Raw genomic sequence first — 144,179 nt, forward strand, 5'->3', positions numbered from 1 at the left:
GGAACCACAGTACCGTATATAAACTTCTTTTGATGTCTTTCCGGTTTTGAACTCCCTTCTCTGAGATCTGCAGATTTCTGCACTGCTTGTGTCCTCATTTCCTTCAATCATTTCATCAGGTGTCACCTTTTTAAGGAGACCTTCCCCGATATTCCTATCTGATATTGCAACTTATTTTCCATTTCTGCTTTCCTTTTTAACCATAGCACTTATCATCTTCTAACATATTATGTGAGTTACAAATATATTTTATTATCTGACTTCCCCTCGTTGACTGTGAGAACTTCTGTGGAAGTCTGGATCAAATTTCTCACTTAGCACCATGAGCCTCTCATGGTGACCTGTGTTTGCGTGGTTATTCCATTAATGTTGGTTTCCTACTAGATGAAGAGCTCTATGAGAGAAAGATCTCTGTTCCTGGGGGCTCCCTATTTCTGGTGTCAACCTTATTTGAGATACAACTGCATTTCTGCAAATGAGTTTTAGGATACAATTCCACATTTTTATAATACAATTCCTACTCATTTTTTTTTTTTCTCTTAAGCTAGCCTCAGTGGGTTTGTATTGTTCCCAAACAAGACATTTCTATAAGGTGGTATTTTGTTCTATGAAGTTACTTCTGTCTTTAGTGCTGCCAGTATGTGGTACAGTTGAGCCTTGGGTTTTGTTGATAGACAAGTCAGGCTTCCAATCCATGTTCTATCATTTTAATGGTAGTGTCATCTTGGTCAGTACTTTAACCTTTCTGAGCCTCAGTTTTTCATTTGCAATGGTTAGATAATAATGCCAACCTAAAAGCATATTGTAAGACTAATTAGGTGTTGTAAATAAAGTATGTCTTAGCAAATAGAAGAAGCTCAGAAAATGTTAAGGTAACAGTTAATGGATAATTAGAGTAGGGCAGAGCAGCTGTCCATTAATGCATTCATTTGATACATATCTATTGATAACTTATTAGGGACTACATATGTTCATATAGAAGGCAAAATGCCTATCGCTAAGGTGAGAACCAGTGGACTCTGAATGACGATTATATGGAGATAGGGGTTAGAAATGAGCTCTTCCCCCCTGCTATGGAATTGCTGGCATTTCTCTTTCAGCTGCCCAGAAGTACATGAGCTTTAAGGACCCAAGCTTCTCCTTTTCCATCATGTTAGTTTCTCTTACAATACAAATTTATTACGTCGTCTTTAAGAAGATAATGGAACGGTTAAACAAAGGAAGCTAGCACCAGAACATTATTTCCTAAATTTTATGAGATATATGTATCAATAGGAAAAAAGAAAATAGAAACAAGTGGCAAAGTATGCTGTATGTTATATGGGCACTTCTTTTGACCAATTGTATCCATTTTGGCAGGAAGAAGTCGAAGAAATTATTTTTCAAACAAAATGTCACTTCATAGGACTGAGGAAGACTTGCATCTGCAAGTGGAAATTATTAAAGAGGTTCCCTTTGAGTTTTTTATATTGGGAGGATTTTATTGGCTTGCTGAGATAAACTAGGCACAAAAGATCCACTGAATTCAACCTCTGTGGGGAACACAACTGAGAACTGGCCGGTTGAGTTCACAGACTGCCTAATGCCAGCTGGCTGGAAACTCACACGCAGCATGCAAAATGCCAATCTAAACTCCAGGTTAGAGACTTAAATGCTGTCGTCAACATCTAAAACATTCACTGAAATCACTACTATAGGCAGTAAGGGAAATTCTTTTTATCTCTAATATGGATGAGGGTCAAAGAGAGTGTTATTTTGCGCCAGTTTTACAGCTTAAATGAAGACACTGAAATTAAATTAGCAAAGTGGGTGGCGGTGGAAGGATAAAAAGGAGAAAACAACAAGACCTTTACTTAGTTCATATTGTAAAACTTCTTAACAGCATGCCCTAAGATTATCAAGGTAGACGAAGGTCCTCAAAACAAAGTCATCAAGCAGCAATTCAAAACTCAAGAACAGTAAATTAAGGTGGCACATTGAGAGGGTGTTTTGGTTTGTTAAAGCTAATGGAATGTAATATACCAGAAATGGAACAGTTTTTAAAAGGGAAATTTCTTGTTATAAGTTTATAGTTCTAAGGCCATGAAAATGCCCAATTAAGGCATCCAGGGAAAGATGCCTTGACTCAAGAAATGCCCGTCTCAGAAGGCACATGACTGGTGGCTTCTGGTCCTTTAGCTTTTGGTTTCAAACAGTTTCCCTGTAGTGTTTTCTTTCTGCATCTCCAACTGTCTCTGTGTTGATTCTGAAGCAACTGTTCTCCAAGCATCTGCATCTGAGGTTTCTCCAAAATACTCTCCCTTTTAAAGGACTACAGTAAACTATCAAGATGAACCTTGAATGGGCAGAGTCATATCTCCATACAGTCAAAAGGTCACACCCACAATTGTGTGTGTCACATCTCCATGGAAACAATCCAGTTAAAGTGTTCGTACCCTACAATACTGTAGCAGGATTAAGAGAAACAGGCTGCCCCCCAAGATTGAATCAGAAAAAAGATATTACTTTTCTGGAGAATATAGCTTCAAACTGGCACAGAGGGCTTACTACCAACCCACATTCTGCAACTAGAGGTAAAACAAAGCTTGCAAATATTTTAGTGAATTCATCCTAGTATGGGGCTTAAAAGGGAATAAACGAGAAAACATACAGCCCATGGGGAGTTTATTTTCCAACAGACAGGAAGCAATATCCAACATAAATAAAAATTTGTTTTCCATTTACAGCTGTTATTCTGGGTTTTTAAAGACCCACCTTTTAAAAGCAGATCCTTTGTAAGCTCACTTTAGCAAATCCTTTGCAAATTTTAATGCAGAGTGAGTCATTTAATTGCCACCGTACATTGACTTTTTGAAGAGTATCTTGTCTAAATACAAAAAGACACTCATTTATGTATCAGAAATGTTGGTTGTTGATCACAAAAACATAAATGGAAAAATAAAAAACACTCATATTACTGGTACTTTTCCTAACAAAACCAAAGCAATTGATTATTAATTTTCTTACTCTTTATAGTTTAAAAATTCCATAGATGATTGCATATGAACTTGTCAATTTAGAATTTTTTTTTTTCATCTCTAGCAACTTTACAATATTATTAACTGTATTTTACTTCCATCCATTCATATTTCTCTAGCAGGGATATTATATAAATAGTTAAGCAGATTCTTCTTTTTAGTTCAACAGGGAAGGTCCAGACATTACATTTGAACACTGAGGACAATGCTGTGGGTAGGGCAATATTTCTTTCAGATCTCTAGGTGTAGGTACTAAGGCTTTGGCCCAAATAGCCATGTTAAAAAACTTAATGATCATTTAATTTACTACAAACTCACAATTGCTAAAATCCGCATAAATTTTTACAGAATATGGTGGCTGTTTTGTTTTCTCAACTGAAGCTCTTCAGAGATAAATAATTACTTGGGCACATTAACCGTTTCAGAAACAATTGTGGATTTAACACGTCCTTATTGAACTAACAACAACTATTTGTGAGATCAGAAAATGAATGTAAAAGATAAATCAGACAAATTCCCTACCTTTGATGGCCTCGGAGACATTTTCAAGGAAATCATTTCAACAATATCAATTTTTATAGGATAGATGTGTATGCAAAGTGTTATGAGAAAATTGAGGTATTAGTGGCTTAGAACAAAGATACAATTAAGGTTGAAGCTCCCAGAAAATTTCTTCAAACAGACAAAATCATTCAGGAAAATAAGTCTTTCTCAGTTAAGCCTGATAAGTTCATAGAACTCACAATGAGAGAGAGAGAGAGAGAGAGAGAGGTAAGATTCCTTCTCATTTGCAGTAGGTGGTATTGAAAGAGAGTATAGAAATATAGCAGTATCTCTTAGAAGTATATCTAGAAATATAAGAAGCATGACTTTTTTATTGAGAAATCTTCACATTTACATACATTCCATACATGGTAGATGTATTAGTTAGGTTTCTCCAGAACCCTAGGGAATACTCCCCAACATAAAATTTATAAAAGTGTCTCATGTGACCATGGGAATGCAGAGTCCAAAATCCGCAGGGCAGGCTGTGAAGCCGACGATTCCTATGGAGGGTCTGGACGAAATCCACAGGAGGGGCTCAGCAGCCAAAGCAGGAAAAAGGCTGTCTCTTCTGGACTCTCCTTAAAAGGCTTCCAGGGATTAGATTGAGCATCACTCATTGCAGAAGACACTCCCCTTGGCTGATTACAAGTGGAATCAGCTGTGGGTACAGCTGACGTGCTCATGATCTAATTCTATGAAACGTCCTCATTGCAAAGGACAGACCAGCACTTGCCCAACCAGACAAACAGGTACCACCACTTTGCCAAGTCGACACATGAACCTGACCATGACAGCCCACCCCCTGTCAACTTGGCAGCTATATATATCATCTTAAACCATACCTAATTTCTAAATAGAAAACATTAAAACACACATTTCTTTTTTTTAACCTAACAATACTCAACTGTCCTGCATATAATTGGAAACACAGTAACTCTCTCCAGAATAGGGTGCAAAACCTTGGGTCATATTCATTCTTAAACTTGATATCTTACAACTTAAAAAGTGTAACAGGAAATAACAGCATCACAGTCCTCATTTCTGTAACTGATCACGTGGTTGTAGTTCATATTTATCACTACCTTCTTCCACTACCCATTCCATGTTCCCTTTACCCTCAGCAAGAACTTCAGCTGGCCATGGTTCTTTGCCTGGTGGGGTGACCCAAACCTTCATTCCTGAAGTTTCAGACCCATTGGTAGTCCTGCCTGGATTGGGCTGTTGCAGTTTTCCATTGATTTTAATCACAGGGCATGGTAGTACTAAAAGACGCCCTAAGGGATCTCCTATATTCCAAGAAAACTCTTCTTTACCTCCATTGTGTAGTGGCAGTCCTATTTCCCCTTGATAGTCAGAGTGAATCCCCCAGACAATAATGCAATTCCCTTCTTGGCTTGTTGGTCCAGGAGCATGAGTAGCCCAAAGTGACTATGTGGTAGTCTTAGATTCCAGTTCAGTGGAATCGTTGTTTCTCCTGGTGGAAGCATTCCCCCTTTTGGAACTAAAATCTGTAGAACAGCAGAGCTCAGGGTCACAGGGACAGGAAGCAAAAATTTTCCTAGTGGACCACTAGAGGTAATAGTGAGGGTACCACTCCCATTTCCACCCCTTGGTTCCTGGACCCATGAATCCTGGCTATGGGAGAAACAGCACCATACAGCGGACACTGATTCAGAGCTGTATCTGGTCCTGGAGACCATTGCCTCAGGATTTCAAGATATTGCCATCTTGTTGACACCGTAATTGATTTTTCAAAAGGCCATTCCACTGTTCTACCAATCCAACTGCTTCTGGATGATGGGGAATATGGTAAGACCAGAGAATTCTATGAGCATGTGCCCATTCCTGCACTTCATTTGCTATGAAATGTGTTCCTTGATCAGAAGCAATGCTATGTGGAATACCATGAGAATGGTTAAGGCATTCTGTAAGTCCATGGATGGTAGTTTTGGCAGAAGCATCATGTGCAGGGAAAGCAAACCCATATCCAGAGTATGTGTTTATTCCAGTTAGAACAAATCACTGCCCCTTTCATGAGGGGAGTGGCCCAGTGTAATCAACCTGCCACCATGTAGTTGGCTGGTCACCTCGGGGAATGGTGCCATATCGGGGCCTGAGTGTGGGTCTCTGCTGTTGGCAGATTGGGCACTCAGCAGTGGCTCTAGCCAGGTCAGCCTTGGTGAGTGGAAGTCCATGTTGCTGAGCCCATGCATAACCTCCATCCCTGCCACCATGACCACTTTGTTCTTGAGCCCATTGGGCAATGACAGGAGTTGCTGGGGAAAGAGGTTGACTGGTATCCACAAAATGGGTCATCTTATCCACTTAATTATTAAAATCTTCCTCTGCTGAAGTCACCCTCTGGTGTGCATTCACATGAGACACAAATATGTTCATGTTTTTAGCCCACTCAGAAAGGTCTATCCACATACTTCTTCCCCAGACATCTTTCTCACCAATTTTCCAATTATGGTCTTTCCTAGTTCCCTGATCATCCAGCCAAAACCATTAGCAGCTGCCCATGAGTCAGTATACAAATGCACCTCTGGCCAGTTTTCCTTCCAAGCAAAATGAACAACCAGGTGCACTGCTCAAAGTTCTGCCAATGGGGAGGATTTCCCCTCACTACTGTCCTTCAAGGACACCCCAGAAAGGGGTTGTAGTGCTGTAAATGTCCACTTTTGGATTGTACCCACATATGGTGCTGAACCATCTGTAAACCAGGCCCGAGTTTTCTCTTCCTTGGTCAATTCACTGTAAGTAACTCCCCAAGAGGCCATAGCTCTGGTCTGGGAAAGAGAAGGTAATGTGGCAGGAGTGGAGACTGTGTGCATTTGGGCCACTTCTTCAAGGAACTTACTTGTGCCTTCAGGACCTGCTCTGGACCTAGCTCGTATATACCATTCCCATTTTACAACAGAGTGCTGCTGCACCCGCCCAACTTTATGGCTTGGTAACTTGGTGGTCCATGGTTAAGTGTTCAGTCTCTACTAAGGCCCAATAGCACACAAAAAGCTGTTTTTCAAAAGGAGAATAGTTATCTGAAGCAGATGGTAAGGCTTTGCTCCAAAATCCTAAGGGTTTGCATTGTGATCTCCTATAAGGGCCTGACAAAGGCTCAGATAGCATCTCTATTTGCCACTGATACTTCCAGCACCATTGTATCTGCTGGATCATATGGCCCAAGTGGCAGAGCAGCTTGTACAGCAGCCTGGACCTGTTGCAGAGCCTCCTCTTGTTCAGGTCCCCACTCAAAATTAGCAGCTTTTCTGGTCACTCAATAAATGAACCAGAGTAGCACACCCAAATGAGGAATATGTTGTCATCAAAATCCAAAAAGACTGAAGGTGTTGTGCCTCTTTTTTGGTCTTAAGCAGGGCCTGATGCAGCAACTTATCCTTCACTTTAGAAGGGATATATTGAAATGCTCCACACCACTGAATGCCTAGAAATTTCACTGAGGTGGAAGGCCCCTGTATTTTTGTAGGATTTATCGCCCATCCTCTGACATGCAAATGCCTTATCAGTAAGTCTAGAGCAGTTGCTACTTCTTGCTCACTAGGTCCAATTAACCTGATATCTTCAATATAATGGACTAGTGTGATGTCTTTTGGGAGGGAGAAACGATCAAGGTCCCTGCAGACAAGATTATGACATATGACTGGAGAGTTGATATATCCCTGAGGTTGGGCAGTAAAAGTATATTGCTGACCTTGCCAGCTGAAAGCAAACTGTTTCTGGTGGTCCTTACTAATAGCTATTGAGAAAAAAGCATTTGCCAGATCAGTAGTTGCATACCAGGTACCAAGGGATGTATTGATTTCCGCAATCAATGATATCACACCTGGAACAGCAGCTTCAATTGGAGTTACCACCTGGTTGAGCTTATGATAATCCACTGTCATCCTCCAAGACCCATCTGTTTTCTGCACAGGCCAAATAGGAGAGTTGAATGGGGATGTGGTGGGAATCACCACCCCTGTATCTTTCAAGTCCTTAAGAGTGGCAGTAATCTCTGCAATCCCTCCAGGAATCCGGTATTGCTTCTGATGTACTATTTTGCTCAGTAAGGGCAGTTCTGGTGGCTTCCACTTGGCCTTTCCCACCATAATAGCCCTCACTGCATGAGTTAGAGAGACAATGTAGGGATTCTGCCAGTTGCTCAGTATGTCTATGCCAATTATACATTCTGGAACTGAGGAAATAACTGCAGAATGGGTCCAGGGGCCCACTGGACTGACTGTGAGATGAACTTGAGCTTAAACTCCATTGATCACCTGGTCTCCATAAGCCCCCACTCTGACTGGTGGACCAGAGTGATGTTTTGGATCCCCTGTAATTAAAATCAATTCTGAACCAGTGTCTAATAATCCCGAAAATATCTGATCATTTCTTTTTCCCCAGTGCACAGTTTCCCTGGTAAAAGGTCATCGGTCTCCTTGGGGAAGGCTTGGAGGAAGATTAACAGTATAAATTTGTGGCAGTGTAACAGGGTTCTCCTGCAAAGGGACTTGACATTCCCTTCATTCAAGGGGCTCTGGGTCTTTAAACTGTCTCAAGTCTGGAAACTGATTATGGGACCATAACTCTGTGTTTTTGTAATTCAAGTTAGACTTTTGTTCACTTGACCTAGAGCTCTTTTGTTTATACAGCTCAAACAAGAATTTAGTAGACTGTCCTTCTATTGTATTTCTAGGTATCCCATGATTAACTAGCCAATGCCACAAATCTCTGCGAGTTATATAATTTTGATTCCTGCTTTGAGTTTGCTGTCTATTATAATAGCCACGTCTACCCTGTCTTTGGTGATTAAGTGCTGCCGCCTGGCTTCTGCCAACTCGGAATCCCATTATCCCCATTGTGTTTAAGGATTCCAGCTCAGTGACAGTAGTTCTTACAGTAATATCTGACCTATAGAGCAGTGCAACTACAGAACTCTTCAGGGATGATGGCGCTAGTTTCACAAATTTATTTCTCATGGTTCTGGTAAAAGGTGCATCCTCTGGACATTCCTGGTGTGTAAGAGCAGACTTTGCATGATAAATCCACTCTAACATTCCAATCTCTCTAAGCTTCTGGATCCCCTTATCTACATTATACCAGGGCAGTTCTGGCATTTCAACCTCAGGTAATGTCGGCCACCTTTTGATCCATGTTTCAACCAACCATCCAAACAAACTGTTAATACCTTTTCTAACCCCTCAACTATAACATTGAATGCAGAATCTCTGCTTATTGGGCCCATATCAATAAATTCTACCTGATCCAGCCTTATATTCCTCCCACCATTATCCCACACCCTTAGAATCCATTGCCACACATATTCCCCTGATTTCTGTCTATATAAATTGGAAAAATCACACAGTTCTTTTGGAGTATAACGTGTCTCCTCATGTGTGATAATTTGTACCTCACCTTTAGGGGCCTGTTGGGACTTTAGTCTAGTTATAGGTCTGGAAGAAATGAGGGGTGGTTGGGGTGGGTCATGAAAAGAATTAGAAATATCTTGCAAGCCATTTGCTTCAGGGCCTTCATTTGCAGTTTCATCTGGTGAAACGGGATTAATCACTCTAGGGCTAATCCCTTCAGGAAGAGCTTGGGTGGCCAACTCCTCAAGGGTAGGCTGGAGGTGGGGCAGCTATGTCCTCAGGGCAGACTATTACAGGGTTATCTAGGGATGACTCAGCATGACCTAGGGTTTCAGCCTCACCCCTGATATCATTATCAATCCATATGTCACCATCCCATTTTTCAGGGTCCCACTCCTTCAATGCCCTGACTTTAACAGCAGACACATGCAACATTGAGATTTCAGTTTACTTTGTAAAGTTGCTACTCTAACAATAAGATTCTGAGTCTGATTTTCAGAGATCTTAAGTCTATAGCTATAGGAAATTTTCCTTCAGGATACTCATAGACACTTCTACATCTGTCAGATGGTGCTTACGCTTCTCATTTGAAGCCTTAAGCCCATCCTTTTCACTCCTTAACATAGCCAGTGTATCTAACAGCAATCAGCCAGCATCTCTATACCTCTTAGTTCCACAAAACTCCGTAAAGGTGTCAAAAACATTATCCACCAGAGCCTGGCTTTGTATAAGTGAAGCAATAGGAGAATCGAATGGTGATATTTTGACTATCTCCTTTGCCAACCCACTCCATGGATTGGAAGTATCATTCTGATTATGGGATTCAGAGTCCTTAGTGCCTTTGAGTCTAGTTAGAGTAGAAAACAATTCTTAAAAACCCATTTTTAGGATTCTGTTTCTTAAGAACCACTCTGGTACCAAGATGCATTAGTTAGGGTTCTCTAGAGAAACAGAATCAACAAGGAACACTCACAAATATAAAATTTATAAAAGTGTCTTACATGACCATGGAAATGCAGAGTCCAAAATCCACATGGCAGGCTGTGAAGCCAACATTCCGATGGAGGGTCTGGACGAAATCCACAGGAGAGGCTCTCCAGCCAAAGCAGAAATAAGCCTGTCTCTTCCAAATTCTCCTTAAAAGGCTTCCAGTGATTAAATTGAGCATCACTCATTGCAGAAGACACTCCCCTGGGCTGATTACAAATGGAATCTGCTGTGGATTCAGCTGACATGCTCATGATCTAATTCCATGAAATGTCCTCATTCCAACAGACAGGCCAGCACTTGCCCAACCAGACAAACAGTTATCATTACTTGGCCAAGTTGACACGTGAACCTGAACCATGACAGTGCACAATCAGTGGCTCACAATAACACTCCATAGTTTTGTATTCATTGTCAAGATCATTTGTTAGAATATGTGCATCACTCCAGAAAAAGAAATAAAAAGAAAAAAGAAAAAACTCATGCATACCATACACCTTACCCCCCTTTCTCTCCTCTACCACTAGTATTTCCATCTACTCATTTTATTTTACCCTCTGCCCCCCTATTATTTATTTATTTTTATACATAGTTTTTTACTCATCTGTCCATATGCTGGTTAACAGGAGCACCAGACACAGGTTTTCACAATCACATAGTCACATTGTAAGCATTATATCTTTATACAATCCTCTTCAAGAGTCAAGGCTACTGGAATACAGCTCAACAATTTCAGGGACTTCCCTCCAGCCACTCCAAAACACCATAAAGTAAACAAGGAATATCTGCATAATGCACAACAATAACCTCGAGGATAATCTCTTGACTCGTTTGAAATCTCTCAGTCATTGAAACTTAATTTTGTCTCATTTCTCTCTTCTCCCTTTTAGTCAAGAAGACTTTCTCAATACTCTAATACTGGGTCCTAACTCATCCCAGGATTTCTGTCACACATTGCCAGGGAGATTTACATCCCTGGGATCATGTTCCACATAGGGAAAAGGGCAGCGAGTTCACCTGCTGAGTTGGCTTAGAAAAAGAGGCCACATCTGAGCAACAAAAGAGGTTCTCCGGGTTGATTCTTAGGCCTAATTTTAAGTGGGCTTAGCCTGTCCTTTGCAGGAATAATTTCATAGGGGCAAACTCCAAGATTCAGAGCTCAGCCTATTGATTTGGTTGTCCCCACTACTTGTGAGAATACTAGGAATTCTCCAATATTCTCCAAATGGGGGACATGAATATTTCTTCCTTTTGCTCCATTCCCCCAAGAGGACAAATAAAGAAGCATGGCTTTAAAAGAACTGTGTGTGGGTCTTCTGGCCCATGGAATCAAGCACCAGAATGCCTACTAGGTTTCTAAGAGAGCTGTACTATCAAAGTAATTACCAGTCTAGACTAAAAATGTCTGTGATTAAGATGTTAAACAACCCTTGAGCCCCAACCAGGAGGAAACAAGCTGAAGAACTACTCAGCCCCAAAGGAGGTCAAATTCTTCAATGCTCATATCTGATATAACCATGAAGAATAGTGGAGAAGAAAACAGTTCTTGGACTGCAGAGCTAAGTGTCTCAGAAAAGAATGGATTAGGGAGCCTCAGACAGAAAGCAATATTTGGGCATAACCAAAGAACATTAGGGCCCTTTTCAGTGTCCAAATAGATTCAGGAATGCTCATGTTCCTGAATGAATGCCATGTTCCTATTCTCCCCTTTTCAAAACAGGAGTGATTACTATGGATATCCTGTGCCTGTTTTATCATTGTTTTAGTTACTACAAAACAATGTAGTTTTTTCCATCTACTTATGGAAGGAAATAATTGGTCATTTTAATTCATGTATCTTGGTATTAAAAGGAGAAACACTGCAGTGGGGCAACATTGATGAAAAGGTTTTCACTCATCACCAGCTGGATTAGTTTCCTATTGCTGCTGTTTCAGTTGCTAAAGCAGCCAGAATGCAATATACCAGAAATGGAATGGCTTTAAAAAAGGAGAATTCATCAAGTTGCAAGTTTATAGCTCTAAAGCCATGAAAATGTCCAAACTAAGGCATCCATGGAATGATACCTTGATTCAAGAAAGGCTCATGGGTCCAGAACACCTCTGTCAGCTGGAAAGGCACATGGCAAAGTCTGCTAGCTTCCTCTTTTGGTTGCTTGTTTCATGAAGCTTTCCCAGGGGACTTTTCCTTCTTTATCTCCAAAGTTTTCTGGCCATGTGGTCTCTGTTGGTTCTGAAGTTTTTCCAAAATGGTTCCCTCTGAAAGAGCTCCAGTAAGCAGCCCCACCTTGAATGAGTGGAGACACATTTCCATAGAAGCCATCTAATCAAAAGCTACCACCCACAACTCGGTGTGTCACATCTCCATGGAAACAATCACACAGATCCCAGCCAGCAATACTGAATGAAGATTAAAGGACATGGCAAACAGCTACAATAACAAATTTTACAATTTGTAAAAAATCTTTTAAAAAATTTATGATCTCATAGATGTGTAGGTCAGACATCAGTCCAGGTTGATTTGACTAGCCAGGTTTCACAAGGCTAAAATCAAGGTGTCAGCCAGGTAGGCTCATATCAAGAGATTCTGGGATGAATCTGATTCCTACCTCACTTAAGTTGTTGGCAGAATTCAGTTCTATGTGGTTGATGGATTGAAGTTCTCTTTTTCCTTCCAGGCTCTCAGCTGGAAACTCTTTTAATTCTTAAAGGCCTCTTGCCAGCCTGTATATTGGCTCTTACATCTCAGAACCAATAATAGTGCATCAACAATTTCGCATGCTTGGAATCTCCATGACTTTCTCTCTGTCACATCTCTTCTGCTTTTACCTGTTGAAAGTTTTCTGCTTTCATGGGCTTTTTAAAATTAAATTGGGCCTCATTGGCTATTCCAGGGTAATCTCCTATTTTAAGATGTGTAATCTTAATTACATTTGTGAATTCCCTTTTGCCATTTAATATAACATACCCACAGATTCCTGAGATTAGGACAGAAACATCTTTGGGGTTTGAAGGGATATTCTGTTTATTACACCAGCAATCCTGGACTTTAATGCTTGATGCTCTATGTATTAGTTCCTATGGTTGCTGTAAGAAATTACCATAAACTTGGTGGTTTAAAACATCAGAAATATTTTCTCTCACATTTCTAGAGGCTATAAGTCTAAAATAAAAGTGTTGAAAGGACATATTTCCTCCAAAGCCTCAACAGGAGATTCCTTCCTTGCCTCCCCTAGCACAGGTAGCTCCAGGTGTTCCTTGGCTTGTGGCTGCATCTCTTCAATCTCTACCTCCATCATCTATGGTCTTCTCCTTCTCCCATTGTGTGCCTCTCCTATGTGTACCTCTTATAAGGGTATTTGCCATGAGATTTAGGGCCTGCTCTAACCTGGGATTGTTTCATCTCAAAATCCTTAATTTATTTCTATTTGTAAAGAATCTATTACCAAATAACATCAGATTCAAAGGTTCTGGGACTTGGGCGTATCTTTTTTGGGGGCTACCAATCAACCCACTATCCCATGGCTGGATGGAACTTTTGGATTGCCTCCCTTAGACAGAAGAAAAGAGGAGGGGAGAAGAGAGGGGAGGAGACTGGGGGGAGGGGAGGGAAGGGAAAGGGAGGTGAGGGGAGGAGAGGAGGAAGAATGTGTGCATATTGCTTACAGAAGGGATACTGAGATGAATATTTGGTGACCAGAAATGCAAACTGTTCACCAAATATTTCTGGCCTTTTGATAATATGGTGGTATTGCATATTGCAGGAATACATTTCAAAGAGGTGATCCTCAAGATTGAGGGCTCAGCTTATTGAATTGGTTGTTCGCACTGCTTGTGGGAATACCAGGAATTCCCCAGATGTGGAATTTGAATATTTCCTCCTTTCTTCCCAGTCCCCCAAGGGGGCATTGCAAATACTTTTATTCTCTGCCCAATTACTCTGGGATATATTGAGGCATTACACTAACCTGTACAAACCAGCAAGATTTCATGCCTATTAAGATTGAACATAATTATGGTGTTCAAATAATCTGACCATACAAGTTAAATTGGATACTGTGCTACCCAAAATACAAATTTTGCTCCAAATAAACATTCCTTCCTTTGGTCTCACACAGAGGTTGAATTTTTAAAATATGCACCATATCATCCATTACCATGCTTTACAGGGTAAAGTCCTATCCAAATCAGCTTCATTCATATCTCTAGTTTAAGTCTGATCACTTTTTCAAACTTTTTAAACAGTTGATATATGAGGTAATGCTGATTTTCATAGCTTCAGTGCTCTTACTCAGAGTTTCAGGCATCACATACATAACTGGAGCTTCAGGGAATGACCAGGTTGTACTCAAATAGCTCAATATCTCAGAATCTAGAAATAACAGTTACAACCCCTGAACATATGTGAATACTGTAAGGGTTTAGAGTCTAGAATCCTTTACAATAGGCCCCAAACTGGTAACCCATGCTCCCGATGTCAATTCTCTGCTTTTGTATATTACAGGTAGTTCATTTGAGTGAAGTATGATAATATTTGTCTTTTCGTTTCTGTCATTTCATTCAGCACACTATCCTTATGTTTTTACCACCTAGTTGCCTTCCTCACTTCATTTCTTCTTGCAGAAGCTCAGTAATCCATTGTATGTATGTATCACAGTTTCCCCTTTCTTTCCTCAGTCATTGTATCCTTAGGCCACCTCCATGCATTGCAAATCACCAACACTGTCACCAAAAACACCAGTGTGCAAATGTCCATTCAGCAGAATCAGATGGCAACCCCATCCCAGCCTCCTGTGGAACCAGCACGACCCTCCAAGGGGCTGCACCTCTCAGCTTCCCTACCAACAGTGAAGAGGTGCATCTCTTTCTCCACATTTTCTCTAACATTTGTTCCTCTCTGCTCATTTTTAAACAGTTTTATTCACACATTATATAATCCAGCCTAAGTAAATAGACATGCCTTCACCACCATAATCTATATGAAGACATTTCTTTTTCTTCTGCAAAGAATCCATATCCCTCCCACATACTCCCTGCCTGTTGACATTTAGCTTTGGCATAATACCTTTGTTACATTTACTGTTGATATTTGGTTTTGGCATAATATCTTTGTTACATTCAGTGGAAGCATATTACAATGTTTTGTTGACTTTAGACTAGCTTGCATTGATTGTACTTTTTCCTGTATACCATCTTATTTTCAACACCTTGAGATCTCGACATTCATTATCCCTCATGCAAAAATGTTTTTATATTTGTACATTTGATCACCATCACTGTCCACTTTAGGCATTCCTAAGTTATACCGTCTCAGTCTTGATCTTCTGTCTTGCCTTCTGGTTTCATATGTGCCCCCAGCCCTTCTCTCTCAACTATATTCACATTCAGCTTCATTCAGTGCACTTTATATTACTGTGCTACCATCAGATAGTATTGTGCTATTCATTTTTGAATTTTTACTATCAGTCCTGCTGTAATTCTGTATTCCATCAGCATTAAATGCCCATCTCTACCCTCTTTCTATTTCCTGATAACTTGTGTTCTTGACTTTAACTCTCAAATTTTATTCATTAAAGTTAGCTCATTATTCTAGTTTGCTGGCTGCCAGAATGCAATGTACCAGAAACAAAATGGCTTTTAAAAAGGGGAATTTAGTAAATTGCCAGTTTACAGTTCCAAGGCTGAGAAAAATGTCACAATTAAAACAAGTCTATAGAAATATCCAATTTAAGGCATCCAGGGACAGATACCTTGGTTCAAGAAAGCCAATGGCATTAAACGTTTCTCTCTCAGCTGGAAGGGTACATGGTGAACATGGTGGAATCTGCTGACTTTCTCGTGGCTCTACAAAAGGGACTCTCTACAAAATGTTTCCTCTTTTAAAGGCTTCCAGTACCCAACTCCACCTTCAATGGGTAGAGACACACCTCCATTGAAATCATCTAATCAAAAGTTACCAACCACAATCGGATGGGTCACATCTCCATGGGAACAATCAAAATGCTCCCGTCCAGCAATACTGAATGAGGATTAAAGGACATGGCTTTTCTGGGGTCCACCACAGATTCTAACTGGCACATTCTACCTTTTGGACCCCAAAAAGACATGCTCTTTCCAAATGCAAAATACATTCATTCCATAACAGTATTAGAAAACTTTAAACCATTTCAATAATAATTCATACACAATACAAAGTTAGAAATAGTATAAAATCTCATCAAAGTCAGTTACAGGCATGGTCTGTCCTAAGGCAAAATTCTTCTCTGGCTCTGGACCTGTAAAACTCACAAGTTATTTACTGTGAGTAATTACTTTGCCCTCTCCAAGGCCTGAGGCAGCATGACTCTTCCACTGCAATGAGTTGGAGGGCCCATCCTTTGCCCTTGGGGCAAATTCACCCTCTCCATGGGCTTGGGTGGGTCAGCTCTACTGGCCCGAGGTGTCTTGACTTCAGACCCTAGCCTCCACAGCTTTGCCTCTGAAATTATTTTTCCTCCAATACATGCCTTCTCTGTCCGTCTCAGTCCCAACTAGCAGTGGTTCTCTTTATACAGATCTCACAACACTCTTGTTGGCTTTCTATGCAGTAATCTCAGATCACATCCATCAGATAAGGAATTTCCACAAATCCTTCCTGGATAACTCCATGTCCAATTCTGGCTATCTCTGAAATGGTTGGCTGGTTCCACATTTGGTTACATCTTTTTTTTTTTTTTTAACTTTTTTTATTAATTAAAAAAATTAACAAACAAAACATTTAGATATCATTCCATTCTACATATACAATCAGTAATTCTTAATATCATCACATAGTTGCATAGTCATCATTTCTTAGTACATTTGCATCAATTTAGAAAAAGAAACAAAAAGACAACAGAAAAAGAAATAAAATGATAATACAGGGAAAAAAACTATACGTACCATACCCCTTACCCCTCGCTTTCATTTACCACTATTTCAAACTGAATTTATTTTAACAGTTGTTCCCCCTATGATTTATTTTTATTCCGTATGTTCTACTCTTCTGTTGATATAGTAGCTAAAAGGAGCATCAGACATAAGGTTTTCACATTCACAGAGTCTCATTGTGAAAGCTATATCATTGTTCAATCATCATTAAGAAACATGGCTACTGGAACACAGCACTACAATTTTCAGGCAATTCCCTCCAGTCACTCCATTACATCTTGAACAACAAGGTGATATCTACTTAATGTATAAGAATAACCTCCAGGATAACCTCTCGACTCTGTTTGGAATCTCTCAGCCATTGACACTTTGTCTCATTTTACTCTTCCCCCTTTTGGTCGAGAATGTTCTCTCAATCGCTTGATGTTAATTCTCAGCTCATTCTAGGGTTTTTCTCAGTCCTTTGAGGCTGAGCCTCAGTTCATTCCAGGATCTTTGTCCCACATTGCCAGGAAGGTCCACACCTCTGGGAGTCATGTCCCATGCAGAGAGAGGGAGGGTGGTGAGAATGCTCATCATGTTGACTGGAGAGAGAGGCCACATCTGAACAACAAAAGAGGCTCTCTTGGGGGTGACTCTTAGGCCTAAATTTTAAGTAGACTTGACCTATCCTTTGCAAGGTTAAGTTTCATATGAACAAGCCCCAAGACTGGGGGCTCAGCCTATAGCTTTAGTTGTCCACGCTGCTTGTGAGAATATTGAGAATTCAACATGGGGAAGTTGAATTTCTCCCAACTCTCACCATTCCCTGAAGGGGGCTTGCAAATACTTTTCCAGTCACTGATCAAATCATTCTGGGATACATTGGGGGATCACTCTGGAGAAACTAATAAAATCTTATGTGCTACCTGAGATTCCAAGTACTTATGACATACAATCAAACTATCTACATGAGTTATATTAGGAAATTCTCTAGTCAAAATCTAAATTTTGTAACAAATAAACACTTTTTGCTTTAGTCTCACACATAAGGTGACATTTTAAAGTATTAATTATCATTTATTTTCAGCACCCTGCAATAATGACATTGCTTTGGTCTTCCTCATGCCAAACCATTTTTAAAATTTGAACATTGTACATTTCACTATTATTATACACTCTAGGCATTCCTAGATTATACCATCTCAAACTTTAATATCTATCTTTCTTTCTGATTTCATTTATGTCCCCAACCCTCCTCCCTCTATCATTCTCACATGCAGCTTCATTCAGTGTTTTAACATAATTACATTACAGTTAGATAGTATTGTGCTGTCCATTTCTGAGTTTTTGTATCCAGTCCTGTTGCACAGTCTGTGTCCCTTCAGCTCCAATTACCCACTATCTTACCTTATTTCTATCTCCTGATGGTCTCTGTTACCAATGACATATTCCAAGTTTATTCACTAATGCCAGTTCATATCAGTGAGACCATACAGTATTTGTCCTTTAGTTTTTGGCTATTCTCACTCACCATAATGTTCTCTAGGTCCACCCATGTTGTTACATATTTCATAAGTTTATTCTGTCTTAGAGCTGCATAATATTCCATCGTATGTATATACTACAGTTTGTTTAGCCACTCGTCTGTCGAGGGACATTTTGGCTGTTTCCATCTCCTTGCAATTGTAAATAACGCTGCTATAAACATTGGTGTGCAAATGTCCATTTGTGTCTTTGCCCTTAAGTCTTCTGAGTAGATACCTAGCAGTGGTATTTCTGGGTCATATGGCAATTCTATATTCAGCTTTTTAGGAACTGCCAAACTGGCTTCCACAGTGGTTGCACCATTTGACATTCCCACCAACAGTGAATAAGTGTGCCTCTTTCTCCACATCCTCTCCAGCACTTGTCATTTTCTGTTTTGTTGATAATGGCTATTCTGGTGGGTGTGAGATGATATCTCATTGTGGTTTTGATTTGCATTTCTCTAATGGCCAGGGACATTGAGCATCTCTTCATGTGCCTTTTGGCCATTTGTATTTCCTCTTCTGAGAAGTGTCTGTTCAAGTCTGTTTCCCATTTTGTAATTGGATTGGCTGTCTTTTTGTTGTTGAGTTGAATAATCTCTTTATAAATTCTGGATACTAGACCTTTATCTGATATGTCGTTTCCAAATACTGTCTCCCATTGTGTAGGCTGTCTTTCTACTTTCTTGATGAAGTTCTCTGATGCACAAAAGTGTTTAATTTTGAGGAGCTCCCATTTCTTTCTTTCTTTCTTTCTTCAGTGCTCTTGCTTTAGGTGTAAGGTCCATAAACCCGCCTCCAATTATAAGATTCATAAGATATCTCCCTACCTTTTCCTCTAACTGTTTTATGGTCTTAGACCTAATGTTTAGATCTTTGATCCATTTTGAGTTAACTTTTGTATAGGGTGTGAGATACGGGTCCTCTTTCATTCTTTTGCATATAGATATCCATTTCTCTAGGCACCATTTATTGAAGAGACTGTTCTGTCCCAAATGAGTTGGCTTGACTGCCTTATCAAAGATCAAATGTCCATAGATGAGAGGGTCTATATCTGAGCACTCTATTCGATTCCATTGGTCAATATATCTATCTTTATGCCAGTACCATGCTGTTTTGACCACTGTGGCTTCATAATATGCCTTAAAGTCTGGCAGTGTGAGACCTCCAGCTTCGTTTTTTTTCCTCAAGATACTTTTAGCAATTCGGGGCACTCTGCCCTTCCAGATAAATTTGCTTATAGGTTTTTCTTTTTCTGAAAAGTAAGTTGTTGGGATTTTGATTGGTATTGCGTTGAATCTGTAAATCAATTTAGGTAGAATTGACAACTTAACTATATTTAGTCTTCCAATCCGTGAACATGGTATGCCCTTCCATCTATTTAGGTCTTCTGTGACTTCTTTTAACAGTTTTTTGTAGTTTTCTTTGTATAGGTCTTTTGTCCCTTTAGTTAAATTTATTCCTAAGTATTTTATTCTTTTAGTTGCAATTGTAAGTGGAATTCATTTCTTGATTTCCCCCTCAGCTTGTTCATTGCTAGTGTATAGAAACACTACAGATTTTTGAATGTTGCTCTTGTAACCTGCTACTTTGCTGTACTCATTTATTAGCTCTAGTAGTTTTGTTGTGGATTTTTCCGGGTTTTCGACGTATAGTATCATATCGTCTGCAAACAGTGATAGTTTTACTTCTTCCTTTCCAATTTTGATGCCTTGTATTTCTTTTTCTTGTCTAATTGCTCTGGCTAGAACCTCCAACACAATGTTGAATAATAGTGGTGATAGTGGACATCCTTGTCTTGTTCCTGATCTTAGGGGGAAAGTTTTCAATTTTTCCCCATTGAGGATGATATTAGATGTGGGTTTTTCATATATTCCCTCTATCATTTTAAGGAAGTTCCCTTGTATTCCTATCCTTTGAAGTGTTTTCAACAGGAAAGGATGTTGAATCTTGTTGAATGCCTTCTCTGCATCAATTGAGATGATCATGTGATTTTTCTGCTTTGATTTGTTGATATGGTATATTACATTAATTGATTTTCTTATGTTGAACCATCCTTGCATACCTGGAATGAATCCTACTTGGTCATGATGTATAATTCTTTTAATGTGTTGCTGGATTCGATTTGCTAGAATTTTGTTGAGGATTTCTGCATCTATATTCATTAGAGAGATTGGTCTGTAGTTTTCTTTTTTTGTAATATCTTTGCCTGGTTTTGGTATGAGGGTGATGTTGGCTTCATAGAATGAATTAGGTAGCTTTCCCTCCACTTCAATGTTTTTGAAGAGTTTGAGCAGAGTTGGTACTAATTCTTTCTGGAATGTTTGGTAGAATTCACATGTGAAGCCATCTGGTCCTGGACTTTTCTTTTTGGGAATCTTTTGAATGACTGATTCAATTTCTTTACTTGTGATTGGTTTGTTGAGGTCATCTATTTCTTCTTGAGTAAAAGTTGGTTGTTCATGCCTTTCCTGGAACTTGTCCATTTCATCTACATTGTTGTATTTATTAGCATAAAGTTGTTCATAGTATCCTGTTATTACCTCCTTTATTTCTGTGAGGTCAGTGGTTATGTCTCCTCTTCCATTTCTGATCTTATTTATTTGTGTCCTCTCTCTTCTTCTTTGTGTCACTCTTGCTAAGGGCCCATCAATCTTATTGATTTTCTCATAGAACCAACTTCTGGTCTTACTGATTTTCTCTATTGTTTTCATGTTCTCAATTTCATTCATTTCTGCTCTAATCTTTGTTATTTCTTTCCTTTTGCTTGGTTTGGGGTTAGTTTGCTGTTCTTTCTCCAGTTCTTCCAATGGACAGTTAATTCCCAAATTTTTGCCCTTTCTTCTTTTTTGATATAGGCATTTAGGGCAATACATTTCCCTCTTAGCACTGCCTTTTCTGCATCCCATAAGTTTTGATATTTGTGTTTTCATTTTCATTCACCTCGAGATATTTACTAATTTCTCTTGTAATTTCTTCCTTGACCCACTGGTTGTTTAAGAGTGTGTTGTTGAGCCTCCATGTATTTGTGAATTTTCTTGTACTCTGCCTATTATTGATTTCCAACTTCATGCCTTTATGATCTGAGAAAGTGTTGTGTATGATTTCAATCTTTTTAAATTTGTTGAGACTTGCTTTGTGACCCAGCATATGGTCTATCTTTGAGAATGATCCATGAGCACTTGAGAAAATGGTGTATCCTGCTGTTGTGGGGTTTAATATCCTATAAATGTCAGTTAAGTCTAGCTCATTTATTGTAATTTTCAAATTCTCTGTTTCTTTATTGATCCTCTGTCTAGATGTCTTTCCATTGATGAGAGTGGGGAATTGAAGTCTCCAACTATTATGGTAGATGTGTCTATTTCCCTTTTCAGTATTTACAGTGTATGCCTCACGTATTTTGGGGCATTCTGGTTTGGTGCATAAATATTTATGATTGTTATGTCTTCTTGTTGAATTGTTCCTTTTATTAGTAGATAGGATCCTTTTTTTTCCCTTTTAACTGTTTTACATTTGAAGTCTAATTTGTTGGATATTAGTATAGCTACTCCTGCTCTTTTCTGGTTGTTATTTGCATGAAACATCTTTTCCCAACCTTTCACTTTCAACCTATGTTTATCTTTGGGTCTAAGATGTGTTTCCTGTAGACAGCATATAGAAGGATCCCTTTTTGTAATCCATTCTGCCAGTCTATGTCTTTTTATTGGGGAGTTCAGTGCATTAACATTTAGTGTTATTACTGTTTGGGTAGTACTTTCCTCTACCATTTTGCCTTTTGTATTTTATATATCATATCTAATTTTCCTTCTTTCTACACTCTTCTCCACACCTCTCTCTTCTGCCTTTTCATATCTGTCTCTAGTGCTCTCGTTAGTATTGCTTGCAGAGCTGGTCTCTTGGTCACAAATTCTCTCAGTGACTTTTTGTCTGAAAATGTTTTAATTTCTCCCTCATTTTTGAAGGACAATTTTGCTGGATATAGAATTAATGGTTGGCAGTTTTTTTCTTTTAGTAATTTAAATATATCATCCCACTGTCTTCTTGCCTCCATGGTTTCTGCTGAGAAATCTACACATAGCCTTATTGGGTTTCCCTTGCATGTGATGGATTGCTTTTCTCTTGCTGCTTTCAAGATCCTCTCTTTCTCTTTGACCTCTGACATTCTGACTAGTAAGTGTCTTGGAGAATGTCTATTTGGATCTATTCTCTTTGGGGTGCACTACACTTCTTGGATCTGTAATTTTAGGTCTTTCATAAGAGTTGGGGAATTTTCAGTGATAATTTCTTCCATTAGTTTTTCTCCTCCTTTTCCCTTCTCTTCTCCTTCCGGGACACCCACAACACGTATATTTGTGTGCTTCATATTATCATTCAATTCCCTGAGCCCCTGCTCATATTTTTCCATTCTTTTCCCTATAATTTCTGTTTCTTTTTGGATTTCAGATGTTCCATCCTCCAGTTCACTAATTCTAACCTCACTAATTTCTCTTGAAATCTACCATTGTAGGTTTCCACTGTTTTTTTCATCTCTTCACTGTATCTTTCGTTCCCATAAGTTCTGTGATTTGTTTTTTCAGACTCTCCATTTCTTCTTTTTGTTCATTCCTTGCCTTCTTCATGTCCTCCCTCAATTCATTGATTTGGTTTTTGATGAGGTTTTCCATTTCTGTTCATATATTCAGAATTAGTTGTTTCAGCTCCTGTATCTTATTTGGACTATTGGTTTGTTCCTTTGACTGGACCATATCTTCAATTTTCCTGGTGTGATTTGTTATTTTTTGCTGGCATCTGGACAATTAATTACCTTAATTAGTTTTTTCTGGAGATTGCTTTCATTTATCTTTCCTAGGGTTTTCTTGCTAGAAGAGTTTGATGTCTATCTGTTTTTTGATCTTCAGTTCAGCTTTTTCTGGGCCTCTAACTTAAGTTTTGTTTAACAGAGGGTAATTTTTCAGTTCTTGTTTTCTTGTTTCTTGTCCTGCTTGTAAGGTGCCTTTTCCCTCCCCACCCTTAGGAGGGTCTACATAGGTATTACAGACTCCAGCTGGGTTTTCCTGGACTAAACTGGCCTCCTTTCGGGTGGAAGGAGTCACCTGTGTGAGTTTTCCCTAGGGTGAGACCCAGCAGGTTGAAAGACTTTCCTATGAAGTCTCTGGGCTCTGTTTTTCTTATCCTGCCCTGTATGTGGTTCTTGTCTGTCTGTGGGTCCCACCAGCAAAAGATGTTTTGGCTCCTTTAACTTTGGAAGGTTCTCCCTACATTGTGGAGACAGAGGAAAGGTTGTAGGCTGGTTTTAATGGCTTCAAATTGCCAAGTCTTGGAGTCTGAATTCCTTGAGAGAGGGATTCCACCTGAGTTGCATTTCACCCCTCCCCTGGAGAAGGCTCAGGTGGGAGAGAGCCCTGAAAGCAGCCTGTTTCTGCATATGCCTGGGGCAGTTGCAGCCTGTGTAATCCTGCCGTTGAATCCTGAGGCAGCCAAGCCTCCGTAGAAACATCCACAAAAACCTCTGTTTTGTCCCCTTTCCTCTTTTTTGGTTAGCCCAATAGGCGACCTCCACTTGACCAGTTTTGCCTGAGCTGGGGGCCTATTTTTAGTAGTCGGAATTTGTTTATTAATGCCACAACTGGTGTTTGGTTGGACTCAGTGCCTGCTACTGTTAGAGTCTCTTTCCTTTCCCTCTGGGAATTGCCTGTGGGGGAGGGGTGCCGGGCACTGGCCGCTGCGTCTTGGGAAACTGCCGTGGCTTGGGGAACTCACTGTTCCGGAGACTCGCAGCCGGTCCAGCTGGTCCAGACTGGGGTACGCTGCGTGTCCAGTCACTATTGTGGCTCCAGGAGCTGCTCTGTACTGTTTCTGGTTATTTAGTAGTTGTTCTGGTGGACGAACTAAAATGCACACATTACTAAGCTGCCATCTTGGCCCCTCCCTGTTATGGCTTTTAAAAAGGGGAATTAATTAGTTTAAAATGTCCCAATTAAAACAAATCCAATCTAAGGCACCCAGGGAAAGATACCTTGGTTCAAGATGACCGATGAAGTTCAGGGTTTCTCTCCCAAGTGAGAAGGCTCATGGCAAACATAGTCAGGTTTTCTCTCTCAGCTGGAAAGGCATGTGACAAGCATAGTGTCATCTGCTAGCATTCTCTCCTGGCTTCCTGTTTCATGAAGCTCCCTGGGAGGCATTATCCTTCTTCATCTCCAAAGGTCACTGGCTGGTGGACTCTGCATCTTTCCTCCCCGATGCGAGGTGGTGGTGGCAGCAGTGGCATGGCGGGCCGGTCTGGAACCGCAAGCAGGCGGCACGGCGCGGGAGCCATTTGGTTAAATCTTCACATGGGGCACTTTTCTCTGGAGTCACCCTTTCTGGGGGCCCAAAATTTTCCAGAACTCCAATTTCTTGTTTCTTTGTATCCAAGAGTTCAGTTCTCAGTCTATCTCTTTCCTGTCACATTTCACTATAAGCTGTGAGGATAAATTAGGCTGCACTTTCCACATTTAATTTGGAAATCTGTTCTGCTAAATATCCAAGTTCATGGCTTTTAAAATCTGCCTTCCAGCCAAGCCACTAGTCAATTTTGGCAGATTATCTGCCATTTTAAAGCAAAGATCACCTTCCTTCCAGTTTGCAATAACACATGCCTCATTTATGTCTAGAGCCTCAATAGAAGTATCTTTAGAGTCTACAGGTCTACCAACAGTCTCTTCCAAGCATTCCAGGCCTTCTCTATCAAGCTCCTCCCAACTCCCCCAAAGTCTTCCCCTTACCCATTGTATTAGTTAGGGTTCTCTAGAGAAACAGAATCAACAGGGAACACTTGCAAATATAACATTTATGAAAGTGTCTCACGTGACCGTAGGAACGCAGAGTCCAAAATCCACAGGGCAGGCTGCGAAGCCGATGACTCCAATGGATGGCCTGGATGAACTCCACAGGAGAGGCTCACCAGCCAAAGCAGGAATGGAACCTGTCTCCTCTGAGTCCTCCTTAAAAGGCTTCCCATGATTGCATTTAGCATCACTAATTGCAGAAGACACTCCCCTTTGGCTGATTACAAATGGAATCAGCTGTGGATATAGCTGACGTGATCATGACCTAATCCTATGAAATGTCCTCATTGCAACAGACAGGCCGTGCTTGCCCAATCAGATGAACAGGTACCACAACTTGGCCAAGTTGACACCTGTCCCTAACCATGACACCCATTTAAAAAACCATTCCAACACATATGGTATTTGCAAACCGCAGCAGCACCCCACTTCTCCGGTACCAAAATCTGTTCTAGTTTGCAAGCTGCCAGAGTGCAATATACTAGAAATGAAATGACTTTTAAAAAGGGGAATTTTATAAGTTTCTAGTTTACAGTTCTAAGGCTGAGAAAATGTCACAATTAAAACAAGTCTATAGAAATATCCAATTTAAGGCATCCAGGAAAAGATACCTTGGTTCAAGAAAGCAGATGACATTAAACATTTTTCTCTCAGCTGGAAGGGCACATGGTGAACATGGTGGCATCTCCTGGCTTTCTCATAGTTCTGGAAAAAAAGGACTTTCTCCAAAATGTTTTCTCTTTTAAAGGATTCCAGTAAGTAACTCTACCTTTGATGGGTGGAGATACAACCTCCATGGAAATCATCTAATCAAAAGTTACCACCCGCAATTGGATTGGTTACCTCTCCATGGGAATAGTCAAAATGCTCCCACCCAGCAATATTGAATGAGGATTAAAGGACACGGCTTTTCTGGGGTCCACCACAGAGTCAAATGGGCACACTCACATTGTGAGATCATACAGTATTTATCCTTTTATTTACAGCTAATTTCACTCAGCATAGTGTCCTCAATGTTTGTCCATGTTATTACATGCTTTATGACTTTATTCTGTTTTACAGTTGCATAATATTCCATCATATGTATATACCACAGCTCGTTTAGCCACTTGTCTGTTGATGGCCATTTGTGCTGTTTCCATCTCTTGGCAATCATAAATAATGTTGATGAACATCAGTATGCAAATATCTGTTTGTGTTCTTGCCCTCAGGTTCTCTGAATTTAGAAACATAGTAATAGGATTACTGGATCATACAGCAATTGTATACTTAGTTTCCTGAGGAACTGCCAAACTGCCTTTCACAGACGTTGTACCATTTTACATTCCCACCAACAGTGGGTAAATGTGCATTTTTCTCCATGTCCTCTCCAGCACTTGTTTTCTGTTTTTTTTTCTTATTTTTTATTTTTTATAATGGCCATTCTAGTGGGTGTTAGATGATATCCCATTTTGGTTTGGATTTGCATTTCCCAAATGTCCAGTGAGGTTGAGCGTCTTTTCATTCGCTTTTGGCCATTTGTATTTCTTCTTCTGAGAAGTGGCTGTTCATGTCTTTTGCCCATTTTTTAAATTGGGCTATTTGTCTTTTTGTTGTTGAGATGTAGAATCTCTTCATATATTCTGGATACTAAACTTTTATCTGACATGTGGTGTCCAAATATTGTCTCCCGATGCATAGACTGCCTTTTTGCTTTCCTGACAAAGTTCTTTAATGCACAAAGGTGTTAAATTTTGAGGATATCCCATCTATTTCTTTTTTTCATTATTCATGGTTTGGGCAGAAGGCCAAGAAAACCACCTCCTATTATAAGATTTATAAGCTATTTCCCTATATTTTCTTCTAAAAATTTTATGGTCTTAAGTCTAATGTTTAAGTCTTTGATCCATTTTGAGTTGATTTTTATATAAGGTGGGAGATATATATCTTCTTTCATTTTTTTGCTTATGGATATCAAGTTCTCGAAACACCATTTATTGAAGAGGTTGCTCTGTCCCAGTTGCATTGACTTGACTGTCTTATCAGAGATCAATTGTCCATAGATGACAGGGTCGATTTTTGAATGCTCAGTTTAACTCCATTGGTCAGTATATCTATCTTTATGCCAGTACCATGGTATTTTGATCACTGTAGCTTCATAATATGCTTGAAAGTCAGATAGCATGAGACCTCCCACTTAATTTGTCCTTTTTTTTTTTTTTAATTATATTAGGTAGGATATCCTGGCCAATCATGGCTGGTACAGTTGGTGTGGAATTACTACTTGTGAATGGAGAATACTATTTCTGATAATGATATGTTTGCTTTCCCCATGCACATGCCCTGACTCTAACTGATAAAAATGCTGATGAAGTCATTTCAAATCTTCCTTAAGAGTATTAAAGAGCTAATTAAAAACAGACCAAGTCAATTTGGAGGAAAGCAGGAACTTTGAGAGGTAAACTAGGTACCAGAACACTGTAGTTGTGTTTCTCTCTGAGGGCATTTGCTTTTTTGTGACAAACATAAATTTTAGCACTGTTGGGGTTATGGGGAAAGGGACACATAAATCAAAGCTCAAGGCCCACAGAAATTACAGGGTCTAACAGGAGTCCCTTTCCACATTTAATTGAGACGCTAAAAGTGCTTCATCTTCAGAGTAAGGGTGAACCAAAACTTATTGAATAAACCATCTCTAGCTTGGAGGCACTTAAAGGATATGGGTAGATTTCCTTCCTACTCTTTGAATATACCTGTTGTCCAAACCCAGTCCTAGGAAAACTTCCTCCCCAGTAACTCTGGAAAAGTGATGAGTGCTAACTGGATTTTGCATGTATTTGCAATGAAGGGTCACATTGCCAGGGTAAGTAAATTCACCTCAAGCTATGACCCTAGTTTAAGGGTCATTGGATTAGTAATGTACATCACAAAAAGAACACACATTTTTTCTAGATTAGGGTATCATCAACATAGACTTTAAAAAAATCACAGAAATAAATGCTCAAAGGCAAACAATAGTCAAAATAAAGTAAAAATAACTATCACACAAAAGAATTTCTCACCATGGAAAAGAAACCATAGAAACAATGAAAAGAAGAAACAGAATCATCAACTTAATCATAAGATAATAAAATTCTTGTATGTTAAAGAAATAAAATATAAGTTTTAAAAGAAATAACAGTCCTAAAATATTTTCAAGTGTTATAGAATTATAAAAAGTGCCTTGGGAAGAGTTAATAGAAATATTAGATATATAAAATATTATAAAAATTAAAAAGGGTGGGTCATGGAGGCTCAGCAGGCAGGGTTTGATTCCCAGTGCCTGCCCATGCAAAAAAAAAGTTAAATGAACAGGTATAATAGCAGAAGTAAGGAAAGAAAGAGTTAGTAAACTAGACAGCACAGAGAAACAGAAACAAAAAGAACAAAAACATGAAATCAATATTAAGAAGGCAGAGGATGGATGAGAAGAGTCAAAGTACTATAATAAGGGCTCAAGAAGGAAAGAAAAAGAAAGGGGTAAAGGCAATATTTGAAGACATGTCTGATAAGTTACTAGAAATTATGAACGATACCAATTTAGAGACTTCAGAAGTCTAATACCTCAATTAGGATAAACGAAAAGAAACATCACTGAGAAATTTCAGTATGGATTCTCAGTATGGACAAGATAGTCAAAGGAGCCAGAGAGCAAAAAGAGGTTACCTTCAAAGATGCAAGTTAGACTGACAGCTGAATTTTCAAAAGCTACAAGGGGACCCAGGCACCTACAAATAAGGAGGGCTGCTTCAGGATAACAAAAATTTCAAGTAAAAAGGAATATGTAACAATTTTAATTTTATGTGCACATAATAATGGTCTCAAAATACGTTTAAAATGACAAAATGACAGATTTTTAAGAAAAAATAGACAAATACAACTATATTGGATGATTAAGACATCTTTCTCAGTAACAGAAAACTACAACAATTTTTATTCATATCATTTCAATCCACAGTGTATATTTACAAAACAAACAAACATAACCTAGACAAAAGTAAATAAATTCCTAGTAAGTTTTCAAAAATTGAAGTCCTCTGCCACAGCCATTTAAGTTAGAAACCAGAAAAAAATCATATATTCGGAAAGGCAGGAACATGTTCCTAAAACATCTATTGTTCCAAGAAGATATATGATTGATGTACTTTGAGCTGGGTGATGGTAAATATATTACATTCTATAACTTGTGATTCTAAACTAAAGCTATATTTAGCAATTTATAGCATCAATTGTATATATTGGAAAGAAAGAGAATCTTAAAATTAATGAGCTAAGTTTCCATCTCAATAATAGTAAAGAATAGTACAATAAACCCAAAGAAAGCTGAGAAATGATCAGAAATAGAAAACAAACACAAAAAGGAGACCAAATGAAGAAAAAAATGTTTTGATGTTTAATGAAGAACAACAAAGCATTGGTGCAAGGAATAAATATCAGGAATAAGGAGAATATTATTACAGACACTTCAGGAATTAAAATTAAATAAAATATTACATACAACTTTGCAGTGAAAAATTTGAAGATACAGAAAAATGATGCAATGATGAGAATTAATAGCACTGAGCCATATGATATCATTAGGAATAAATCCAATGAAGGATTTTTTGCTGGGAAAAATATAAACGCTTAGTGAAAAATATTTTTAAAAATAAAAAAAAAGAGTTTATACATTGGAAAACTCAATATTGAACAGATGTCAAGTTTTGTCTCTATATGGATTTAAAAAATCACAATTAAAATCTCAAACAAGTGCCGTGTGCATGTTTAACTTGTCAAGCCAATTCTAACATTTTATGGGAGTGTTAAGGTCCCAGAACAGTCAGGAGACATTTGAAATAAATATATACATATATGTATTTTTTTAAGTGGGAGACTTAAACTTTAACAGATATTAAGATTCATTACAAAATTGAAGATTTATTACAAAGTTGAAGTAACTACAAAATGTGGTACCAGTTTATGGCTAGACAAATAACAAATGCAACAAAATAGAGAGCTCAGAAATAGAACCAAGCATCCTAAAAGCATAGTGTAGGACAAGGGAGGTGCTGTCTATCAGTGGTGAAAGTGCAGATTCCTTAATAAAGGATGCAAGAACTATTGGTTGTGCATATGTACAAAGTTAAATATTAATCCCTACCTCATCTCATATACTATAAGCAACTTTGTGTAGAGATTTACATTTGAAAGACAAAATGGTAAAACATTTAGAATATAGGAAAACATTTTCATGATGTTGGGGGTAGAAAATGATCTCATCAAAACAGGCACAAAAGTTATTACCATAAAGGAAAATTTGATAATTTGATACATTAAAATTAAGAGCTACTGTCCATTAAAAGATACTATAAAGAGAATGATAATCATGTGATCAAAGGAGAGAAGACATTTACAACACATATAATTAACAAATGATTAATAGTCACAGTATAATAAAAACATCAATAAACGAAATACAAAGTAAATAAATCATTAGTTAAAAAAATTCATTCAGATAGACAATACATTTAATAAGCAGTCTTCCAAAGGAAAAATTCAAATAACTAGTAAACTTATGAAAAAGGGAGCCAATAACTAGCTCTCACAAAAATTCAAATGAAACCGTTAAGGTTTATCACTACCCCTTCACAATTTTGCCCAAAGTTAAAAAGTTTGACCAAAACAAGCATTGATGAAGAGGTAGACCAAAGATAATTCTCATTCACTGATGGTGGGATTGAAAATTGACACAACCATTTTCTGATAATGAAAGAAAAATGCCAAGTATGCAGTTTGAGAACACAAAAAGTTTCTCAACAGATTGTGGTGGCAGTAGTAATGGTGGCTGTTGTTATGCTTTCGCTCACTTTCATGGGTAGGATTAGTCCTATGAATTTACTCAACATGTATTCATTAACATCCCATTCTGTGCCAAGAAGGGCTTTGACCAAGGAGATACAGATATGGATGGAGAATAGCCCCTGCACTCAAGGGGTTTGTTGTTTAGTGGAATTGATCATTCCTTCCTTTGTCTTTAACACTACCCATATAGACTTCTATCATACAACTTTAATTCCTATCATCTACTGAATATTTAACACGTGCCAGGGACACAGGGGGTATTACCCAAAACAAAACAAAGACCCTGAAGAAGTCCAAATTCATATTTTTTAAGTCATTAACCCACTCTGAAAATCCAGATCCCTTTTCTTAGGAGTTCATAAGCATAGCATGCTAAGAAAGGATGACATTTTCTGGATCTTTCCAAGCTTCCTCTCCATCCTGTATAAAAACTTACCATATTATTAATCAGGGAGTTTATTTACTTCTCTAAGTGCCTCACTGAATATCAGGGAATGACTTACAACATCCTTTGAATTTAATGATGGGGAAAAAATAAAACCCTAAATATCTTCAGATCAGTTCTCCAATCCCCTCATTTTACTTTGGAAATTGGAAAAACTGAGGCATAAGGAGGCAGCAACAAAGATGTAAAGTCATATCGCCACGGCAAGCACTATATTTAAACTCTTTACACTGCTTTAATGTAAACTTTTGAGAAATTGTAGGATACATTTTTCTATAGATCCCTTGAGATCCCTGAGATCTTTTTCAGTGGAAAAGAAATATTTCTGGCAATAGAGTCAGGCAGCAGATTTGTTTCTCAGCCATATCGCTGACTGAGTTATTAAATATTAACTTTAAGGCTCTGTAGTCAGCCATGGTAACACATTTTCCATTTTATTATTGAAAAGTCATCTTTGAGGGGGGGAAATAATGCTGGCAAGCAGATTCCAACATCCTTTCCTCAACAACAGTAATTACACTGATGCAGAGCTATCTTACTCCAAATATGCGAAGTCTTGGGTATTTTTAAGATCTAACATGAGATAAAATGTCTCCTCTTTAACAACTAGACAAGAACAATGACTCTCCAACACTTGATGGCATTTGATCAAATAAGCTACAGAACTGGCTTTATAACTTACTTTTTTCTTTACAAAAGTACTATAAAGAGCTATTATTAAAATGAAAAAGTTTTCTTCAAGGTAGGACATTCTGTAGCATGAGACCACTAGAGTCAAGTGGAAATGAAAGTCAAACCTTGAAATGTGCAACAGATTCTAGTGAGGCTTAAGTAGCATAGAAAGAAATGTTTATTTTGATGATATCATGCTTATGTAAAGTATCCGGAGTCACTGATCTCTCAGTTCATCATGGATAATGGCACCCATAGACATACCCACATGTATACATGCAGACAGAAGCAGTTCCTTTCTTCATTGAATTATCAAGTATAGGGAGTAGATAAACAGAATAGTGTGGGGGTTAATTACATAATCTCTACAGTCGGTAAATATGGTTTCAAAACATATTCCCCTACTTATTAGACATAAGAAATTGTTGTCATTTAACGTCTACATACCTCAGTTTCTATAAAATGGGGACAGTAAGAAGAATCACCTTAGAGTACCATTGATACTTGAATTATTTAACTCAGAGTCTTTTAGAACTGTCCTGGAAAATTGCTGGGTATACCTGGTAACATTATCAATTAATATTCTTATGCAGGGAAGAGAAATATTAACTAATTAGTAGTAGTAGTATGATCGGGATGATTCAGGGCGCATTTTATCACTTTTTCCTTTAATATCCATTTCCATAAATATGTTTTATTTGTATAGTCATGGTTTAAAAATCTCAGAAAAATGAGACCAAAATAGCCCAGTATCAGTTTAAGGCTGACATGGAGCTGCAGTCAATAGCCTCAAGCACAGTACCTTTTATTTTTCTGTCAAGTTTTTCAGGTCAAGAAATTGAGTACCTATATTAAAGATTTGATTCCCTGGTTCCTTTATTTGGAAACACAGAAAAAAGTACAGTAAAGCAGAGAAATCTGTTTGACTTTCTTTGGAGAGCGAGAAAACTTGAGAAACCGAAGAGAAATGTACACCAGTTTCAAAACATGACAGGAGTTTAAAGACATCTGCCTTAACCAATTTTATTTTTTAATGATTGCTAGTCATGGATTTAAACCAATAAACTCCTAGAGAGATTAAACAGCTTAACAGCCAGATGCTGTAGCTTGGCGTTTGGCATCTACGGACTTGATGATGTTACCAACTGTGAAATGAGCAGGGGAGTTTGCAAGTGTTCCTTATCACCCGAAGATGAAAACAGGGGCTATGTGAACATTCTAATGAGCATGCATATTTGGGGTGAGTGAGATAAATGCATCTTCCACCTACACAGTGGCCTGTATCCTTACATTCGTCTTCAGTACAAACTTGCAGCTAAAGAAGAAGCCATAGGAGAAAATTAGGAAACTCCCTTGGGAACAAAACAAGTACATGCTTAGGAAGGTCAGGGTTCCTAACTCATCTATCAGGTTGTTTTGCTCCAGTTTTTCTTTTCCCTAAATGAAAGTATCTGTAACCATTGGAAAAGCATCAAGTTATAATCATTAACAGAACTTATTTCCAAAATAACATTTACAATCCCTCTCCATGTGTCTAATGTTTCACAAACAGCATAGCAGGAGAGAAGACAATGAGAATGGATATCAATAAGAGGGCATATGAAGAGGCTGTTGAAATGAAGGCTTTGTGCTAGAATTGATGGTCTTCAAGATTGATAATGCAGTCTCAATTTGAAACTTCTTAGCTGAGTCAAATGACGTAGAACGATTGTCCAGCAATGGTTCTTAATTTTATTCTTGCCTGGTGTCTTTCCATGTCACCCACTACACTCTAGGAAAAGATCTAGCTCATTATTTGGAAATGATGATGACAATGGCATGCAGAGTAGAGTGTATATCACTGCAAAGAAACCAATTACTGCCACTTTCCGAGCTGCTGATTAATTTATACCATCGACAACGATTTTCTCCACCCAACAACAGCTTTCCCAGCAAGTCTGGGCTACTTGCTTCTTTCTTAATGTTGGCACATTTCTCCGTGGTTGTGATGTCAATTTTCCCTTAGTTATATTATCAGTTAAGATTTTGTTACATTTTTGGGAGAGTAGGAGATAGGAGGAATACTCTGAGTATTTTCAAATTCTTAGTTCTTATATTGGTGATTTGAATCTACCTTTCTGTCATTTTCTATATTGGAACAGGCTGCATGTTGGAATATAAACTTAATTTTTCCTCTGGGAGGAAATTGGGAATGAATATGTTAAAGGCTTGTGGGGGAAAGAATAGATAAATTATAAAAAGAATCCCGAAGCTTTTTGTGAAGAAATGGAACACCCTATTCTTTAATAAAGTGGTTATCAAACAAGGGCCATTTCGCCAACTAAAATGACATATGGCAAAGGCTGGGAACATTTTTGGGTGTCTGAAGAAATGCTACTGCATCTAGTAGGGACAGGCCAAAGATGCTACTAAGCACCCTATACTACACAAGATAATCTTCTACCAGTAAAGGATTATCCAATATAAAATATCAATAGTGCTGTTATAGAGAAACCCTGCCATAATAAAAAAATTATGAAAACCTGATGCAGTAGGGTAGAATTTCCATGATATACAATAAACTAAATAAATAGCAATGGATGGACTTTTTGCTAATCTGGGCCTCTTAGTTCTTCAGTATTATACTTTGGACTTTCAAGGGAAAGCAACAAACTTTAAAGCTTGAAAACCCCATTATAATGCATATGAATTCAGATCATATACTGAGAAATGAATTAACGCAAGACAACTGAAACAATTAATCTTTGTGCATTTTTTTTATGGATTGATTTATTTTACTTGATTAATGTGAGTGCTTGGTTTCTGTGATGAGAAGATTATCGTGGGAAACCTTTAGGAGTAATCATAGAGAATTATCATAAATATAATTTAAGTACCTGCTCAAGAATTCTTATTTCCTCCAAAAAATGAAATCATGAATTTTTGCCATCAGGCATATTAGATCCATGTGGGATCATTCCAAAAGTGACTTATTAATATTGATTCACTTTTTTAAGATGATTCTTTTTTGAAAGGCATAAATGTTAAATACATTTATATCTTTCTATAAGGTAGGACTAGCATCAGTGGGTGAGGAAACCTCAAAATAGTAAAACGATTATCTTTCTAGAATTAATTATCCACTACGAATTGGGTGATCCACTACGAATTGGGTGATCTTGCAGCATATTGGGTGCCTCCTCACTGATATCATTCAGTGACAGCAGTGTAATTAATTCACTTTTGTGGAAGATTGGCCTAGTTTGCCAAAAACATCCCTTCCAAGTAGATTTAACGATTCTGATGATGTCTCTTCATTGTACAGAAGAAAATACATGAAACCATACTTTTTCTATAATAACTGATTATAGATCCTCTGACACACTTTCCTTTAACTGAATTCAAGGAAAGTCTGCTATGGAGTTGGGATGTATACACATATGAGTTAGAAATAGAATATATGCATGTGTATGTGCATGTTTGTGTGTCCCATTTCTTCACTGATAGATATTTGACAGGTACAAGGACCATTAATTCATTCAACTATTATACACAGGTATTCAAACAAATACCAAGTGAGGCAGTATGACTTAAAGTCATACTAAAGTGAAAATGACTAATAGTTGCTAGCTTCTCTAACAACTAATTTGAACAGCAGAGGAGATAAAAATATGAAGAACCTGGGCCCTTAAAAGATATAAGGAGGAAACGGAAATTGTAGGAGAATCTAACACAAAGTTGCAGGAAGGCAGCATGCTACTGGGTTTAAGTAATATCTACTCAAGCAGTCGTTTTGGACATTTAAATAAAACATGCCATTCCAATTATAATAAAAGAGGGGAAATTATTTTATTGAGTAACTCTGATTAATTAATTTGACTTCATGTAGGCTCTGACAATGATTTGAAGTCTAATAGTTTTTATAAAAAGCTGTAAACCCAAGTTCAATTTCTATTGTTGTATTAATCCTACCAAAATAATCCAAACTGAAATTCTTTTTTGTATTTTTTGATAAGGATACCAAAATACCAAAAGTCTCAAAGAAGAAATAAACACAGAAATTTGAAGTTCCTTCTTTCTTTCAAAGTTAAAATTCTTCTTTTTATTTCTCACTCTCAAGCCTAAAGAACTGGTTAGGAAGGCAGGGGAGGCACACAAAGCAGAGGACATTTCTGTAATCTCTTTTGATACTCTGTTCTCTCTTTATGGGAATCAGTTTCATACTTCATGGTAACTATTTCATCATTCCTCTTATTATAAACTTATTTAATTTATGGTAATTTGTTCTGAAGAATAAAGTTCAGTCTAGAGTAAGGGATATATTTAACACATCTTTATGTGCCAGCTGATATTTGAGCGGTTGTCAGGATATGTTTCCTGGACCAGCATTATCAATGTCAACTGGGAACTCATTGGAAAAGCAAATTATTGCACTCATCCAGACCAACTCAATCAGAAACTTTGGGGCCAAGGCCCAGAATTCTGTGTTTTAAGGAAGCCCTCTAGATGATTATGATGCAGGATGAAGTTTGAGAATAATTGTGCTATATGGATTTAAAATATGGCCTCTCATACTCCTTGTACAATTTACACACTGTGATAAAATAATTGTGAAAGATTTTTTTGCTGCAGTGAAGCCATGTTCAAGGTCCAAGGGCCATGTAAGGGGAAAGAGAACCTGTATTTTCTAGGAAGGTCAGGAAAGGCTTCACAGAGGAACCTATGCTTAAATTAAAATGTGAGGGAGTAGAAGTTATCCGGAAAACAAGATGGACATTCTAGGTAGAGAAAACTAGACTTACAAGAATAAGATCTAGACTATAAAATCAGGGAACATTTGATAATAGTTGTGAATCTCAAATGAAAAACTTTGCTCTTGGTCTGTGCACTGCTTTGAAACTGTTGAGTACCCCAGAAAATCCATGTTCTTTAATCTCAATTCATTATGTCATGTGGGACCTTTCTGATTAAGTTGTTTCCATGGAGCTATGACACACTCAATTGAGGGTGGGACCTTTGATTAGGTGGTTTCCATGGAGATTTGTCTCCACCCATTCACGGTGGGTCATTTACTGGAATTCCTTAAGAAGGAACTATTTCAGAAAAACCTTCAGAATTGACATAGATAAGAGACCTTTGGAGGTACAGAAAGAAAATGCCATTTGAAATGAGAAGCTGGAGAGAAAGCTAGCAGATGTCACCATGCACCTTCCCAGCTGACAGAGAAACTCTGAACCTCATCAGCCTTTTCTTGAGTCAAGGTATTTTTTTCTGGATGCCTTAGTTTGAACATTTTTACAGCCTTAGAACTCTAAACTTGGAACTTAATAAATTCCCCTTTTAAATGCCAACTCATTTCTAGGGTGTGCATTTCCAGCAGCATTAACAAACTAAAACAATCTGCTTTTGGAACTCCGTGGTTCAGTCCTTATCCCAATTGAACAATGCACCAGGGAGTATCCAGAAAACAAAGCTAGGAAGTAAGACTTTCAAGAGAAATGGTATATTACAATGGTTCAAGGTTTGAGTCACATAAAGGGCTGGGCACAAGTGTTAATTTTTGCATACTTGGTACTTGATATTTGGATATAATTGTGTGTTTATGGACAAGTTGTTTCATTACTATGATCAAGTTTCTTATATGTAAGAGGTGGTAATAATTTCTATATCGCAGGGCTGTTGCTTGTTGCAAGGATTAAATGAGATAATATATGTAAAGAATTTGCCACCCTCCCTATTTCTCTCTCTCTCTCTTTTTCTTCTGTTGCTGGAGTTGCTGTGATATGGGAGTCACATTTATTCTTCTGCATGTAAAAAGAATGGGCCGAGAGTCGAATTCGAGTCTCCTGCGTGGCAGGCGAGAATTTCTATGATGGATCTACCCACCTTTCTACCCCTTTTACCATGTGAGGCTCTCTGCTGAGATTGTCATAAGAGTAAATATGCTCTATAACATCTCTGCCATATTTCACGGACACATTCTTGGGATCTCTTGGCTCTATAGTGAAAACTACTATTTAAACATAAAATATCACTGTGAACAGAGAGCATGCTGATAATTTAATTAAAATGAAATATGTGTTCATACACACGTGCCTTACACTCACACCCATGCACTCATTACAATTAGTAATGCCCTTTAGGAGAAAAAGAATCTTTCTCTACCTAACACCTGTTTACAAACTGACAGCTGATCATGTGAGAGCATGTGCATACCCTTAACTCAATATTGCAGCAAACTGGATATTCATATTGTTTCCCTGACAACCACTCAAGCATCATTTAAGTATCTCATGGCTATGGATGATTGTGCATTACACATTTAATCCCATGGTTAAAAGAATGAACATCCACAAGCCTGATTCAATGGATTAATTTGATTTGGGAGGAGAATTAGTCTCTGCTGAGTAAAGCATTAACAACTTGGTAATGATGTACTAGAATAGTTGGAGTTGATTTTAAAATGAAAAAAAAAAATGCCTTGGCAATAAGGGATTAGAAAGCAGCAGTGCAGCCAGCCTGTGTTAGATAATTGATTTGACAAATATAATCATAAATTTACATTAACCAGTTGGATCTGCCTTTAAATTCTATTGATAATGCTTCTTTAGAACCAGTACAGCCAAGGTGAAATTTAATGCAATAGTATATGTAATACAAATATTGAGATATTTAGCATGCTGAAATCTACTGTCAACTTTCAGTATTTATCACTGTCAAGTAAATATTGCCTCCAGTCTTAGAGACTGGATAGATAAATTCATGTTATAACAAGTTTCTCATGAGAGTAGATAATGAAGGTAAGCAAATTTCAGTCTTTGGTGCAAAATCTGATCATCTGGAGTTCACCAGAACCATGCTGTGTATAGGTGCAAATTGTGGGCTCTGATCTTGGGACTGAGTCATTTGCTGATGACAATGCCACCCCTATGCAACTGATGGCTCTCTCTTGGTCCTGTTGACAGTATACGGTTAGGTAGGCATAATATTGAATATAGCTCCTCTGAAGAAATTCAGCCTTTGGACATTGGGACACTGGCTAAAGGTCCCTCTGACCTACAAAAATATAAGGTTGGAAATCATTCAATATGCAAATTACTAACTTCTGACTCTTGTACCATGCTTTTTATGGAACAAATAAATGAGGCCCTTAAATAAGCTACCATAACATTTGGGCAAAATGGTTCTCAGCTATTGCATGTTCCATGAATCAATTTATGTTATATCACTGAGGATTCTTCTAGGATATCTTTATCTTAGGGGCAAAGTTTTGGGGGATGCCAATGGGAATGTGGAGATGATGGCTAAGAAAGAAAGAAATCTAGGTTCAAATTTAGGGTAAGGGAGGGAGGGAAAAAACAAAACCGTATTGAAATTTTCTGGCTTGTAAAAGTATTACAGACAATAATAGCTAATATCTATGGGTAAATTATAGAAATTGTTCCAAGTGCTGTTGATTCAGGATCTCATTTGACTTTGTCCTATGAGAAAGTATTTTTAGTATCCCTATTATAAGGGCAAAGAAATTAGTTAAGATGGCTTAAGTAGCCTGCCCCTAATATATAGCAGAACCAGATTAAAATTAATTTCTGATGATTACTCAAAATGATCTCATTGTACTCTGCTAAAAGGAAAACATCTGTAAAGAATACTAGGTATCTCTAAAAATTAGGTATCTCAGATACATTGAACAAATAGACTTCCTATGCTTTATTTCTTCTATCTCAATTGGCATATTTTCAAGCATTTTTCTTTTCTTTTTATCATCAGGGATTAGAAAAATCAAACTAGAAATCCACCCTGACAAGTTTATTACATTTTTCTATGAACAATATGACTCTTTGGATAATTTGTTACCTAGTATATTTCCACTGGGCACCTTTTTTTTTTGGGGGGGGGGGGTGTGTGTTCATAGTCCGGGAATCGAACCCAGGTCTCCCACATGAAACATGAGCATCCCACCACTGACCCACCTGTGCATCCCACTGGGCACCTTTTAATAAATCCTGGATATTCTTAGGCAGATATAAATCACTAGTGGCTCTCCCTACACACAAAGTTAAAAGAACCATTTTTTTAAAACCACTTTTTACCATGTTAAAAAAAAAAACATGTTTCTTTATGTATTAATTCAGCGTATTTCCAAAATTGGCAGCACCATATAAATAAATAAATATATTTAACTACACCATCTGGCCAATAATATTTCAGTATAAACACTTTCAGTGGTAGACTCGAAGTTATTCTCAGAGGCAGAGGTGGGTTTCCACAGAGACAGGTTTCTAACGTACACTCACATGGGCAACAGATGTGCTCTCTTGCCATTTTGTAGTGGCATCTGAAAAACCTTCCTTCTGACTTGGAGAAGGAAATCTCTGAGAACAATGGGACATTCTTTTCACTGTGGGGATGGGGTAGGGGGTGGTAAAAAAAAAAGCGATTTCAAGGAGAGTTGCATTAATGATCAAATGCTGATTAAAACCTAGAAAAACTTTCCTCATCTGTTTAACAGGAAATTCCCATTAGAATTTTTGAGCCCTATCTCTCTAACCCAAGTCATCTGAACATATGTGTAAGGGATTAAGATTCAGACATATTTAGAAAATTGAAAATCTACTGGAGAAAATTATGTAAAATGCAGTGAAAAAGAGCCCCTAAATGGTCTCCTCAGCATTTAGAGCTAGGGTTTGGCAATATCTTAAATAATCTAGCTGTGTTGGTAGCAAGGAAAATATCATGGAAATTTTTTGAGTTTAAGAATCAGCAGACTTGGGAACAAATTCCAGCTCTGCCACTCACCAGGCATTCGACATTGACTTACTTCATTAATTCCTGTGGAGGGGGCTCCTTATCTGTAACAGGAAGGTGAGAATACCTGGCTTAGTGAAGTACTCTGAGGAGTGAATGAAATAGCTATAAAAGTAACTTAGTGAGTTTGCTGAGTGAACATTACGTCATCTTCTCTTCCCACTGGAACTTCTGCTGGACTGCAAGCTATGAAATTATTTGCTATCATTAATTCTTTTGTCATTTATTCTTTTCTTTTCATTCTAATTCTCTTTCAGCTTTGTCTCATTTTTATTTTTATGATATCAGATGTGCCAAAATATCATTACCAGACTGTAGGATCCTTGGAGTAAAAAGAATAAAACTATGTAAATATAATAAATAAATATGTTGTAATAGCAGCAGTGTGTCTCTTATCAGATGGGGCTTACCAGCTCCTCTTTTAATTGAAAAGCCCACATATATAACTCTATTATGTGGGTTACTTCATAGGTCAATCATTCTAGAAAGCCCTTAAGTTCTATCAGGTCTAATCAAACTCTTCTACATTATCTTGGCATAGTCTCTGTCTTCTAACTCACTTATTTGATTCAATGTGCAGTTGACAATGAAGATGCACGCTATTCTCCAACAGTATCTGAAGTATCTTGCATATCTTCATTTGGTGGGTTTTTTCTTTGTTTGTTTTTTAATGGCAAAATAAAATTCTATATTTGAACAAATGGTGATATGGAAAGGTGGAGAAGAAAGGAAAGCATGTAAAATCGGTGTATTTTCATTCTTGTTCTCTCGTCCAGTATTCCTTTCTTTAATTTTTAAAAATTTTTTCTCCCTTACATATACTGATATGCACTACAGATGCAATGACACCATCTAACAATCTCTGCCTTTTTAGTCAGAGATTTCTGTTGTTGGTTTGAATAGGTCACCTCTCCATTACCCAACAAAATATCCTCATTTCCTAATTGGTTTACTTATCAAATGAAGTAAAGAATTTGGTTCCCATCCAAACAGATTTCCTGGGACATCTGGCACTTTCTTAGCAGGGATTACACAACAATAACATGGGGATTGGGGGCAGTCCTGTGTTGCTTTTGTTCTGTAAACGCAGAACCAGTCACTAACTCTTCAAGAGGGAAAAAACAGTTGTGGAGGGGAAAGGGAGACATTCATTTCTTCTTTTATGTTGTTTCAATGTCTGAGTCTCTATTTGCTCCTTTAATAGCAGCTCAAATGGTGGTGATTGCTGCAGACACAGAAGCAAACCTAGGGCCATTAATCTCCATGATGACAACTTCCCCGAGGCTAAAATTGCATTTGCATCAAAAAGGATAGTGTACTTGTCAGAGGAAGGTAAAGGGGAGCAAATTAGTAGTGAATTTTACTGGCAGCAACAGTAGTAGTCCAAGTTGAAGGAATTAATTCTCTCTTTTAGCCTCAGTAACTTTGTAAATGGTAGGCGTAATATTTGCATTTGTTGTCCTTTTTGAATGCTGACCTTCAACTCTGCATTGGCCTGGCTTGCTGTTGGCAACGTTTTTTTTTTTTTAAGGCTCATTTAAGGCCAAGCTAATTTCCACAGAGATTTCCTTTTGCCTCAAGCATTCCATCTCATTTTACCTCCTGTGCTTGGTGCTCATTACAGCATGATTGACTTAAGGATGAACTATGGAAGCTCATAAAGGTGTTTTTCGTCCCTTAAGATGCCTCCTCAACTCTTGATCTGATTTTACATATATAGTAAAATATGCATTGAGAAAGCAGTCTACAAACTATCTGCTTTTATGCAAGTGCTACTGACTTATTTAACCTTCATTTGAAGAGAGAACTGTTTTTTTTTCCCCAATTAGACATATTCCCATCTATAAAACAGGGTGAAAGAAGCGGCCCAGGTAAGATATATTATCAGATCACTTATCTCTTGATCCATTGGTGATTCCTTGGGGCCTTTCAAAATGTGACACCACTCTGAAAGAAGAAATTATGTCAGCCTCAATTGTCCCAGTTTTATTGAGCTCATGACACTCATAAGTACACTATAAAAGTCTCATGGGCTGATGGGGCCAGCTACAAAAGCTATTACCTGAGCCAAGAAGCTGGGCATTCAGTTGTGCTTGGAGGGATGAAAACTTTGTGAATACTGTTCCTGATAGAGCCTATTTCCTAAACCTCACAGCTTTTTATTCAGAATCACAGGAGAGGCTAAACACCTTGTAGAAGACATAATTCACTGGGAGCCTGATGCCACTGTTGGCAATTTTAAGGTTGAATGCAGCCATATCACCACATATATGGGACCAGTCAAAGAACTTTCAAACACCAAATTCCAGTGCCTGTATAGCCTGCATAACTTTTACATACTAATAACAACTGCTAACTGGGCGAGAGGGTAAATGACCTGAATCAATCCCAGAGAATTGTGCAAATAGGCTAAATAAATTTAGTGTGCACATTGACTCCACGCGGGATTGTTACCTGTGTCACTGAATCTCATTTATATGTTTTGGGTGTTGGGTCAACTGTATCTGTCCTCAGAGATTTCCTTAAATTCAGAGGCACGAGGAACTGCGAAGTCTGGATTTCAGACTCTGCCATGTCTTCAGGAGCTGAGAGTTGCTCAAAATGTTTATTTTGCATTTTTATTCAAATATTCATTTATTTTGCATTCCTTCCACTCTTGTCCTTCCATTTCCTAGGGTATGAAGAAGGAGAAAACTTGACCGTTGTCTGTTTTTAAACTTGAAGCATACAGTGATTGTTAACGACTGGATGTCAATGACATGTCAAAGAACAAATAGGCCGTTTATTACTGAGTAAAGCAAGAGTATATACAGGGGAGAATTTGGAGCTACAGGAGGATTTTTGTAAAGGAAGATTAATCCAGAGATGCCAGCAGACACATTAAACTGGGGAGCAGCTACTGGAGCCACTAAAAGCAAAGAGGTGGAGACATTTCAGGGCACAGTAGAAAAGCACTTTGTACCACTAAGGACAGAGCACAACCACATCAATTCAATACCCAATGCCACCCTTCTCTCACTCTAACCTCTTAGAGTATAGGGATTCTGATAGTCCTCAATAACTCATAAGAGAAGTGTTAGAGGGTAAAGGTTTCTTTTCCCATGTACTCAATGTTTATAAATAATCTCATGCATGCCTCAAAAAATCCCACTTTTATTTTGTATCACTGTTACCCCATTTTAAGGATCTAATCCTAAGGAAGTTTATTTGTCTATGCTTTCACCTTATAAGTAGCATAGATGGGATTTTTCCCTTCTTTTTATCTTTTTTACTGTATAATATAACACATATACAAAGCAAAGAAAGGAAAAAGCAATAGTTTTCAAAGCACTCTTCAATAAATAGTTACAGGACAGATCTCAGAGTTTGTCATGGGCTACAATACTATCATCTCAAATTTTTCCTTCTAGCTGCTCCATAATATAGATGGTTAGGAGGAATAAATATTTTTTTTATCATCACAAAACTTTTTTGTGAAAAATTGACATATGTACAAAAAAGCAATACATTTCAAAGGACAGCACAAAAATTAGTTGTAAAACAGATTTCAGAGTTTGATATGGGTCACCATTCCACAATTTTAGGGTTTTACTTCTAGGTACTGTAAGATGCTGGAGACTAAAAGAAATATCAATATAATGGTTCAGCAATCATACTCATTTATTAAACCGTACCTTCTACGTATGACTCCACGATCATCTTTAATCTTTCTATCATACTCTATGGGAATTTGTAACTTTTTCATGTTGGAAGGGGCTGTCAATAATATAGGGTAAGGAGATGGAACTAACTGATGCTCTGGAGAGGCTGGGACCTCTAGGTTTCAGAACTTATCTGGTCCTGGGACTTATGTGGAGGTTGTAGGTTTCTAGAAAGTTACTCTAGTGCATCTGAACCTTTGTAGAATTGTATATATTGCCCTAGGTGTTCTTTAGGATTGGCTGGAATAGTTTTGGTTGGGGTTCAGCAAATTATGATAGGTAGCAATGTCTATATGAAGCTTGCATTAAAGTGACCTCCAGAGCAGCCTCTCAACTCTATTTGAACTCTCCCTGTCACTGATAGGACCTTATTACTTGTACTTCTTTCCCTCTTCTTGGTCAGGATGGAATTGCTGATCCCATGGTGCCAGGTCTGGATTCATACCTGAGAGTTATCTCCCATACCTCCAGGGAGGCTTTCACCCCTGGAAGTCGTGGCCCATGTAGTAGGGAGGGCAATGATTTCAGTTGTCAAGTTGGGCTTAGGTCACATCTGAGCAACACGAGTAGTCCTTAGATGGGATTTTAATCTAAGTGAAGTTGTATCCTAACCCAGGGTTAAGCAGTTGGAAATAATCATCAATATACTTTCCTTGCCAAATCTTTAAATATGTACTTGAAGTCCATGAACTAGAGAGTAGGGATTTCTGATAAAAGCTGTCAGACTCAGTCACACTGCTGGGCTGTGCATTTTGCTAGTTCGTACCTTATAGTACCTGAGTAGAACTTTGTCATAGGTCTCTGGGTCAGGTGTACGATTAGAAGGAGGACATGTCGCCACACATGCAGGTGGTACAGGGATGAGGGAAGAAATAGGATCTTCTTAGCACCAAGAATTCCAGGCTCATAGAGTGTTAGAGGTAGAAGTCACCCCTGGCTGAATATTCTAACTCAGGGTCATTATATTTTGCCAGGGTCAAAAGATCCCAAATGACAATTTATAATTGCATCAATGCACATTTATAATTTATGCCTCTATTTATAGGGAGTTAGCACAAGGCTGAAATATCTGCTCTGATCTTCCAACTGACATGTTGAAAAATCAAAACACATCAACCCGTGCCATGAATAATCTCTGTTTAAACAGTAAGGCAAATAACCTTTGATTAGTATGGCTGGCATTAATTTAGACATCACACTTCTGTCAGTGTTTAGCTATACAAGACAGTTACAGAAGTATCAAACACGTCTCTTTAAATAAAACAAGGAATTCAGCTAAATTGTGAGTGTTAAGTGGAATTAACTGAAGAAAAAATACAGTAACTTCTGATCTGTTGATCCCCCATTCACAAGTTATTCAAAATGTCCTAAACTTAAAATTACTAACGCTCTAAAACTAGGATCTCTGGAACAGGAAGTCTAAAAAAAATTGAATGGCTCTCACACCTAAAATCTATCTAAACTGATGAAATTCCACAGATGAATGATAATAACTAACATTTATTAAGTGCCTGCTGTGTGCTAGGTCATATACTAAGCCTTGTCTATTAATTATGTCACCGAATCCTCACATCTACTTTAGTAGGTCAATTAAATTTCTTATCTACAGCTAAAAAAAAGAGGGAGATTTGGAAAGGATAAGTAGATTGCCAAATCCCATAGCAAGCTGGTGGTAGAGAAGGGGTCCAGGGCCTGGCTGCCTGACTCCCAGAGTCCTTTATGGTAATGATTGCAGAAAACAGACCTCCATGCATTAAATGTCAAGAGCTGTCACTGCCCTCTGTATAAACCCACAGCTCCAAACACATTATGTAGTAAGGGCCTCCTTGCTTCTTTGGAGATAGAAGTCTCTGGAGGGCAGAGATTCTGTCTTTCATCTCAATATATCAGTGTAATTCCTAGCTTATATTATCAGTAAACAGTTGGTGAGACTGTGTGAACACATGCCAAGCTGTGTCTGATTGTGACGTTCACCAGACTGAAAAATTTTAATCTTTTTTTTGACTAATGAGTATCATGATTTACGCAGGAAGGCCTACACGTACGTAATAACCCCTAAATAACAGTTTCCCTTTATTAAGCTCTGTTCTAAGCACTTTATGAATTTTATTATGCAGTGAAGCCTCAAAACAGTCCTGTAATATGTTATTATTATCACTATCATCCCCATTTTGCAGTGAAGTGGGGGACTGAGGCAAGGTTAGACAACTTTTCCAGAACCATGAAGTTAATAAGAGAAGAATCAGTATTTGAACTGCATGTACAATCATAGTAAAATATTCCCTAGCAACCTAGGTTTGCAATTGACAGAGCTTTCCACTATTGCAATCCACCTGTCTTCACCGGGCAAATGTTGACAAGTACGGTTCCAGAAGTCTCAACACATTATTGCCACTTAGTGTTTGTCCACAGGGGTATGAATAAAAAGATGTATGAATAACTGCAAACATAAATAACATTTTAAATACACAAACCATTCAGGTGATCTGGGGTGTCCCTGAAGATACTAGAAATTATCACTTGATAATGGTAAAGAAAGGATTTTATATCCATCAGCTATAATCATAACTACTTGCTTATAGTTTTTCACTTAAGTTGCTAGCTTTTAAAGCCAGAAAGAAAAATAATGCAGCATCTGGATTTAGCATCACCAAGAACTATAATGAGAAGCTACAAACTGAAGTGATGAAGATAACTATTTGCTCAACTAGGAGATACAAAAAATAGATGATGATTTGCTTCCAATTCAGGAACAAGAACCATTTGCTGAGTTCTCACAAAATGTCAGGCTGAGACCCCTCTGCTAGGATGGTGAAGGAAGCAAAGCCAAGCAAGTCATTGTCCTGGAGAACTTGGCCTTCCAGAATGAGGAAGAAATATCTATAAATAAACCACTTCAGCCTATTAGTCAATTGATTAAAATGAAGGCATATATGAAGGGCTATAACAACACAGAGAATAAAGTCTTCAAAGAGCATCGGACCTTGCTAGAGAGGTGAGGCAAACGCAGGGGAAAGAAAATAAAGCAAAGACAGACTCTAAATGAATGTCAAATTAGGTAGTCCTCATACTTCTATGCATGGTCAGTTCATCAGCGGTTGGACTCTTTCAAGGATAAACTAAAGCTTAAACTTAATAAATAATAAGCACATTCTCCCATGTTCCATATAATACATATGCACCATGTTTGTGCTGAAAGAAATAATTTCATTACAAGTCATTTTAGATAGATTTAAGTAGTTATTTCAATAACATTTTGATTTAAAATATTCAGGTAACGAAAAATAGACCTTCTTAAGAGACATTGAAAATTTACGAGGACCCTTAAATGAATACTGACACATTAAAAATGCACTTTGCCTTGATTCTACCACAAATCTTTCAGCTCTATCTCTTTTTTAAATGAATGAGCCAACAGACAGAATTTGAGCTGTGTGTGTGTGTGTGGGGGGGGGAGATAAAGCTAATGCAATAATTCTTAGGAGAAAAAGAAGACAGCAATGGTGGAAGATAGCAGGGTATTTAATTTCAAGATATGTGTATGTTGCTTCGGAATTTTCAGAAATAATAAACAAGGCCCAAAGAGTAACATCACAATTTGAGTGAAAAGAGAATTGCAATGTTGATTAATATGGCAGGATGCAATGGCTCTTTAATGAATACTTTACTGTAGCTGTCACAAGATTGGAAATTTTGTGGGAAACTAAAATGAGTTATTGTTTTTATACAGACCCAAGACAGGAGGTTCTGAATTCACACTGCTTCTGAGGAAAGAAGAAAGACTAGATTGGAGACTGGCTTGCATTTGTATTTTAAATGGCCTTGCAATGTACAAGGCTGGAAGGAGATGGGAGAGGATAAAAGTGGGGCAAATTGGAGGGTCCCAGAGATAAAAAAGGGAGTAAGAGAATAGGGAAGATTTTATGGAAGAAAACAAAGCAACAGGAATGAGGTGGTCTAGAATCTCAACACCCCAGACTTCTGGAAGTTTCAAAGACATGAAGACCATGGAGATAATGATGTTAGAAAAACAAGATAACCCCATGCCCAGTCATGTCTCTCTTTGCTTGAGGAAGAACAAAACTCTTGTTTATATGCATACAATGAATCTTCCATGCAAAATAACCTCTCCTCCTAAGGGGACAGGGCAGGACAATGACCTTCAGTTAAGAATTATCCTCGTCAGGGGCTAGGACAAATGAGTTACCTAGAGACAGTTGTTGAAGAACTGGTGAATTAAGAGATAAATCCTTGTTTTTAGTGTTTCTTGTTCATTTTTTCCATCACAGAGGATTTCCTAGGCAGTATGTCCAAAGCTCATCTCAGATAACTGCTCAGTCCTTCTCTGATAACTTTCAGATAAAATAACCAACCGGATGAACCTGCAAGGTTACCCCCTTGAGCCATCCTAAACATAATCCCCATCGCACCTCAAAAACCCCAAACAACTTTGGTTAATGGCCCACCCTTTTGGCCTTGTGACCAGGCTCTATAAAGCAGATAGAGAAAGAAGAGGAGACAGAGGAAGGATGTGAGAAGTAGAAGGGAGCATTGCTTATCATTTGGGAAATTTTTCATTTTCTCAAATAGGTTTTATTATCACCCAAAGACAGAGTAGTATGTAGATTATATGAAAGTATGATTTTGAGAAGTGTAATCTCATATTCTATCTATTTTTCTTTTCAATGTATCACCCATCAACCTTGTTGGCCTACTGGTAATCTACACCTTAACCCATTATCCAACTCTTGATCTTCAAAGGATTTAATTTCTCTCTTTTGTCTCCATTTATCAAAGGTCTATAATGATATAATGGAGATGAATGCAATCCATGAATATATCTCAGAAAACTAATCCCATAGCCTTCATAAGTGATATGTACTAAGGTCTAAAATTTGTACAATCAGGGAATCCTTATATTGAACTCAAATGCTTTCAGCTCCAAGAGAGCCCTGCTGTTTATAAACATTTGGTGATAAAACTTTGAAAAAACCATAGCTTGTTTTTAATTCACCCATCTGAACTATGACAGTAACCCTGGAGCCCCACTTTGTGAGAGTCTGTGCTATGGAGGTCTGTTCAGTGACTCAGTTTCCTCTGGTGTGTTTACTGTGTTCCATGAGGACCAGTCCCATACCTGCCAGTCCTGCATGTTATCTTTCCGAACTAGAGTGTTAAAAGAGAATTGGAATTCAATTTTAAAAAGTCAAAGAAAACCTGAAATATACTCAGGTTAGCACTGCAGAAAGAGTTAATGTATTGGGTAGCGATTTCTTCTCAAGTGTCAACTTATTGCTTACGTGTGTAACCTTGAGGATTAACTTCTCTGAGTCTACGTTTTTGAAAAATGGGGTCCAACATATTTGTTTGGGGTTTTCAACTTTAAGAATTCTCTAATATACTTATTAAAATGTAGATTTGGGGTCTGATATCCCAAATCTAGATGGTATTCAGGAAAATATAGCTTTACCCATTTCCTGATAGCAGCAGCTCTTTGTTCACACATCGTCTACAGGACTCTTCCTACAGCAACAGACTTGTTCCTGGTCCTACTCTGATTTATTTTCTCTCCGATTCCTACACTTGTCTCCAGAAGCCTCAGTAACCTATAACAAACTCTGAAATCTGTTCAAGTTAACTACTTGTTGAAGCGTATTTTGAAAATTATTGCTTTTTCTTTCTTTTTTTGTATACATGTTATATTTCACAATAATAAATGTTAAAAACATCTTTCTGTAATTTAATTAGCCATGGTCTCTTTTATAATTTTCTTCTCTTTATCATATACTTTACGGCCAAGGAACTGTACTAGCACCATTCTACTGATATACAAAGACCTGTCTGTAATTATATTCAAAGTAAAGCTTGTTCATAGCTCTGAACTGCAATTTCTCTGCCATCAGAGGGGATCCTGTAGTTACTCAAATGAAAGAGCATGACACACATAAGAGATGGTATGAGAGAGGAATTAGAGGAACTTTATAAAGATGAATGTACAAACTTATGTCAAAATATAAGAGACCATATAGAATATTTAATAGAACAACAAATCAGTAAAATTGGACATCTTTTTTGTATAACACTGGTTATTGATATTTACTTATATCCTTTTAAATGGTTAAAAGGAATGAGATAAAATAAGGAGAAAATACTCTGCAATGTAATTTTGTTAGTAAATCTTTCCTTTACCTATCAAAACTTTATTTAAAGAATCTGTATGCAAACACATTCCAGTGACTTCAAAATCATTTATGATTTGTTGTAGATGTAAAAATAAAAATAGTTGTGTTTCCCTCAAGGGCATTCTATTTGAGTTATAATGCATCTTAATGTTCTGTATAACACAAGTATTAATCAGATGCAGATATTTTTCTTGTATATATACATGAACCATTCAAAGAATCAACACCAATATATAAGAAGAAATAATTTGAAGTTTAATGTACTGTAAATTGAAAATATACTTCAAATCTGAATCACATCTAAACTTTGCTAGCGTTTTACTGGGCTTGCCTTTTAGATTAACTCAATCCCATGTACCCTAAGATTCTAATATCTTGTGATATTAAATCATGGATTTAAATGATCAGATGTTTTATCACCCATATCCATTATCTGGAAGCACCTCAAATAGACATAATTTTAAAAGAGGTTTTATCTTCCAATCTCAGTGTGACAGAGTCTCCATAGTGTTTTGATGGTGAGGTGGAGAACAATTTTAAGTTCAAAAATTGAATTCAGGAAATAGTGTAATTAAGCAAAACATATGGGATGATATAATATTACTGGCAGTCATCCTAGACATCAATTTTGAAGCTAAGTAAAAGTGAAGAAAGGGAAAGAGCTCTGCAGTAACAAGAAAAAAGTTTCGAAGATCTTGGAGCCTGGTGAAAGCTAAATTCTGAGCAATGAAACCCTTTGTCCCAGGTCATCCTTTCTCCAGGGTTACAAACAAAAGCAATGTTGCCCCTTTTCTCTTGAAGGATGGCTTGTGAGGTAAGATCAGGATGTAGCGAATGGAAAGCAGAGGAGAGGTGTGTTTCAGACAGAGAAATTTCATTCCCGAAGACAGAGGGCTGGGCTCACCCCTTCACCCTACAAAGGATGAAGAGCTTGGTGCATAACTGGACCCAGGCTCAGATGGCATCTGCTAATGGAAAGGCTGAGAATGAGAGGAAGGTAGTCAGAATGGTGAAAGGCATAGCAGCCTAAAACGCCAGACAAATCAGAAAGAGGTTTTAATAATTAAGATTAAGAATGAAATTAGGTTGTAGGAAAATAAGGACTTCAATATAGGCTCATGTGGGAAAATTATTTAATTTCCCTAGAAGACAATTTTGTAACTTGTGTCAAGAAATAATGTGACACTATGATTTTTCTTTTTAAAATTATAATAAGGTATTAATTAAGTTTCTGTATAGAGAGTTAATGGTGAGGGTGGTTATCTAAAGGACAAGTATGACATGAAATATTCTGAACTTCCAATAAGATGGTATTTATCAAGTAATTGTGGACCTTTTATTCAGTTATAGACCATGAAGCAATTAGAACAATGTTGTAGAAGTTGTTTATCTGGAAAGATGTTTATGGTACCTTGCTAACAGGTGACAAAAAGGTGGTTTAGCAATATAAAAAATATGATGCCATTTTTTAATAGCATAAAAACTGTAAGTACTGTGTGGAAAAATATTTGGGAGAAACCAACCTATAAATCATTATTTTTATTACATTTATAGCACATATCATGAGCTAAAGATAAGCATCATTTACTTGTTACTTGTATATTGTCTATTTTGATTGGAATAGAAACAGAGACAATGCTTGGCTGGACACCCACTGCACACCAATGCCTGCTACGGTATATAGTAGGAGCTCAGTAAAAGTTTGTTATGGTGGTTAAGTTTCAATAGAGCTTTGTTGAAGAAACGAATAAACCTAATAATGTTGTATTTAGTAATAAAACTGGTGGCTGGTACTCAGTTGATTTTTGTCTCCCTATCTCAGATTCCTTCTATCTATCCTCTGGTTTGTTTCGCATAAGATGTATTACATGCTTTGGAGAAAAAGGCAGCATGGCCAAGCCAAGGAGCAGCTCCAGATGATTAAAGTCAGCTTAAATATGCAGGTTAGGACTTAAATATGAAGGGAGATGAGAAGCACCTGAGTCTTTGGCGCTTGACCCCACACTAATAAAGTAAAGTAAATTAATGCACAGGTAGCATTATAAAAAGGAGGATTTTTACAGTGATCCAGTAGCAGGAATCTTCACAAATTAGCAACAACGTCTTTTTTATTGATGTTAACGGCTGTGAATGTTTCATTGGTGGATATGGTATGAATTCCTAAACCAATCTCTTTGCATTTTATTTATAGCTACTCCTGAACACTTGCTCTTATAGATAACCCTGCAATGGATATATTAGTGCGAAGAGCCATTCTCCTCATCAAAATTATACCCTATCGGAATATTCTAAGGAATGAGGTTTCTAAGTTAGAAACATACATTATGAGTGTGTTCAGAGGACAGGAGGGGAGTGACAGAAGCAAAGAAGAGTTTCCATTAGAAGTTACAATGGTTACAGGATGTGGAAATGGCTTTCTCTTTCAACCCAGTATTCACCACTAATAAAATGAAATGATCATGACAACTTTCATATCACATGAATAAGAGCTGGACGAACTGGACAGTTTAGTCCATAAGACTACCAGAAAACACCCAGAAGGGCCATTTCATCATTTTAAGTGCACAGCAAGCTGACATATGGAAGAGACTTTAGACTTTCAAACAAATATGACTATGAAGAATAAAATTAAGCCCAGTGATGGGAATTCCAAGAAAACTTCTAGCTCATTCGAAGGAATAATTTCTATTTGTTCAGGCTGCCTGCAGATGCACTGAATCAGACTTTTCTGCATCTTCTCAGAGAACAGAATATAACTGGTGTGACACCCTCAGTAGTTGGAGAGGAGGCTCCTTGAGGGGACAAAAATATGTTTATTTGCCTTAAGATTCCCTCAGAAATAAGAGAGTAACCCCACAGTAACCACCCGTGGGTGAGCAGAGGTCTCTCCATTGCTGGGATGCTGCTGCAGCACAGGCTGCAAAGTCCTTCAGTGCCCAAACCCAAGAGGGGACCCTTCCTCTGGGACCCAAATAAGAAGCTCTGCATCCCATCAACACTTCACCAAGTTTTCTAAGTACTTGTGAGTTTGCACCTTTGCCCTCCTACAATCATTTTATATTATATATACAACTTTTATTAGAGAAATCGTGGATTTACAGAACAATCATCCATAAGATACAGGATTCCCACATACACCACCACCAACATCTGGCATTGGTATGGAACAATAGTATATTTATAAAAATATGCTATCATATATATCATATTTTTATAAGTATACTTATAAAAGCATATTTTTTATAAGTATACTTATAAAAAGCATATTTTTATAAGTATACTATTAATTAAAGTCCATTTAATTAATTAATTTAGGATTCCCTGTTTGTGTAGAGTAGTTCCATGGATTAAAAAAAATTATTCTGTTTCTGCACATATATAATCTAGTATTTTTCCCTTTAATCATATTCAGATTTATATTTCTGCAGTGTTAATTGTATTCACACTGTTATGCTGCCCTTACCAGCATCGGTTACCTAAACATGTCCACCATTCCAAACAGGAGCCCTGCAGATTGTAAACCTGAACTTCTCATGCCCTATTATAAATATATGTAAAATATATTATAAAAATAAAATAAATAAAAAAATATATATTTAAAGCATATTTCTGTATAGCTACTTAACAGCAATTTTATATTTTACTGTAGTTATTTGATCATGCCATTTCACAGGTCACAACTTATTGTCTCCCCGTTATTCACTAGATAAAAGATAATTTTACTAACATTTGGGGGCTTCGTTCGCCTACCACTCCAGATCCATCTCTTGCTGTTCATCCATCCCTACAGATGAACTGATTAACTTTCAGACATTCCAGGCATCCCTATCTTGTGAAACTGTGCCATACTTTCTTGCCATCATGCTTTTGCATGTGTTGCTTTAACTGCTAGGAATAATCCCAATTTCTTTCTCAACTTCTCTAGCTAACTCCTACCTAGAGTTTAGGTCTTTATTTGGATATCCTTTCTTGCTCAAATCTTCACTGATTCCAAAATGTGGATTAGGACCCAACAACAGCCTATCCTTCCCCACCTATAACTGTAATTCCACCATAATGGCTTGGGGTTTTTAATATAATGGCTCTTCCTTACTGAACTTACAAATTCCACTAGGATAAGTACCCCATCCATCTTGTTTAATTTTATACCCTCATTACTTAGCATAGAGAGCTTGCAGATAGCAAGTGCTTCATAAATATTTCTTAAATGAATCGTCGATGGTTAACTTTTCGCAAGTCTGCCTTCTTCATGAATCAGTGAACTCCTAGAAGCCTTCAAAACATCGAATATGTTTTCTCTTTAATCCTCTTGCACTAGAACAAGGAGCAATCCATGTGATGAAAAGGATTAGATTGAATTAATTTTAAAATGTTGTTTTTCCTGATTTATTTCTTATGGCTTGGCATCAGTGTACAATCTTTCCCTCACTCTCTTCCTCTGTTTCTCTCTCTCTCTCTCTCTCTCTCTCTCTCTCTTACACACACACACACCACACACACTGAACAAGCTCTTATTCTTATTGCAAATGTTTGTGTTTGCTTTGAGAACATAGTACAGACAGGGCCTTCACCTGAAATGTTATATTGACAAAACAGTCTTTCAGCCTGAATCTACTCTGAATTCACTAATAGGTATGCAGGCTGTGGTCCACGGAAACACGTGGCTTATTTTGGCTATCATGTACCCTTTGAGTACCTTTGGTAATTGGCTGTGTTGGCAGAAACAGCCAACATTTTGTATTCAAGGTTCCAGTGGGCGCATCATGTGTTGATTGCTTTTTCTGTCAATTCATTCTGGTTGCCCAGTAATGAAATTGAAATGAAACTATCACAAATTGGTAGCTCATCAAATCTAAAGCAAGACAGACAGGCATTTCTTCTGACTGGGGAATATTCCATGTGGGTGTGGGTATATTTTACCCCTATAGTCCAGCATAGATGCACAATTTTTTTGGCAGGAAGTGGAAAATAATGAAATAAAAAGGATGTGAAATATTCTGCTGTATATAAGGATGTTGTGTATAAATTTACAAACTGATATTTCTTAAGGAAAAACAGTCAATGGCAGTGTGTGTATTTTTGTTAGGCTGGTATCCATGTCAGTGTGCATATAATATATATCAAATACCGTGTTTCTTCTAAATCAGTAGCTATACATCTGTGCCCTTTAGCTGAAGAAGAGGAGGCCTGAAAATAACATGGAAAAATGGGCAAGGAGTTTGAAAGAAGAGAAAATGCAGTCAACTTAAAGACAAGAGCTAAAAGAGGCTTACTTTTGGACTTAATAATTTGCTGAAACCTCAGATAACTCTTTGAGAAGAGGAGTACAATGAACAGAAATCTGCTTCAAAGGCTCACCCAATATGTAAGGAGTCTAGTATCTCAGGACCCCAATGGCAAACTGGATCCCAGTATGCTTTTACACCATGGCCTTCTTGTCTCCATTTGCCAGCATAAGCAGAAGTGGGTACTGCAAAATTCTGATAGCTTGAAAAAGTATTTATTCTAGATATTTCAGTAGCAAGCTTATATTTCTGTAGATAGTATATAAATATTGGCTGTTGGAAAAATTAATATACTTGATCTTCAAGGCAATCCTGTGAAGTTGGCCAGGCAGAAATATTTTATTCCCACTTTAGTGTTGGGGAACTATGACTATTTGTGACAAAATACTCATGAGACTACTCAAGATAAAAGTGAATGACAGTCCCAATCTCCAGACCAAGTTCTGTCCTCTAGTTATTAATTTTAGCAGTAGATGCATGAAGCATCTAGAAATCGTATATGGATTCACTTGAACAATTATCAAGATTAGTAAATAAATCCTCCTTCACTTTATCCAAACAAATATCAGTGGTTTGTTATTTCCCAGTATCCTCCCCAAAACACTAAACAACCCAAACCATTCCAAAAGATTAAGAGAGCTGATGTACATAAAAGAGGGCCAAGAAAAGGAATAACATATTTTGAGAACATATTATGGTTTGACTTCAATGCCAGGTGCTTCCCATATGCTACATTATTTAATCACGGCAATCCTTGGAAGTAGAAAATGTTTTTTTTTTTTTTTTTTTACGAATGAAGAAACAGAAGTATGTCTGAGAGATTACGTAACTTTTCCTAATAGCTGGCAGGTGGCAGATCTGTAACAAAAAGCCCAATTCCACCATTCCAAATGACGTACAGTCTACTTGCAATGGCCTTGGCAGAAAGTTTACACAAACCTCTTTCCTATTATAGATGATTGATCTATTTGTCACTGAGAAACAAGATGGCCCTGGTCAGGTTGATTTTTTTTAGAAGAAGTCAAACTTGTGTGAGTTACAATTTGTATGATTTTCTCACCGTATGACATTGGTCAACATGCCTGCATTTCTGGGTGTTATTCTCTCCTATGAAATGAGTGATTTGAATAAGATTATTTGCATTGTGTCTTCTAGCTCTAAAGTCATACCGTGTGATTCCATATAGCTCCTTGACTTGTGTAAGCTGAGTGGGTTTTTCTGGCATGTGCTTCACAGTAACTGACATTATAATTATGCAGGGACAAAAATGCCAACTTTAAACTAGGTTAGCTAGTCAAAGATTATAGTAAAAGTTTCTAAACAGGCCCAACTGCAACTCTGAAAATGATTTTTGATGTACTTCCCAAAGTTGTAGGGAATAGAAAAGAAGACATTTCAAAACTGTCACTTAATCTAGTTTTTTAAAAATCGAAAGCTACCAGAATAAGATCATTGATGTGCTAATGAACGTTGCAGCACTTATTCCTTTAAGCAAATAAACATTAACATAAGGGCAATGTGGTATATCACAATTGGACAGTCAGTGCCAAATTGCAGAATCACAAATCAATAGAACAGAAAATTCCACAGAATAAAGAGTTTATTCTAGCTGTTATTTCTTTCCCCTTGTTGTCAAAATAAACCAGATCAGACAGTCCAAGTTTCAGAGGTGGCCTTTTGTTTATACTACAGGAAATAAAATACCAATCAATAAATATCATAATCTTTGAGAGGAAAATGACATTAAGAGATGATCAGGTTTAATCTCTATGGAGGCAAATGATGAAGAATGGAGAATGAAGTGATGCTCAAAGTTATACAGAACTCGTTCCCAGAAAGAAACTTGAGACTCCCTGTTTCTGAAATTCAGGTCCAGTGTAATATTTTTTGCTACATATATATGCTATAACCATTGTGATTGATTCTTGCAATGGTGGCCCTCAAGATTTTCATGTCTCTCTTGCACTGGCCCTGGCCATATGTCTTGCTTAACTCAGTAAGAACAAAAAGTGCTTGTGCTTTGGAGCATTCTTGCTCTTGCTGCTTTGGAAACTTTTGGCACCATGAATAAATCCAGATTAACCTGCTGGATGATGTGAGAATTACAGCTGAGACACTTTGTCATCTGTTCACAGGTAATCACCCTCAGAAGTCTAGCTGAGAAGCACCAGTATGTCTGGCTGAGACCAGCAGACTATGGCTTAGCTGAGTCACACCCAACTGGTTGACCCACAGAAACAGAACTAAAAGAATAGCTGCTTTGAGCCACTAGATTTAGATCTCTAAACAGGACAAAATGTACTGATGTAAACAGTGAATGGAACCATCCACCCAGATGCCAAGTCTGACATCGTGAATCCTCTCTTCCTTATCACCACTCTCCTTGTCAAACTCTGTGCCCTGTCCCACAAATTCTGCATCCTAAATATTTAATCCTGCCTTTTAAATGAACTGCTGCACTTCTCATAATTCCTTTGCCTCTGTGCCAGGCCATACCACTATCATCCCTTGCCTGGATTTCTGTAAGAGCCCCCTGTCTCACAGTCCTGTCTCCATCTCTGCTAATCTTCAATTCATCCCCCACTCTGCAATCAAGTACATTTTCTGTAGTTCATATCCAATAAGAGTATTCCCTTGTTTCAAATTTCAATGGCTTCCTATCATCCTTAAAATAGCATTCAAACTCTTGAACATCATGAGTGATTCTCCTTTCTGCTTCCTTTTGAGTGATAGGATCTCTTCTTCCAAAATTGAAGTTATCCACAATTTGGTCACCTAACTAGAGATGATATTTACCAGTGGTCAGTCATGTGACTGCAGGTGAAGTTGAACTGACCTACAACTTCATGTCAGTTCATTAAAAGGAAATTGTTGTTCCCTACATCCTCCTTCCTAAAGATTGGAAATGGATGTGGTGTTAGGGAGCCACTTGGACCATAAGATCATGTGTACAACACCTTAAGGAATGATGGAGCAAAGATGAATGGAAGATGGGTCCCAGGATAATCTGGTAGAACAGATCTGCCTACCCATGCTAAACCATTCACTTTTCTCTATATGGTTACACAAAAGAGAAATAAACTTCTATTTTATTTGAGATATTGTATTTAGGCATGCTCTCTCTTTCTCTACATACATATCTTAACAGTCTCTTATTCTGTAGCCTAATGACTATCCATAATTTCAAGGGATATCTGAAGTATGGTCCCTGTCACTGTTCTGATCCTGCTATTTTTCAAATCGTTTCACCTTCTTAGGCTATAATGAGCTGCTATTCGTGTACTAGAAGTTACCACCAGAATTTCCTACCCAGCCTTTGCTTTGTGTCACTGCTTTGTGGTCATCTTCCTTCTTCATCTGCCTTACTGCTACTCATTCTTTTTGCCTAAACTTGGATAACACTTCTTCTACAAAGCTTCCTTTGCTCTCTCCTAAGTTGAACTAATTTTCCCTATGTACAACTGTCATATTTTAACTTTCTATCAAAGTACAAATGACATTCTACTTAGCATCATTGTTGCCTCTCTGACTAAAGGATAAAATCAGTGACTGTGAAAACAGTGTCTATGCATTCACTATTATAGCTTCCAACAGTAGTGTGGTACCTGGCATTTATTGGGAATATCAATATGTTAATTGAATACATTAATTCATAATACAAAAGCATGGGAAAAAAGACTGGAAAGAAATATATATTTAAAATAAATGGTAGTTATTTCTGGGCAGTAGGATAATAAATGATTTTTTTCTCACTTTATTTTGATATTTTGTGAGGTCTCTGGAGTATGCTATTCTACACTGGAGTGTGCTGCTGCTACTTTTATGATCATAATACACAGTCTAACAAATTTAATTTTCTAAATCTGTCTTAGAAACAAAAGCTTGCTTCTAGCCTTGATTTACATACAACCAGGAATATAAATACTACCTGAGTAAAATTTTCTTCAACCTATTAGTTCAGACAACTATTGTATGCCCAGGCTGGCAACAAGGAAATATGAGTACTGTAATTGACTGATTTTGAAGTTCTATCCCAAGATGAAGAAAATCAATATGCTCTGCTCCCCTCATTTCCTTAGACACATTTGTGTGTAATAAGAGAGACACTAAGGTTTATGGATGTGGGTTATATATATTCCCTTGGTGCTAATTTGCAAAGGCTTATTTTCCCTCTTCTACCTAAGTTTTCATAAAAGCTATAAGGATTAGAATTGTTTTGCAACTGAAATTTTACTGTGGGGAAATTTTGCTGTGGGGAATTTTATGGTGTGGTCACAAAGGACATCTGCATGGAGCTGGATTTTATGATCTCAAAAGTGAAAACCACCCCCATTTTTCCTGGCCTCCAGGATACATCTGTAAATGTGCAGATCATGTGGATTTGAGAAAGTAGAGCACCTACTTAATTTCCTCCCTGTTAAAGCAAATGCCATGCAATAGGTTGGCTTAAACAATGGAAATTTATTGGCTCATGGTTTTGAGGCAAGGAGAAGTCCAAAACCAAGAACCTCGTCAATGCGATGCTTTCTTTCAGAAGGCTATGGTGGCATTCTGGAGCTGGCGACCTCCGCTCCTTAGCTTTCCTGTCACGTGGCAATGTACGTGACACCCTCTTTTGCTTCTCCCTTTTCTTCTGGATTCTGTTGATGTGTTGATGTTCAACTTCTGGCTGCTCCCTCTTGCTTATTTTTTGGTCTGGACTCTGCTTCTGAAGGACTGCAGTGATCCAGATTAAAACCCAATCTGATTCATTTGGGACAGATTTTAACTGAAGTAACATCTTAAAGAGATCTTATTTATGGCGGGTTCACACTCCCATGAATGAGTTACGTTTAAGAACATGTTTTTCTGGGATTCACAGCTCCAAGCCAACGTCAGTACCTATTGGAAATATTTGTTTCTCATGCACAGGGCCAAACTGCTGCTCAGACAAGTTGTTTTTTCTTTCAGCAGCTGGAAGATTAGTCTCCCGTTTTTTTGTTTGTTTGTTTGTTTGTTCTTTTTTTTCTTGCCCTTGAAATTGTTATGTTAACTTGATTGATTTAGGCTTGTTTGCATTCAGTTATGTATTTCTTGTTACTAAACTCATTCTATAGGAGGCAGGGTTTCAGTATATGGGATCAAAGAAAGTCTCCCTGAAAATCTTCAGTTTAATAAGGATTGGTCATTCATTCTGATGAGCTTTCCTCATTTTCTCCTGGAATGAGGACAAATGCCATAGATATATTTTATAGAGAGGAAAGGCAAGGTTAAGACAATGGCAGAAATTAATTTAATCTCCTACTCTAACTTTGACTACCTACATCATTCAAACCAACAACTAGAACCCAAAACTGATAGTTCACCATACTTTCGTATTTAACCTTGAAATATGGTTTTGAGCAATTTAAACCGATGCAACCCACAAATTCAATCAATATAAAGAATCTGTTAGTGAATGAGGTCAATTTATTTACCAAAGAAATGGAAACAGTGTAATTGTGTCACCCATTCTATAATTATAACTAAGCTAAAGAGCACTAAAGGAATTGGTGTAGAGGACGAAAATGTTGTGTGTGTGTGTGGTGGTGGGGGGGTTCTTATTAAAAGCACAGTTTAAAATATTAAGTATCAATTTATTTCCAATCACTTGTTATATACTCAGGTCTACTGAGTGTATTATTCACTATTAGTGCATTGGCAGGCAAAGGGAAACATTTTTAACAATCTGCCTCTGGTATGTATTCTCATGTTTTTGTATTAGAAACCCTACGGTATTCCATCACAAGAATAGAAAGAAATGAAAATCAATCAGATTTGGTATTCCTCCAGAAGCACTTCAATGGACTATTTTTGATAAAATAAATAGGCTATTTCCACCATAGAAGTCAGAACCTCAACCCTGAGGTCTTTCCTGTGTTGATGTGTTCTCCACACAACATTTACACTAAAACTGAGAAAACATATAACAAATAAAAACCATGAGTTTTGGGGTTGGAAAGTTACTATTAGATGTGTAATTAAACCATGCATTTAGTGCTTAAATTCCCTCTACTGAAGTCATTTCTAGGGGTGCCAGGGTAGTTCAGTGGTAGAATTCTCACCTGCTATGGGGAAGACCTGGGTTTGCTTCCCAGCCCATGCACTTCCCAAACAAACAAACAATCAAAGAAAGAAAAAACAAACAAACAAAAATTCCACATAGAGTGCTGCAATAACAGGATATTCACATGGGAAAAGAATGAAATGTGACCCACATTCTACAGCATAAAAAAATTAAAGCCATTTCTAGAAATTTCTATGGGTGTGATCACTGCCAGTATCAGGACACTTGCTAGTTTTAGAAGCAGTTGATTTCAACCTTGGTCAACTTTATCTTTTCCTTTTATCAAGCTGTAAAGTTATTTACATGCTACCTAACTTGAAACTCCAATACAAAACAAACAAGTAAAAAACACCTCTGTAATGAAATAATATATATTCTTTAGATGAGGATAAAGATTAAGTAATTTTGCCCAGGACCAAAATTAATAAATGCAGAACAAATTTTAGAATCCTATCAGCCAACTGTGGTTCATGAGCTGCCTGTTTTTATATAGTGAAGAATGGTTTTGCATTTTTAAATTGTTGAAAAAAAAATCCAAAAAAAAAATAACATTTTATGACCTGAAAATTATTATGTTCAAATTTCAACATCCATAAAAAAATTATTGGAACTCAAACTCACTCATTCACTTACATATTATCTATGGCTTCTATTGTACTACAACAATAGAGTTGAGTAGTGGTGACAGAGACCAGAGACAATGCTTAAAACATTTGCTATCTGACTCTTAATGGAATAAATTTTCTGCCCCCTGGTCTAGAAAAATCTTGTTCAATCTAAATGTAGTGAAAGGCACATATGCATTTTAAATTTTCTGGTAGCCACATTAAAAAATGTAAAAGAAGCAGGTAAAGTTAATTTCAATAATGCATCTTATTTAATGCAACTTGTCCAAAACATTATAGCAGTATATAATCAGTATAAAAAGTTATAAGTGCCATATTTTGCATTTTTTCCCAACTTTTCTAGATTTGGAGTAGCCATTTTACAAGTGCTTAATAACCATGTGAGGCAAGCAGCTGTCATATTGAACAGCACAGGACTAGGAGAAGTGCCTTCTTGTGTTAAGTAAGTATTCCCTGAACAGGTTCGTATTTTATTGAGTTCATTTTTTCTGAACTTTTATTTTAGTTATTCTTTTCCCACCTGTTGAAGGTCTAGGTCTGAGGTGGTTTGCTGGAGATGGACGTTTTGGGTGTCAGGGTGTAGGAGTAAGGTAGTTCTTAATGGGTTTGTAGCTCTGGGGACGGAGACAAAATCCTGGAAGTTACATCTAGGTGGGATAGCTAAGGCTAAAATTCAAAGCTGTGTGAACACTAGAGAAGCCATAAGCCCGAAAACCGAGATGGAGTTTTGGAGCCACTACAGTCAAAACTGAGTGACTCTCTGTCTCTCACTTGGCTGTTAGTTCACCATCAATTGTTAGTAGAGGGGCTCCTATCATCACAACTTTTATTTTATCCTAATGAAACACCTCATGAAACTCCTTTAACTTATCCTTCTACAGTAATGTCTCACGTTTGTTCCCTATTACGGTCACTTCTTTTGAGTGGGCACTCATCTATTTCTTTCCCAGTTAAAATTCTAAATTCCGAACCAAAGCCAGTAATCTAGGTATTGGCTTTCCATTGCAAAGTACAAGGAAATAGCTCTTTTGCCGTAGAGATAATCTTCCTGTTAATGCAGTTTAAGTCTAATTAGCTTTCTTGGCAGCTACATCTCACCGTTAATTCTTATTATACTCAAGGGAAAATATCACCCCTATGTCTTCTTTTAAAGTGTTGCAATTAAAATCACACAAGCCTGTCTTAAACTTTAGTAGGACTTCTTTTCTTTCTTACTACTGTGCTATGATCTAGAGGCTCGGGCTACATGGAACACTGGTGTCTGACAAAAACAGGATCGTGTTCTCCAATTCCAATAAAAGAATGTCAGTCCTCTCAGTTTGTAGGAAGAAAAGAGAAATTGATTGACAATAGTATCTTAAGTTTATATTATTTTACCACATATTTTCCTGAATTTTTATCATTATTAAACATTTTGAGTATTAAAAGATAATAAAATGCATAGTGAAAATTGTTACTGGAAAAAAAATCAGAAAAAGCTATTCATTCATACTTTATTCAAAAACTTCTGTTTTTTTGTAGACTTGTGTTCACAGAACTATGACCTTCTAGTATTTTAAATTTGCACATTTATGTTTCTTGGTAGTAAAATTGTTCCCAGATTTGAAGCTGAAACTAAGCATATAAAAAATGTATATCATTAAAAAACTCCAGTTGGATGTTTTAGAGAAATAACGTGAAATTCTTTGTGCTCCACTGCCTGAATAAGTTGAAAAGGCACTGTTCCAGAATGTATTTCTTTTTTTTCCAGCCTAATCCTATTCTCTCTTTCTTTATTGTATCCACATCAAACTCCAGAGTGTAAAATAGATAATATATAAGTGCCTAAATATAAGTGTACATATCAGTTCTTAATTTTCCCTGGTTCAAGCTATACAATAAGGCAATGTTTACTGCTACAGCTTCCAGAATGTAACAATTTAAAATTAGCGTAATTACAGTTATAAAACCATGGTCTATATATTACTCCTCAATAAATACTAGCTATACTAATGATAATTTCTCCAGTGAGGCACAGACTGCCAGAAAATTCAATGATAATAAAAAAAAGAAAGACATAATAATATAACAGTGGTAGCTAATATTTTTGTGGGTTTGCTATGTGTTACACACTGTGCCAAGGATTTTATATATACATATATATATAGCTCTCATTTAATCCTCACAACTCGATGAGATTAGTCTCAATATTGCTCCCAGTTTATAGCTGAAAAAACAGCTTCACTAAGGTTAAGCGACTTTCTCAAGCTTACCAATATAGAAGAACACTGATATCTCAAGTAGTATGTCTCACTATTTTTTTGCTTCTTTGTTTGTTTTGGTTATCCTTTGTGAAACTAATGATAGAAACACTTATTTTGCTATGATGGCCTGTGAATTTTTAAAGCAGATTTTTGTGAAAATTCTACTTTTCCTTCTAATTCTCTAACAAAAACAACTTTTACATCTGCTATTTATTTTCCAAAATAAGTTAAAACTCTGTCTTGAAAAAAATATCTTTGCAAAACCATAAAATAAGTGACAACAACGGTAGATAATAAGCTTTATTGAAATAGTGCCTTTTCTCTAAGGAATGGAAAGCACAAAAGGACAACACGTTCAGACTTGTGCAATTTATAAATAATAAATAAATTGTGTTATTGATCATAGAATTACTATCTTCCCTATTGAGCTTGCTTCTTTTCTGGTTTTCCATTTTTTGTTAATGGGACACCATTCTCACTGTTACTTGCATTTAAATCTCATTATAACCTTTTACACGGTGTCTTCTCTCTTCCTCACATGCAATAACTTATTAACTCTTTTAATTTTGACTGAACAACAAACCCATCCCCCTTTTTCATTTTCATTGCCATAGCTATAAAAGAGGCACTTGTTTTGTCTTTCCTGTTGTAATTGTCTCCAAATTGGAATTGACTGACCGGGTCTCTCCCTCTGATTGACCTTGGATATTCTGTCAAATTACTTCCCTGAAGCACAGTTCTGCATAGCAGCTAGGAGAATATATCCTGGAGTTAAACTTCTAGGGTTAAAATTCTGTATCTATCATTAATTTAGCATATAATACTGGGCCAGTCTCTGAATTACTAGGTCTCGGTTTTCCTATCCAACATAGGAATAATAATATTGCTTATGTCACTGAGTGTCGTGACGACTACACAAAATAAAATACATACAGCACTCAAAATAGTGCCCAGAACAAAAAATTATAAGCTATTATCAGCTATTATTATATTCAGGTGAGAGGAAATTTGAGGATTCTACATTTCTAAGCATGGAAGTCAAGGCCCTCTGTATCTGATTTAATTGATTTCTCAATCTTGTTTTCTCATGATTCAAACTCAATTCAATTTAACATCTATTTAGCCAGAACCCATCTAAGCAATGAAGGGCTTTAAACCAAGAAGATATAGATGTTACCCTGAAGGAATTTGACATCTAATAAGTCTAATAAAATCAGATATAAATAACCATACTACAGTATGTCAAACACCACACCAGTGGTATAAACACCATGTTTTATAGCACATAAGTTTTTTGTGTGAAAAATGATATTGGGGAGAGGCTGAGAAAGCTGCACTGAGAAGGCTATGTTTGGGTTGGGCCTTGTTGTAATGGAAGGACTCCACCACACCAAGCCATTAATGCAAAAGAGTGGAGAGCATGAAACATTAAAATATTAAAACATTAAAAAACCCTCTACCCAGCTATATAGAGCTACATTATATAATTTCCTCCAGTCCTTACCAACTGAAGACTAACTCTGTCCTTTCGGTTTAAAATTTTCATTTCCCCCCCTCGACTTTTACAAATTGTTTACATCTCCCAAGACCTAATTCAAGTGCTGCATTCTCAAGGAAGCCTTGATTCCACTAGCAGGAAGCCCATTTCCTTTCTTATCCCCATGGCATGTTAGCTGAATCTTTCTGTGGTGCTTCGTGTATTCCATCTTCAAAAGTACTTATGTGTATACCATAACCCGCTGGAATTTGGAGCTATGTATAATTTTTTAAATCTCTTACAACTCATTTGAACAATTTCTAGTAAATCAATATTCAGAAAACATTTATGTAATTGAATGAATATTGTTTTAAAGATAGCTCAGGAAGAAAGAGTACTGAGGACAGAGCATATGTTAGCCACTGAATTCCTGATACAATATGTTAAAATGCATTTGGATCACTATCAAATTATACTAGTGGAACACTAATGAACAAAATTCTCAATTGCAAGGACATTATTTTCTCCTTTAATATGAGTCTTAGTATTACTTGAAATCCAAGAATTATATACACTTCCTATCAATCTGTGCTAATTGTTCTGCTGTGTGGAGATTAGATATAAACTTATTCATTCACTTGTTTATTATGTTATGGAAAAAATATTTAAACGTATCCTTCCCCATTTAATGCTCATAGAAATTCTAAATCTCCTTGACTGGATGTTTTCCTTTAAAACTGTTAGAAAAAGAAAGAATGCACAGGCATTAGGGATCAGAGCATTGTAATTTAAATGAGTAACTTCTGCAAAGAAGGTCAGAATTTGAGATTACAGGTTTTGCTGAATATTATATTTGGCTAAAGAAAACAAATCTCAGCAGTTTTGTTTATTTGAATAGTGCTTCCAAATCCACTTTCATTTGCTAGAGTGCTGCAAGACCCAGCAGTCAGGGAGGGAATCCATTGCATGTAGCTTATAGATATATGATAAGCGATCTTAAAATCTGGGTTTATTAGAAATGACTGAAATGCATCGTAGGGCAGTGGTAACTGCAATGGTTGGTTTACCAATGAGTGGGGTGGAATTAAAAATGCATTAAAATTTATACAAAAGGAAGCAAATAACAATGAGCCTCTATTGGTTTTGACAAAGTTAAACTGTTATTTTGCTTTGTGTGGCTAATAAAATAAAACCTATAAAAGTAAAGGAAACATTCCCTTTTGGAACTTGAGCAATGTGAAAATCTATTATTAATGAAATGGACAGCTTCTTTATGCCTGTGAGTCATATATTCATTAACACACACACACAGTTATTCATGGAGGAAGATGGGACCTTCCTTTAGAATGGCTAGTAATCCATTGATTCTTTTTAATGACTAAGATTTCATCAAGCAGAGCAAACAGAAATAGAAAGTGAAACATAACCCCAAGGGTGAGGGGAATAAACAGCTATGGAAGTATCTATGAATTTTAATTACATACGTAAATATTAATTCTCATTATTAATTTCAAATCATTCCTTGGAACTTTCTTCATGAAGTTTCCAGAGTCCTAGTCTATTCATCCACGTGTTCCATCTATTCATACATCCGGAATTATTTACCGAGGAGAGGTAAATAGAAAATAAAGAATCATTGCCCTCATGCAGTTTGTGGCTTACTTATGGAGGCAAGAACTAAACAAATAATTTCACAAATATCTAATTACAGTTGGTGTAAGGAGTTCTGTGGGAAAGCACAGGGCACTGCAAGCAGGCCCAAGCTTCATGAAACCAGGACCTATGCAGTTGCAAAGAAGCTCGTGTTCAGAAGGACGACATGCTTGGTTTAATGTTCTCCCCTTGCTGCCTGGAAGTTCTTAATTTTATCTTTTAACTTGTGTTTTGAAAGTGAAGTCCAGTAGGACAGTGGAACATGCTGATGAGCAGAGAAGACACACATCATATGTGTTCCCACCATTTCTTACTGCCCTGTTATAGGAGGCACAGAATTCTGGTGAACACTATTCCATGTGGAAACTCAATGAGACTCAAAACAAGTAGGTCAGTAAGTGCGTTATAATGAAGACTGGGTAAACAGGAGAGCTGACAGCCCCTAGAGAACACACTTCACTTTATAACCAGAATTGACCTTGAATGCAGAAAGATGGCACTGACATTGTCAGTAAAATGAAAAAACCAAGGAAGCCTGTTACATTCTTTCTTAGTTGAGATTATTCTTTGTATGCTGAAAGTGATGACATTGGAACAAAAGGGAAGATAAAAACAAACCACAGTTCCTTTCCCCTCGAGTTCTTCCTGATTTATCAAGTTGAAGGTAAAGATGTTGGTAGAATTTGCACATATTAAGAAGTGAAATTCAAACAGCTGAGTTAGTTTTGTACACCGTCCCCACCATTCTGGTAAGAATGAAATGCATATGAATTTTCCGAGCTACAAAATAGGAATTGTGTAGTTCCTATTTCTGCATGAGTTAAATACTCTTGTATTTGTAGTTAAAGTTGGCATTGTATAATATAAAGATGAATGGTAAAATCCATGCAAATACAATAAAATTTTAATTTTTCTTCACTTAGAATGACATTAAATAGCAAATACAAAAACACTATGACAAATTGAGAGAGGATTGGTGAAAAAGAGAAAACTTACAATACTTTTATGCTGCTTTTGAACAATGGGCCTCACATTTTCATTATGTACTGGGTCTTGAAAATTAAGAAGCTGCATCTGGCTGTAAGAGTTGAACTTTGCTTGTGACGTTAGGGAAGAATTTTCTTCCAAGGAATGATTAAACTGAGATAAGAAGGATGCACAGGAGCTGGGCACGTGCAAAAAGGAGTGAGGGTGAGGATGGTTGGCTATTCAGGCATAGGGTCAGATACAAAGGCACTAAAGGAAGAACGATCTCGGAGTGTTTGTGGACTAGAAAGTATCAATGTGGTTGGAACTTAGTGAGCAGGGAAGGAATTGCACAGGAAGAGCTTTCATTTGCACCACGCTGCATCTCTTGCAATGGGCCTCACATTTTCATTATGTACTGGGTCTTGAAAATTAAGAAGCTGCATCTGGCTGTAAGAGTTGAACTTTGCTTGTGACGTTAGGGAAGAATTTTCTTCCAAGGAATGATTAAACTGAGATAAGAAGGATGCACAGGAGCTGGGCACGTGCAAAAAGGAGTGAGGGTGAGGATGGTTGGCTATTCAGGCATAGGGTCAGATACAAAGGCACTAAAGGAAGAACGATCTCGGAGTGTTTGTGGACTAGAAAGTATCAATGTGGTTGGAACTTAGTGAGCAGGGAAGGAATTGCACAGGAAGAGCTTTCATTTGCACCACGCTGCATCTCTTGTAAAAGGAAAAATGTTAGGGTTGAAATGAGGATACCTGGAATACCCACAATTGATTATAACGAAAGCCACCCTGTTTGTAGCTATTAGTATGTGCATGGCACTCTGCTAAGTGACTTACTGACATCACCTTGTTGGTTCTAATCAACAATGAAGCAAAATGGGATTCATGAATTTGCTATTTAAATAGGGATTTATGAGGCTCAGATACCCTAAGACATTTGCACAATGTCATTCAGTCAGTGAGTGGTAGATGAAACATTCTGTCTGAATAGAAGCTAAAAAGTAAGTCTGAGGAGGGATGGAAGCTGGTCTGTCTTGTGTGCTGCTAGATTCTTGGTACATAGACTGATGCCTGCCACATAATAAGCTCTCAATAGCCATTGAATGAACAAATGATTTGAGTAAGTCTTACTTGGCAAATTCATTGTGTCTTAGTGACTTCTAATGTATTATGGAGCATTTGGATAGGATTTTCATATACTTTGAAAATCAGTGTTTCTTTTCAAATAAGCAATAAAAAGTGAAAGAGGAAAGTGATTCAGTGGTAGGATGCTCGCCTTCCATGCGGGAGACCATGCACCCTCCCCCCCCCAAAAAAAAAAAGTGAAAGAGTATGGTTCATTTGAAAGAGAATCAACAGGAAGGCAAGATAAAGATTTGCCATTAATAAGAGTGTGACCTTGGGTTCGTCGGTTCCCTCTCAATTCTCTGTTTCTGCAGTGCAACAGAACAGGTCACGTGTGAAATTCTTTCCAGTTCTCACATATTGACATTTGCCTATTCTGTTAACTGTCTGGCAGTAAATGAACTCAATTCATAAGGCTTTTCTTACAACAGAGAGAAAAAACAAAATAGGATCCTTAAATTCTGAAGCACCAAATTCCTCAGACAAGCTTATTCATTTGCTCATTCTCTTAACAAGCCTTTCTGAAATGTGTGCTATGTGGCAGCAAGAAGTTTCCTGCTAAAATGATGAAATGGACAATGCTTTCCATTTCCGGAAAGAGCCAGACCTTGAGGCAGTAAAACATGGGTTAGAGTTCATCTGCTACCCAAAGATGGCAAAAGCCAAATCTCTTTCCACTTTGAATCATGACTCAGGTATCCAGCAGAGCCAATGCTGCTGTAATGTGGAGTAATATGCCAGCGCCCTTCAGAATAAATCTTGAACTGTGACTCATTTGATTACTTTCCTCCCTTTGACTTTCCCTTGGCAAAAGAGCAAAGGCAGACAGCTGTAAAACTGCCTACACAAAACAAGGTGTGTGTGCCTTCCTCTAATAAAAGCAAATCCCACCGACACAAAGGTAAGCACGCGCTCAGGAGGGGCAGGCCAGGAGTGACCTTAGGCCCTGGTGAGGGGGTTGTACCTCACACAGGCCACCAGAGGCAGATCCTGCCTGAAGATGAGGTGGCTGTGATGCTTCTACATTGATGTTCATTTTTTTCTAGCAGAGTCACAGGCAGTCTTTAAAGGAAGTGAACATCCCAAAACGATGAAGAATCAGGCATCAGGTTCCCCAGATGTTAGGGGAACTTCTAAGAAGGCTGATATTTAGAGAGAGAAGTGAGGGAGGCAGCTTTACCTATTAACTATTTATGAAGAGCAGAAGACGTAAGAAGGATGCAAACAAATAAACATTGAGTTAGCCCTAACCAACACCTGAAACAGTCTAGTAAATAATATGAATGGAGCCATTCTAACGTTGAAGGGTTGAATGAGTTAAGGACACGTTCACAGTTTTCAGAGGCCAGGAGACTGGCAGCCATGACAATGCCCCTCTAAGCCCCTCAACTTCAGAGAACTGCGCTGCTCTGAAATCAACCGCCACGTTTGGGCCAAGGGCATGTTTCCTTTCAAGTGGCTTCCAGCTGATGACGGAGCACGGCAGGCCAGTCTCATGGAAAACAAGAGACTCATCTGACAGCTGACTTTCACTTAGGGCCTCCCTGACAGGCCTGTCGAAACTTCCTTAGTCTGCACGGAAATCTAAAATGCTTCTATCCATGCTCCTTTCCGTCTCTCCTGCACTTGGGGTCAGACGTGCATCCTGGTTTGATTACCTCAGCTTTCCTCTGGGCTCCCTCCGCGTTTACTTTCACAGGCATGAATCTTTAAAAAAACAAAAGCAAAAACAAAAAACCTTGCACTTTAATACAGCCTAGTGTCATCTTCTTGGAGGACCTGAACTAACACAGAGATGCCGCTGGTTTCTGCACTCAGAAACAGGCTGAATGAATGAGCCTTGTACTTAATCTGGTGAGTGAGCTATTGAGGAGAAAGCCAGCTCAGCGCATACTGAATTGAAAGTAATGTGAATAAGCTGAAATATACTGAGTATTAACTATGTGTCTGGCACTGGACTAAATGTTTCTCATGACTTATCTGATAAAATCTTTTCAGCAAATCCATGTAGTGGTTTCATTATAAAGTGAAAGGGGACCAGCCCGTCCTTCTCCAGAACAAACAGCTTGTGATTGTTGGAGCCAGAGTTCCAGTCCTGGCCTTTATTTTATTTTGTTCAAATTTTAAAGCCCATGCTTTGACCAGCATACATTAAAACCTCCATCAGTGGTCTCTTTGATATCTTTTATATGGTGAGAAAATAGTACTAATACACCAGAAGAATAAAGGCACTTACTTTACCACCACTAACACCATCATCATCTTCATCATCATCTTTATCATCATCATCTGTCTGAACTCTAGGGATGCTTGCAATTAATCAAGCACTTAAATATGAATTCTTCCATTTCATTCTCAGGACCATCCAGAAACATAGGCATGTCTTGGAAATCAAGGCCAGAGATGCCTTCTCAACAAAGTCCAGCATTCTTTTCACTGTATCATGCCATCTTCTTCTTTATGCTTCTTCTTTATTGCCAAGATGAATAAAAGATGCTGGAGATCTTAATACTTTCTGCATATATCACCATTTAACTACAAATAAGGCACCAGGAGTCTTGGTCTAATAGCTTTACTCAATAGGACAAATATGATGTTCGTCTTCCAGTAATAGTTTTTTCTCCAGGACCAGGAGGGTTGGGCAATTTGGGTGTATTAGAGGAAACCTTTGTCTCCGGGTCAAAGTCACCAGGCTCCAGACCAAGTCAGTAATGATCAAATGCCAGTGTGTCTGACAGATGTCTGGTGGCCTTCTGATAGGGTCTCTAGCCAGTCACTTGTGGGCAGCCTTCCATGCTACTTTTGGTGCCTGCTGCTGTTTATAATGGCAGTCCCAGCAGAAAGGCTGGCAGTTCAAAGAGGCATGGAGACCCTTGGCATTTATCATTCAAGACCAACACTTAAATCTTAATTTAATAACAGATGCCCAACCAGCAACAATTTCCTTTTCCAAAGGAAGGGTGTTTCTTTGGCCCATTTGCCCCACTAATTGCCCCACAACGTTCTCTTTTCCAACAGTGAGATAAAAATTTACCTTTGAATTAAACACAAGGTCAGACAACATAAGCCACTGTGAGCAGTCATTATATTTTCTGTCACTGGACCAATTAAGATTTCCAGCTGTCAGTTTCTGATGTTGCAGTTCCATAAAAAGTGACACTGAGAGGCATTGATCTGTGTCAAAGCTGCTTCAGTGGGAAAATTGGACCAAAAATAATGATAATTGTCATAGGACGTCACACCATTAAATGAAAACATAAAAAAGCAAAATGCTGTGGAGAATCTCTGCAAAGTCAGCCTCCTTGTTGAGGTGAGACCACGGTGTCCCAAAGCACACTGTTTCCGTGATCATGTAGCTCTGCAGTGGATACCCTGCCTAGTAGGTTACAAGATAAATTCTGCCCGGTTAATACTAATTTGCTTTGAATTGGATATCCAAACCACGTAAATATGTTTAGACCATGAAATTGAAGTTGAAGAAAAGAACAACACTTATTGGGAGTGAAATGGGGAGTTAGTAAAAAAGTTATAAGTACATGTCATATTGATTATCCCAAGAAGAAATGGAAAGCTCCAGGGAGCTCCATGCTTCCCAAATGATTGAAAAGAGAAGAGGCAGAGAATAATAAGTAAAAGTGAATGGGTGAGGGGGTGCAAGGGTAGTTCAGTGGTAGAATTCTCACCTGCCTTTCGGAAGACCTGGGTTTGATTTTCAGCCCATTCAGTTCGCAGAAAAGAAACAAACAAACAAAAAATTTGACAAATCATATTGCAATAAAGGGACACATAGAGGGAAAAATAATGAAATGTGACCCCACCATATAGTATACCAAAAAAAAAAAAAAAAAAGTAAATGAGAGATTCAGGTGAACTTAGCATAGGATGAAAGACTGGAAGGGTGATTTTTTTTTTTCCCCCTGGAACTGTGAATCCTGGCTGTGGGAGAAAAATCGCCAAAGAATGGATACTGATTGTTCTAGTTTGCTAGCTGCTGGAATGCAACACACCAGAGATGGATGGCTTTTAATAAAAGAGGATTTATTTTGTTAGTTCTTCAGAGGAAAGGCAGCTAACTTTTGACTGAGTTTCTTGCTTACGTGGGAAGGCACAGGGTGATCTCTGCTGGCCTTCTCTCCAGGTCTCTGGGTTCCAACAACTTTCCCTGGGGTGATTCCTTTCCGCAGCTCCAAAGGCCTGGGCTGAGCTGCAAGTGCTGAGATGAGGTATGCCGAGATGCTTGGGCTGTGCTACGTTGCGCTCTCTCATTTAAGCACTGCCCAATTAAATCAAACATCATTCATTGCAGCAGGCACACCTCCTAGCCAACTGCAGATGTAATGAGCAACAGATGAGGTTCACGAACCATTGGCTCATGTCCACAGCAATAGAACTAGGTGCCTTCACCTGGCCAAGTTGACACCTAAATCTCACTACCATACTGATGTAAAGAATATATAGTCTCCTGATTGCCTCAGCTCTGAAAGGTATTGCTAACTAGTTGGTATCATAGCTGAGTCTTCAAAGGTGATCTTATAATGACTGCATCATTTAAATGTTTATTTCTTTGAGGGAGAAGTTCATTATTTTACATTTTCCTGAGCTAAGAACAAGAATCTAAGATTTTGAAATAATTTTGAATTAAATTCAAATAACCGTTTTTTGTCTGAACACACTGTCATGTTCAAAACTGGTTTCTTCTTAGAGGGTACAACACATCTTTCCGTTTTTAGTGGTTTCAACTTGGTTACTCAATAAAATAGGAACATAGATAAGAGAATCTTGCTCTAATCCCAAGATATATGTAAAGTAGGTCATTCCTTTCATTTATTTAAAAAGAGTGGAGTCCATTGGAGCAATTTTATGAAAAATGCAAACACCATCTAACCTTTGTATGACTGTTGCTGAATATTCTTTTCCAGCCATCAGCCTTCAGGAGCATTGATGGGCGGGAATGAATGTCCTAGTAGATGTGATTCTTTGGGAAGTGATAAGCTAGTGGTGCACTGGAGCCTTTTGTATAAGATCACAAGATCCAAATATCACATTTTTAAGATTGTAAATTGGTTATTGAATGCAGCCATTACTAACAATTAAAGTACATACATTTATAATTAAATGAATTATCTTAAAAACAAAGGTAGTAGCTGTTAAAAAATCATAACTCCCTAATTGTTTCACTACCTTTTGCTATTCTGCGTGTCTCATATCTGTAAGGCAGAAATACAACACAGCGGTGTGCCACGTCTCTTCCCAATTCTGTGTTCAGTGATATCACCTTGGTAACTTGGAATCTACCATGGTGTGAATATTTATACCATGGAAATCACCAAATGCTATCAATCAGGCTTGATTCATTGTTTGGTTCACTTCTAGACTTTTTAAGGTGATGAACAAAAACTGTTAATGCAGATTGATCTTAAAAGTATTTTGTGTCCGTAGGTGTTACATTATGATCAACACAGAATTGAAGAAACATTCTCTCAGCTTTCAAACATGGATATCTGATTCAGCAAGGAAGTTGTTCATGCCACTGATGAACAAGTGAAGTTCTCACATAGGCTATCGTTGTATCAATATTGTCTTATTTATTAACATTAACTGAAATATCAACCAATATTTCTATTGGAACTACACTCTTTTGCATTGCAAAAATAGATTGGCTTTGGATACAAGAGTTCAGCAAAATATCAATGAATGCATTCTATGAAAATCAATAGGCTTTTTGCAATAAAGAGTATTGCATATTTTATTAATAATTATAAACTGTGTGATACAATATATCATACAATTGTATACTTCACATCAGTAAAATTTATAACAATTTTATGTACATGCATATAAATGTTTTATATATATATTTTCTTTCTTTGGGTGGGTAGGAGCAGAGGTTATTGGCCAGTAAACCATTGGATAAAACTGACTAGCAAGCTAACATCAAAAATAGAGGCTCTTGGGTGGGCCATGGTGGCTCAGCAGGCAAGAATGCTTGCCTGCCATGCCAGAGGACCCAGGTTCGATTCCCAGTGCCTGCCCATGTTAAAAATAAATAAATAAATAAATAAACAAACAAATAAATAAATAAATAAATAGAGGCTCTTACAAACCAGGCAAGATAATACATCCTTGCCATATAGAGGAGCAGAAATCACATTAATTAATCTTTGCATTGATTCATGATCCTTAAGCAGCCTTCACAGGAGCTGGGACCTCTGTTCTGAGAAACCTGGAAAATGCATTTTGCTGTGTCTTTCAAGGTTGGCACTTGAGTGAAACCCAAGCAAACAAGAATCTTCTGATGAAAGCAGAATTCTGAATGGAACTTTGAATCGAGGAGGAGTTATATTTTCATGGATTCTTTTCTGCATCTTAAAGCACCTTAAATACTTTCAGGATGCTGTAATTTCTCTCTTCCTCAAGAAGAAAAAAATAATCAAGTATAATCTGCGTTCCAGTCAATGCGTGTATTTTTAGTTCCACGTTAACTATGGGGTGTTTTGCAGTGACTTTCTTATAGTTGCCTTCTATAGAATCATTTTGAGAGAAATCCTCGGAAGTGCTTTTAAAACAGAATTCAATAGGAATATTCATTCACCATTTAGCATATGTATAAACATTAGCCATCTTGGGCAGCAGGTGTAATACTTAAATGAAAGGAAATGTGATATTAAATCCGATTAGAACTACCACGTGTTTATTCAATCATTCTTTTAGCATGCACTGAGCACTAACTCTATGCCAGGTGCAGAGCTTAATGCTGGTAATAAGAATAAATCAGATGAATTCTCTGAGACTTGGGTCATCTCCCATAATACTCCCCTTCCTCACTTTGATTCAGCCACTTTGTATTTATGTGATGCCATTTGTCTTGCGCCCCTGAGTTTTGCACTGACTGTTCCATTTGGGGTGCCCTCTCCCTGCACATCTGCATGACTGTCTCCCTTACCCCCCTCAAGTCTTTACTCAAATGTCATCCATTCAAGGAGGCTTATCCTATCCAATGCATTTCGTTCTTTAGCAACTAATTCCTTAGCACTCTTTTCCTAAGCACATATATATTTCTGAGAGACTATATGCTTTACGTGTTTAAATGTGTCATTTATTGACAAATATCTGCCTGCTCATACTAGTTATCCAACAAATATTTGTTAAAGAAATGACCATGATACATACAAGGGTTTTTTTTTAATTTCCTGTATCTTAATTCTTAATTTCTGAAAGACCCTCCTCCTGTTTCTGACCTTTACTAACTCTATCCAGGCTATTTTCCTTCTCTTGATCAAACTTCCTTCCATCTTCCTAATATTTTTTCCATTGCCTTTTGTCTACCAGGTTATTTGCTTTCATTACATCTCTAGAGTGTTTACATAGGTCACTAAGAATTTATACTCACAATCACCTTCTGTTATACTTAAAGAAAAACATGCCGTCTGTAGCACGATATGATCATATATAAGACAGTTGAGGAAAACATGGGTAGAATTTAATATTCTTTATTATAGAGAGGAAAAGCAAAGAGAAATTTGAGCTGGATACAGGGAAAAGGTCCACAATGATCGGGATGGAGAAAAATAAGACAAAGGAAATTTCTCTCAAAGATCCTCTGATTATGAGCAGTCAGATATCACTGAGGTATATTAAAGGGCTTCTGATTCAGAAACACTTTTATTCTTCAGAATTGTTCCCTTCCTAAGTGCACGGCGCACTAGTCTAGCACCATGGACACATACAGTTGGCTTAGGAGGTGCCATTGTATGGAAAAAATGTGTTTGCAAGGAAGGTTTGGGAGTTTGTAAAATATTTCAATGTAAGGAACTGATATGATTTATTCAGCAGCAATGGCACCAGGAAAGATGCAGCTATACATCAAACTGCCTTAAAAAACTAACTCCAGAAAGTTCTTTGGAAGTATAGGAGATTTAAAAAATTGTGAAATATGGTAACATTGCAAAAGGAGGGCGCGTGGGGGCAGGTCCCAGTGGGGTCACACAGGAGGCAGGCGCGACACTGTGGATGGTGATCAGGGCATCCTTCATCCAGCTCTAGGGCTCCTGCACACAAGGACCAGCAGAATCGTGGGAAGGCCAGTGATGGAGAAAAAAGGAGGGCATGAGGAGGACCCTAGAAGGCTGGCCCCAACCACAGGCCAACCCACTACTGAGAGACTCAGTGGGTCTTAATCAGTCTTCTGATCGTCAGTAGGCAATAATGATGTGTGGCACTGACAACCATGCTCGAGAGAGACAAAGGTGAGCCCGTGAGCCTGAATATATATTGTGCTTACAGAACAAGAGTCCTGGGTGGCAGTATGGAATTGAGGAGGATAAGGGATTGCCAGGAGATGAAACCCCACAAACAGAGCCACCTCAACATTGCCAGCCTAGCAACTCCAATACAGAAACACAGAAATCCTGGAAACACCTGGTGGCGCAGAACCCAAAGCGTGGAAGGCTTATCATTGAAGATATGTCTGCTTCTGAGGTTGAGCAGATGGGGGCTGTGCTGATCCTCCTACTACTGAGAAGAAGAATATGCGATTCCAGCAATAAGGAATTTAAAAGATTTGAGTTAAAGAACTCAAAAGCTTGTTTTTTCCTCCATTGACTAGCTAGCTCTAACCAACGGCGTAACTATCTCTACTAACTAGATATCATGGTTTGTATTATTTATTTTTCTCTTTTTACCAAAAATATTTCTCTTCAGTAATGGCAAGCATGCTATGAAAAAGCCAGATTTCCTGCTCCACATACTTTCTAAAGGTGTAAAGATGTTTAATATCTTGCAAACTGATATTTAAAAAAAACTCATTTTTTGAAACCTGGACTGCTTTTCCAAACTTTTTTTGCCAAATAATTTTTAGAGGCCTGCAAACATCTAATAATAAAAGTCTTAAATAATTATAAAAAAAATAGTTGGTTGTATTTCATGAATTTTTGCTTCAAAATTCTGGTTTTCCAATTCTGGCAAATGGTATTAAGAAAGAAGAGATGATGAAAATAACAAGATAGCAACTGCTAATATTTATTGAGTTCCAGGCATTATGAACCTTTAAATTGCTTTTACTCTCCTGTATTTATATCCATCCTAAGAGGTAGGTAAATGTATTTTAACTCACATTTGACCCATGAGAAAATTGAGACTTAGAAAGATCATAAAACTTACTTAAGAAAATGAAATTAGTATAATATGGATACAAGGTTCATAGCAGTTCTGTCAACTCCAAAATTACATTGCCTCATTTGTACATCTGCCTTTTATTAGGAAAGGACAATGGGGAAGAGGAGAAAGAACTAGAACTTAGCAAGATAATACAAATATTTTGAATGTTTCTAATAGAAATTTGCGTAGTTTGTCTTTTTGTCTAAAAAAGAAAAAAACTAAATTATTCCCAAGAAAAAATAGGTACAGAATTATTCTTCATGATCATGTAGTTCTTAACAGAAAGAACTACATGCCTTGAAACTAGAATCTAGCATAAGGATTTCTTTTTCAGATACAAATTAAATATACATACTTGGATATTGAAACATAATTATTGTCTTTGATTTGTTACCTAGTCGGAAGGCCAGAAAAAGAAAGGATGGAAAGATAGACTCAGAATTCGAGGATTGAGTTAAACACACACACACACACACCAATTTCTTATGAATGATGGACTTTCTTTAAATAGGAACAATTGTTCTAGCATTCACTGAACTAAGGATTCAAGGGTGAACATCGCAGGTCTGAGAACTCCCTTAAATTGGCTGCATAACAAAACACAACGTATGTGCAAGAGTATGTGATTTTCTAAAGGTGAGGATATATGGTTTTCATCAGATTATCAAAGTATTCTACACTCTTTCCCTTAAACATGTTTAAGAATCTCTTCTAAACAGGTATTTGAAGAAGTAACTTGGCCCAAATTTTCAAAGGCATCGCAAAATGTCTGTGGGGGAAAAAAAATGGTATGCAATACCAGGTTTAGCTAGCTAGCATTTATTGTATTTTAGCAAGAACATTAAAATATGTGCTAGGATTGTGATGTGTATAGATTTTTGAAGGGTATGTCAATTTTCTCCTTTTGCTCTTTCTGCCAATGTTAAATATAATACATGAAATATGACCTAAGCTATTAATCTAAACATTTTTCTCATTAGTTTCAAAGCACAGTTATTGCTCAAAAGTATTTTAACGAGTGGCACCCTGTTTCATCTTGGCTCTGCTTTCACACTCAAGACCAACAAAGCTTGCTACCCCCCTTCTCTTCGATACTGAGCCAAAAAGCAGAACGTGGTATCTCCAATTCCAGCTGTGCTTTTATTGTGCTTTACATCAATCAACTCTTCAAAAAGATTCCAAAACGATTTTTCTCAGTTTCACATCAGACAGGTTAACACAAAACCACTGTGCGGTAGGGGGGCACTGATAAGGAATCTCAGAAGGAAAGAAAATATATGGACAGGGAGGCTTTGGGAGAAGGTTGGTGAAGGATTGTCGACATCTTAGAAAAAGTTTTCTGATGGAAAAGAAGTACAATTTGAAGAACAGTACAACAGTTATTTACAAGAAACTATAATCTTTAAAGCAACATTAGATGCTACAGTTGGCACAGTGGGAAATAAGAAAGCTGAGGTTTATATGGTCAGATGAACCTAGCTGAACTCTTTCTACACAGGGCGCATTGTTCTCTGAAAGGACGAGAAGGCCTTGTGGTTTTCTGGTAAAGGCAAAAGAGAACCTCTGACTGTTCCTAGCCAGTAAACACAGCAATTCTTTCCCTCCTTTCTTCAGTTTCTTTTTGTAAACTGGAGTAGCAATTACTTCCACCCTTGCTTCCACAAATCATATGCGCTCTCTAAATAATGTCTAATGTTCCCTTAAATACACAAGAATCAGCCATTTTCTACCTTAAGGCTTTTTGGGGTTTCTCAGATCTTCCTTACTGGGCAACAAGCCCCAGATGTGCCTACTAGAGTAGGCTTCCTTCCATTCTTTCCTCCTTTTCCTCGTGTGATCTCTGCTTTTCTTCTCTCTTCTCTCTTGTGTCTTAACTCTGATGTTAAAAGCCCACTAAATATTAACCATTTTGTAAGTTTTTTGGTCATCTACTATATATTGAGTCCCTGCAAGTTCCCAGGAACTGTATTAAATACTTATCACACTTCATCTCCTTCTCATCAGACCCATTATCCTTATTTTATAGATGAGGAAACAGAGTTTCCCAATGTTACACAATTAAAAAGCTGTAAAGTTGGGCCTGTAATTTAGGACCTTCCTACTCCAGGAGCTGAGTCCTTCTCAACACACTACAACAACTTACCCCATGGAAGAGCAGCCATAGCCTACCTCTGCAAATCAGAATCAGGTAAGAATGGCCAGGATCATCCAAGGAAAGAGGCACCTCAACCTCTGGGCCCTCAATAACACCAAGACAGAAATCTATGCCTGAGTTCCAGTCCTACCAGCAGCTCTACTATGGAACCCCAGGCAAGTAGACAGACCTTTTTGAGCTTGTGTAATGGCTTACACTTACAATTTTTGCTCTTCTCATACCACACTGATACTTTGTCAGGCGTGTCCCCTATTAACCTATCCACCCACACATGTTGCGTAATTTCAATCTTTTTGGCTTGTCCCTTGCTGTGCCTCCTGCCTGAGAACACTCCCTTTATGTTGAGGCATCTGTCTTTTAAGATATAGATGAATTTCCGACATCCCCATGAAATTTCCTCTGACTCTTCCAGCCCACGCCAATCCTTTCTCGAGCCCTGCTCACTCACAATGCGTACTGCCTACAGCACATATTTTGACACCCGTTTCTATTAAAATTCTTTCTTGGGAAAGTTGTAACTGTCTAAAGGAAAGCAGCCATTTTATATACTTTAGTGTTTCCCTGTGGTTCCCAGCAGAGTATTAAAACCGCACACTGAGAACACTGGACCTTCCATCTGAAATCTCCCAGTTATTTTGGAAAAGGAAGGATGTGCAGAACAGTGAGAGTCCCTGTCCAAGTCCTGAAAATGTTTTTATTAAGGCTATGGGTCATTCAGTATAAACTGGGCCCTCTCTACACGAAGTAATGTCTTCATGTATTCTTAGAATCTAGCTCTTCTCTCTGAACGTCCCCTCACCCCCGACATGATTTTATCACCAATTTTACCTGGCTGACTTAGTCATTCACAAGATTTAGGCATTCTTCATGTTGATTTTGCCACAAATCCCTTGACTGATAACTAAAGGCAATGAGGAACCATAAACAAATTTCTATTTCAAAGAGTTTTCTTAAGTGATATATCCCTCTCTTAGACCAATAAATAGATGCATACTAGCACCGAAGGATCAACAAGCTCATTTCCGTTTTATTTTAAATGAGAATAATTGGTTTTGACTTACGTAATAAAAAATAAATGTGTTTTGTAGAAAATTTAGGAAAGCACAATGAATAAAATAGAAGTCACAACCCAGAAGTAATTACTGTAATCACTTTATGACTTATGTTTCCAAAACTACACACATACACACACACACACCATATACCAAAATGGGATCATGCTATATATTTTGTTTATGGTTTCTGTTTTCAATTACTATACAGACCGCATTAAAGTTGTAAAGTTAGCTATAGTTTCATACTTATTTTAAAGGCTGAATTGTAGATACTATCTATTTTTGAATTATATCATTTCCAAGTATTTTCTATTATAGAAGACATATTTTGTGTGATATATAAAGATTTAAAATTTTGTATTAGAAATAACAGCAATGATCATCCTTGCTTCAACGTAATATTTAAGAAAATAGGAAGAAAAGAAGTATCTTAAGTCATGAATTTGTGAGATCAGATCTGATGGTGGTGGAAAGATTGGGAGAATAAAAGTGCCATGGAGACAATTTTGGTGCCTATAGCAACAATTCAGGTAAGAGAGGATGAGGGTTCATAAATCTTAACTTCTTGATTTTTCACAAAATGTAGTGGACTGGTGAGGCAGAGTTAGCGGAAGCAGAAAGATAGAAAAATTCAGTCATTAGCTTTGTAGCTGAAGTCATAGCGACAGGTTTCCTGCCTATGGTTTGCCAATCAGCAGTGCATATTCCACAGGACTGGTCTGCAATGATGAGATAAATGTAAAAATATGCACACCCACCCACCCACACAAAGTATGCGTATTTTTATAACATGCCAATTCAGGGGATGTACACCAATGCCAACAGGGGATATACACAAAGAGGAAGAGTGGTCCAAAGACCAAATCCTGAGCATTCGTGGTACTTCAGTTTTGGGAAGATGAAGATAAGGAATAGCTAGTGATAAGAAATCTGGGAATATGAAATCTGAAAGCCAAGAGAAGAGAGTACTTCCAAAAACAAAGAGAGTGGCTTTGTCAAATCTATGATTGGGTCAGGAAATACGAGGCCTAAGGGTTTTCCAGAACTTTGTATGAATGAGCAATTAAGCAACTATAAATGAAAATAGTGGTCCGAATAGACTGCTTTCTCTTTTTCCCTCTTATTTTTAACTATGTGCAGTAGAGAGGGAAATTCAGCAAGTCTCTCAATTATTATCTTATTTGTTTAGGCTGTGTTTTGCCCAGCACTGCCATGGTCCCTCACATACAAAATGTCGATAATACTACTTGCCACTTAGGATTAGTTGATAGAATGTTGGCAAAGCACCTAGGAATCTTGGGATGAAATACTCCAGTCAAACAATATCTTATTATTACACTCAGCACTAGTCTCTTTCCTTCTAGAAGACTGCTCTTTTTTTCAGCTACTCTAGAGCATTGACAGGCACTTCTTGGAGAGCATAGTCTATTCTCCTACTATCTGGTAGAGTGTGATAACTGCTAACCTTGTCAACAAGGCAAAAATAGCCAATGCCAAGGCATCTCTTCTTCTCCTTGGAGTGCTCCAAAAGGGACAAGGCACAGGCTGCTCAGCATTCAGCAAGTCAGGAGGTCTGAACACAGTCTTTCCTGAAGACTAAGTTGTAGAAAAAAAACTCCAAGAGGATTTTAGAAGCAATGGTAATCCATGATTTTCAACACAAACCTCAGCCCATATTAGCTGGGGAAAGAAGGCCAGATCTGCACTTCTCTTTTTTGATACACCTGCAGGCTCTATATATAAGTTGTCCTTCAGAATTATAGCTAAACTTAATACAGCTCTATGGCCAGCATGGTGTAACAAAGAGAAAAATAAGCAAACCACTGGAATGATTTTGGATAAAGTATTGCATTTCTGTTAACTGCACTTATTTTAAAAACTGTACTCTTTGGACTCCAAAGTTTTATTTCACTTGGGTTTTAAGGATTTAGAGAGGGAGATGCTAAAGAGAAAGAATGATAGAGATTTATAGTTTGTTTAAAAATGTAACAACATTTTTAAAAACTTAGAAATCTTAGTAATTGATCACTAACCTATTTCTGCAAAGTGCTAAAAAAAAAAAATTAACATAGTTTCCCCCAAATCACAAGGGCATTCTCTATCACCTTGCCTGTCAGAAACTACTGAGTATCAGGAGAGCTGAACATCTGGGTGGGAGTAGGATAAAAATATCTGGGACGCCACCACCATATGTTGCAACAAAATGGCCAGCCCCATTCATCCAGGCTGTGTTTATGCTTTATATTAACGGACCCAGGCAGGGGAACCAGGCAGCCAACTAGCAGCATATGTTGCTCACACTATGGCTGCCCTGATTCCATTTTCAGAGGCTGTGCATGGGCAGACAGACCCCTGCACCTAACCACCTAACTGTGACAGCACCAGGCACTTGATCAAACTCCTGTCTCTTGAGATACTCACTTTCCCTGCTTAATAATAGAGAGACAGAAACTTTTTGAATGGATGTTCATCTTTTTCGAGAGAGTTCATAAGAAAATATGGAGAGGGATAGCAGAGGATTAGGCATATTCCATCTTCATTGACTTACTCATCATTTCTCAGTTCCAACTTTCCCTCTGGCTTCCCAGTCTTACAGGATAAAGTCCAAGCCTTCAGAATAAGGGTTATTGTGAGGACTGTGGGTTTCTCTTCCAAATGAAATGGGAAGTGATTAGAGTGATTGGAGAGTTCTGAACAACTAGAGACAGGGTGTGACTTATAGTTTATAAGTAAGTCAGAAATCACCAAGTTGCTCAGTGTAAACCAGATTTGAGGGAGCAGGGGCAAAAGTAGTGAATCAGTTATGCTGGTTAATTCAACTGTTGCCTTGGTCCACACCATTTAGTGACATGGGGCAGTGGGTGGGGGGTGGGGAGAGGCAAAGAACAGCCAAAGGGGGTTGGGTGGAAGAAAGCATCAAAAGATCCCTATGTAACTTGGCTTCAACTTGCTCATTTAACCTTACCTTTCTTTGTTTCCTAGTGTCAGTTACAATTAAATTAGATGAGTCCCTTCACTGCTTTCATTATTCTCATTATTTCAGGCTCGTTTCTATACTCAGAATTTGTGACTCTTGTTCTTACCATATGAAAATCCTTTCCCTTGCTCAATTAATTCCTTAATTGTTTAGCTGAAGCCCTACTACAAAATAAAATCTTCTCTTTCTACTCCAATCTTGAAATATCTATAAATCTTAATGGCATGCATAAATTATGTATTGGACCCCCAAATAAAGCATTACTGTAGTCCTTGGGTATGCTGCCAAGATGGAAAAAAATTATGTACCCTGATTTCCTTCAGGAGACTAAAAATGATAATAATAAATCATAAACAGAAAGCTTTGGGAAGGCCCTGAGTAGGCTTTTCAGATAGCTTGAGATATTCATTCATTCAACTTTTAATGAAAGTCTATGTATAAATAAGAGGTATTCAAAGGCACCTGAGATATGCATCCTGACAAAATGAAACCTTCAGTTTAAGGAAGTTGGAGTGTGACCTAAGGAACAAAGATAAGCTTGTTGGCTAGTGTCAGATATTGAATCATGTCCTCCACAAAAGGCATGCTCAGGTCCCAGCTCCTGAGCTGTGGGTATGTGTCCATTTGTAAATAGCATCTTCAAAGATGTTATTAGTTAAGGTGTGCCCAAATTTAATGAAAATGGTCTTAATTCAACATGGCTGAATTCCTATGGGCAAAGAAAATTGGGCATGGAAAGAGAAGCCATAGGAGAAACAAGAAGCTGGAAGTCAATGTGACTAGAAGAGAACGGAGATGATGCCAACATATGCATTGCCATGTGACAGAAAATCCAAGGAATCCCAAATACTACTGGCCAACCAAAAGATACTGACTCTGGGAGGAAGCAAGCCTTCTAGCCTTTGAAACCATGCACCAATAAATTCTTGTTGTTAGACCAACCCATAGCATGGTATTTGCTTTAGCAGCTAAGAAACTAGAGCAGCTAGAAAGGAGGCAAGACCTCCTGGCAAATGCCCCATTCTAGATACACAGAAGAGTTTTACATGGCAAGAGTTAATACATACAGGATCTATCAATTTGGCACTTCTCTTGTCCTGCTTTAAGAAGTTTCTGTGTGCACACAGGAAGGAAAGCTGTCACACAGCTGCTTCTTCACTCCATGGAGTTATTACAGACTGAATGCTTGTCTGAAATGGGCCTTCAAGGCTTGACCAGGAAGAGGTTGCAACCCAAACTGTAACATGCCAGCTGAGCTAAAATGAGTAGCAGCAGGGATTGCTGAGTGTTAGACCCCGAGCAATGAAGAGCTGTGCTCTCAGCCACTGTTCTGCTGATGTCTTCAGGGGCAGCTTGGGCTCCTAGTTGAGGCTGCCTGGTTCTAAAGGAAGCACCAGCTAATCAAAAGCCTCATTAAGAGAGATTTAAAGGAAGGAAGAAGAGAGTCAAACTTTGGAGACTAGAGGACCTTTTGGATCAGCAATTCTAGAGCTCAGGGTGGCCTGCCCAATTTCATCTCAGGCCATTTAGGAGTGAGCAGCTGCTATGACTGGTATACATTGTTATTGGTTTTTTAAATTTATTTTTCTTTTATTTTATTTGCTGGTTGGTTGATTCTGGTAATCATTTTTGATTTCTGGAAACCAGAGTGAATTCCATTCTCCTAAGTTATAATGGAATCAAAGACTATAAATTATCCAAGGACCCTTCTATAATAACTCCCAAGTCCTGCCACCAGATAAAGTGGCCTAAGGATTGGGTTAACCTGCATAATTGTTTTGCATCTAGTTATTGCAATTGTTGGAGTCATTTACCTAGTCTTATCACTTCTGCTCCTAGCCCTGTATACTCTATTTTTCCAGAGCAACCTCAGGAGTACTTGTGATATGTAAGTCATTCTTTCTCACCTCTGCTTAGAAGTCTCCAATAGCTCCATTTCATTAGGAGTTGAAGGCAAAGTCCTCAGAGTGGGCTTCTAGACACAGTACTCACCAGGCTTTGCTGATTACTGGCCTTCCTCCTGATAACTCTCCCCGTCATTCATGCCCTGCCCTGCTGACTGCTGCTTGAATCTCCTAGGCATGGTCCCACTCCTGGGCCTTGCACTTATTTGCTTTGCCTGATAAACTTTCTCTATGGCTTACGCTTTCATCTTTTCAGGTCTTCTCTCACATGTCCATTTCTTGGGAAGACCTTCCCTTAAAAAAAAAAAAAAAACCTAAAAGTAATCACCCCATGCCAGTTTGAAAGGATTTATGAACCCAGAAAAGCAATGCCTTAATCCTCATCCAATCTTGTGGGAGCAACCATTTTTCTGAATCTCCATTCAGCACTATAATGGTGGAACCTTGATTAGATGATCTCTACAGAGATTCGACTCACCCAGTTGTGGTAATTAACCTTGATTAGATGGAAGTGTGACTCTACCAATTCAACATAGGTCTTGATTCACTGGGAGCATTTTGGAAAAAGCTTGAGAGACACGGAAGAATGAGCAGAGCCAAGAGGCCAAGAGCCTACGCAACCAGATACCTTTGGAGATGAAGAAGAAAAATGCCCCTGGGGGAGTTTCATGAAACCAAAAGCCTGGAGAGGAAGTCAGCAGTCATTGCCATGTCTGCCATGTGCCTTTCCAGTTGAGAGAGAAACCTTGAACATCATCGGCCTCTCTTGAGTGAAGGTAACCTCTTGTTCGAGCCTTAATTTGGACATTTTTTATAGACTTGCTGTAATTAGGACATTTTTTCAGCCTTAGAACTGTCAACTTGCAACTTAATATATTCCCCTTTTTAAAGCCATTCAGTTTCTGGTATATCACATTCCCGCAACTACCAGACTTGAAACCCTCCCCCCGCCCAACCACCCCAAATACTCTCCTAATTCCCTTTCTCCCCTTTATTATTCTCCAAATTCACATACTCTGCATTATATTATATATTATATACATGAGAATTCTGTCCCTGAGCCACCATTGCACCACCCAGAATCTACCTTTGATATTTTTTATTCATGTACTCTGCTAATCAAAAGACTTTTCTTGTTTTTCATAGAATTCACAGAGCCTGGGAATTGAAAACAGCAAAGCGCTGAAGAAACACAGAAGCACTTGTTATGGGACTCCCTAGTTTCTGTTTTTCTCCTTTACAAAATGGGATTAGGCTCAGAATCAAGTGATATTTATTAAAGTCCCTATCATGAATATTAGGGTCTGTTGTATACATAATTCCATTTATCTTTGCAAAAGTTCTGTGAGTTAACTACTGTCAATACCATTCAAAATTGCAAATACAAATCTGGAAGAAACAGAAACATGCCTCTGGCCCTACAGCTAGCTATGTGTTAGAGCCTCAGCTGGTGGTTAGCAAAGTAAAGCCTGTGATCAAATCCAGGCCGCCAACATTTTTTTGTAGATAAAATTTTATTGGAACATATTCATGGCCATTCATTTACATATCAGTGGCTTATTTTTCAATACAACAGTAGAGTTGAGTAGAGCAGCAACAGTCTGTTTTCCAAGCTGTGCTGGTTTGAAAGGATGTACGTCCCTTAGAAAAGCCATGTTTTCATCAAAATCCCATTTTGTAAAGTCAGAATAATTCCTATTCAATACTGTATGTTTGAATCTGTAATCAGATTATCTCCCTGGAGATGTGATTTAATTAAGAGTGGTTGTTAAACTGGATTAGGTGACAACATATCTCTACTCATTTGGGTGGGTCTTGATAAGTTTCTGGAGTCCTATAAAAGCGGAAACATTTGGGAGAATGAAGGAGATTCAGAGAGAGCAGAGAATTCTGCAGCACCATGAAGCAGAGAGTCCACGAGCTAGCGACCTTTGGAGATGAAGAAGAAAAACACCTCCCCGGGAGCTTCATGAAACTGGAAGCCAGGAGAGAAAGCTAGCAGATGATGCCATGTTCACCATGTGCCCTTCCAGCTGAGAGAGAAGCCCTGACTGTGTTCACCATGTGCCTTCTCACTTGAGAGAGAAACCCTGAACTTTATCGGCCTTCTCGAACCAAGGTCTCTTTCCCTGGATGCCGTAGATTGAACATCTCTGTAGACTTGTTTTAATTGGGACACTTTCTCAGCCTTAGAACTGTAAACTAGCAACTTATTAAATTCCCCTTTTTTAAAAGCCGTTCCATTTCTGCTATATTGCATGCCAGCAGCTAGCAAACTAGAACACAAGCCAAAAATGTTTACCAGTTGTCCATTTACCAAAAATGTTTGCTGACATCTGTATTAGACTCTAAGCCCCATGAGGATTGGGATTGTGTCTTGTTCACTACTGCATTCCCATTGGTGCTGAATACATTTTTTAGGAAATTAGAAAATTTCCTTGCATAGCATTGGTGCTGAATGCATTTTTTTCAATGAACGAATGAATGATCCCAGATATGTCTGGCTCTAAATCACAACATCTTCAGTTTAGTCCTGTCTTTGTTCCACATGCATTTGTTTTTCTCCTACGTTTCTATAAACATCAGCTTTACCAAAAATTTCTACCATATTTAAAGGCAACTTACCACCAAAGTATATAATTAAACTAGAATATGTGTGTCAGTACTCCATCTTCAACCTCAATCGTGGGAAGAATCAGTGAAGGCTGGGATAATATTCCACCCTCGGGGCATTCCTCACTATCTCCCATACCTTGAAAATTCTGTTGTGTACTCGAAAAGTAACTTGAAAGGCACAGGTGGGTTTTCATGTTCATTCTCTATTGATGATGTCCTAATCCACTGGCTTCACTTTTAAAGTGATAGAAGGATTTTTCTACTGCGGGATATTATTCATGCAGAGTAAAAAAATATTAATAAATGGTGAGTATGTTATAGCTCTTGCTGTGATCTAAAACTCCAGCTGTATTCTCTCCACTTTTCTTTATAGCTAAAAATAATAGATGCTCTACAACTGAGCCAACAGTTCTGCTGATGCCACACAAGACTGAAGGGACTCCGTTCCTTGTGCACAGCTGCAATCTTTTTGGGAGTAGGCTTTTTAAACTGATTATTTTTTGAATAGTGCAGCAAATTAATAAGACAAATTTGTTCATATTTCTTGCCCTTGAGCAAGGTGATTTTTAAATATCATATTTACTAAACCCGTTACTTCTTACATTTGTTGGAATAGTCTATCCACCAAAAGATAATGTTAAAGAAGATGATGAGGGTTCCATCCATTAAGGTCTTAATTTTTCAAAGATACTGTACTAGAAGCAATTGGTTTCAGTAACCCAGTGCCCAGTCCTCTTCATGGAAATAGCACCTCTGTTCTCGCTGGGGAAGCTCCTCCACCACTCTTCCTGAATTTCGTACTGTTGAGTTTGGCACCATAATAGGCTCCAAAAATATGTCCCTCATTCCATTCTCATCAATCATTGGACTCCATTCTCTTTATGACAGTGTCTGGGTTAGTGGTGAGTATATGACCTAGGTTGAGTCATCGAATGTTGTGCCTTGGAGTTTTGCTGAACTGTTACTTAAGTTCAAAGATGTGATAGGTTCTGTAGCTGTTCACAGTCATTTTGCAAATTTGAGGGGGAGTTCTTGTTTGAGATTGAAGTCAGCTCAGAGGACAGGAGAGCCAAACGATAAGGCAGGCAAAGGCTGAGTTCTGATAATCTAGTTTCAGACGCCAGAACCATGGCTGTCTGAAGTTCTATCCGTAGGTATTTATTTTTGTGACACAGTAAGTTCCCTGTTTTGCTTAAGGCAGGTTGAGCTGGGTTTCTTACCATTTAGAACCCCCAAATCTTGAACATTCAGAAAACTGATTCATTTGAGAATTTCTCTTTGTGAGTAGTTCACAATGTTCAAAAGGGGCATTAGGTTATAGTTGAACAAGAAATAAATCCCATTTCAAAATTGGGTCCTGCTGTAATTCTAGACAAATGACAGCAAGTTCTTTCAGTTATCTGTGCCTTACTGAACTCGTCTGTGAGAAGACTATAATGATCACTGTCTTCACTTATATTACATGGTTGTTGTGAAGATCAAATAAGAAAAATAACATGAAAATTCTCTAGATAAAACAGTGTTGTTGAAGATGTGTTGTATAAAAGTAATGGAAATTCTTTACAAGTTCCTTTATAAACACAGTGGCACGTTGTGGTTCACGAAAAGATGAATTACAGTACCCTTTTTGGGAAGATGTCTTTACAAAATTACAAAAATGTCTCATGAAGTTACTGAGCATATAAATTTGAATTATGCCAGGAGTTCTTACAGAAGTTCTGTGCCAATGGCAAGGAAGGCTAGGAAAATCTAAGTGTAGGGTCCAAGGAAGAACTTCATTGATTCAGCAAACATTTTGAGCACCAACTACCAAGTCAGATATTTTTAAAAAGGTCTGGGAGATTTAGACAGGAAAACACTGTCAGTAAATCTGGGGAGACAGAAAAATATAGAAATATTTGAACTGTGATAAGATAAATGCTATGATTGAGATAAGGATCAAATAGTATAGAAGCAGAAAGAAGGATTCCACTATCAACACTTAAAAGTATTGGTAAAAGTTTAAGTAAGAACTCAGTCTTTAAACCCTGTCTTGAGGAATAAAATGCAGTTTTCCAAGACAGAGTTAAAGGATATTCTGCAAATTTTAGACCTAAAGGTGACTTTGGAGATCAAGTAAGCTTTGAGCAACAGATCTTATACTGATTTTGCATTCATAATATGATTCCAATACCAGTTCTGCTTATAGGTCACTATGTGACCTTACTAATGTTACTTCATTTTTCTTGTCTTTTTTTCTCAATGTGAAAAGGAGAGGTAAGATGACTGTTAGTAATTGTTCCCTCTCAAATTGCCTACACTCTATATCTAAACCCCATTTACAGATGGGAAATGTTGAGGTCCAAAAATGTTAAGTAATTTGCCAAAGGAAAGAATGGATATGAGTGTAGAAGACAAGAATGACTTCAGTCAGTAGGTCCAATATAAATTCTGATATATGTTCAAAGTTATTCCATTTGAAATTAATTTCCAGCTATGTTCAATTTCTCCACAAGTATTTTCATGATTAGCCGACTGAGACTCATAAGAAGTGCTGGTTAAGCCTAATGAGCAATCAGGCGTTTTCTGTACCCTGGTCTTTCATAGATGGAAAAAGACCGGTAATGACCTACTGTACCAGGAAATTATACCTGCGTGTCCTGCGCTGTTGGAATTTTCTTAGTTAGGAAATATCGTACAACAGAGATGACAAACAAGGTATCAACTGGAATCTGTCTCTAAAACTCCCATGATGGAGCTTCCATTACTATTTAGAACACAGACTTCATGTAAATTACCATCCCAGGTAAGACTTTTTGGACTTCAATTGGCACTGCTATACCAACTTTATTTTGGCTTGCAGAATGATTCCACTCAGATTCTAGTTATTCATATATCATGTAGAGAAATGTCAAAATGAGCATGAGCTCTTTTGCAGTGAGATTCCATCATATATTAAAAACTCTCCAGGTAATTTTCTCCCTCAGTGGTTAGTTGACCATTATCAGTAAAGTACCCTGAAGAGATAGATCAGTTTTGACATAGGCCTTCGTGATTCAGCAGCAATTCGGTAAATATTAATTAGAATGAAAAGTTACCATTTCACTCTTAATGAATACCAATGGGATTTGCAGTGTCAGGGTAACAACAAGTAGTAAAAAAAAAAAAAATAACTGAGTCCTGATGTGGTGTTTTGCCAACCACTTTTCCAGTGCTATTGATATTTTGAATGTATATATAGCGGAAGCTTCATTAGCCATCGTCCACCATTAAATGGTACATTACTATCCGTAAGTCTTTTAAGAAAAGACATAATATATGAAAGTCTAAATGTTTATACAATGTAAGTAAGAAAATCTACATTATAAAAGGGTTAGACTCTTAACAAAGATTTGCAGCTGGATTCCATTTAATACAATAAATTCTGCTTAAAGCCTTACTATGGGAAAATCACCTAGGGAGGCCTTACAAGGGATTTATAAAAAGACGAATAATGTTAGTTAATATTTATTGAGTGCTCCAGACATTATTAGAGCACTTTACATATTAGCTCATTTAGTCTTATCACTAATGCTATGAGGTACATAGCATTATTTACCTGCTTTTGCAGGTAGGAAAACAGGATCAGAGGGGTGGGATAATTTTTTAAAAGTATGCAAGTAGTAATTGATAAAAACCTGTGTTTGAACACAGGCAAGCTAATACCAGAGCCTATTTTCCTAACCTCTGCCTTAACTGTTTCTATTTTTAAAGTCATAACTATATTAGAGCTATAAGAATTGGGATTGTCATATCCAAATATACCTCCATAAGTATCCACTGACTAATAAATGTATTGAGTTTAACCAAATTGAATCATTCCTACCCCGTATGAGTTATATAGATGATCCAGGGGAGAAAAAAAGAAGAATCACTCCATACTATGTGTTGATTGCCTAGATTTTTTGTTTGCTTGTTTGTGTTTTCCTTGTTTTATTTGCTTGCTTGATGGATTTATTTCTCTGGATTAATTCAGAGGACCATTCCTAGCATTCACTGAACTTCAGCCCACATGGAGAATGTGAACCCATCTTTGTATCTTCATTTTATGAGCATGCCTTCCAAAGTTCCACACCAGAGGCAAATAGATTCCAGATGCTTCTGCCAAGCAACTACAATAGCAGTTCCACAAAGCTCTGCTTACCTGATTGGAAATCTTCTAGAGAAATCTGCAAGAGACATTTTATTTAAAATTCAGGAAAGGTTTGGTCTTTTCTTTCTCCTCATCTCTGAAGCACTTAACTTAAATAAACAAAAATCATTCAAGCAAACAAACACAAAACTTGGCACTTTGCATTCCTAGGAGAAGGAAGATTCCATTGAGATCTGAAGCAAAGAAAAAAGAAAATCTTTTCTTTTCGTCTTCCGTTTACTCTCATGGAGAAAAACAATATTAAAGACATGAATATTCATGGTTATTTAACCCAAACATTTTATTTTAAAGATAGGGAAAGTAAGACACAAGCTAAGGAAATTGTCTAGGGTCACTTGTTTAATTAATAGAAAAATCTAGTTTTGACAACTTATTTTCCAGCCAATTGCTTGTGTCTTACAGTCTGTCTTTGCTTTTGTGAACACATACTCCAATCTAGGAATGGATGGCAAGTTATAACTTTGACTAGGATGACTTTGATGCTTTTATCATTCTTATAATGACATCCCTAGAGAATAGCCTGGTCTCAAAATGACATGTTTTAGCAAAATAAATATAATAGGTGCTCTTGAATAGAAAAAGAAAACCAGCAATGAAGGTCAATGGAAATTAATTATGTTGGGAAATATATTTTTATCTAAAGGTAAAAATGAGAGATATGAGGAGAATGCAATTCAAGTCTATCTCCACTTTGGCAATTGCTTTAGACCTTTAATGAACTCTGGTTAATTATCCATAAGAACTAAGTCTTTTTGGATTTCATTACTTGTATTCATCTTAAGGAATAAAAATAACACCTATAATGTATTGTTAGCATAGCAATCTCTCATTATTATGTGCATGCAGATGCAGGAGGAAGTTCATGGAGAAAACCCACTCATAAAATTGTCCCTCCCCTCCCCCAGCTTTTCCTGTCTAAATCTGTGCTTGCTTAGTCAATATATATGATTTTCATGCTTGCTAGTTATAACAGACAAGATATTTATGTAAAATAAATTGCAGACCGCAGTTTTTGAATATATGTGTTAAATACTTTGGTTGTCAATTATGATTAAATAAATAAGATATATCAGTTTCTTCTACATGAAGAAAAAGAAGCGCATAGAATATAATATACAGGCATATATGTGAGCACATATATATATATATATAAAATAGTCCTAAAATTGTATAGGTAGCTATGCAGCCATAAATACTATTTATTATATTATTATATCTATGCTTGAAATTGTGACTGTAAATTTGGAGGAAAGAAGATCAATGAGCTGAAGGGATCTGCCCAAAATTATTCTTCAAACTGGAGATAAGAGAATAGGTTTTCTGATGTATTTGTAAATAAAAATGAACTGATATGTCCTTAATGCTGTAATCAGTCAAGTAAAGCCCAGGCATGGAACATGGTGGGGTGTATTACACATTAATTTAAAATATTCTAGCTATAAAGCTGTTTTAAAAAGCCTCAAAATAGTTAAAAAAACTGTAATCATACAAAGTATGGTCTTCAACCACAATGAAAATAAATTCGACATTAACAGAACGGACTTTGGGAAATTCACAAATACATGGAAATTAAGCAATACACTCTAAGAACAAATGGGTCAAAGAAGGAATCACACATGGATCAAAGAAGACATTTGAAATTATCTTGAGATGAATGAAAATGAAAACCAGCATAGCATATGGGATGTACCCAAAGCAAGGATCAGAGGAAATGCGTAAAAATAAATGCTTACATTTTTTAAGAAACAATCTTGAATCAAAACCTAACATAACATTGTAAGAATCTAGAACCAAAAAGAGAAAACTAAACTCTTATTAAACAAAGAAAATAATAGAGATTGGTGAAAAAATAAGTGAAGAAGAAAATAGAAAACAATAGAGAAAGTGAATGGTATGGAAGGCTGATGATTGAAAAGATCCACAAAATTGACAAATTTTTATCAAGAATAGAAGAGAAGATGCCAGTTACCAAAACCAGGAATGAAAGAGTGCACATTACTACCAACCTTCCAGAAACAATAAAAGATTATGACAGGGACATTATAAACAACTGTGTGCCAAATAATTAAATAACATTGAAAAAATAAATTTCTAGAAAGACACAAACTACCAAGTGGACTAGAGGAAAAAATAGACATAAAATCTGAATAGATCTATAACATCTAAAGAAGTAATTAAAAAACTTTTCACAAAGCAAGCATCAGGCCCAGATGGCTTCACTGGTATGATCTATTAAACATTTAAAGAAAAATTAATACTAAGCCTTCACAAACTTTTCCAAAATAAGGGGAGGGAAAACTGCCCTTTGTCATTCTATGAGGTCAATATTACCCTGTGTGACGGGTAGGTTCTGGTGTCAAGTTGGCCAACTGATGATGTCCAGTTGTCTGGTCAGGTGAGCACTGGCTTGACCACTGCTGCAAGGATATTTTATGGCTGGTTGCTAAACCAGAAGGCTGATATATTACATTATCAGACAGTTGATTGTATCTGTGGCTGATTACATCTGCCATCAACTAGTTGCATTTCCCAAAAAGAGATAAACAATCTGTTGAAGGCATTTAAGGAAGAAGAGAAACTCTTTCACTGCTTCTTCAGCCGGTGAGCCTCTCCTGTGGAGTTTGTCCAGACCCTTCATTGGAGCTTCACAGCCTGCCCTATGCATTTTGCATTCTTCCATTCTCATGGTTGCATAAGACGCCTTTATAAATCTCATATTTACAGATATCTCCTGTTGATTCTATGTCTCTAGAAAACCCTGACTAATACAGCTTGGTACTGGGAGTGGTTCTTGAGAAACAGAAAATCTTAAAAATGGAGTTTTACAATTGGTTTTTATTCTGACTAGACTCAGAGACACTAATGACTCTGTTTCCAGTCAAGATAATACTGACAGTCCATGGGGTGGGTTGGCAAAAGAGATGCTCAAAATATCACCAATTTGATTCTGCTAATTGTACACTTATATGAGGCAAGTTTCTAGGTAATCATTTTTTGACACCTTTACAGTTTTGTGGAATCAAGAGGTATAATGAAGTTGGCTGGTTGTTGTTAGATATGCTGGATATAGTGATGAGGGAAGGGGATGAGCTGAAAGCTTCAAATTTTCAACTTAAGCACTATACGAATGATATAAAGTTTCCATGTTTGACCTAACACCTATAAGAATGGCTGCTATTAAACAAATAGGAAAGTACAAATGTTGGAGAAGATGTGGAGAAATTGGAACACTTATGAATTGCTGGTGAGAATGTAGAATGGTACAACTGGTACGGAAGACAGTTTGGCAGTCCCACAGAAAGCTAAATATTGAGTTGCCCTATGACCTGGCAATGCTCTTACTCAGTATATATCCTGAAGAGTTGAAAACATGACATAAACAGAGATTTGCACACCGATGTTCATAGCAGCACTATTCACAATCACCAAAAGACAGAAACAATCCAAGTCCATTTGAATTAACAAAATGTGGTATATACATATGATGGAACATTATGCAGCAGTAAGATGAAATGACATCTTGAACCACATGACAAGATGGATGGGCCTTAAGGATATAATGCTCAATGAAATAAGCCAGACACAAAAGGATAGATACTGTATGATTCCACTTTCATGAGCATGGTAAAGGTTTATAATACAGAATATAGGAGACCTAGAGATACACAGAAGCTTGAGATGGGTGAATAGTTTGCTAATGAGGTTGAACTTAATTGAAGGGAATAGATAAAAGTAAAAACAGTTCACTAGTGGGTCTATAAGTAATATTACCATATTGAAGGTGAACATGATTGAAAGGGGTTGTATAGATTCATATGTCCCACCAATTAACACTATAAATATAAATAAGTTCTTGCATGAAAAAAAAAAAAGTTTCCATGGTGCCCTGACAGAAAATCTTATTTCCTGTGGTCACAGACTTGAGATCTCTGAAAACTAGACACAGAGTCTCATTGTACAAGTAGTAGATTCACAAGGTAAATTAAAATTTACATTGCAGGATTGCTGCTGTTAAAGTAAGGACTTTGAATGGAAAAGAATGGGATCTTGAAACATGGGATGGAGATATATGGCTTGATAATGATGGTGATGGGGAGATGGAATCCCTGGAATCTGCTGAGCTTTTGCTAGATAGACCTGTAATGGTCTGACCTGAGGAAAGAGCGGTCCCAATTTCCAGCTGGCCTTGAGAAACAGCTTCCCAGGCTCCAGTCTTCCCAGAGGGGTCTGTCATCCAACCTCCACTTAACAAGTTTAACACTTCAGTGCCTGCTAACCCTGTAACCACCTCCCCTGGGGAAATAGCTCTCACTCCTCCATCTGGAGTGACTAATCCTGTTTCACCAGATGAAAGTGCAACAGCATTTCCTGAGGTAATTGGCCTGAAAGACACTTCTAATTCCCTTCATGACCCACCCCCACCACCCCTCTTCTTCAAGACCTATAACTAAAGTCCCAACAGGCCCTGAAAGGTGAGTTACAAAGTGTGACCCATAAGGAGGTATGCTTGATTCAGTTGGATCAAGCTGAATTTATTGATATGGGCCCACTAAGCAGAGATTCTGCAGGGCATTAATTGTTTGGATATTTGTCTGAAACATGTATCAAAAGGTGGCCGACATTACCTGAGGTCAAAATGCCAGAAATGCCCTGTTGTAATGTAGATGAAGGGATCCTGAGTCTAAGAGACTGGAATGTTAGAGTGGATTTATCATGGAAAACCTTCTCACTCACCCAGGAATGTCCAGAGGATACATCTTTCACCAGATTCTTGAGAAATAAATTCATGAGACTAGCTCCATCATCCCTGAAGAGCTCTGTAGTCACCCTTCTCTGTAGGTCAGATATTACTGTAGAACTGCTGTTACTGAGCTGGAACCCTTAGACACAATGGGGATAACTGGATCCTGAGTTGGCAGAACACATGTGACAACAGTTAATCACTATAGATAAGGTGGGTGTGGCCACCATAATGGACAGCAGACTCAAAGCAGCAGTCAAAATAATCTGACTTGTAGAAATTGACAGACTTGGCTAGAAGAACATGGGGTAACTAGAAGTAAAATAGATGGGGGGATCTAGTAAACTCTTATTTGAGCTGTATAAGCAGAAAAATTATAGGTCAAGCAAACAGAAGTCTAACTTGAATTACAAAAACAAAGAGTCACGGCCCTTTAGGCAATTCCCAGATTTGAAACAGTTTATGGACCCAGAGGCCCTTGAATGAGGGGAGGCCAGGGTAACCTTGGGAAAGACCCTTTTACACTGCCCAAATTTATACTGGTAGCCTTCCTTCCAGCCTTCCCCAAGGAGACCTATGCCTTTTAACAGGGTGACTGTGCACTGGGAAAAAAAGAAATGATCAGATATTTGGGGGACTATTATACACTGGCTCAGAAGTGACACTAATTCCAGCAGACCCAAAATGTCACTCTGGTCTACCAGTCAGAGAAGGGGTTTATGGAGGTCAGGTGATCGATAGAGTTTTAGTTCAGGTCCGTCTCACAGTGGTCCAGTGGGTCCCCTGATCCATTCTGTGGTCATTTCCCCAGTTCCAGAATGTATAACTGGAATGACCATACTCAGCAACTGGCAGAATTCCTATATTAGTTCTCTGACTTGTGGAGTGAGGGCTATTATGGTAGGAAAGGCTAAGTGGAAGCCACTAGAATTGCCCCTACCTAGCAAAGTAGTGAATCAGAAGCAATACTGGATTCCTGGAGGGGTTGCAGAGATTACTGCCACTCTTAAGGACTTGGAAGATGCAGGGGTGGTGATTCCCACCACATCCCCATTCAACACTCCTATTTGACCTGTGCAGAAAACAGGTGGGATTTGGAGGATGACAGTGGATTATTACAAATTTATAATGTGGTATCATTACTTGAGCAAATCAACACATCGCTGTACCTGGTATGCAGCTATTGATCTGGCAAAAGTTTTTCTCTCAATAGCTGTCAGTAAAGACCAACAGAATCAGTTTGCATTTAGCTGGCAAGGCCAGCAGTAGAAACTTCACTATCCTGCCCCAGGGGTATATAGACTCTCTAACCCTATGTCACAATCTTCTCTGCAGAGACATTGATCATTTCTCCCTCCCAGAAGACATCACACTCATCCATTATATTGATGATATCATGCTGATTGGACCTAGTGAGCGAGAAGTAGCAACTACTCTAGACTTACTGGAAAGACATTTGTGTGTCAGGGGATGGGAGATGAATTCAACAAAATTACAGGGGCCTTCCACCTCAGTAAAATTTCTAGGTGTCTACTGGTGTGGGGCATGTTGAGATATCCCTTCTAAGGTGAAGGATAAGCTTTTGCATCTGGCCCCTCCTATATCCAAGAAAGAGGCACAATGCCTAATTGGCCTCTTTGGATTTTGGAGACAACATATTCCTCATTTGGGTGTATTATTCTGGCCTATTTACCAAGTGACCAGAAAAGCTATTAGTTTTGAGTGGGGACCAGAATAAGAGGAGGTTCTGAGACAGGTCCAGGCTGCTGCACAAGCTGCTTTGCCACTTGGGCCATATGATCCAGCAGATCCAATGGTGCTGGAAATGTCAGTGGCAAATAGAGATGCTGTCTGGAGCCTTTGGCAGGCCCCTGTAGGAGAATCATAATGCAGACTCTTAGGAGTTTGGAGCAAAGCCATATCATCTGCTGCAGATCACTATTCTCCTTTTGAAAAATAGCATTTAGCCTGTTACCGGACATTAGGAGACTGAATGCTTAAACATATATATGAGATAGGGCCACAGCAGGTCCTGAAGGCACAAGTAAGTTACATGAGAAAGTGACCCAAAATGTCTATGGCCCCCACTCCTGCCGTATTAACTTCTCTTTCCCAGACCAGAACTATGGCCTCTGTGGAATTCCTTACAGTCAGTTGATTGAAGAAGAGAAAACTCGGGCCTGGTTTACAGATGATTCTGCATGATATGCAGGGACCACCTGGAGGTGAGACTTCCAGACCTACACCTAATTCTGGGATGTCCTTTTAAAGGACAGTGGTAAAGGAGAGATTCTCCCAGTGGCACAACTTAAAATGGTGCACCTGGTTGTTCATTTTGCTTGGAAGGAGAACTGGTCAGAGAGGCATTTGTATACTGACTCATGGGAACTTGGTAACGGTTTGGCTGGATGGACAGGGATTTGGAAGGAGCGTGATTGGAAAATTAGTGACAAAGATGTCTGGAGAAGATGTATGTGGGTAGACCTTTCTGAGTGGGTGAAGAATATGAAGATATTTGTATCCCATGTGAATACTCTCCAGAGGGTGACTTCAGTGGAGGAAGGCTTTAATATTAAATCTATAAGATGACTCGTCCTATGTATACAAGTCATCCTCTTTCTTCAGCCACTCTTGCCATTACCAAGTGGGCTCACAAACAAAGTGGATATGTTGGTAAGGATAGAGGTTATGCATGGGCTCAGCAACATGGATTTCCACTCACCAAGGCCACCCTGGCTGTGGCCACTGCTGAGTGCCCAACTGCCAACAGCAGAGACCTACACACAGCCCCTGATATGGCACCATTCCCTGAGGTGATCAGCCTGCTACCTGGTGACAGGTTGATTATATTGGACCACTTCCATCATGGAAGGGGCAGTGATTTGTTCTAACTGGAATAGACAAACACTCTGGACATGGGTTTGCTTTCCCTGCATGCAATGTTTCTGCAAAACTACTGTCCATGGACTTATGGAATGCCTTAACTGTGGTATTCCACACAGCACTGCTTCTGATTAAGGAACCCACAGCACAGCAAATGAAGTTGGGAATGGGCACATGCTAATAGATCTCTGATGTTATCATGTTCCCTATCATCCAGAGGCAGTTGGCTTGATAGAATGATGGAATGACCTTTTGAAGACACAATTTGGTGCCAACTAGGTGGCAATACCTTGTAGGGCTGGGACAGTGCTCTCCATGATGCTGGGTATGCTCTGAATTCAGCTTCTATTGTATGGTGCTGTTTCTCTCATAGCCAGGATTCATGGTCCAGTAATTAAGGGACAGAAATGGAGTAATAGCACTCATTATCACCCTTAGTGATCCACTAGGAAAAATTTTTCTTCCTGTCCCCGAAACCTTAAGCTCTGCTGGTCTACAGGTCTTAGTTCCAAAAGGAGGAGTGCTTCTACCAGGAGATACAACAATGATTCCATTGAATTGGAAGTTAAGACTACTACCTGACCACTTTGGACTTCTCATGCCACTGAATCAAGGCTTGAAATGAGATTACTGTTCTGTGTGTGGGGTGCTTGATCCTGACTCTCAAGGAGAAACAGGACTGCAACTGCACAATAGAAATTAAAAAGTTTCCCTGGAATACCAGAGATCCTGCAGGGTGTCTCTTAATACTGTCATGAACTGTGATTAAAGTCAATGGAAAACAGCAACAACCCAATCCAGGCACGACTACCAATGACCCAGAAACTTCAGGAATGAATGCTTGGGTCACCCCACCTGGGAAAGAACTATGACCAGCTGACATGCTTGCTGAGGGTAAAGGGAGCATGGAACGGGCAGTAGAAGAAGGTAGTGATATGACCACATGACCAGTTACAGAAACAAGGACTGTGATTGTATGTATTTCCTCCTTTTTTTGTCATGAGTATGTTTGCTTTTGTACATAAGCAAATACCTTGTTTTCTTCTTATCATATGATATGTTATATTGTTCATGTTATAGTATTTAAGTCATAGGATATGAAGTTTGAGAGTGAATGTTACCTAAGGACTTGCACCCTATTATCGAGAGATGTAGTACATTTCCAGTTGTACACAGGACAGCTGAGTATTGTTAGGCAAATATATATGACTGTTATTGTGTTCCATTTGGATATCAATGGGGTTTCAAGATGTTGTGTATAGCTGCCAAACTGACAAGGGGTGGACTGTGCTGGTTAGGTTCTGGTGTCAACTTGGCTAAGTTAACATGCCCAGTTGTCTGGTCAGGCAAGCACCAATTTGATTGTTGTTGCAAGGATATTCCACAGCTGGTTGATAAACCGAAAGACTTGTGTCTTCACTCAGTTGATTGTATCTGTGGCTGATTACATCTGTAATCAACTAAGGCATGCCTCCCACAAAGAAATAGTCCAATCAGTCAAAAGCTTTTAAGGAAGAAGAGAAACTTTTTCACTGCTTCGTCAGCCAGCAAACTTCTTTGGAGATTCAGACCCTTCATTGAAGCTGCCAGCTTTCCAGCCTGTCCTGCAGATTTTGGACTCTTCCATTTCCATGGTTGCATGAGACACCTTTATAAATCTCATACTTACAGATATCTGTTGTTGGTTCTGCTTATCTAGTGGACCCTAATACACCCTGATAACAAAATTAGGCAACAATATCAAAAGAACAGAAAACTAGAGAACAATATCACTTATGAAGAAAGACGCAAAAATTGCCAACCAAATAATAGCAAACAGAATCTAGAAATATTTAAAAATGTTACACTTAATGACCAAGCAGAATTTATCCCAGGAATGGGAGGTTGGTTTTTACTTATGAAACTTAATGTGATATGCAATATTAGTGACACAAAGTATATAAACCACACAATCATCTCAATAGATGCAGAGAAAGCATTCAATAAAATATAACACTACTTCATGATATAAACACTCAGCAAATTAAGAATAGAGGGGAGTTTCTTCTACTGGCTAATAGGCATCTACAAAAAAACCTATAGCTAATATCATACTTAGTGGTAAATCTCTGAATACTTTCCCCCTAAGATCAGGAACAAAAAAAGAATGTACTCTCTAATCATTTTTATTCAACATTGTATTAGAGATACTATGCAGGGTGATTAGGCAAGGAAAAGAAATAAAGGGTCTCTAGACTGAGAAGAAAGAAATGACACTATCTCAATTTTCATATGGCATGATTTTGGGTATAGAAAATCTTAAGGAATCTATTAAAAAATGAACTACTAAACTATTTCAGCAAGATTGTAGAATAGAAGATCAACATACACATTCAACTGTATTTCTATATACTATTTATAAGCAATAAAAATGAGAGTATAAAACAATTCTAATTAAAAAATATCAAGTATAATACTGTAATTAGGAATAAATTTGATGAAATATGTGTGAGACTTAAAAGTGTGAAACATTGTAAGCAATGAAAGATGATCTAAATAAATGAAAAGATATCCCATGATGTAAACCACATTACTCAATATTGTTAAGCTGGCTAATTCTACTTTGCAATCTGCTGGGATGCAATATACCATAAAGAGAATGACATTTAAAAAGGGAAATTTATTAAGTAGCAAGTTTACAGTTCTAAGGCTATGAAAATGTCCAAATTAAGGCACCAACGAAAGGTTAACTACATTCAGAAAAGGCCAATGAAGTTTGGGGTTTCTCTCTTAGCTGGAAGGGCATATGGTGAAGTTTGCTAGCTTTCTCTCCTGACTTTTTGTTTCATGAAGCTCCCTTGGGGGGTGTTTTCCTTCATTATCTCCAAAGGTCTCTGGCTTCATGGGTTCTAAAGTTTTGCCAAAATGGTTCCCCCTTAAAGGGCTCCAGTAAGCAAACCTACCTTGAATGGGTGGAGACACGTCACCATGGAAACAATCTAATCACAAGCTAGCACCCACAATCGGGTGAGTTACATCTCCATGGGAACAATCAAAAAGCTCCTACCCAGCAATATTGAATGAGGATTAAAGAACATGGCTTTTCTGGAGTTCACAACAGATTCAAATCAGCACGTGGCTACACACTCCAAATGTATCTACAGATTCAGTGTGAACATTGTCAAATCCTAGCTAACTGCTTTTTGTTTTGTTTTGTTTTGTTTCTGCCTTGCTCTCCTTCATCTCTTCCTCCTCCTCCCTCTTCCTCCCCTCCCTTCTCCCCTCTTTCTCCTCTTCCTCCTTCTCCTTCTACTTCTTCTTGCAGAAATTGATAGGCTTATCCTAAAATTCATATTAAAATGACAGGGAACCAGAACAAGCAACATAATTTTGGGAAAAAAAAAAAAGGTAGAGAACTGCTAATTTTTAATTTCACAACTTATAAAGCTACAGAAATCAAGACAGTTTCATACTGGCATAAGGATAGACATATAGTTGAAGGCAAGAGAGTTAAGAATCCAGTAATAAACCTTCACAATTATGATCAATTGATTTTCAACAAGGGTGCCAAGACAATTCAACAGAAAAAAGATAACTTTTCAACATATGTTTCTGGAACAACTTTATATCTATATGCAAATTAATAAGGTTAGAGCCCTTCCTTTCATTATATACACAACTAACTCAAAAAGTATTAAAGACCTAAATATAAAAGCTAAAACCACAAAACTCTTATAAGAAATCTTAGGATTAAAATTCTTTGACTTTGGATTAGGCCATGGTTTCTTAGATTATGACACCAAAAGTTCAAGCCATCAAAGAAAAACCAGGTAAAGTGAACTTAATTGAAGTTAAAAATGCTTCTACTCATGTGACAGTATCAAGAATATGAAAAGAAAATAAACAGAATGAGATAAAATATTTTCAATTAATATATCAAATATGGAATTTTTGTCTAGAATATATTAAGAAATTTTACAAATCAATACTAAAAAGACAAATAACCCTATTAGCAAATGTGGAAAGGATATGGATAGATATTTCTCCTAAGAAGATATGAAAATGGACAATAATCACATGAAAAGATGCTCAATATCATTAGTTAATTAGGAATATACAAACAAAAACCATACCACTTCACATTCACTAGGATGTCTGTAACAAAAATGACATATAATAACAAGTATTGGGGAGGAGGTGGAAAAATCAGGACCTTAATACACTGCTGTTGGGATTATAAAATGATGCCAATACTTTACAATTTTGCAGTTCCTCAAGATGTTAACCATGGAGTTTCCTTATGACACAGTAATTTAATTCTAGGAATATACCCTGAAGAAATAAAAACATATGTCAACACAAAAATTTGTACATGAATTTTTCTTGCAGCATTAATCATAATAGCCAGTTAGAAACAACCCAGGTATCCGTCAATGATGAATGGATAAATTGAGATTTATTCATGCAATGGAATATTATTTGGAAATAAAAAAGGAATGAAGCACTGATACATGCTACAACATGGATGACACTTGAAAACATTATTCTATATGTAAAAAGGCAGTCAAAAAACCCCACATATTGTATATATTCAATGCATATGAAATGTCTAGATAGGCAAGTCTATAGAGACATAAAGAAGTTAAATGATTCTTTAGAATGAGGATGGGTGAAAATGACTACAATAGGTATGGTACTTTATTTTGGAATGATGGAAGTGCTCTTAAATTAGATTGGTAATGGTTGCAAAACTCTGTGAATATACTAAATACATTGCATTGGACACTGTGGGTGAATTTTATGATATGTGACATATTTCAATAAAGATGTTAGAAGTATTATAACTATGGAGAGCAAAGACCTCTGGTAGCATGGCTAAACTTAATGGTCAGTGTTCAAAAAGGGAATCTGCAAGATTTCTAGGATATTCTATATCTTTTCTTTTTTTCTCTGATTTACCTGCTTTCTTTGGAGAGTTGCTATTATTTTATCAATATGATTATGAAATGAACATTTGATAGAGTTCTTTTGCTTAGACCAGCGGCAGTATTGTTTCACCAATAGTTGTAAGATAAATTTAATACACAGGTGTAGCTCACTATAGTTAAATTCACCTTTAGATGCAGTTTAATGGTATCCATACTCATCCATTTGCACTCCATTATCTTTTATATTATGAGAGAGCTATAGGTTGAGTTACTGGTAGTAAATAGAGAAAAAAATAACTTCCTTTTTCTTCCAGCACTTTTGCCTTGGCATTTAGAGTTAGAACATCTGCCATCTTGGAAGCATTGGGAAGAGGTTTTTCCCACATTTCAAGCTTATTTGGTTCACTATATAAAATGAAGAGTAATTTACCAGAGAGATAATAATTGGAGAAGGAAATTGTGCAAATCAAACCTTTCTTGTTTGTCTTTTTGGGGGTTGCTGGTCCACATATTGTGTATATTTTCTTTTGGTCACGTTTCCATATGGTAAACACACCTAGTTCAAAACCTAAGTTTGTCTCCTTTATGCAGTTCTGAACACACATCCCTCTCTATCCTTGAAATTACACTGCTTGTGGCAAAGCACAATTTTCTTTTTTACCTTGTCAGATGCATATTTAAATTCAGACCCTTTCTTGGATAAATTGGTCCAAAGTCTGAGCTTGAGGGTGGGCGGTCAGTAGAGAGAATTTAAAATCCCGTTTGTTCTTTTTCAAATCCACCTTTATCAGTAGTAAATCTGATATTTGAATCCTGTTTCAATTTTTGAATGGATCCAAAACTGGAGACATAAAATGGGACGTTATTTACTCTCCTCTTAAATAGTAACAGCAGGACAGAAATAACACAAAGCTTTGGGTGTGTTGTGCATGGAAAGATCACCTGTCATGTGTATCACAACAACAAATACAGAGCACACCTGCTTTCAACCGACCAACCATGGATAATCCATGCTTGTGGAAAAGTAAGTGACTTCTGAAATGACACAGGTTCATGCCCTGAAACCTATAGCATACCAACATCCTACGGGCAATATAAACCTCTAACGCCCACATCCCACAGTGCAGTCATGAAGGGTGTCATTTTGAACACCACGGTCCCTGCCTTTCTACAGGATGAAGTGTTCACTAGTTCCAGATGGAAGCAGACTGATGCACTGCTGTGGCCATCCTCACTCCTAGCTGCACCCCTTCTCTCCAAGGATAGGCAACCATCTGTCCAGGGTTATTGAACTAGAATTCTGCCTAGAGGCAGAGAAGCTGGGCAACATGGCCAGACTTATGTCACACTCCCAAACTGTACTCCCACCCTATTTATAGGTCAGTGACAGTTTTGTGAGCCCCTAAGATAGGAAGGGAAGGTGAAATGTGAAGATGATGGGTTCCCATTTCCCTTGTACTTAATATTCCAAGCTTGAATTGTTCCTTGGCCCTTATTCCCTTTTGCCTGAGTCCTCATTTCGTTTCATATTCCCATGACAGAGAGAAAAAGATCCATTCTTTCACCTTTCTCAAGTCACATTCTCTTTTTGCAGACCTTGTTGCCTCCAGAATTCATCAAAACCTTGTATGAAGCTCTCCTTTAAATGTCCCTTTGCAACCCTTTGTATTGGTGACATTGGTACTCTTACCTCAGACCTGTAATTGAAATAAATAGTGCAGAACTATACTCTGGGCATTTTTTTTCTCTCTGTCCTGGCCAACTCATTTTATCTGCAAATTTAAAACTGCATGGAGATGAATATTAATGGCCATATTAGTATGTAAAGGTGGCATTGAGATTGATGCATGGTAAATGCTCCAACTAGGAAGTGTGCAATTTCCTATCTCAGATAATTCCATGTTCTCAATATCTAACTAGACACTCTTGAGACCTAGATCTTCTGCTTTTAGTCTTTTATTCGAGAGGCTACCTGGAAGGGGGGAAGTGCCTACACAATTGCAGGGAAAAAAACAGTGCCAGAGACTACTATTAATCAATCTAATCCTTCTTTTTAAAAGCATAACAATAATCAACCAAGGATTACCAGAAATAAACAGAATTAACTCTGAAGGATGTTTAATTTAAATGAAAATTATCTAAATGCATATTGCTGTAATTTATTTGAAAACAATGATGCTATTAAAAATACCCAGCAAACCAAAACTGTGATCAACAGTTTTTTGTGTAAGAGATCCGGTGGATTAAGGTGTGATTATCAATAAATATTTCATTAGAATATTGAATATAAACAAATTGATTGGGGATCTGAAAGATAAATCTCCCAAAATACAGAACAAAAAGAAAAAGTGATGGAAAATATGTCAATTTAGAAGAATTATAGATCTAGGAATTTCAAAAGTCATCAAACACAAGTTTCTCAACAAGATTACAGAGAAAATAGAGAGGAAAAAATAATACAAGAACATTTCCCAAATAACAAAAATCCCGTCTTCAGATTGAAATGTTCTGTCTAGTGTTGAATAGTATCAATAAAGGTATATCTGTAACTAGATTTATGTTTGAGCAATGTTAGCATAGCAAAGGTAATTTCAAAAGCTTTTAGATTGTGTGTGTATTGGGGTTAAGAGGAGGGAGGGAGGGAGAGAGAGAGAGAGGGAGAGACAGAGAGGAGAAAGAAAGAAAGAAAGGGAAAGAAAGAAAGAAATTTTTACCATAAGATTTCCTAAAAGAAAGTCTGGAAGCTAGAAAATGGTGGTATACTGTCTTCAAAGTTCATAAAATAACTTTGAACCTAAATTCTAAGTCCAGTAAAAAATAAATGCATTTTCAATATTCGGTTGTTCAGAATCTTTAGCACTCCTGTATCCTTTCTATAGACAAGAGATTAATTGTGACTGTACCACAACAAATTAAAAAAAGAAGCTGAAAAACACTAATACAAGAAAATAAATCTAAAAGAAAGTTAGAGAACTACAGAAAGATATCCTGAAGTGACTCATCACACAAATACATAATTAAGAGCTGGAAACATTTTCACTGCATGACAAAGTCATGTTTCTCTTTAAAAGAAAAAGGGTACTAACTAGAAAGCAATGAAAAACAAAACCTATATAAGAAAATTGTGTTCAAATATGAAGAAAATTAAGGTACAGCTGCATTTTGAGAAATAGATGAAAGATAACAAACTAATCAAAATTTGACCTTATGTTTAGAACTTTTTCTTTGAAAATAATATGGATATAGATTTCCCTCTTTTTTTTTCTACATGGGCAGGCACTGGGAATCGAACCCGGGTCTTTGGCAAGCACTCTTACCTGCTGAGCCACCGTGGCCCGCCCAGATTTCCCTCTTTTTTTTTTTTTTTTTTTTTTTTTTTTTTTTTTTTTTTTAAAGGAAAGACAGAGAGAAGGAAGGAAGGATAGAAGGAAGGAAGGAAGGAAGAAAGGGAAACATTTTTAAACATTTTCTTGTTTTATTGTATTCTGTTTCTCCGTTTTTGTTACATGGGCTGGGGCCGGGAATCGAACCGAGGTCCTCCGGCATAGCAGGCAAGCACTTTGCCCGCTGAGCCACCGCGGCCCACCCAGATTTCCCTCTTTTTAAGATCACTCTATTGGATTCTGCATGAAATTAAATTTACTTTATTTATTTATTTTTTTTTGGTTCCTATTGTTTTTTGGTTCCTACAGACTTTTAGAACCAATCTATAGACAAGCATTGAAATGTGAAGATTTCCTTCAAGAGAAATAATGAAAAATGTTTCTAGAGCAAAAACATGAAGATGCTTGCTTGGCTAGGTTGCATTGCAAATGCAGGCACAGCCTTGCAGATGCAGGACATATATATCCATAATATTTTAATTTCTCAGTTAAAAGTAGCGACTACTTATCAACAGTTTATGAGTTTGATCACTTGCATGTAGTTGAAGTAGAGGATAGGTGTGTTATGTGGATAACTTGGTCATAGCTTTCTAATTTCAATGAAACTATTCTTTTACTAATCATGAATGCTGAAGGCAGTTTGAATGTTCATCCATTCTCTTTTGCCTACTTTTGATTTATAGTAACATATCTACTTTTGTCTTCCAAGAAATTACCTCATCTAAATGTATGCTAGCTTATCCTCCTCTACCTTCTCCAATTGTCTAAGATTTTGCTTCATTTCCATTCTCCTGCTTCATTTTTTCACTAATTTCTATATACTGAATACTTAAATTAGAATTAAAATATTCTAAATTTTCTCCCTTTTAAAAATAAAACTTCTTTTCATACAGCTGTCCCTTTATGCTAGCATACATCATCTTCCCCCTTTTCTTCCAAATGTCTTGGAAATATGGCCCATACTCTATACTTTTATTTCTTCTCTACCCTTGATCATTCTATAGAAATAGTTCTTTAGAAGAATAAGCTAATCTGCTTTATTCTGTCTTCTTTTTCTTATTTATCTTTTCTTCATGCAATTTTGCAGCTTCTTCTCAAAACTAGCCATTTCTAGATGTGCTTTTCTGATTTCCCTCCAACTTCTCTGATCTGAACTTCTGAATCTTGTCTTCCAGTTCCTTCCAGTGAAAGCAGATTTTCACTCTCTAAAGTTCTACCTTGAGTAGAAACTGAGTATTGCCCACTACCAGATCTAGAATTTTCTTCAGGGCAGGGACTTATATCATTTGCCTTTGGTCCCAAGTTCCTGAATATTTGGCACACTTGAATGTCCCTTAGGCACGGTTCAGTTCAACTTTTCCAAACCAAAGTTCCTCTTTTATGTGCATCCCCTTAGATGTAGCATCAGAGCTCATCTGGGAAACTGAGAGCAAGAGTTTTCATGAGTGCTTTTATATTTTGCAACCAGGGTGTCACCAAATTTTCTAACCTTAATGTCTTCAATGAATCTCCATTGTCTTGGCTTGGTCACTAATTAGACAAATAAGTGTTCTACCAGCATCTTCCTTCCTATTAGGTCTCCAACCTTGAAGTAATCCACCATTTATGTAGTCCAGATTTGATATTGTGCTGTGTAAAATTTTCTGTGGTATACTAGTGCAGATATAGCTACTTTTATTATGCTATCCATTCTTCCTTCCTTCTACAGTAACAGAACTCACAATTTGTATCTGACTATGTGGAATGGCTAAGCAAACCAAAAATTTCCTTTCTACAGATAGACATAGCCATGTTTTGTCAAAAAGAATGTAAACAAATGTGGTTTGTGCAAATTTCAGGATATAAACTTATATACTCCTTTTCCAGAAGCAGTTGGGGAGATATGATCAATGGAGTGGAAGGAGCTGTACAGTATTAGATGTTGTAAATTATGTGTTGAAGATGATGAAACAAACAGCTAGAAAGATGCTGGATTCTAGATGGCAATGGAATTTCCATTCTTAGCAATGAACTGTTTTTATTTATATGTAGATAAAATAAACTATTTTCAAATTAAGCCACTATAATTCTGTTTTTTGTTAATTTATGTAAATATTTAATCTAATACTATATAATTATTGATTAATATTCAGATTTCTTTACATGGCTATCAAGGCTGTTCACAATCTGTCTAAGACCTGTTTTCTAACATCATATCCTACTGCATTCTGTCATGTTACATATGCTCTTGCCATCCCAAACCACTTACCATTTCTTCTTCTCCATTCCATCATCCACAAAGTTTCTCTTTTCTTTCTGCCCTCCTCTTTCCTGCCCACTTCCTGTGTAAGCCTTTGCTTTACTAAATATCCAATGGGTAAATTGTGTAAAAGTGAAATGGATTTTCTCTCCTAATATTTTCATTTCTCTGGTAGACTATTATTTGAAAATTCTACCAAAAGAGTATGAGAATCAAGAATCCCAATCACGTTGAAAATATAAAAAATTCCATGGGATATTAACCTCACTGAACTGTTACCATACTTTAATAAATCCACTTTTACTTGTCTTCAAAAAATAAGAAATGAGAACTGAATTTATTCATATATTCTTATACTATATCTCTTCCTGAAAATGGTATAGTTTATTGACAAATTCTTTGGAAATTCAAAGATAGGAAGATGAAAAGAACCTAGATAAGCAGACATACACAAGGGATTAAAAAAAAAAAAAAGCAGGTGTCCAAAATATAAACATCTTATACTTTTCCTACAAATTGTCTCTGAATCGGGGAAAGTCGGCCATTGAACATTTGGTGACATTTCCCCCTCTATAAATATATACATAATCACCAACTTCTATTTTCTAAGTATTGCCTTATTCAATATTTCAGTACCAACTTCCTGTTTCTGTTGAATCCAAACTCAAAATTTGATGAGTATATTCCAATTACATCCAATTTGGAAGCCTTATGCAATTTGCTTTAAAGATCTATCACTTTTATTGGCACTCATTTGCAGCATCATTGTACTCCTTCTCATCTGCTGGAGCGGTGATTGTCAGCACTTAGAGATCTGACAGTTGGCTTAAGGGTGTCCATTTCCATCATAGGGAAAAAAATGATAAAAGGAAGCATTATGCCTCATTAAACGATATTACAGACACTGCCATGTACTAATCTGTAATTGAAAATAATTTCAAAATCACACAAAGAATGGCCTCCTGTGAATTTTCTAATATCTTCAAATTCAGACCCAGTTTAAGACATTTTAATGATTGTATTGTAGAGCCAATATATCCAAACCCCGAAAAACTGCATCTCTCCATTCTTAGAGCTACAGCAGGAACATTGGAGATGAAGCAGAACCATCGGGAAGAAAAATAGTGACTCACAAAGTTGTATTTAGGAGTCTGCGTTGGGAAAGACTTTTGCTGCGTGTAGACTGATGCCCACCACACAAAGCCTTCACAACCAGGGGCTGCTGTTGGTAGTGCTACGGATAGACACTAGCTGCCCCTGTGTGAGCAGGATACCTTTCCACCTCTTGGGTTGTTTGCACCAGGTTCAAGTTGAACCACATCCTTGACTCAGCAGGAAGTTTGTATTCTGCCTGCAAAGGCTACTGAGGATTAGAGATAGACAAAAGGCTTTCAGTATCTCTTGCTGACATTCAGGCCTCTTTCAGCAACAATGAACTTTCACCGGAGGAAAATGCTAAGAAACTAAAGCAGCAAGACAATTGCAGCAGTCATTTCAACAGTTAGAATGTCTGGGGTGGTTACTCCTCTTCAAAAATTTTTAATCCTATTTTCTTCCTGGAAGTGGTTGCTGGCTGAACTGGCCCAACTACAGACAACTCAAATGCATTTCATTCACTCTTGTATTATTGAATAAATGCTAGACTTAGACACTGTGCTGCAAGCTAGCAATCTATGGTTTCTACTATAAGAGTTAACACCTGGAGGAGTGGAGAATAGAATAAAGTTGGGGCAAAAATCCCTATGCTTGAAATTAAAATCAACTCATGCTACAGGCAGGAAATAAAAGAAATAAAAAATGGTATAGTCAAACATGCTCTACCTATGGATAATAAACTGGAAGGATGTGGGGAGAAAAGGACTTTGATGACATTTCTTCAGCAGCATCCAGGAAAGAGTATTCTGATATATTATAACAGTGTTCTAGACAGTTTGGAAGGACGTATATTATTTTTTTCATACATTAGCTAAAGAAAGCACACATTCTTCAGTCTACACTCACAACACATTTTAAATATATCAGCCATAAACTGGGGTAAAGCATGAGTTAACTAAAATTTCATCACTTTTGATGGATGCAGTAAAATAAAATCTTTAGACCTTTCAAAACTATAGCTACGCCCAGGAAAATGTTCCCAGAGAGTAACGTTTTTGTCTTTTTCACTGCTGTATCAGCAGGACCTACAATACACAGGGACATATAATAGGGGCTTGACAATGAATGGGTAAATGAATGGAAAAGGCATTGTACAGAGATAAATATAATGAGGTGCAGATATAACCAAATGCATTTCCTTAAAATATGCAAAGCATGGTAAAATAATTGTTTCTGTTCCATTCTACTGGCAAAATACCCAAATGCTATTTCCCAACCTAATAACTGATACTAAGCACAGTTTTTATTTAAAAAAAAAAAAAAAGTGTTTTTGAGACTAAATACCTAAGCCTGAATTATTTCTCTATAGTTTGAACTCATGGGCAAAGATTCTGTCAAAATGTTGTCAATGTGGATACTGAGCCCCTTGGGTCCTTGGAGCCCATTAGGGTTAACAAGCTTGCTCAAAGTCATACTAGTAGTGGCACAGCCAGAAAGAGAAATCAGAACCTGAGGATCCCAGGACTTTATTGGGGGATTGTGGAAAGAATCTGGATTGTAAATTGAGGCCAATCTGGTCCCAATGCTGACTCTGTGGTGGACTAGCAGGATGTAATCAAGCATAGCCCCTGGGGGATTGCCTAGCTTTGAAACGCAGCTCTTCCAATTACTAACTGTTTAGTCTTGGGCAAGGTAGCCAATTTCCTAGGGTTTCTGACCCTTCATCTGTAAAATGGGAATAATAAAAAGCCTACTTCAAAATGTTCTTGTGAGGATGAAATGAATGAATGCAAATCAAGTGCTTAGTATATAGTGTCTGACACTTAGTAAGTATTCCACAAATAACTGGAGGTAATTCAGTCTATTTCTGAAAGCTATTTAAAAGCTCAATGAAATAACACATTTAAAGCCTTAATCACAGTGCCTAGAGCAGTTAATGTTTCTTCATTTTATACCATTCCATTATTCTAGAACAGTTTTTCTAAAAATCTGTGTGAAGTTTTACATAAATCTTCTATTAGGTGGGATTAATTCTTTTATTGTAAATAATGAGTGGGAATCATTAATTGGAAAGGGATCTATGAAATAAAGGGTAAAGCCTGAAAACTGAACAGAGTTTTTACAATTAGCATAAATATGAACTTTAGAAAAGAGGAAGTAAAGAAGGAAGCAAGGAAGGAAGGAAAGAAAGAAGAAAGAAAAGTAGACATGAGGAAAGAAGGAATTAAGGAAAGAAGGAAGGAAGGAAGGGAAGATCAAACAGTCCAGTTGTTAGAGTTGGTTCTTTAATTTCACCTGTCCACAATATCTCTGCGTAATCTCTGCTGATTCGACAGGCAAAATCGTTTTCCTGAGCAGGAAGCCTGCTTCACTCTCACTATGGTATTCGTAGATGGCCCCAACCAAAGTCTGCTCAACGTTACACGTTATTGATCATACTATCCTATGAATTCTAATATTAAATATTGATAATATCAATGAAGGTTCAAACTAAATATCCTTTCCCACCACAACTTGAGAGTTTATTTAAAATCTTGTCCATAAACAATAATATAAAATACCCAAGATGGAGTGTGGGGAGAGAGGCATAGAACATGTCTGCTTATGTCTTTACTATCTGGTGACAATTGGAAGCACAGGTTTTCTTCTAAAATTCAGAAATAGCAAATATTCCAGATGACTTGTTATTACCTCAGTTAAAGATATAGGCTTCTGTTTTTTTTGGCATGGGCAGGCACCAGTAATCGAACCGGGTCTCTAGCATGGCAGGTGAGAATTCTGCCACTGAGCCACTGTTGCACCACCTGGCTTCTGATTCTGTGTTCTTTCTTTTATACAGAATATACAGAGTGCCAGAACTAATGTGAAGGTGTGATAAAAATTTAGGAAAATTCAGTGAAACATTATTGAGCAGTAATTATGGGCCAGGCATTGTGCTTTGCAAATATATAGGAACAAAAGCTGGATAATCGGATTTCTGCTCTCAGGAGTTAATGAAAGGAAGGAGTGGGGTGGAAGAGCCACAAATACACAAAACAAAGCTATGCTATCCACTAATAGAAATTATTTCACTTAGGAAACTTTATTCTACTAATCATTAAGATAGAGACTTAATAAGGACAGGAGCAGACAGGAGTATTACTGATACATGCAACTGACACGTCCAGATGTAGAGTTGACTTCAGCTAGCGTCAACCCAATAGCTCCAAGGAGCAGTTTTATCTCTCTTTTGTCCTAACATTCTCATCACCTGCAGCTCTTGGGTTCCACCCCAAAGCTTCTGTGCATCAAAAATGAGCTGGAGAAAATGTAAGTCTCATATTGTCCTTATGGCAGACCATTTGTAAAAACAGTCTTATACTGTAGTCACCAAACAAAGACTAAGATTGATCTCTTAGGGGCTTTAATTTGAAGAATGTGCCTATCACTCAATGAATAACTGTGGCCAAGTTTGTAGGACATGCCATTCACCCTCCAGCCACCTGGCTGACAGTGAGGGAGAGAGGTAGTGTCCAGGGTAGATCTTAGAGTATTATTGGTAAAAAGTACTTTTTGGGGGGAGGGCAGAATGTTGTGATGGCATGTGAATCCTAAAGGGCACCTGAAAAATACTATAGATAGAGTTTAAGTTAAGTTGGTAGCAAAAGAGAAAGTGGCCTTCTCAAAATGGGAAGGTGAGATAAAGTTTAAGGAAGTTGATCTTAGAGCAGACTTTTAAAGGATCAACTGGACCTGATGCTATTATTTCAATTTAGAGTGATGAATAAATCAAAGCAAATAAGAAATTGGTAGCACTTTGACCATTTCTTTCCAGAATAGCCTTGCAAAATTTCCCTGGAAATGTGCTTGGGAGACCTGGACCTTCAAAATGCTCAATGAACCAAGAATTCTTTGATCCGATACATTAGAACCACTGCTTTCTATAACTTCTTTTGGAGATTTATGTTTTACATTAACATATTAAAGTCGTGAGAAGACTTACAATAAAGAAATGGGTTTAGGCTACCATTTAGAAATTTATTTGACCATATAATCTATTTGAGAAATATCTATAATAGCCTATGGAAAGGGAGTGTTCTAGGCACTCCATTGTGCTCTAATGTCCCTGTCTTAAAATCTATCCAATTATGCACACTTCAATCTTAAATATTAACAAGAAAAATCATGTTTGAAAGCATTTTGTAGGGAAACAAAAGACAGACGGCTAATAAGTAAGAATACTTACTATATTCCAGATAGTATGCAAGGCATATTAGCTGTGTATTTCAATTTAATTCTTATAACACGTCTGTGTAGTTGTACTATCATCATTTTAAAGATTAGAAAGACTTAGAGATATTAATTAACTTGTGAAGATTATATAAGAATTAAATACAATCAGGATTGGAAACGGCTCTTTATAATAATAAAGCCATTGTTCTTCCACTAAAAAGTATGGACTTATCATTAACATTATATGCAAAGTCAAAGAAAGGATTTTTTAATTCTCCCTCATCAAGAGATTGTGAGCTGTTTTTATTATGTGTCATCTTTACTTCCTCTTCTTTTTCTCCCCCCAATCAAGTCCTGTTCATTTTAGCCTAACCCACAATGCTTTCAAGTCATGGATCTGGTTATGTCATGTTTAATTTACCAAATGAATATATGATCATTTACATTTTCATAAACTGTGCTTTTGTTTGATGAGGCATGAATGTTTGACTTAATGCACATGAGCTTCAATTTTCTTTCAAGGAAAAGATGCAACCACATTGCCATTATTGAGGAGAAAAACCTGCATATCTTTTGAAAAGGGACTGCCAAATTCTTAAAACCTTTTGACCTCTGCTTTGTGACTGGCCATGCGCTGACTCTGCTAGGGCTTTATGAAGCTGGGTTGTGATGGGGAAGTCGAAGTGGGATACTTGCATACAAGGGGCAAAGTCTCAAAATAGATTGAAAAGCCTTTTTTTCTTCCTTTGTCTCAAAATCCCCTCCTTCTCATTCTCCTTTTACATTCTGCTGCTTTCTTTCTGTGATTTATTTATTTGCACATTTATTATTTATCAGTCTTTACTATAATTTATTTTTAAGTCATTATTACTCTAAACGAGGCTGACCTGCATCCTATAACAGGCCTCTTTATGTCATTAGTGCAGGTGCAATGTTCTTACCTAGAGGAAGCTCATAGTAGATCTATGTAAAATATGTTAGACAGAAAAGAGGGCGAGTCTGAGCCGTTAGGGCACCTGGAACCCAGGCACAATATTACAACTGACTCTGTTTTATCCCCCAACCGAGGCTGTATCCCTACTCTGCTTGAATTACATTAAAGAATCGAGAGAACTGAATGCATACATGTTCATGAATTGGAAAAGAATAGGTTGTTAGTATACATTGTGAAAAAAAAGTGCAGTACCATAGCAATAATTATGCTATCTTCATAATTTTGCTAAGATCCTGTGCCAAAAATAGCATCTCTTAGCATAGCACCCCTGGTGGAAACATAGAGACAATGGAAAAAGTCGGCCGAGATAATCTGGATGTAGGTACACCCCCTTTCCAGGATACCACACCTAAAGTTGCTTTTTTTTAATGCATGATATAAATGTCAGGAAGTTAAGCAACTCCTTGGAAGCCAGATATGACAAGAAAGTACAAATTTTGTGCTAAACAAACTAAGCAAACATTTGCGTAATTAATCACACCAGGAGTATAGGCAGATTCTGGTACCATAGAGCTTAGTTTAATGGACCATGCAATTGAGAGGAGGTATGATAATTCTCCACATTTTGTAACCCTCTTGTGTTCACTGCATTTCTTATACCTGGCTAATTAAGGTGAGAATCAATAACTAAGATGTGTGTTGTGCGTGTCTGTTTGTACATGTGTGTATGTGGGTGAATCATAGAACCCTTTCTCCCCATACTGCAATTATAAGCTATAGAATATATGTATCTATCTGTACAGCTGTGTATGAATGTACCTATCTTTTGAGCTAATCATTTGAAGCAGATTCAATTACTTAATTCCAGCAAGCTAAATGAAAATAAACATTAGTAAAACAGAAGTTTCACAAAACACGGGGGACATATTTTCAAGTACGCTCCTGCTGAGTTTGTCAGAGGCATCATTTTTACAAAGGCCCATAGTTCACCAGCCTATTTTCTCATAGCTACAGCTCAGGATGAAAGAAGAACTTTAAAAAAAAATTAACCAGGTTCAAACACTTTGTCTCACACCCTGTCACACACTCCTCCCATCTGAAAAGTGAGGATAATCGCATGTCAGGCACATCAGAATATAGGAGAATGCGTGTATTTTGTGTGCTTTGGGAGAAAAGAGAGGCCATAAATATCATGAATTATTTAAACTCTTCTTATCTTAGACAAACATCCTGCAGAATGTTTTCTAATTTACCCCCTCTTAGGGTCCACTTAATTAATACGCACTGGATGAGTCTGGCTCATTTTTGCCACCGTGGAATACATAGTACAAAAAATGGATTGATGTTTTTTTCATCCCTATTCTTTTAAATTCTAGAAATAATTTACTTTGGTTGAGATTCTAAGGCCAGGGCTGTCTGATTTATCCAAGCCCAAAACTAAGAACTCATTCAGATCACGCATTACTTTCATTCCCAGCATGTTCCATTAATTTTCTGGGATTCATTTGTAAAAGAAGGGGGTTAACCTGGATGCCATTGAAGCTTCCTTTTAGCTTTGATTCTAGAATTCCCAGCCAACATAAATGATACTTTCTTAAGTGGAAAGGAAGAAGGCCATCCACTTTGTGCTTGAAGATGATGCTCTTGCGTTTAGGAGATGTTAAAGAAAATAGCAGACTACTAACATCAGAATAGGTCGCTTCCCTTTTCATTCAGTAGTTACTTTCTCTCTTCAGGAAACTGATTAGGAGAGGAATGCTCTGACTGACAACCTGTCTCCTCTTGGCAGTACTCTCTCCTTAATGTAGATTCAAAAAGGCTCACCTTGTCCACCAGCCTTTGTTTTCAGGATCAAAAAAAAAAATAGTTTACATTGTTATCTCCTTGCTCACTATTTCCTCCTCCGGTCAAGTGCTCCAACTGTTTATTTCCTTGCTTTCCTTTACAATATGGTTTAACTTCCTTATCCTCTTTCTTTTATATTTATTACCATTTGATATTAGGTTTGCTTGTTCAATACCCTATAGATGGCTGCAAATTTATAAAAGGAACCTGTCCTTTTGAGTCCGTCACTGCTATCTCTGCAGCAGAAGCGTCACGAAAGAAGAACTGTTTGGGAAACTATCTGAATGCATAGATTTTCGCTTCAGTTTGATACACGCTGTGTGACTGAGAACAACTTGTTTTTTCTCACTGGTTCTCCTATTCCTTATATAAAATATGGGAGTGGCAAGTTCTCTGGAAGGATATATTCCATTCTATGAATGCCAGTTACTTCACAGAAGTGGAATTATACTGCACAATCAAGGGAAGGAGGGAATTCATATATATATATATATTTTTTTTTTTTTCATGGGCAGGCACCGGGAATCGAACCTGGGTCTCTGGCATGGCAGGCGAGAACTCTGCCACTGAGGCACCGTCACACCATCTGGGAAACTAATAACTTTTGAAAATATTTTTCTTTACTGCTTGATCTGTTACAAGAAATAGTTATTACTGTCAAACCCATATTTGTTTTTCTCAACATTATATTATTTATTTTTATACTTTGGACAGGATTGGGTTTAGAACAGGATGTCCATGATCATGACAAGTATCAAATGAGAGAATGGACATAAAAGCATTTTGTAATTTTACATGCTATAAAAATGTAAAAATTTGTTGGCCCTGGAAGTACTCATTGAAAGCACTGCATTGTAATTCTATTAGTTTAGTGGTGCTATTTGGCATAAACCCTAGAGTATGATATAAAATGTCTTTCATTTTATCATTCATTCATTTTTTTAAACCTAATTTTCACTGATCTTCAGAAGAGTCTACTATGTGACCCATTCTATTTTAGGGATGTGATATGCTATGAGGAAGCCAATCAGGTGCCTATTCCTTTTGTAGCTTACATCCCTGGGGTGGGGTGGGGGTAAGTAAGTGAACCTGACAATTACAGACTGCACCTAGTGCTGTGAAGAAGGGTGATAGATAGAGAGGGGTTAGGGCATGCCAAATTTAGGTGGGGTGTACGTGTCAGAGAAGAATCTAGCTAAGCTAAATTCACCCATGATTAGGCAGAAGGGGTAAATGGGATCAGGCTAAGCTGTTAGGGGAGGCAGCGTTTTTCAAACAGGCTTGTAACACACTGACACCCAGGAGTCCCTGGAAGGGTATATTGATGCGTACTTGAAATTAGGTTGCCATTTATTTTTTTCCAAAAAGAAAACTCAAAGTTTGTCTTCTGGAAGGTTTTGATTAAAAAGAATCAGCGGAGAGATTGCAGTAAAAACTAGTTTAATTTAGCAGGAAGAACTCAAGTCTGTGATATAGAAGATCTGGGTCCATTCCTGTTTTTTCCCTAATTGTGATCTTGGGAAACCTTGTCTTGTTCCATCTGTATCATGAGAACATTCAAAAAGCTGACTTCTGTCATTCCTTGCTACTAATGTATGGATAAGTCTGAAAATAAACAAATATTGTATAAGTTGTTTTTCCTTGAGAAAAGTTAACCTGATATCTAAAAAGTAAAAAGCAGTCAAGCCTAAAGCAAGGGCTAGGATTAAAACAAACTCACGTATCATAAAGAAAACCACCTTCAATAAAGTGGAGAGATATAAAACTGACAAGAGAGGTCCTTTCTTTAAAATTGACCACATCTGAGGCCACCTACTATAGGGGAAGCTCTAGAAGATTTCCCCTGTCAAATGCATCTGGATTAAAATCCTTGGATCATCACTTAGCTATGTAACATTGTACACGTTTTTCTTTTTTAATCTACTTTGGGACTCAGTTTTCTCACCAGTGAAATGATGTTAGGAATAAATGAAATGAGGTTGTTAATATGCCCAGCACAGAGGAGGCATTCAGTAAGTGCATACTGTGGGTATACCTCCTTAGCAGCATGTGGAAGAGCGATTTTTTTTCCTTATTGCACCAGCCAGCGAGGGTAAATTGAGCTCTCTTGTACACTCTTGTTTACCACACCTAACTGTTCTTGCCTCTGCTTGAGTGGCATTCAACAAACTGTTTCTTTGTTTACAATCCAATGGTCTTTCTATCTGCTATTAACATCTTATTTTGTGATCAGTGGTCATGAATATCAGCATATACTGATGATTTTCTAAAGACAATCAGCAAACAGGGGTGCAAGGCTAGTTCAGTGGTAGAACTCTTGTCTGCCATGCAGGAGACCAGGGTTTGATGCATGGCCCATGCACTTTCCCCCAAACCATCCCCAAAAATTCAACAAATGGTGCTGCAATAGCAGGACAGTCACATGGAAAAGAATGAAATGTGACCCCACCATACAGCATACAAAAAAACCCAAAAACAAACATAATGTTATTTTAATGTTTAAAATACACAGAAGATGTTGAAATGCAATTTTTTTACTGCCAGAGATTGTTGAGTGGTGTGTGTATGTGTATGAAATTCTTACTGCAAACTTAGAAACAGTTATTGTAGGGACCATTCTAATAAATGCTGAAAAGAGGTCAGCCAATAAATTCTTCAGAATTTTTTGAACACAAGTGATAAAATTTTCATAGGTATTAGCTGTAAATTACCCCATATGATACCTATTCCTTTAACACTCTCATAATACCTATTCCTTTAACACTCATTTTCAAGGGAATATCCTCTGTGACTAAACAAGGCAAATGAATTATAATTTCTTTCTATGTTTGTTTCTGCTTCTGGGTTCCTTATTTTTGGTAGCATTATGTTTACTTGTTTGGTCTGTTTTTTTTTTTTTTTTTTTTTGCTTTCTTACACTTTGCCTGTTTTGAAATAGTTAAAATACCAGGTGAAACCAAAATGGGAAGCTAACAAAATATGAGGTCTTTGAAATCACATGCTTAAAACAGACAAGTGGTTGACTATCTCTGGGCCTTGGTAATCAACTCCTTCATTTGTTATATGGTAATATTTACTACCTGGAAGTGCTGTGAATGTGAAAAGAAATAATGTATGTGAAAGTGATTATAAATTGGGAAGCACTGAACAGATAAATGGTTACTTTATTACTAAAAAAGATAATGATCTATGTCCCATCACTTGTACATCTAACACTTGGTTCATTAGAGATGTAAATTTCAATGTTAGCTTGGTGATGATCATACCCAATTCTAAACTTAAGACTGGTCTTCTGTGGCTGAGAATTCTACCTTCTGTTACCAATTCAATGGACCCAGGAGTCCCACGTGGGTTAATGACGGCAAAGTAAGGACACCTGTTACCCAGACAAGTTGGCCAAGGAACCTTGGGACAGTAGTACAGCAGAAACAACAGATGGCACTGTAGTCCTTCTAGATTAATTTTGTATTATACTAGGAGGCAAGTTTAATCCTTTAAAATAAATTCTAATGAGTTTTCAGAAAGGATAGAGGAAATGGCAAGGGACCATTTCTCCCTCCCTCACAATCAGAAAAAGCCAATAAGCTGGAAAAAAATCTTAACATCAAACGTCAATTGCTGAAAACACAAAAAACCTAAGTAAACCAAATTCCAGAAAAGGACAAGATCTTTCTAGGAGAGAAAGACCCCTGTCTGGTTTCACTCCAAATAGAATGACAAAAGGAAAGAGAACCTGCCATGAATGGGTGTGAACAGAAACAAGCCAAACTTTTAGCAGGGTAAAGACCAATGTATTTAATAGTCTTTAATTTTTCTTTTCTTTCCTTTTCTTTTTTTTTGGAAGAAAAGAATGGAAATAAGAATATGTTAAGTAGGAAAGATCATGGGGAACATGACAAGAAACAAAGAAATACAGGTTATTGGAGTTTGGATAGTGGGAATTGAGGTGGAAGAAAAGAAATTGAAACAAGAATTTTATAAGCATTCCTTTTTGAATATTATATATTCAAATGAAATTAAAAAGATGCAAAATGTAAAATTGGAAACAAACGGAGTGATTCATCCTAAATGTTTATCAAGTGGCTAATACATTAATTCAAAGAAAGGAATTATTCCAAATAATTTAAAGTTGGACCTGGACTTTTTGCTGTGTCTGAAAGCAAGAAGAGTTCAAAAACCTCATGGGACACTTCAAAAAGATGCAGAAGCCAGCTTGAAGGGACACTCACTGGCCACATTTGACGCAACTTAAGCATCAAAAGGAAAAATCACTTTTGTTGATTATGAAACATTGAATGAATAAAAAACAACAATGTGGTGATAATTAAAGAGAAGGAAGGAAAATAACACACACATTTACACAAGCATTCACATTTGCCTTTAGTGGAAGTGACTATTACAGCAGTCCTCAATCCCTTTGAAAGTTAGTAATAAAAAGGAAATAATGAAACTTTATTGTTTTTTTCTTTTTTAGGATTACATGTTCATGCCTGATTGTTGTGAGAAAAGGGCTTCCTCAGAAAAGTGAACATAATAGGAAATAGAATATAGCCATTTTGAATTAACCAACTCATGGTTTCAGAGAGGGATGGATGCTAAAAAATTATAAATGGTTAGTCACATAGTGCTAAAAATCATCCTACAGGTTATTTGGTAATCACTAAGACAAAAACAAACTTTGCAAAGAAGTGATCTAATAACCATACTTCAACAAAGTCAGACCTAGAATGGCTAATATTGATATAGCCTGATAATATGTATCTTCTGACATAATGCAAAATGAAGTGCAAAGAATTACTTATAATGTCTTTTTGCCAAAAGACAAAAATAAAACCTTTAGATCCAACTTACAGTTTACAAGATAAAGGAGATGGAAAAAAGTAGTTAAAACACTCCATGAGGAAACAATTTGAAAAAGCTAGAAGATGACCTTTTATAAGACAGCTGGTCTAATTTCTTCAAAAAGTCAAGTTTTTTAGGGGGAAAATAGGAAATGGTTGTATATTTTAAAAGACCAAAGAGATCTAACAGATACAATGCATGAATTTAACTTCGATTAGTTTTCTGTCTTTAAAAAAATATTCTACAGAAAGTTTTGTAAGAGGGAGGAAATCTGAGTATGAACACTATATAAGCTGATATTAAGACATTACTGTTAATTTTCTTAGGTGTGCTAATAGTGAGGTGATATAGAAAAATATTCTTAGTTTTCTAGGACATTGGCTAAAGTACATTGGTAAACTGTTGTGACATTTGTAACTTACTTTCAACCCGTCAACTGGTAGAGCTTACTAAAAGTAGATGATAGTAAATAGACAGATAGATAGATAGATTATACATATATACAGACATACATATATATGCATGTATAGATAGATACACAGATACATGAATAAATAGGTAAACATATATGGCAAAATGTTAATATTTGAATCTAGCTCATATATGAATATTAATTACGATTCTCTTATATATTTTAAAGTACATGCAATGCTTGTATATTTTCATAATAAAGATTTTATTAAGATCATCTATAGTGTAAAGTTTATTGGAGAAATAAAACTTTCTTTGGGCCATATTCAAATTAGAAAAGCTAGCTGGTTAATGTGGCAATACTTAGCAGTCTAACCTATCTCTATTTTCTCAATCCTTTTGGCATTATAAACTGCTATTTTGAGCCATTTGGACCTTAGACTTGATGGCTGCAGCATCACTACCATATTGGTCCATAAGTTGGCATGCCAAGGACTGTGGAGTAGAAAGATAGAAGATGCTTGGTTCCCTTATGTCTGTGGATCTTTTACAGAGAGAAAAATAAACTTTGTGCTTAAGCCACTGCGATTTTGAGATTTTTGTCATTTGCAGTTTAAACTTCTGTGTAGGTTTGAAGCTGTTAAGTACCCTAGAAAAGCCACGTCCTTTGATCCTCACTCAATATTGCTGGGTGGTATCTTTTTTATTGTTTCTATGGAGTTGTGACTTACCCAATTGTGGGTGGGAACTTTTGAGTAGATGGTTTCCATGGAACTGTGTCTCCACCCATTCAAGGTGGGGTTGCTTACTGGAGCCCTTTAAGAGAGAACCATTTTGGTGACCATTTAGTGTCACCAGAACTAACAGAGCCCACAGAGCCAGAGACCTTTGGAGCAGAAGGCAAATGCCCCTGGGGAAGCCTTATGAAATGAGAGAAAGCTAGCAGACCTCACCATGAGCCTTTTCAGTTGAGAAAAAAATCCCTGGACATCATCGGCCTCTTGAACCAAGGTATTTTTCTCCTGGATGCCTTAATTTGGACATTCTCATAGCCTTGCCTTAATTTGGACATTTTCACAGACTTAGAAATGTAAACATGCAATTTAATAAATCTCCCTTTTTAAAAGCTATTCTGTTTCAGATCTATCGCATTCTGGAAGCTTGCAAACTAAAATACCTACTCCTAAAAAATACAGCATTTATAAAGCATTTTTGGTACTGACTCTGCTTGTAATTATGTGAAAGAAATTTTCAAGTACGTCTGTTGCAGGCTGAATAATGGATCCCCAAAAGACATCCAGATCCTGAGCCTTGGAGCCTTTGCTACTTTATATGACAAAAAAAAAAAAAAAAAAAAAAGAATAGGATTTTGAGTTAAGGATCTTGAGAAGGGAAGAATATACTAGATTTTCCAGGCAGGCTTTTAGACGCTGTCATAGGCATCTTTGTAAAAGGAAGGCAGAGGGAAATTAGACACACAGACAGAACAGTATAAGGCAGTGTGACTACAGAGCCAGAGATCAGAGAAATGTGTTCACAAGACAGAGAACGCCAGCCACCACCAGAAATTTGAAGAGGCAGGGAATGGATTCTTCCTTTGTGTCTCTGAGGTAGTATGCCCCTGGCTGCAATTTGATTTTGGTCCAGTATAGTGGTTTGGAAATGTACCCCAGAAAATCATGTTCATAAAATTAATCCATTCCTGTGGATGTAAACCTATCATCAGAGAACATTTTGATTAGGTTACTTCAGTTAAGGCATGGTCCTGGGTACATCTTTTTTTTATGGAATATTTTTTTCTTTTTTTGTTTTTGACATATATTCACATACCATGTAATCATCCGAAGTGTGCAATCAACGGCTTACAATATTATCATATAGCTGTGCATTTATCTTCACAATCAACTTTTATTTTTCCTTTTGGTGAAAAATAACATACATTAAAAAGGAGAAATAAATTTCAAAGTACATTGCAACTATTAATTGTAGACCAGACTTCAGAGTTTGGTATAGGTTACAAGTCCATAATTTTAGGTTCTCACTTCTTGGTGCTCCAAAACTGGAGATTAAAAGAAACATGAATATAATGATTCAGCAATCATACTCATTTGTTAAACCGGACCTTCTCTGCATAACTCCACCATCACTTTGATCTTTCTCCTGCTCTTTAAGGGTATTTGGGCTATTTCTCATCCTGGAAGGGGCTGTCAATAATATGGGATAAGGGGATGGAACTAGTTGATGTTCTGGAGAGGTGTGTCCTCTGCATTTCAGGATTTATCTGGTGCAGGGACCCATTTTGAAGGTGTAAGTTTCTGGAAAGTTACCCTAGGGCATGGAACTTTTGTAGAATCTTATATAATGTCCCAGGTATTCTTTAGGATTGTCCACAATGTTTTTGCTTGGGGTTTGGCAAGTTATGCTAGGTAGTAATGTCTAACTGATGCTTGCATACGAATGACATCCAAAGTAACCTCTCAACTCTGTTTGAACTCAGCCACTGATACCTTATTTATTACACTTCTTTTCCCCATTTTGGTCAGGATGGCATTATTGATATCACAGTGTCAGGTCCAGGCTCATCTCTGGGAGTCATCTCCCATGCCACCAGGGAGACTTGCACCCCTGGATATCATGCCCCATATAGTGGGGAGGGCAATAATTTCACTTGCAAAGTTGAGGGGGGAGAGAGAGAGAGAGAGAGAGAGAGAGAGAGAGACCACATCTGAGCAACAGAAAGAAGTTCTCCAAGAGTAACTCTTAAGTATATGTATAGGTAGGCTAAACTTCTCTGCTATATACTTAAACTTCACAAGAGCAGCCCTCAAGATCAAGGGGATGGCCTAGTGATTTGGGTGTCCCTAATGGTACTGACACAGTATCAGGGGTTTACCCAGTGGTAAAGTTTAATAGTTCCATATTTTTCTCACATCTCTCAAGGGACTTTCCCAATACTTTTTGATTATCTGCTTAATATGCTCTGGGACTTATCCAGGCGTTACATTAAGCTATATAGGATTAAAGTCCCTCGTTCTTATTCTGTGCTCTCTGTGTTTGGATTGTTAAAATGAACTATTCAGACAAGTTGAGTTAGATCATGTGGTATAGAAAATCTAGGTTCTGGACAAAATTAACCTTTCTTCCTTCGGTCTCAAAGAGTAGGTGAAGTTCTAAAATATAAAGTATTCCTTACCCCTGCAATCTGAATTACCTTAATCCCAAACTGATTGGCTTTGTTCTTATTTCTAAATGCCAGGATATACGTATGTAAAACAGCCTTTCAAAATCCAAAAATAACAATTAATGCTTCAGACTAAATGTGACTACAATAAAAGCTTATAGTCTAGGTCTCTGTTTTCTTATGAGTATTTTTTAAATGGACCATACAATATTTGCTCTTTTGTTTCTGGTTTATTTTGCCTCTCCAAATGCCCCACATGTTCATTTATAATGTTGCAAGACTCACAACCTCGTTCCTTTTTGTAGCAGCACAATTTTCAATCATATGTATACATCATTATTTGCCAATCTACTTCTCACTCAGTGTATCCTTCAGCCACCACTATTCATTGGCACCATGTATAATGTCCAAAGTCAAAAGTTCATCAACTCTCTCAATTTTAGATAATTTCTAAATCATCTAAAAGATAAAGATAAACAATAAACACACACTCACCCTTATTTACCCTTGGTGTTGCTTTGTTACTGTTGATGTTAGCCTATTAAGCATAGCCCATAGTAGGCAATAACATTTTTCCTGCTATACCCCCAACACTCTTTGTACAACATCCATACCTTTGCAGTAGTTCATGCAATAACTTATTTATATTTGTGGTGTTAATCATTGGGACACATGGGTCTATACAATCCCTTTCAATCAGGTTCACCTTCAATATGGTAATATTACTTATACACTCACATGTGAACTGCCTTCACTTCTATCTATTCCCTTACATTTAAGTTCAATCTCATTAGCTAACCATTCACCCATCTCTAGTTTCTGCGAATCTGTAGGTCCCCTATACTCTGTATTACAAGCCTCTGATTTTACCTTTACCATGGTCATAAAAGTGGAGTTATACAGTATCTATCCTTTTGTGTCTGGCTTATTTCACTCAGCATTATGTTCTCAAGGCTGATCCACCTTGTCATGGGCTTCAGGAAGTCATTTCATCTTACTGCTGCATAATAGTCCACTGTGAGTATATACCACTGTTTATTAATCCACTCATCTGTTGATGGGCACCTGAAATGTTTCCATCTTTTGGCAGTTGTGAATAAAGCAGCTATGAACATTGGTGTGCAGATGTCTGTTTGTATCACTGCTTTCAGCTTTTCTGGGTATATACTGAATAGTAGTATTACCGGATCATAGGGCAACTTGATATTTAGTTTAATGAAGAACTGCCAGACTTTCTTCTATAGCAGTTGCTCCATTATACATTCCTACCAGCAGTGCATAAGTGTCCCAATTTCTCCATATCTTCTCCAACATTTAGAGTTTTATGTTTGTTTAATAGCAGGCAATCTTGTAAGTGTGAAGTAGTATCTCATTGTAGTCTTGATCTGCATTTCTCTTATAGCTAATGAAAGTGAGTATCTCTTCATGTGCTTTTAAGCCATCTGTATCTGCTCTTCACATCAAAATGCCCATTCATATCTTTAATCCATTTTATAATTGGGTTGTTTGCTCTTTTGTTGTTGAGTTGTATGATTTCTTTATGTATACCGAATATCAAACCTTTGTCCAATGTGTGATTTCCAAATATTTTTTCCCATTGAGTTGGCTGCTTCTTCACCTTTTTGACAAAGTCTTTCAAAGCTCAAAAGCTATTGATTTTGAGAAGTTTCCGTTTTTCTATTTTTCCTTTGTTGCTTGTGCTTTGGGGGTAAAGTTGAGGAAGCTACCTCCTATTACTCGGTCTTAAAGATGTTTCCCTAGATTTTCATCTAGGAGCCTTACGGTACTGATATTTATGTTTAGGTGTTTGATTCAATTTGAGTTCATTTTTGTATAGGGGGTATAAGTTAAGGGTTCTTTTTCATTCTTCTGGCTATTGATACCCAGTTCTCTTATGCCCCTTTATTGAAAAGACTATTTTGTCCCAATTTAGTGCATTTGGGGGTCTTCTTGAAGATCAGGTGACCATAGATTTGGTGATCTATTTCTGTGCTTCCAATTTGATTCCATTGGTCAAAACTTCTATCTTTGTGCCAATAGCATGCTGTTTTGACTACTGTGGATTTACAATAAGTTTTAAAATCAGGAAGTGTTAATCCTCCCACTTCATTCTTCTATTTTAGGATGCTTTTAGCTATCCTTTTTTTCCCTTCAAGATGAATTTAGTAACTCCTTTTCCAAGTCTTCAAAGTAGATAGTTGGAATTTTTATTGGTATTGCATTGACTCTGTAGATCAATTTGGGTAGAATTGACATCTTAACCTCTTTTAATCTTCCTGTTCATGAGCAGGGAATGTCTTTCCATCTATTTAGCTGATTTCTTTTAGCTATGTTATATAGTTTATACAAAGTATGTATGTAGAAACTATATACCATCAACATACTTTGCATGTAGAAACTATATAACATCAAGTATATATAACATCAAATCAATAAGATCAAATCTTTGATTTCTTTTAGCTATGTTATATTGCTTCTACATACAAGTCCTTAACATCCCTCATTAAGTTCATTTCTAGATACTTGATTCTTTTAGTTGCTAGTTTGAATGGAATTTTTTTCCTTAACTGATTCCTCAATCAGGTCATTGTATATAGAAACATTACTGATTTTTGCACATTAATTTTATGTCCCGCTACCTTACTGAATTTATTAGCTCAAGAACTTTGCTGTAGATTTCTCAGGATTTTCCAAGCATAGTATCCTGTCATCTGCAAATAATGAAAGTTTTACTTCTTCCTTTCCAATTTGGATGCCTCTTATTTCTTTGTCCTGCTTGATTGCTCTAGCTAGAACTTCTAATATAATGTTGAATAATAGTGGTGACAGAGGACATCCTGTCTCATTTCCAATCTTAGGGGCAAAGCTTTCAGTCTCTCACCATTGAGTACGATGTTGGCTATGGGTTTTTCGTATGTGCCCTTTAGCATGCTGAAGAGTTTACCTTTGATTCCTACCTTTTGAAGTGTTTTTATCAGAAAAGGATATTGAATTTTGTCAAATGATTTTTCAGCATCAATTGAGATGATCATGTGATTTTTTTCCCTTTTGATTTATTAATGTGCTGTACAAATTAAATGACTTTCTTGTGCTGAACCATCCTTGCATTCCTGGTATAAACTCCCCTGGTTTTTTTTTTTGGGGGGGGGGGAATACATGTTTTTTTCTTGGGATGCATGGTCTGGGAATGGAACTCAGGTCTCCCACATGGAAGGTGCACATTCTACCACTGAACTACCCATACACCCTCTGAATCTCTTTACTTTTGAAAGGTTTGTTGAAATCTTCTATTTCTTCTTGAATCAGTGTAGCTTGTTTGTATGATTGAAGGAATTTATCCATTTCATCTAAGTTGTCTAGTTTGTTGGCATATAGTTGTTCATAGTATCCTCTTATAATTTTTTAAAATTTTCTTTAGGGTCTGTGGTAACAAATCCCCTCTCATTTCTGATTTTATTTGCATCTTCTCTCTCTTTTTCTTTGTCAGCCTTGTTATTGGCCCATTGATTTTTTTTCCATCAATTTTTATTGATTTCCTCAAAGAACCAACTTTTAGTTTTATTGATTCTTTCTATTGTTCTTTTGTTCTCCCATTCATTTAACTCTGCTTTAATCTTTGTTATTTCTCTTCTATTTTCTTTAGGGTTAGTTTGCTGTTCTTTCTCAAATTCCTACAGGTCAGCAGTTAAGTCCTCAATTTTTGTACTTTCTTCTTTTTTAACATAGGTATTTAGGGCAATAAACACCTCATATAAAGAAGAATCCTATATATTAATAAAAAAGACAATTCACCAAGAAGATACAACAATCATAAATGTTCATGCTGCCAGTCAAGAAGCTCTGAAGTACATGAGACAAACATGGAAAAACTGAAGGGAGTGATAGACATTTCAACAATAATAGTAGGAGACTTCAACACACCTCTTTCCTCTATAGATAGAGTAACTAGACAGAGGATACAGCCTTTGCTGTATCCCATAAGTTCTGAAATGTTATATTCTCATTTTCATACATCTCCATATAAGCTATCGATTTCTCTAGCAATTTTTTTTGACCCACTGGTTGTTTAAGAGCATATTATTTAATTTCCATATATTTGTGAAAGTTCTCATTCTTTGGTGGTTATTGAATTTCAAATTCATTTTATTGTGATCAGAGAAAGTGGTTTGAATAGTTTAAATGTTTTTAAATTTATAAAGATCTGTTTTGTGCCTCAGTGTATGATCTATCCTGGAGAATATTCTGTGAACACTACAGAAGAATATATATCCTGGTGTGGGGTGTAAGGACCTGTATATGTCTGTTAAGGTTAATTCATTTATCAAATTGTTTAATTTTTCCATTTTCTTGTTGATCCTCTGTCTAGTTATTCTATCTATAGAGGAAAGAGGTGTGTTGAAGTCTCCTACTATTATTGTTGAAATGTCTACCGCTCCCTTCAGTTTTTCTCTGTTTGTCTCATGTGCTTCAGAGCTTCTTGACTGGCAGCATGAACATTTATGATTGTTGTATCTTCTTGGTGAATTGTCTTTTTTATTAATACATAGGATCCTTCTTTATCTCTTACAATGTCTATACATTTAAAATTATTTTCTCGAATATTAGTATAGGTACTTCTGCTTTCTTTTGGTTATAGCTTTCACTTTCAATCTATTTGCATCCTTGTGTCTAAGATGAGTCTCTGATAAGCAGCATATAACTGGGTTATATTTCTTAATAGATTCACCCAATCTGTGTTTTTGAATTGGTAAGTTTTTTCCCATTAACATTCAAAGTTATTATTATGAATGCATTTCTTGAATCCACCATCTTAATCTTTGGATTTTATTTGTCAGATCTATATATTCTTTCCCCTCTTTATTTTTTTATCTTTTAATTACCCTTAGTGGTACTCCTCAATTTTGTGCTTTCCTCTACATGTCCCTCTCCTGTCTTTTTTTCTTTTTTCCAGCTTGACAGAATTCCCTTTAGTATTTTTTGTAGGGCTTGTCTCTTGTTGATGAATCTCTCAGCATTTGTTTGTCTGTGAAAATTTTAAACTCTCTCTCACTTTTGAAGGACAATTTGGCTGGCTACAGAATTCTTGGCTGGAAGTCTTTCTCTTTCAGAAATCTTAAATATATCATACCACTGCCTTCTCTCCTCCATAGTGTCAGTTGAGTAGTCAAAACTCAGTCTTATGTAGTTTCCCACATATGTAGTAATTCATTTTTCTCTTGCCACTTTCAAAATTTTCTGCTTCTCCTCAACATTTGGCAGACCAATTAGCATATGCCTGTGGGTAGGTCTATTTGAATTTAATTGATTTGGAGTTCATTGGTCTTCTTTGACTTGTACTTTTATGTCTTTGATAAAGGTTGGGAAGTTTTCCCCCATTACATCCTTAATTAATCTTCCTAGACTTTTTCTCTTCTCTTCTCTTTCTGGGACACTGATGATTCTTATATTTGTGCACTTTATTTTGTTCATCATTTCCCTGAGATCTAATTCAAATTTTTCCATCTTTTTTGCCATTTGCTCTTTGTGTGCTTGATACCAGTTGTCCTGTCCTCTAGATCACTTATTTTTTCTTCTGCCTCATCAAATGTACTGTAGTATGTCTCTAGTGTGTGTGTGTGTGTGTATATATATATATATATATATATATATATTCACAGGAAGGCACTGGGAATCAAACCCTGGTCTCTGGAATGGCAGGAGAGATTTCTGACACTGAGCCACCATCGCATTGACCTCTAGTATGTTTTGTATTGGTCTACAGAATTTTTAATTTCTGTGATATCTGCCATTTATTTATTTATTTTTTCAAATTCCTCTTTATGCTTTTCAGGTCTTCTTGATCACCTTTATGTCACTAGTCAACCCACTGATTTTATTTTGTAGAGTTATATGAACTTCTTTGATTAGTTATCCCAAAGTCTGTGTCTCTTCCGATGTTTTAATTTGATCATTAGGCTGGGCTATATCTGTCTGCATCTTCATACGCTTAGTGATTGTATGTTGCCTTTGAGCTATGTTACTTTGGAAGTTGACTTTCTCTAATAGTCTAAAACTTTGTGTTTACAGGATGGGTGTGGAGCAGGATGCAGGGTGTGAGGGGAGGCACGACAGTTTCGGTTGTGGTGCAGGTATAGGCACTGGTCAGCGATACTATGCTGGTGCCTGTGTGGGGGCTGTGGAGTGTGGGGTTGTGGAGGTGCGGAGCAGGGGAATTGGGCATGGGGTACAGCTCAGGCAGGCCTCTGAGCACAGGGGCAGGGTGCAGCAGGAGGCAGATGGGGGGGCATGCCGATGCACAGGGGCTGATGTGCAGGAAGGATGTGGTTGGGCATGTGGAGCATGGGGGTCATGGGGTATCAGGGTGTGGGGTACTGAGCACAGAGCTCATGGCACAGGGAGGGCAGGGCTTGTGTGTACCCTTGTGCAGGGGGAGGCTTCTAGGGGGCTGGGATGCAGATGTACGAATGTGCAGGGGCAGGGCACAGATCATGGGGGCTGTGGGACTTGGGGCAGGGGGCAGGTGATGTTGGGGGTGCTGGGCCTTGGTTGCACAGGTCAGGGGTCTGTGGCACAGATGCGCACATGAGCACCTGTTAGGTGTGGGAGTAGGGCACTCGTGCCCAGCGATGGGGCAAAGGTGTGCATGTGTGCAGGGCAAAGGGGTACAAGGGTTAAGAGGTTGGTGCACACACGAATGCATGGCTGCCCAGTGGGGAGCATGGCTGTGCTTGCGTGGGTCTTTGGGGTAGGGTTGCACCTGCATGGACTGGGGGCAGGTATGGCCAGGATGCATAGATCAGCATTTTCTCAGAGTTGGGGGGTGGGCATGGTGGGGTGCACCCATGCTTCTGTGCAAGTCTTGGGGTCCAGACACTGATGTATACAAGCACAGAGTTCAGGGGGGTGGGGCAGGGTTGCAGGACTGTATGGGTTGGGGGTGATGGGTGTGGCTTGGGTATGAAGGTAAGAGACTGCAGCCCTGATGTGCAGGTTACCATCTGCAGGGGCTAGTGAGGAGGGAGGTAAGGGTTGAGGTACTGGGCACAGGTGGGCAGATCTCTGGAGCTATGGAGCAAGACTGTGCTTGTGCAGGAGAGGTGGGTCAGGCTGGGACAGGAGTTAGCACATGCACAGGGAAGGCTATGGGGTGGGGATATGTGGGGTGTGGTGGGTTTGGGGTGTGGATGCTTGGAGCTAGGTGGTGGGAGGGGTGGCTGACAAAGTTCAGGTGCATGGGGTGTGGGGGTAGTAGCGGGTTGCAGGGCAGGGGTGGAGTTCATAAAGGTAGCATGTTCAAGGAACATGGATTGGCTTATTTCCTAGTCCCCGATTCCTGTCCATGCACTCCTGAGGGCTCTGGGACGCCATTTGGAAAGAGGCGCAATAGGCTGTTTGCACTAGCTAGATGGTCTCCGGTTTGTGGTGTCTCAATTCTTCGGCTTTTGCAATCAGGGCCTCCCTATGAGGTGTAGAAGACCCTCCTCAATCAATTTCACCCTGGAAATGTTGTCCCAGTCATTTTTCTGCTCCTTCTCTAGCTGTAATTTTAAGCAGGAGTGAACTTGACCTATCCTATTTGGCCATCTTCCCGGAACTCCCTGGGTGGGTCTTAATTGAATTACTGGAGTCCTTTATAAACAGAATGGATTCAAGAGAAAGAGAAAGCCATGGATGCAAGAAGCAGGAAGCAAGTAAACCCAGAAGAGAAGGGAGAGACCAGCAGACTCTGATATGTCACAGAAGAGTCCAGCTTGAAAGAATGTATGTACCCTAGAAAAGCCATGTTTTAATCCTAATTCCATTTTGTAAAGGCAGCGGTTTCTTCTAATCCCTATTCAGCACTGCATGCCAGAAACTTTGATTAGATCATCTCCCTGGAGATATGACTCAATCAAGAGTGGTTTTTAAACTGGATTCTCCATCCATTCTAGGATATTGATTAGTTTACTGGAATCTTATAAAAGAGGAAACATTTTGGAGAAAGCAGAGATTCAGAGAGAGCAGAGAATGCCACAGCACCATGAAGCAGAGAGTCCACCAGCTAGAGACTTTGGGAGATGAAGAAGGAAAATGCTTCCTGGGGAGCTGGAAAGGAAGGTAGCAGATGACGCCATGTTCGCCATGTGCCCTTCTAGCCAAGAGACAAGCCCTGACTGTGTTCACCATGTGCCTTCTCACTTGAGAGAGAAACCCTGAACTTCATCAGCCTTCTTGAACCAAGGTATCTTTCCCTGGATGCCTTAGATTGAACATTTCTATAGACTTGCTTTAATTGGGACATTTTCTTGGCCTTAAAACTGTAAACTTGCAACTTACTAAATTCTCCTTTTTAAAAGCCATTCTTTTTCTGGTATATTGCATTCTGGCAGCTAGCAAACTAGAACAATGGCCTTGATGATGCCTTGATTTGGACATTTTCACAGCTTCAAATCTGTAAGCTTGTAAGTTAATACATTTCCTTAGTAAAAACCAATGCATTTCACAGTATTTGCTTTGAGCACTTAGCAAACTAAAACACCCAGTTAAACTGATTTCGGATTTTTGGCCTCAAGAACTGTGAAAGAATAAATTTCTGTTGTCTTAAGGCACCAAGTCAGTGATAATTTGTTATTTCAGCCCTAGGAAACTAATGCAACATCCTTTTTACATGTAAAAACAAGTTAGCCAGTTTTCATTACAAAAGCAAAACTAGGGTTAGAGCTCATTAAAAAAGAAAATCACAAGAAGAATGTTTCTAAATGACAAACGTATCTTTAACCTTCTTCATAATAACTAAGGTATAAAGATTTTGTTTTTGCTTGATTTCATTTTTTCTGTATTGAGCTCCAGAGTGGAAGAATTTATTTATATAAGAAGAAAATACAGATGTGTTGTAATTTATGGGACAATATAGATTTTAATAATCATTTACTTATTGATTCATATCACAAATATTATTTTTTAGTGCTTTGCATTTTGCTGAGCATTCCCATGCCTTCTACCATCTCAAACTCACAGCATTCTAAGTTGTGAATACTATGATTGACATCATGGGGAGGAAAGTGAATTTTGGGACTTTAAGTAGCTTTCTTTGGTCACATTGCAAGTAAATGGGAAATCTGGCTCTTCAACTGATGTCTTCCTGATTTCAGAGAATACCAAAATTTTAGCTATATCACACTGCCAAGGAGCTGTAAGAGACCCTCAAAGGTGGGAAACCCACTAACTAGAAAAAAGACAAACAGAATTTACAGGTGTAAGCATTTGAGAGATTAATTCCAATTCTTCTAACCTAACTCAAAACATTTGAAATCACAAGCTGGTGCGGGGGTGGGGGTGGGTGAGCTCAATATCTGCAATGCCTCACTGACCTTCGGGCATCTTACCCTTGTCATTCTGTAAGATGTGCAGCAAAATGCACTAAATCTCTCTGGGCACTTGACCCTGACTCAAATCATGAGGCCACACAGTCTCACGGGGAAATAAAAGTCTTTTATTTTTTGGTCAGCAGTATATTTACAAAGTAGCAGTGAACCAAAGTTTCTTTCAGCTTTACTCAGAAAGAGGTATTCTACTCCTCCAGCAATGGGTTGTTATTCTGCAGTGATTTAGTTGCTGCCTAGTATTTATTTCTTCCAGTGCTGAACTTCTTGGACTTGACCTTCTAACTCCCTGTAACTGAATCTTTTGTTTCTGCTGCTGAATCTCCCCAGTGTCATTCGCATGTTCAGATTCTTAAAATGACAGTGTTATGGCTTGGACTTCTGAAGTTTGGATTCATTTGGGGCTTTTACCTGCTATCTTTTCCTCTTCCCGCGGTTTGAAAATTTTAACGGGGCTTTCCATCTTTCCACCTGCCTGCCCATCTGCTCATCTTTGCCATATACAACTACCCAGTGACTACCTCAACTCTTATTTTCAACTTTTTCTGGTATGAATGCTCTTATATCTGCCCAGTGGTATCATGAGGATTTTTTTCTTTAGAGTGAGATGCAGTGGGAGACAATATCAAAGGCTTAGCGCTCATATAGACTGAGCTTCAATTCTTAGACCTGCCAATTACTTATCAAGTAACTGAAGACACAACCTAGAAATGATCCTTTTTCTCCTCTGTTGGGTTTAAACAGCCATATTTATGGTCACTAGCTCCTCCTGTGTATTCCTTTTCCTTAATATCTGCCAAATCTTACCTCACTGACCCCATCCTGCTTCATTTGTCTATACTAGCCCTGCAATTTCCCACCTGCATTATACAGAGACCTCTAATGTGCCTTCCTACCTCTGTCTTTGTTTCTCTCAAGATCCATTCCCTTATTCCCACAGGGATCTGTCTTCACAAATGTCACTCTTTGCCTAGAATGTCCTTTCCTCTTCTGAGAAATAATTCCTACTCATTTTTCAAAATTCCATTTGGGTATTACAACCTCTGAGAATATTTATATGACCTTGCACAACCCCTATTCTCTTTATCCAGCTGTATACTCCCCAACTCTCTGGGTTAGGGTGGTCTCTTTAAGATCTTGCATGGATCCCACAAAATAGCTTTATGCTAGCATTTCCCAGCTTGGGTTATTATTGTTTTCATATGAGCCTCTCTCTTGAGGGTGGGCACTTATTTTATATTCCTGTGTCTGTGTGCTTAGACCAGAACCTGGGGCATTTAGGTACCCAAAGAATGCTTGTTATATAAAGGTTGGCACTACTGCTGTCACTCCCAGAATCAATTAAGAACCCAACATAAATAGAACTCCACCTCATCCTTCAGTAACATGTGCTTTTCCCCTACCATTTCTGTTACTTCCAGCTATGAGAGTACAACATTTCAGTTTCCATTTATTGTCCATTATATTTGAAGATGTATTCATTAATGGGCAGGAGAAGTCTTTTTTTTTTGGGGGGGGTGCACGGTCTGGGAAAGAAGTCAGTTTTATTGGCTATATTTTGTAAATTTCTGCTCTGATAAGTAACAAGTGACCTGGTCACCCATCCATTCATTTATTCTTTTAATACACATGTATTAATCACTCACTGTGTACATAGGGGCCCTATGTAGAACAAATGGAAAATATATGCCTTCAAGCTCATATCTAACAGAAATGCATATTTGTAAATACCCACTGTCCCACCCAACTGCCTTAAGAAAAAGGAGTTCCTCTTCATTGGTATGATGATGCCTCAAATTTGCACATTGTGTTGATATGCCTCACATATCATAGGTGCTCAATAAATGCTTGTTGAGTAAATAAAATGAAAGTAGTAGCCAATACATCAAATATTCAATCTCAGAAGCCTGAGCTTACTCACAAAGGTGGATTTTTTTTCCCCTCCTGCCTTTCAGCAGTACTTGGCCAAGCTCACATTGATCTTTGAGATATTATTAGATAAAACACTCATCCGCCTTTTCACCACTCTTCTACCCAAAGCCGTCACCTTGAATTAGTGGGCATTGGACACAACATATTGTCAAGCTGGGCTTCTCTAATGAAATTCTGTGGATGTCTCTGAGACTGCCTGTAACTTGACCTTCTTGTGGATACATATATGTTGAGCATTTGTCTTTCCCAACATTTCCATCCATAATTACTTAGATAGATTGCTAATGGGGGAGAGTTCTAAAGGAAAAAAAATTCCTCTCGAAGTACTCTATTTTCTAACTTCTCTAATGCTCTCTGCTCTTCCTTAACCCCTGAGGCACAGTCTCAGGCTCAGGAGTAAGGCAAAGTGCCTAGGGAAAATATAAATTCAATTCAGTGACTTTGCAGGATTACTACAAAACCTAGTGTAGGAAATGCAAAATAAACTTAGAAGGAGAATTTTTATTTTAAAGGAGGAAGCTTATGGATGGTTTCATTTTCTTTCTGACATTACTGACAGCTCCTGAGTGACTGTACTCCTTATCTGAACACAAGCTATTTTGAGAATGGTAGAAATTACATGCAGAAATGGTAAGTAACTCTCTATTATTGAAATATGGACAAGCCATGTGTATTAGCTTTCTGTTGCTGTGCAACAAATTTGTACTCATTTAGCAGCTTAAAACAACACAAATTTATTATCTCACAGTTACCATGGGTTAGGAATCTTGGCTTAGGTTAGCTCAGTCTTTTGTTCAAGGTTTTTACAAGGCTGCAATCAAGATGTTGGCTGAGTCTGTAATCTCATTTGAGGTTCAGAATCCTCTTTTAAGCTCACCATTTGCACCAGAATTTAGTTTCTCATGAAACCCTCAGCTCCTAGAGGCCACTCCTCAGTTTCTGCCACATAACCCTCTCTACAACATATTTATCTGATTCTTCAAAGTCAATAACAGAACATTTATTGTGGCTTTTTTCTCTTACTTCTAGACCCTCTCTCTCTCTCTCTCTCTCTCTTTTTATTTACATGGGCAGGCACCTGGAAATGAACCCCAAAACCTTCTTTTAAGGGGCTCATCTAGTTAGGTCAGGCCCACCCAGAATATTCTGACTTTTATGTAACTCAAAGGCAATTGATTAGTAACCTTAATTACATCTGAAGAATCCCTTCATATTTGCCAGAAAACGTAATCTATCATGGGAATTATATCCCATCATGTTCATTTTTTATTCACAGGTCCCACCCACATTTGAAGGGATAGGGATTATACAGCAAGAGCGCACGAGTGGGAGGGCATCTTGAGAGCCCTCTTAGAATTCTGCCTACTACACTGTGCTGCTTTGAAACTATTATGTACTGCAGAAAGCCATGTCATTTAATCTTCATTCAATATTGCTGGGTGGAATCTCTTTGATTGTTTCCATGGAGATGTGACACACCCAGTTGTAGGTGGTAACTTTTGATTAGATGGTTTCCATGAGATGTGTCTCCACCCTTTCAAAGTGGGGTTACTTGCTGGAGCCCTTTAAGAGGGAACTATTTTGAAAAACGCTTGAGAGCCACCAGAAACGACAAAACCAACAGAATGGACAGAGCCCTTGGTAAGCTTAGTTGAAGAAGCCTGGAGAGAGAGCTAGCAAACATTGCTATGTGCCTTTCTAGCTGGGAGAGAGACCCCAAATGTCATCAGCCCTCTTGAACCAAGGTATCTTTCCCTGGGTGTCTTAGATTGGACATTTTCATGGCCTTAGAACTATAAACTTGCAACTTAATAAATTCTCCTTTTAAAAAGCCGTTCTGTTTATGGTATATTGCATTCTGGTAGCTTTAGAAAACTAAAGCATACACTATGTTATACCACAAGTTTAAAAAAATCAGAGGGTGGGTCAATAATACACAAAACAGACAGATCTTTACTTTGAATTGAAACAGTTCATTAAGCTTAGAGACTATGGGATCTCACATATATACATAGTTTTCTAGAAGTCAAATTTTAAAATATGGCAATAGAGAATTCAGAAACAAAATTTAAGAGGTTAGGAAGCAATGTATCGCATATATGCTAGACAAGGAAGACCATAGTTTTATTTCATAGCTTTAAAAGATTTGTTGTATGGAATTGTATTTTCATTTATACATTCAATACTCCATTATTATGCCAGAGCTTTAACATTACTTGAATCACATCTCTAGAACCTTTTATTACTTTAATGACTGGTTAATGGTTAAGATTAATTTTAAGTAGATTTTACAGATATACAAATTATGACTATAAAGATGATTTTGCTTTCAGCTGCCGTAGTTAATGTGCCTTATTTAATTTCCATTTAATTTTTAAGCAGATTTCGAGAAAATGTTTTATTTCAAAGGTGATTCACATATATTTTGAAGTTTCTTTGATCTTCTGTTTAATCTTCCCTAGTAACTAAAGTCACTTCCCAAGTTATTGTCTATCCTCTAGTAAATGACTCATCTCTCCCTTCTCAGTCACTAGGCTGGCGTCAACCAAATTATCCATTTCTTCCCCAGGCTGATGTCATCTTTCCTCTCCATGACATGTCTAGGTAATAGTGTCATCTCATGAAACATAGTTTTCAGCAAAAAACCTGACCAAAAAAATGCCAAAAGTAGAGCATCAACCAGCTGTTTTCTAACAGTAGAGAGCTTGTATTGATTTGGCTCGCCCAGTTTTGCTGATTTTGTAGGAGCACCTTGAATATACTTGGGAAGATCATCCCTTTGATTCTCTTAGTACATGTGGATAAAATGAGACTGATTCCACCTTGCTGTCAGCTCCTGAGTTGGGCAAGGACTCTTTCTTGACCTCTAACAACATTCCTTCTCTCTGCACCTGTTATTCAGTGAGGGTGAAATGACGCAAGCTAGGGGATATGAATCATCATAGAGTCTTTTGCTAGAAATATTAGAAGAGGGTTTCTCTTTCTGCTGGATTGCCAAAATTCAGGACTATGAACTGTAACTGCTAAGGGCCACCTTTGCTGCATTTTGTATATGAAGAAAGCTGCTTGAGAATGAAGCTATCACAGGGAAAACAGTGGTGAGTTGTAGATAAAAGATCGATAGAGATATAAAATAGACATAGATAGGTATAGATACATAGATAGATGGAGAGAGAGACGGAGAAAGAGATCCATGCTTATAGATATCACGAGAGAAAAAGTTAGATCTTATGGCATTGTTTTGATCCTCTAGATCCAGTTTTATTAATACTTTTTTCCCAAACATGCTTCAGTAATTTGCAGATATGTGAGCCAATAGACTATTTTGTTTAAACCACTTTGGATTTGATGTCTGTCATTTTGTAACTAGGAGAGTTTCAACCATGATGCCATGTATTGGTTATTAGAACACAAAAATCTCATGGAACAAGAGAAAAAAAACACAAAAGTCCAACTGAGATAATTAAAGAAATTGGGTGTTTTTTTTCAAAGGTAGCTGGGAACTTTTCAGACTGAAAGGATGAAGGCTAAGAAACTAATACAGTGTGATTATGCTTGTTCAAATTGTTCAGATAAGTAATGCTGGAATATAAAGAAATTTGTAGAAGCTTGATTATGAAAAAATAAGAAATTATTTTTTCTTATTATTAGAAGTTTATGGAGAAATAAATAGAAGCAACTTTCTCACACAAGTAACAAATTATGGGGACTCTTTATCCTATAATGTACAACAAATGACAGCATAAACAAATTCTGAGCCTCATACTTAGCAACACCAGATAAAGTTATCAAGTGTTTTAAAGTGAATTACTAGTTAGAAAGATCAAATAAATGATTCTGAATTATTCCAGGTGCTGGTTATTATCTGTTAATCTCCATAAATCTCTTCTTCACCCTT

General features: G+C 37.6%; 1 long non-coding RNA gene across 1 annotated transcript; it reads left to right on the forward strand.

Annotated features, from left to right (window-relative positions):
- Positions 1–2,458: 2,458 nt before the first annotated feature.
- Positions 2,459–76,628, forward strand: LOC143643758 (uncharacterized). Its single transcript, XR_013156378.1, has 3 exons — positions 2,459–2,573; positions 63,149–63,247; positions 76,535–76,628. It is a non-coding gene; the product is annotated as an uncharacterized LOC143643758 (long non-coding RNA).
- The last annotated feature ends 67,551 nt before the right edge of the window (positions 76,629–144,179 follow it).

Source organism: Tamandua tetradactyla, chromosome 8 (assembly GCF_023851605.1).
Source record: "Tamandua tetradactyla isolate mTamTet1 chromosome 8, mTamTet1.pri, whole genome shotgun sequence".
Taxonomy (NCBI): domain Eukaryota; kingdom Metazoa; phylum Chordata; class Mammalia; order Pilosa; family Myrmecophagidae; genus Tamandua; species Tamandua tetradactyla.